At 48.5% G+C, this 130,235-nt stretch overlaps 2 protein-coding genes across 4 annotated transcripts in view; both read left to right on the top strand.

Moving 5' to 3' along the window:
• The window catches only part of TEKT5 (tektin 5), a 71,252-nt gene extending 45,645 nt beyond the window's left edge, over positions 1-25,607 (top strand). For both annotated transcript variants that reach the window (XM_019011607.4, XM_004057193.5), the window contains exons 6-7: positions 17,074-17,228; positions 25,309-25,607. In XM_019011607.4, the coding sequence (XP_018867152.4) occupies positions 17,074-17,228; positions 25,309-25,525 (372 nt within the window). In that variant the 3' untranslated portion in view covers positions 25,526-25,607. The remainder of the gene's footprint in view (positions 1-17,073; positions 17,229-25,308) is intronic.
• Positions 25,608-72,414: 46,807 nt separating this feature from the next.
• EMP2 (epithelial membrane protein 2) lies at positions 72,415-124,634 on the top strand. Of its 2 annotated transcripts, none has more exons than XM_019012739.4 (5): positions 72,415-72,700; positions 105,476-105,613; positions 109,497-109,587; positions 115,147-115,293; positions 120,136-124,634. In XM_019012739.4, exons 2-5 carry the CDS (start codon positions 105,536-105,538, stop codon positions 120,321-120,323), a joined length of 504 nt encoding a protein of 167 aa, XP_018868284.1. In that variant the 5' UTR covers positions 72,415-72,700; positions 105,476-105,535; the 3' UTR covers positions 120,324-124,634. The 2 variants fall into 2 exon arrangements, with proteins under 2 accessions (XP_018868284.1, XP_004057240.1); XM_004057192.4 differs by lacking the exon at positions 72,415-72,700 and adding an exon at positions 93,774-94,182.
• The last annotated feature ends 5,601 nt before the right edge of the window (positions 124,635-130,235 follow it).

The raw sequence follows: 130,235 nt of genomic DNA, 5'->3' as shown, positions 1-130,235 counted from the left end.
ACCTGGCCTGGAGGGTGTGTGTGTGTGTGTGTGTGTGTGTCTGCCTGTGTATATAAGGGATTGTTCTACCTGGCCTGGAGGGTGTGTGTGTGTGTGTTTTTGCCTGTGTATATAAGGGATCGCTCTACCTGGCCTGGAGGGTGTGTGTGTGTGTGTGTGTGTGTGTTTGTGTGTCTGCCTGTGTATATAAGGGATCGTTCTACCTGGCCTGGAGGGTGTGTGTGTGTGTGTGTGTGTTTGCCTGTGTATATAAGGGATCGCTCTACCTGGCCTGGAGGGTGTGTGTGTGTGTGTGTGTGTTTGTGTCTGCCTGTGTATATAAGGGATCGCTCTACCTGGCCTGGAGGGTGTGTGTGTGTGTGTGTGTGTGTGTGTGTGTGTGTGTGTGTCTGCCTTTGTATGTAAGGGATCATTCTACCTGGCTTGGAGGGTGTGTGTGTGTGTGTGTGTGTGTTTGTGTCTGCCTGTGTATATAAGGGATTGTTCTCCCTGGCCTGGAGGGTGTGTGTGTGTGTGTTTTTGCCTGAGTATATAAGGGATAGTTCTGCCTGGCCTGGAGAGAGTGGGAGGGCAGGTGGGGAGAGGAGCAGGTCTTTCCTTTGGCGTTTTTCAGAAATGTGTGGGAGAAAAGCATGAACTGTGGGAAGAGCTGGGCATGCCCCCTTTGCTCTGTGACCAGAACGGTGTCTGCGTCTGCCAGCTCTGTGTGCCGAGGCAGTGAAGGGGTTCCATCCTTGCTAAGGTTTTCAAGAGTTCCGTCTCCCAGACCCTGTGCTATCGCATTGCTGGATTGTCTCACTAAACCTCACCTCCAGCCCATGGACTAGGAATGATTATGATCCCTGCTGTAGTGGAACGGCTCAGAGAGGTTAGGACATTGGCCCAAGGCCCCCCAGCTTGGATGTGCTGGAGCTGGGATTTAGATAGTCTGGTGCCAATGCTTATCCTCTTGTCTTTTTTATTTTTTTGAGATGGAGTCTTGCTCTGTTGCCCAGGCTGGAGTGCAGTAGTGCCATCTTGGCTCACTGCAACCTCTGCCTCCCGGGTTCAAGTGATTCTTCTGCCTCAGCCTCTCAAGTAGCTTGGATTACAGGCACCTGCCACCACGCTTGGCTATTTTTTTTTGTATTTTTAGTAGAGACGGGGTTTCGCCATGTTTGTCAGGCTAGTCTCGAACCCCTGAACTCAGGTGATCCTCCCACCTCGGCCTCCCAAAGTGCTGGGATTACAGGTGAGAGCCACCACACCCGGCTGTGTACTCTTGTCTTTGACGCACACCCCATGGTGTGTATTTATCCATCCAGGGAGCCAGTGTTTGCTGAGCACCCACTAATTGACTAATATATGCAAAGCCCTTGGAAAAGTGCCTGGCACACAATAGCAGTATGCTAAGTGTTACATATTATTATTATTATCATCATTATTATTTACTATGCTCCAGACATTGATCCTGTGTAGGCACTGGGAATTCAGAAGGGAGCAAAACAGACCAAAACCCCTCCCAAAGGAAAAGCTTGCTTTTGGGTTAGGGGAATTAACAACAAAATTAATGAGTAAAACATACAGTATGCCAGGGATAAGGGTTAGAGAGAAAATGAAGCAGAGAAGTGGGCGATTGGGGGTGCTGGCTGGTTAGGGCTGCAGTTTAAACTGGGATGGTCAGGGAAGGCCTTCTTGGCTTTTTAGCCATAGCCTGAAGGAGGTGAGAGAATGAGGCATGTGGATACCTGGGGAGGTGCATCCCAGGTGGAGGGGCAGCTCCCTGATTTGATCTTGTTGCATTGGATTGTCCTGCAGAAAGACCGTGTCGCTAAACTGTCCCTCCTGCTCAGGATGACGGTCCCCTGGGCTTCCTCCTCAGCATGAAGCTTCAGGCTGCTCTGTCTCCAGCCCCTGCCCCTGGCCAGCCCATGCAGCCATCTGCCTCTCTGGCATTGGGAGTCCCATTCCTCAAACTTCTGGAAGCTGTCATGGTGCCCCAGTGTTTCTAGTGCACAAGCAGGGGCTGCCCCCCCCAGACACAGTGGGTGTGGCTTTTTTTTTTTTTTTAGATGGAGTCTTACTCTGTCACCCAAGCTGAAATGCAATGCCACAATCTCTGCTCACTGTAACCTCTGCCTCCCAGGTTCAAGTGATTCTTGTGCCTCAGCCTCCTGAGTAGCTGGGATTACAGGCACACACCACCACGCCTGGGTGATTTTTTGTATTTTTAGTAGAGACAGGGTGTCACCATGTTGGCCAGGCTGGTCTCGAACTCCTGACCTCAGGTGATCCGCCTGCCTTGGCATCCCAAAGTGCTGGGATTACAGGCGTGAGCCACCCCACCTGGCCAGATGTGGCTTTTTTCCTCCCTTCTAATGAAGATGACCCTGGCCTTGAGTGACAGAGTCTGGACAAGATGTTAAGGGGCGTGTTTTTTGGTAGAGTGCACACCCACATGGGCAGATTTGCCTTGGGTGTGAGTCATCGATAAGTTCTAGGGAAGCCAATTCTGGAAAAGCGGCAGACAGGCCGCGTAAAGATATGGGAGGGGGACCGGGCACAGTGGCTCACCCCTGTAATCCCAGCACTTTGGGAGGCCGAGGTGGGCAGATCACCTGAGGTCAGGAGTTCGAAACCTGCTTGGCCAACATGGTGAAACCCTGTCTCCACTAAAAATACAAAAATCAGCCGGGCCTTGTCGCACACACCTGTAATCCCAGCTACTGTAATCCCGGCTACTGTAATCCCAGCTACTTGTCGCACACACCTGTAATCCCAGAGGCAGGAGAATTGCTTGAACCCAGGAAGCGGAGGTTGCAGTGAGCCGAGATTGCGCCACTGCATTCCAGCGTGGGCAATAGAGCAAGACTTCGTCTCAAAATAATAATAATAACAATAAAAATAAAAAAATAAATGGCAGGGGGAATGGGAGGGGACAACAGGGGGAGGAAGAAAGTAGAACGGGGTTGGGGGTAGTGGAGAAACAGGCAGCTGTCAGTTCCAGTCTCCAACCTGGGAAGGATATGGGGTAGGAACAGGCTCCGCAGTGGTCCCTGCCCCTCAGTGTCCTCCTCCTAGCTCTGCTTCAATTCTCTCTCAACTGCGTTATCTATGTACCAAGCGCAGGAATGCCATGTTCTCAATTTTACCATATTCATGTGCCACCTGGACCGTTACTGATTTTGTATTTCTATTTAAATTGAGTCACCTAAAAATTTCAAAAAATAGGCCGAGTGCGGTGGCTCATACTTGTAATCCTGGCACTTTAGGAGGCCAGTGTGGGAGGACCACTTGAGCCCCAGAGTTCAAGACTAGCCTGGGTAACATGGGGAGACCCAGTCTCTACAAAAAAATACAAAAACTAGCTGAGCATGGTGGTGTACGTCTGTAGTCCTAGCTACTCAGGAGGCTGAGGTGGGAGGATCACTTGAGGCCTGGAAGGTCGAGGCTGCAGTGAGGAGAAATTGTGCCACTGCACTCCAGCCTGGGTGACAGAGAGAGAACCTGTGGTAAAAAGAAAAAGAAAATTAAAAAAATAATAATTTAAAAGAGACACAGCGGAGTGCATTGGCTCATGCCTATAATCCCAGAACTTTGGGAGGCTGAGGCAGGAGGATGGCTTGAGGCTAGGAGTTCAAGACCAGCCTGGGCAACATAGCAAGACCCCATCTCTACAAAAAATTAGCCAGGCATGGTGGCACACACTTGTAATGCCAGCTACATAGGAGACTGGGTTGGGAACATGACCTGAGCCCAGGAGTTCTAGGCTGCAGTGAGATATGATAGTGCCACTGCACTCCAGCCTAGGCAACATAGTGAGATCCAATTTCTACAAACAAAATAAAAATAAAAATAAATAGCCAGGTATGGCGGCATGCGCCTGTAGTACCAGTTACTCAGGTGGCTGAGGCAGAAGGATCACTTGAGCCCAGGAGTTTAAGGTTGCAGTGAGCCATGATCATGCCATTGCACTCCAGCCTGGGCAACAGAAAGAGAACTTGTCTCTAAAAATAAAATTAAAAATGAAAATAAAAGAGAAACTTCAGGTCTCTTCAATAAATGGAAAACCATCAGCACTTGCTGTAAGCAGAGGGTAGCTAGAAAATAAATATAAGGGAAGCAGAGCCAACCATTCAAATGCAGTCTGAGCCTGTGGCCTGCAGAAACTGCTCAATGCTGAAGCTGCTCTTTGTGAACCATGCAAGATGGCCAAGGGCTAGAGAGACAAAGATAGGCTGGCACCATGTGGGGCCTCATGCCTGGAAATGGTCAGCAGGTTTGAAAGAGAATTGACAAGGAGGTAACTGTCTCATTTCTCTCATCTAAAAACCAGGGGATGCAGGCAGGGCATGGTGGCTCATGCCTGTAATCCCAGCACTTTGGGAGGCCAAGATAGGCGGATCACTTGAGGCTGGGAGTTCGAGACCAGCCTGGCCAACATGGCAAAACCCTGTCTCTACTAACAAAAATAAATAAATAAACACAAAAATTAGCCAGATGTGGTAGCACATGCCTGTGTCCCAGCTACTCAGGAGGCTGAGGCAGGAGAATCACTTGACCCTGGGAGGCGGAGGTTGCAGTGAGCTGAGATCACTCCACTGCATTCCAGCCTGGGTAACACAGCAAGACTCTGTCTCAAAAAAATAAATGATAAATGAAAATAAAAGCCAGGGAATGTTGCTAGAACCTTCTGCATAGGATTGGTTTGGTTCTATAATGAGATGATTCATGTAAGAGTCTTGGCGCAGGACATGGCCTGGAGTAAACGCTTGATAAATGGTTGTGTGTGCCTGTGCCCTTGTTCCTCTGCTTACACAGGAATTCCAGGAGAACTGACATGGTGCCTTTTTTGTGGCCCTGTCCCCCACCCATGTGCTGTACATCAAAGGCATTTAATAAATATTTTTAACAGGAGGTGGAAGGGACTTGAGTCCTGTGATGCTGACAGTGACCATTTGTCTCACTTGTAGCCAGTACTCGAATGTGCTCAACAAGTGATTGTTGTGTAAAAAAGCAAACAACAGAGTGTAAAGTCCACCAGAATGTCCACTCCACAAGGACAGGGTTTTCCAGCTGTTCTGCTTACTGCCGGATCCACCGCCTAGAACAGTGCTTGGCACTAAGTAGTGCTCAGCGAACATTTGTTGCATCGTGGATGAATGAATGAATGAAGAAAGGATTGAGCTTATGAATGAATGTTAGCTCTTCCTTTCCCAGACCCAGGAGACAGGCCTTTTGTAAAGTTTCAGGTCCCCATCACAGGCTGACTGAGCCCTAAGCATGGTGACCAGGAAATGGAGAAAGTGAACAAAGAAAGAGACAAGGTGGGCTCAGGTCTCTGGCCTGAGGCATCTCTAGATTTCCCTAGCAACAGCGCCTACTGGTGGAGAGGAGCATCCTGGGAGCTGCCCTGGATGGGCTCAGGGTGGGGTGGGGAAAGCGTGTACCACAGGTGGCTGCTGCTTTTTTTTTTTTTTTTTTTTTTTTTTTTGGAGACAGGGTCCCACTCTGTCACCCAGGCTGGAGTGCAGTGGCGTCTTCATAGCTCACTGCAGCCTCGACATCCCAGGCTTAAGTGATCCTCCTGCCTCAGCCTCCTGAGTAGCTGGGACTACCGGTGCGCACCACCACGCCCGGCTTATTTTTTTTTTTAATTTTTTGTAGAGACAGGGTCTCACCATGCTACCCAAGCTGGTCGAATTCCTGGGCTCAAGCAATCTGCCTGCCTCAGCCTCCCAAAGTGCTGGAACCACAGTTGTCAGCCACCGCGCCCAGCCCACTGGCAGCTTCTTATCACCCGCTGAACCCTCAGTAATGTCCCCTCCACCCCAGCAATAGGCTCTTCAAGTAGGGATGCCTAGATGATAGGGGCTGTTTTCCATGACAGGGCAAACACTGGGCAAAGTGGCACCAAGAAGCATTTTTCATCTATATAAGGCTTTATTTTCTTCTGCGCTGGGCTGAAGTGGTGCATTCTAAGGGTTGTACATCCCACCCACTGCCCCCACAAAGGGGAGGTTTCTGAAGAAAATCCCCAGGGCTTCCAAGAGAGGTGTTCCCCCATTGAGTGTTTATATGCCACTCACACGCTGGGCACAGAACATTCTTATGGGATAATGTTTAACCAGCGTGTGGGCTGAGTTGCTGTGGCTCACGGAGGACCAGGTGAAGGGCTGGCCTCCTTCCTAGGTGGGCTCTGGAGGAGGCTGGGCCTCCTTGCCCTCCCATAACCCAGCTTCTCGTCTTGACTCCACCAGTAGGAAACAGGCATCCTTTTGTCCTCTTTAGGAAGCAAACTGCTGTCTATTTTTCCTGGATTTTTTCTTAAGCTAATACAGAAGCCAGGACTGATTCTTTGAAAAAATTCTGTTTTAAGCAATTTCTTGGTGCCCATAGGGTATGGGCCCAACCTCACTCAAATAGTCATTCCTTGCATATTAAGATGTGTGAATGTTTTACAGCTTATGAGAAAGGAAAAAAACAAAGTGAAATCCTTGAAGGCAGGGACTGGGTGTTGTACTTGCAATCCCACCTCATTCAGGAGCAATTTACTGTGTAATCAGTTTTCCCCTATCTTAAAATCCGAGATGGGCAGGATTCTATAATTTGTAGGGCAGGTTGTTCCCAAATTTGAGTGTGCACAAGAGTCACTGGGGGGAAGCTGGTTAAAAATCTAGACTTCCAGATCCCACTGTGATTCATTCATTCAATTGATGTTTATTGAACTACTACCATAAGTAGGGTTTCCAGATTTAGCAAAGACAAATACAGGATGTCCATTTAAACTTGAATGTCAGATCAACAAATTTTTTTTTTTTTTTTTTGAGACAGAGTCTTACTCCGTTGGCCAGGCTAGAATGCAGTACAGTGTTGTGATCATAGCTGAGTGCAACCTCGACCTTCTGGGCTCAAGCAATCCTTCCTCAGCTTCCCAAGTAGCTGGGATTACAGATGTGCACTATATGCCTGGCCAATTTTTCTGTTTTTTTTTTTGTAGAGATGGGGTCTCACTATATTGCCCAGGCTGGTCTCAAACTCCTGGGCTCAAGCGATCCTCCCACCTCAGTGCCCCGCAAAGTGCTGGAATTACAGGCAGGCACTAAGACACTATGGCCAGCCAACAAATTATTATATTTTTAAAATTTTATTTAGTTTTTGAGACAGAGTTTCACTCTTGTTGCCCAGTCTTGCAGCCCAGTGCAATGGTGTGATCTTGGCTCCCTGCAACCTCCGCCTCCCAGGTTGAAGCGATTTTCCTGTCTCAGCCTCCCAGTAGCTGGAATTACAGGTGCTTGCCACCATGTCTGGCCAATTTTTGTATTTTTAGTAGAGATGGGATTTTACCATGTTGGCCAGGCTGGTTTTGAACTCGTCTCCTCAGGTGATCTGCCTGCTTTGGCCTCCCAAAGTGCTGGGATTACAGGCGTGAGCCACTGTGCCTGGCCAAATTATTATTATATAGGATCTTGCTCTGCTGCCCAGGCTGGAGTGCAGTGGTGCATCACGGCTCACTGCAGCCTTCACCTCCTGGGGTCAGGCAATCCTCCCACCTCAGCCTCCTGAGTAGCTGGGACCACAGGTGCAAACCACCACACCTGACTGATATTTTTGTATTTTTTGTAGAGATGGGTTTTCACCATGTTGCCCAGGCTGGTCTCGAACTCCTGGGCTCAAGCAATCCTCCCACCTCAGCCTCCCAAAGTGTTTAGGATTATAGGTGTGAGCCACTGTGCCTGACCTACAAATCATGTTTTAACATCAGTATGTCTCATGCAATAACTGGGGGGGCTTGCCTCCATGCATTCATGCTACTATAACCAAGTACCACCATAGGCTAGGTGGCTTGTAAACAACAAAATTTATTTCTCACAGTTCTGGAGGCTGAAAGTCCAAGGTCAGGGTGCCAGCATGATCGGGTTCTGGTGAGGGCCCTCTTCCGGGTTGTAGGCAGCCTTTGTTTTTTCTTCACCTGGCAGAAAGAGAGTAAAGTAGCCTCTTATAAAGGCACTAATCCCATTCACGAGAGCTCCACCTCATCACCTAATCGCCTCTCAGAGGCCCCACCTCCAACACGCTGGGACAGATTAAGCTTTCAATATAGGAATTTTGGGGGAACACAGACATTCAGGCAGTCCATTACAGAACATACACGAGAAAGTGCTTTGTTGTTTATGTGAAATTCAAATTTAACTGGGAGTCCTGTAGTTTAACTGGTAACCCTAATGCTGCACCAAACACTGTTATAGGCGATGGGAGAACAGTGTGAACAAAACACAGCCCCTGATTTCTGATAGCTTATGTTCTAGTGAGGAAGCCATTTCCTGGCGCCCCCATAGGGTCTGGAGACAAATTGATTCATGCAGACAAATAGATCCAGGAAGGAAGGGGGAAGCCAGGTGAGGGGTGGAGTGATGGAGGTGGCTGTCCATTTTGAATAGAGTAGACAGGGAAGCTCTTTCTTTGGAGATGACATTTAAGCAAGGACCTGGAGAGGTGAGATTTGGATGCAGTAAGTGTGTAGGGCTCAAGGATCTGCATAGATAATAAGCCATTCTGGAAGAATCCAATGTGGGGATCTGCGAATGCCACTTTGAGAAAAATGACTTTAGGGTTTCAAGCCTCATGTCCACCTCTGATGATGCACTTAGCTGTTTACAGCTCCTCTCTGGGCCTCAGTTGACTTCATATGTGCAATGGGAATAGTAGTCACTGACTCACTTTCTCACAGGGCTGTTGTGGGTATCGAATGATGTAAAAGATGGGAAAGGACTTTGTAAACTGAAAAGTGCTCAGCAGGGTCTCGACTAGTGCCATGCATTAGAAATACAGTGCAAGCCCCTTGTGTAACTTTAAAGTGTCTAGTAGCTGCTTGAAAAAGCAAAAAATGTGAAATTGATTTTATGTTATTTTATTTATTTTTTGAGGCAGAGTTTTGCTCTTGTTGCCCAGTCTGGAGTGCAATGGTGCGACCTCGGTTCACTGCAACCTCCTCCTCCCGGGTTCAAGCAATTCTCCTGCCTCAGCCTCCCGAGTAGTTGGGATTACAGGCGCCTGCCACCGCATCTGGCTAATTTTTTTCTATTTTTGGTAGAGACGGGGTCTCACTATGTGGCCCAGGCTGGTCTGGAACTTCTGACCTCAGGTGATCCACCTGTCTTGGCCTCCCAAAGTGCTGGTAAAACAGGCGTGAGCCACCCCGCCCAACATGAAATTGATTTTAATAATATGTTTTATGTAATGCATAATACTTTGGTAATAATATACCAAAGTGTTATTTTTACATGTTGTCAATATAAAAATTATTACAGAGATATTTTATAACATTTTTCTTGTGCTAAGTCTTCAAAATCTGGTGCATGTTATGTGCTTACTTACGGCTCATCTCAATTTACACTAGCCACATTCAAGGGCTTAACAGCCATATGTGGCCCTCGGCCTCATGTTGGACGGCACAGGCTGTAGCATGAATATTATGTGAAGAGCTGGCCTCATTGTTTAAAACACAGTGCATTAGTGGAAATTTTGAGGTATAATCATACAGTAAATTTTTTTATATTTATATTTTACTTTTTTTTTTTTTTAAGTAACGGAGTCTCGCTCTGTCGCCCAGCCTGCAGTGCAATGGTGCCATCCCAGCTCACTAGAGCCTCAAACTCATAGGCTCAAGCCATCCTCTCACCTCAGCCTTCTGACTAGCTAGCACTATAGACGTGAGCTAGCAGGCCCAGATAATTTTTTTTTTTAGAGATGGGGTCTCACTATGTTGCCCAGGCTGGTCTCAAACTCCTGGCGTCAAGTGATTCTCCTGCCTCGGCATCCCCCAAGTGCTGGAATTACAGGCATGAGCCACCATGCCCAGCCTTTGTTTTATTTTTTAAATTGACACAGTAATTGTGCGTATGTTTTGACGCACACCATGTGTAGTGATCAGGGTAACTTGCATTTCCGTTACCTCAAACATCATTTCTTTGTGTTGGGAACATCCACTATCCTCCTTCTAGCTATTTGGAACTTATGTTTTAGTCATCCTACAGTGGCATAAAACACTGGAACTAATTCCTCCCACCTCGCTGTAACTTTGTATCCTTTAAGAACTCACTCTGTATCCCCCACCCTTTCCCTTCCCCTTCCCAGCCTGTAGTATCCTCTGTTCTACTGTTTACTTCTATGAGATCAACACTTTAGCTTCTGCATATGAGTGAGAGCATGTGGTGTTTAACTTTCTGTCCCTGGTTTACTTCTAAGGTGGAATATTGAACAGTAAAGTGAAACAGACCAGTGACACAACAATGTGAATGATTCTTACAATAGGCTAAGTAAAAGAAGCCAGACTAAGGGCAACAGATCAACAGATGATCACCATCAAAAAGATAGTTCCCAAGAAGAGGGGGCACTCCACACCACAGGGGTCCACAGGGGGAGCACTGGGGTGGCTCAGGAAGGAGGGAGGGAGGGGGAGAAATGTGGGCCGGAGCCTTTGTTATGGTTTCCATGGGAAGGGCAGGGTGGGGCAGGGTAAGAGGCTTAGGAATGGCTAATTAGGATCATTTCAGTGGGCTCTGGGGGATAGGGACTGTCCCTAGTTGAATAGTACCTGGCCTGGGGTGATTAGAGCAGGTGTATAGTGGCCTGGTGGACAGTGAATGCCCAGTAAAGGAGGTGGTTGGACTATGGGCTCTAGGTTGGTTGCTTTGCATTTGAAGAGTGTGCTCCAGGGAGACTTGTCTGCTTATCGCTAGGTTATCACTGGCTAACCCTGGGAGGGCCAGTGCCTCTAGGGTCAGCAAGGCCTCAGATATCAAAGCTCCAGAACACAAAAGATAAGACATGTGTCATGTACTCATACTGCAAGAGATTTGGCCAGGGGCACGGCACAGCAATCCAGATTGGTTTGGGTGAATATCAGTAGCTCTGTCATGTCTCAGCCCTGCCAGCCTGCGGCCAGCCCCTTAGCTTTTAACAGGAAGAGAGATTTCAAGGAATTGCCTGAACTGAGCTTCTTCAGAGCTTGTCGCTCTCTGCGACTGTTCGTTGGAGCTAGTCTTGTGCTAGGAGTTGTGAAGGCTTTGCCTAATTCCAGTTGAGATGTTCAAGGGACAGGATCCCTTTCTCCTCCTTTCATGTGATTATTTATTTATTAGACAGTGTCTCACTCTGTCACCCAGGCTGGGGTGCAGTGGCGTGATCTCAGTTCACTGCAGCCTCAACCTCTCATGTTCAGGTGATGCTCCTGCCTCAGCCTCCCTTGTAGCTGGGACTACAGGCGCGCATCACCATGCCTGGCTAATTTTGTCTATTTTTCGTGGAGACAAGGTCTCACTATGTTGCCCCAGTCTGGTCTCAAACTCCTGGACTCAAGTGATCCTCCCACCTCATCCTCCCAAAGTGCTGCAATTATAGGCATGAGCTACCACGCCAGGCCTCTATGTGATATTAATGCCCAACTCCAAACATGGTAGGGTCTGGGGAATTTAGGGGTTTCTAGTGCCTGCTTATAATCACCTAAGTGTATTGGGAGATGAGGAGTGATATTTTCCTCTCCCTTGGAAATACCAGGCCCCTCTTGGCTGTAACGTCTCAGTGGCTGGTGCTTGGGGACCATGGGAGGAGAGTGTGGGGATAGGAGCCTCTTTCGGTTAATATCATCTCTGATGCTCACCCCTCAGGCCCCACCGCAACCCACCTGCCCACCTGTACCACCTGGGCTAATCCACATGCTTCTCTGAAGACTTGCTCTTCAAAGAGACAAGCATAATGCAAATTAAAACCATAATATACCCCTACATGTTCACGAGAATGGCTGAAATTAAAAAGACTGACCACACTAAGTGTTGACGAAGGTGGGGAGCAACTGACAGTCATGAATACTGCTGGTGGGAATGAAAACTAGAAACCTGGGGGAAAACTTTGACAGTTTCTAAAAAAGTGAAACATTGACCCATTCTATGATCCAGCTATTCCACTCCTAGGCATTTACCCAAAAGAAATAAAGTATACATCTCCCCAAAGACTCAGATACAAATATTCATAGCAGCTCTTATTTATAATAGCCCCAAAGTGGAAACAACCCACATGTCCATGAACAGGTGGCTAGATGAAAATTGTGGTCTAGCTATATGGTGGAATATTGTGCAATGAAATGAAACAGATCATTGATACACACAACAACATGAATAATTCTCAAAATAATTATGCTGAGTGAAGAAGCCAGACCCCCCCCCCTCCAAAAACAAATATATATATATACTGTCAGATTCTGATGCTAGAAAAGCAAACTAATGCACCGTGACAGAATCGTTTATCTATGATCAGTGGTTGCCTAGGGTAGGCGGAGGCAGGAGAGACAGATTGTAAAGCGGTATACAGAAACCTTTGGGAGTGATGGATTCATTCACTATCTTGATTATGGTGATGATTTCATGGGTATATACATAAGTCAAACCTCAGCTAATTATAAACATTAAACACGTGTAATTTATTGTATATCAACTATGCCTCAACAAAGCTGTAAAGCTTAAAAAAATCTATTTTTTTAAAAGTCATGTACAGACCAGTCATGGTGGCTCACATGCCTGTATTCTCAGTGCTTCAAGAGGTTGAGGTGGCAGGATCACTTTAGGTCAGGAGTTTGAGACCAGCCTGGGCAACAGAAAGTTAGCTGAGTGTGGTGGCAGGCACCTGTAGTCCCAGCTACTGAGGAAGCTGAGGTGAGAGCATCACTGGAGCCCGGGAGGCAGAGGTTGCAGTGAGCCATGATCCCGCCACTGCTCTTCAATCTGAGCAACAGAGACCCTGTCCCACGGAGGAGGAGGGGGGGAAGAAGGGGGGAAGAGGAAGAGGGGAGGAGGGGGGAGGGAAGGAAGGAAGGAAGGAGAAGAAAGGAAGGAAGGAGAAAGGAAGGAAGGAGAAGAAGGAGAAAGAAAAAGGAGGTGGAGGAGGAAGAGAAAGACTGAGAAGGAGGAAGAGGAGGAAGAAAAAGAAGAAAGAAGAAGCATGCATAAGCTTTAGGGGTGGGCTGGTGGGAGATCAGACTGTGAGGCAGTGCCAGCCTTCAGTCCCAAGGCAGATCTGGGAGCAGGCGCTAGGATGCAGATGCAGAGGGGACACAGAAGGGGACAGGTGGGCCTGGACCCTCCCAAGGAGTGGCTCACACTCTGATTGGGGGACCCAACCTACCCGGCTGTGAACCAGTCTGTCTGAGGTGTGTTAGTGGAGACACAAACCTTTGCTTATGCCAGAGATGTGATTTGTTTCAATTAGGAGGATGGGATGAGGCTTCTTGGAAACAATGGTATTTCAATGTATTGGTCTCTTATTTGAAAAATAGAGTGTGATCACTGGAATAGCTGACCTCTGATAAGCACTTAGTATGTGCTAAGGACTCCTGGAAAGCTGCACGTGCAGTATTCCATTTTATTCTTGCCACACACTTGCTGGGCGGGCACTTTTATCACCTCCATTTAAGGACATGGATGCCCAAGGTCTTATAGGTATAGGTCTTATAGGTATAGTGGTGATACCAAGATTTGGCCCCTGGTGGTCTAATTTCCAATTCAGCACTCCTATAATTCCCAATCTGTCTCTGGTGTGTGGGTGTGTGGATGGAGAATATATTGGAATGTACAACTGTTTGGGTTTTTTGTTTTTTGTTTTTTGGAGATAGGGTCTTGCTCTGTCACCCGGGCTGGAGTGCAGTGGTGCGATCATAGCTCACTGAAACCTTGAACTCCTGGGCTCAAACAGTTCTCCAGCCTCAGCCTCCCAAGTAGCTGGGACTACATACGTGCACCACCATGCCTGGCTAACTTTTAGAATTATTTTATAGAGATAAGGTCTTGCTCTGTTGCCCAGGCTGGTCTCAAACTCCTGGGCTCAAGTGATTCCGCCACTTTGGCCTCCCAAAATGTTGGGATTACAGGTGTGAGCCACTGCACCCGAACTTGAGTATGATTTGAAGGTGCCTTTGGGACCCTTCTGTTGTAAATCATTGTCACTTATCACTAGTCTAAAATGGAAAAGGTAAACGGTATTGAACAAATGTTGAATTAATTAGCCCCATCACTTGCAGATAGTACTTTTTGTTTTACATCATAGTCTTATCTGTCTCTTTCCCCAGACCTCCATGGTTTTGATGATGAACCTTTCAAGTAAGGCTTCACTGGTTGTTTCTTTGAATTATCCTCTTCATTAATTATGGTGAACAGGGTAGAAATGGTCAAAGATGTTGACTCACTGTGGTCTTGTATCAAGGTAGCAGTCATATTCACAAAGCAGATGCCCTTGTATGGAAGAGCAGATGCATCTCTAGCAGGTGACCCCATGAAGATGTTCCTGGTGGAGCTGATGAATAGCTTCTTTAGGTGGTATGGAGTCTCTGGGCAAATGAAATCGAACTCTTCATGATCATGAGTTGCACTGGCACATCCTTCTGATCACTGACGGCCATCATGGCAGGACATCACTGCATCATTTCTAGGCTTCTCAGGGACTGAGTACATGCGACCTCACCATTGTGTCCTGCTGAGTCTGGGAAGGGGTGTCAAGACAGCCTGTCCTCAAAGGGCCTTGTCACAGGAGAGGGACACCATGACCAGCAGAACTGCTCACAGGTCAAGGGCCACTGGGTGACAATAGGGTAGAGAGTGGATGTTTCAGTCACAGTGAGGTGACATCGTTTAGTGCCAGTGTCTCAGTTCCGGGTGTGTTTGTGGTTGGCCAAGTGCAAGGACAGCTTCCTTCTGGAATAAATGCATAGGCTTTTGAGCCCATTCTTTGTTCATTCTCTCATTCTTTTATTTTTTGCTGTGGAAAGTTTCAAGCACACAGAAGTAGAGAGAATCATATAAAAGACTCCCACCAGGTGCTGTGGGTCACACCTGTAATCCCAGCACTTTGGGAGGTTGAGGCATGATGGTTGCTTGAGCCCAGGAGTTTGAGACCAGTCTGAGCAACATAACAAGCCCTAATCTCTTGAAAAAAATTAAACAATTAGCCAGGTGTGGTGGTGTGTGACTGTAATCCCTGCTACTTGCAAGGCTGAGGCGGGAAGATCATTTGAGCCCCGGAGGTCGAGGCTGTGGTGAGCTGCAATTGCGCAACTGCACTCCAGCCTGAGTGACAGAGCAAGACCCTGTCTCAAAAAAATGAAATAAATGAAAGACTTTCATGTACCCAGCACAAATGTTGACATTTCACCAATCGTGCCTTGTATTTGACTTTTTCTGATTTTCATTGTATTTTCTGTTGAGGCATCACAGTCAGTAAAGCTCACAGCTTGATGGATTTTGAAGATGAATTTTCGTCTGTGTTTATATCTGTGAAACCTTCAGATCAAGATGCAGAACATTCTCAGACCTTAGCAGGCTCTTGCCTGCCCCTCCCTGAGATCTGCACTTTTATAAATTGTACGGTACAATGGTGACATCATATTGGGAAAAATATCTCGACAGAAAGTTTTGTCTTCCTTCTTGCCTTCCTTTCTCCCTCCCTTCCTCTCCCGTCTCCCCTCCTTCTTCCTCCTCCCCTCCCTCCCTTCTTGCATTCTTATTTCCTTCCCTTCTTCCTTCTTTATTCACTGATCTAGTTACTAAGAGGGTAAACTCTGGATTTTTTTTTTTTTTTTTTAAGCGGGCTGCGTGTGGTGGCTCATGCCTGTAATCCCAGCACTTTCGGAGGCCGAGGCAGGTGGATCCCTTGAGGTCAGGAGTTTGAGACAAGCCTGGCCAACATGGCGAAACCCCATCTGTACTAAAAAAACAAAAATCAATCCTGGCTAACACGGGTAGCCAGGTGAAACCCCGTCTCTACTAAAAATATAAAAAAAATTAGCCAGGCATGGTGGCGGGCACCTGTAATCCCAGCTACTCTGGAGGCTGAGACAGGAGAATGGTGTGAACCCGGGAGGCGGAGTTTGCAGTGAGCCGAAATCGCACCACTGCACTCCAGCCCTGGTGACAGAGCGAGACTCCGTCAAAAAAAAAAAAAAAAAAAAAAAAATCAGCCAGGTGAGGCAGCAGGTGCCTGTAATCCCAGCTACTTGGGAGACTGAGGCAGGAGAATCACTTGAACTTGGGGGGCGGAGTTTGCAGTGAGCCCAGATCACGGCACTGCACTCCGGCCTGGGCGACAGAGCGAGACTCCATGTCAAAATAATAATAATAATAATAATAATGGAAAATACATACAGATCCAGAGTTTACTTTCTTAGTAATTAAGAAGGTAATTACTAAGAAGGTAAACTCTGAGTCTGTTTGAATACACACACACACACACACACACACACACACACACACACGTATGTATGTATGTATATATGAAAAAACCCAGATGAAGTGAAACTGGCTTAGAGATTGGCTTAGAGATTGTTTCAGATTAACAGTCTCTGTCAATCTCAAAGGCCTGCCTTCCTCCTTCCCTTCCTCTCCCTCTTCTTCTCCCTCACTCCCTTACTTTGCTTTCTTCCTGCTGAGCACTGATTGGCAACTCTAATGGCTATTGGAGGTTCAGAACAAAACCAACCATGGTACTGGCCCGTCTTCCATGTCCACAGTGCCCCGGTGACAAGAGGGTACCTGAAGCAGCTTCTCAGGGTTTCTAACCCTTTTTTTTTTTTTTTTTTTTTTTTGAGACAAAGTCTCGCTCTTGTCCCCCAGGCTGGAGTGCGGTGGCACGATCTCAGCTCACTGCAACCTCCGCCTCCCGGGTTCAAGCGATTCTCCTGCCTCGGTCCCCCGAGTAGCTGGGATTACAGGTGCCTGCCACCACGCCCGGCTAATTTTTGTTTTTTTAGTAGAGACGGGGTTTCACCATGTTGGCCAGGCTGATCTAGAGGCCAGGCTGATCTGACCTCAGGTGATCCACCCATCTCGGCCTCCCAAAGTGCTGGGATTACAGGCATGAGCCACCGCGCCTAGCCTCAAGGTTTCTTAGGAAGGGTGAGCTTCCTGCCCTAAAGGTGCTCAAGGCCGGGGAAGGGGTATCTTAAGTGCCTGGCTGCAGGCTGACCTAGTTGACTTGAGCTCCCCCCAGGCCCCCAGTCAGAGGAGGTCAGAAGGTCCTGGTGGGTGGTGACACCTGTGTGTTCCCTCGCAGACGCTGCAGGAGATCTTCCAGGCCGAGAACACCATCATGCTGCTGGAAAGGTCCATCATGGCCAAGGAGGGCCCGCTGAAGGTGGCCCAGACAAGGCTGGAGTGCCGGACCCGGCGCCCCAACATGGAGCTATGCAGGGACATCCCGCAGTTCAAGTAAGTGAGGGAGGCCAGAGGAGGCGGGAGAACCCCTGGGAATCCAGGAACGGGAAGGGGTGAGTCTCAGGAGCTTCTAGGTGCACTGGGTCTGAAAAATGGACCCTCCCTCAATCAGGACATCCAGTCCCACAACTCAGTAGAGTGCAGGGTGTGGGTGGGGTTCTGAGATGAAGCTTGGGCTGTACCACTGTGTGGCTTCCTCATCACTGGGAGCCCCACCCTGTACCACTGCATGGCTTCCTCATCACTGGGAGCCCCACCGTGTACCACTGCGTGGCTTCCTCATCACTGGGAGCCCCACCCTGTACCACTGCGTGGCTTCCTCATCACTGGGAGCCCCACCCTGTGCACTGCGGTCTTCTCACTTGCCTAAACTAGGGGTGGTTTTGCAACTCCGTTGTGCTCTAGAAACCCTCTTGTTTCCCTTGAAAGCCAAGGCAATGAATGGTCGCCTCCCAGGTGGTGGCTTTACCTTCTCTCTCCAGGCTTCCATGAAACAGGCACCCATTCCTCACTCATTTCCCACCTCCCTTTTTGTAAAGTTCTTACCATGAAGCCCTGGAAGAGCATCATGAGCTCCTGGCTGATGGATCCCACCCATCCTGCTGTGCTAAGGAGGCTGGTGTCTGTTGACGAAGGGCTTTCTCACAGGACAGGGGTCAAAAGCTCATGCCAGCCCAGAAAGGAGGTTTGTGGGGGGCAGGGGGTGGGGATTGTAATAGGACGATGGCCAGGCCAAGAAGGAACAGGTCATCAGATATGGGGATTATTTCCCATGAGCGTGCTGTATGACTTGGGGCAAACCACTTGGCCACTCTGTTCTCCCCATGTTAGGGGCATTATCTTAGTTGTCTATTGCTGTGTAATAAAGTACCCCAAAAGGTAGTGACTTGAAAGAACCACATTTGTTATCTCAGTTTCCGTGGGTTAGGAATTGGGCTAGGTTCCTTGTTATGTTGCACATGTCAGGGTCTTCCGCAGGTTGCAGTCAAGCTGTCAGCTGGGGCTGTGGTCTTATCTCAAGGCTGGACTGGGGAAGGTTCCACATCCAAGCTCACTCCCATGCTTGTTGGTAGAACTCAGTTCTTTGCTGGCTGTTGGCTGGCAGCCACCCTCATTCACCCATGGGTCTCTCCAGCATGGTGGCTTGCTTCAACAAAGCATGCAAACCAGAAGGACAATGACAGTACCAGCAGCAAGGATGTCACAGTCTTTTGTAACCTAACCATGGAAGTGACATTCCATCACTCTTTCTGCATGCTCTTCTTTAGAAGCATCTCTAGGTCCACACTCAAGGATGTGAAGTCAGTAGGTGGGGATCGTTGAAGGTCATCCTTGGAACATCCTCCTATGGGCACTAACAGGGTTTCTGGTGGAGTGGGAAGAGACTGAGTTTGGCCCCATTTCAGCTGCTCATTTGCTCCATAAACCTTATTCTGCATTCACTGTGCCCAGGGCTGTGCTCACCGGGTTTCATAGCAGTACTTCTTTTGACAAGATACTGAGTTGATATCCCCCAAGAGAAAAAGATGGAAAGGACCATCCTCAGGCTTCCTTGGGCATATTGTTTCAGCCCTAGCCTACAGCAAGGGAAGTTCACCCTGATGGCTAGCTGCAATCCCTTGAGCTTCTTTTGAGTTCTATCCCCTTTAGTCTTACTCCTAGGGGAGTTGGGAAGTCAGTTACTCCTACTGTTGTCAAATGGGAAGATAAATTGAGCTCCAGAGAGGTTGAAAAAGCTGTCCCAGTCACACAGCACTAAGCCAGGGCTTCACTGGGCAGGGAGTGCAGGTCTTGGTCCAGCGATGGACCCTGCTCCCTCCATCCTGGTGTGGAGACCCTACTGCTAGATGTGAAAAGATGTCAAGAAGAGAGCTATCAGTTAGGAGAAGGATAGATAATCAAGAAAAAGTGTTGGGTGGTGCCCAAGCGATGATTTTTGCACAGCCTCAGTTACTGCCTAAGTAACCATTTAGGAAATGGAAAAAGCAGGGTATGTGTTGGGGTGGGGTGGAGGGGCAGGCAAATTGATCCAAGGCTTTGAACTTGAGGGCCTGGGGTCCCTCCCACTTTGGAAGGCCGAGGCAGGAGGATCACTTGAGGCCAGGAGTTTGAGACCAGCCTGGACAACACAGCAAGACACTATCTCTAAAAAAAAAAATACAAAACTTAGCCAGGCATCGTGGCATGTACCTGTAGTCCCAGCTACTCAGGAGGCTGAGGCAGAAGGATTGCTTAAGCCCAGGAGTTGGAGGCTGCAGTGAGCTATGATTGCGCCATTGCACTCCACCCTGGGCAACAGAGCAACACCCAGCAGACCTGCTGCTGGCTTGCTAGGTCTTCAGCCCTGGAAGTGAGATGGATAGGGTCTAGGTCCTGGGTGCAGGAGAGTGGGGGCTGGGCTCTGCTGACCTCTCTTCCATCTGCCCCTGCTTCTTCGATGCTCAGGCTGAACCCCAGTACCTCCTGGAGTGGAGGGCTCAGGTGATCCCTTTGCCTCCCCAACGAGACTTTTTTTTTTAATTGAGTCTTGCTCTGTGGCCCAGGCTGGAGTGCAGTGGCATGATCTTGGCTCACTGCAACCTCCACCTCCCGGGTTCAAGAGATTCTCCTGCCTCAGCCTCCGGAGTAGCTGGGATTACACTCGCCTGCCACCATGCTCAGCTAATTTTTATATTGTTAGTAGAGTCAAGGTTTCACCATGTTGGTCAGGCTGGTCTCAAACTCCTAACCTCAAGTGATCCAGCCACCTCGGCCTCCCAAAGTGCTGGGATTACAGGCATGAGCCACAGTGACGGCGCCGCCAGGGGACTTCTACAGAACAGGGCTTCTGGGGGAGTTGCCTGGAGGACCTACTGCTTTGGGGCAAGCTCTCTGCCTTCCCGTTTCCCGTTCAACAGTCATACCACTGAGGAGGACAGACAGAGAGCAAGGAGGTGGAGCATGTTTGGTTCAGGAGCCAGGCCGTGTGTGTGTGTGTGTGTGTGTGTGTGTGTGTGTGTGTGTGTGTGTGTGTGTGTGTGTGTGTGTGTGTGTGTCTGCATCTGTGTATGTCGTGTTTTGGTTTGTATGCATGGCTGTCTTGGGAATTGAGCGGATGATAGGATTCAGGCTGTCTCCCTTCTCCAGTGGCTAAATTGTCCCATCTGTGCATGATCTTCCTCGTCCCCGTGCTCTCCATTCCTGCCTTTGGGCCATCTTTTTCCTTTTCCTCCTACAAGTGGTCTCTCTTCTCCTGACCTACTCCAATCACTATGGTCCCATCCATGCCTATCCCCCAGAAAGAAAGTCCATTTAAAATTGAACTTTAAAGGCTAGGTGTGGTGGTTCAGACCTGAAACCCCAGCACTTTGGGAGGCTGAGGTGGGAGGATCACATGAGGCCAGGAGTTCAAGACAAGCCTGGACAACATAGCAAGACCCCATCTCTACAAAAAATACAAAAATTAGCCAGGCATGGTGGCGTGCCTATAGTCCAAGCTACTTAGGAGGCTAAAGCAGGAGGATTGCTTAAGCACAGAAGTTGGAGGCTGCAGTGAGCTATAATCGTGCCACTGTACTCCATCCTGGGGAACAATGCAACACCCTGTCAAAAAAAAAACCAAAAACTAAATTTTAATGGAAATTAAATAAAGTTAAAAATTCAATTCCTTATTCACAATAACCACATTTCAAGGGCTCAGTATCCACATGTGGCTAGGGTCCACCATATCAGACAACATAGCACAGAATATCTGCCTTGCTCTAGGAAGTTCTATTGGACAGTGCTGGTGGAAGTTTCCAGGCTGCTTCTGTCACTTCTCTTTGCTTCTCTCTAGCCCAGGCTTACCATGGGGAAGTTCACCCAGCTTCAGGTCCTCTGGTCCTGAGCACAGTTTCACTGTCTCTTCTCCCCAGAGGTGGGACCCCCAGTCCCACAACCAAGCCACCGTCACAGCTCACCTTGCCGCATTCATTTCCCAGGGCTGCTATCACAAATTACTACAAACTGGGTGGCTACGGACAACAGAAGTTTATTCCCTCACAGCTTTGGGGGCCAGAAGTCCCAAATCAAGGTTGCTGTTCCTGGAGGCTCTGAGAGAGGCTCTGTTCCCTGCCACTCTCCCAGCTCCGGGGGCTGTCAGCAGTCCTTGGTGTCCCTCAGCTTGTAGCCGCATCGCTCCCATCTCTGCCTTCGTCTCCACATGGCCTTCTCTCCTGCATGTCTCCATGTCTCAAACCTCCCTCTCCTTTCTCTTATCAGGAGATCAGTCATTGGATTTAGGTGTCACCCTAAATCCAGGATGATCTCATCTTAAGATCCTAAACTTCATTACAGCTGCAAAGACCCTATTTCCTAATAACATTACATGCACCAGGGCTTAGGACTTGAACATATCTTTCTGAGGAACACCATCCAATCCGCTCCGTGTGGATTCACAATAACCTCCTAACCTTTCTCCTGCCTCTACTCTTGCCCCCTTCCAATCTCGTCTTACACAGCTGCCTGGAGGTTATCTCAAAACTCGAGTCAGCATGCCATTCCCCTGTTTCAAACCCCCTGCCCCCACCCCATGGCTTCCCACAGCACTGAGAACAAACCCAAGCCCTTTAATTCTGCATGTGCTTTTCTCTCTTTCTCTCTCTTTTTTTTTTTTTTTGAGATGGAGTCTTGCTCTATTGCCCAGGCTGGAGTATAATGGTGTGATCTCAGTCCACCGCGACCTCTGCCTCCCGAGTTCAAGCGATTCTCCTGCCTCAGCCTCCTGAGTAGCTGGGATTACAGGCACCTGCCACCACACTTGGCTAATTTTTGTGTATATATATAAAGATATATTTTTAGTAGGGACTGGGTTTCACCATGTTGGCCAGGCTGGTCTCAAACTCTTGACCTCAAGTGATCTGCTACTTCAGCCTCCCAAAGTGCTGGGATGACAGGCTGCAACCTCTGCCTCCTGGGTCAGCCTCCCAAGTAGCTGGGATTACAGGTGTGCACAACGACACCTGGCTAATTTTTTTGTATTTTTAGTGGAGATGGCATTTTGCCACCATGTTGACCAGGCTGGTCTCGAACCCCTTACCTCAAGTGATCTGCCCGCGTCAGCCTCCCAAAGTGCTGGGATTACAAGCGTGAGTCACCACGCCCAGCCAAAATTTAAATTTTAAATTAAAGTAATACAGCGAAAATTCAGGTTCTCAATTGCGTGGCCACATTCAAGTGTTCATTAGCCGCATGGGGCTGGTGGGTACCATATTTGATGGTGCAGATATAGATCTTTCCATTTTCGCAGAAAGTTCTACTCCACGGCGCTGCTGCAACATACTTTCCCTCTTGGCCTTCAACATGTCCAGCTAAGTCTTATCTTTCTTCTCTGCTCAAAGTCCTCTCCTGGGAGGCGGAGGGAGGAGGATCACTTAAGCCCAGGAGTTTGAGACCAACCTGGAGGCAAAAAAAGAAACCCCATCTCTATAAAAACTTTTTTTTTAATTAGCCAGGTGTGGTGGTGCCTGCCTGTAGCCTCAGCTATTTGGGAGGCTGAGACAGGAGGATCTCTTGAACCCAGAGGGTTGAGGCTGCAGTAAGCTATGGTGGCACCACTACACTCCAGCCTAGGTGACAGAGGGAGACCTAGTCTAAAAAAAAAAAAAATTAAAATCAGCTGGGTGCGGTGGCTCATGCCTGTAATCTCAGCATTTTGGGAGGCTGAGTTGGGCAGATTGCTTGAGCCCGGGAGTTTGAGACCAGCCTGGGCAACATGGTGAAACCCTGTCTCTACAAAACATTAAAATTAGCCTAGTGCAGTTTTGCACGCCTGTAGACCCAGCTACTTGGGAGGCTGAGGCTGGAGGAACGCTTAAGCCAAGGAAGTTGAGGCTGCAGTAAGCTATGACTGCACCACTGCACTCTGGCCTAGACAGAGTGAGACTCTGTCTCAAAAACAAAAAAGAAAAAAAATGTCCTCTCCTTGGAAAGTTCTAGATAAGCAAAGCCTCAGAAGGAGAGGGGTGAGGAAGTAGTACGGGGCAGCCCAGTCCCAGCTGATCCTGCAAGGGGCGCCAGACCTTGAAGTGCATCACAGAGATGTCTGCACCAGAGGCCCTTTGTACCTGAGTCAGCCAGCCATTGTCTGTGGCCGCTGGCAGGGACTCTCCTTCCAGGTGAGATAGCTCCGATTGGCTGAGCAACATAATTGTCTGGAGAAGTGTGGACCTGTGGGCCATTAGCAGCCAACACTCACTCGTAGCAGCTGGGGATGGTGCCCTGGCCAGTAAGGAAGACCTGAGTGAGGCTGTTATCTAGACAAGGCTGGCCCTGTTATCCTGTTTATTAAAAAATTATAGGGCCAGGCGCGGTGGCTCATGCCTGTAATCCCAGCACCATGGGAGGCTGAGACTGGCGGATTGCCTGAGCTTAGGAGTTCGAGACCAGCCTGGGCAACATGGTGAAACCCTGTCTCTACTAAAGCACGAAAAATTAGCTGGGTGTGGCAGCACGCGCCTGTAATCCCAGCTACTTGGGACGCTGAGGCAAGAGAATTGCTTGAACCTGGGAGGCGGAGGTTGCTGTGAGCCGAGACTGCACCACTGCACTCCAGCCTGGATGACAGGGTGAGACTCCATCTCAAAAAAAAAACCATTGTGATAAAGTACACGTAACACAAAATTTATCATCAGTGACATTTGGTACATTCACGATGTTGTGCAACCCTCACCACTCTCTAGTTCTATGATGTTTTCATCAACCCAAAAGGAAACCCCATACCCATTAAGCAATCTTCTACATTCTCCCCACCGTGTGACCTCTGGAAGCCACCAGTTAACTTTCTGTCCATATGGCTTTGCCTCTTCTGGACATTTCCTGTGCATGCAGTCATGCAATATTTGTCCTTTTGTGTCTGGCTTCCTTTATTTAGCATCATGTTTTTCAAGGTTCATTCATGTTGTCACAGGTATTAGTATTTCATTCCTTTTTTTTTTTTTTTTTTTTTTTTTGAGGCAGAGTTTCGCTCAGACTCCCAGGCTGGAGTGCAATGGTGCGATCTCAGCTCACTGCAACCTCCGACTCCCGGGTTCAAGAGCTTCTCCCACCTCAGCCTCTCGAGTAGCTGGGATTACAGGCACCCACCATCATGCCTGGCTAACTTTTTGTATTTTCAGTAGAGATGGGGTTTCACCATGTTGGCCAGGCTGGTCCTGAACTCCTGACCTCAGGTGATCCACCTGTCTCAGCCTCCCAAAGTGCTGGGATTACAGGCGTGAGCCACCATACCCAGCTGTATTTCATTCCTTTTTATTATAGCTGAATAATCTCCCATTTTGTGGCTCGATTACATTGTGCTTATCCACTCATCCATCCATCCATAGACATTTGAGCTGCTTCCACCTTTTGGTTATCGTGAATAGGGCTGCTGTGAACATTCATATACACATTTTGGTTTGAACACCTGTTTTCTGTTCTTTTGGGTATATACCCAGGAGCAGAACTGCTGGACTGTGTGGTAAGTCTATGTCTAACTTATCGAGGAATCTCCAGATTGGTCTCCTGTCCTGTTTTACCATCCTGTCTTATTTCTTCCTTTGTGTACATTACCCTTGACAGTTCTCTTGTGTATTTACTTGTCTACCTGTTCTGCCTCTGCCTTTCCCTGGAGGGCTGAGCCTTGCCTGTCTTGCTTGTTGCTGTCTCTCAGTGCTAGGCACAGTTCCCAGTGCATAGTGAGTGCATCTACCTTGAACCGAATAACCTGTCCTAGGTCGGGCACCATGGCTCATGCTTGTAATCCCAGCACTTTGAGAGGCCAAGGCAAGTGGATCAACTGAGGTCAGGAGTTCTTGACCAGCTTGACCAGCATGGTGAAACCCTGCCTCTAATAAAAAAAAAAATACAAAAATTAGCTAGGTGTTGTGGTGCGTGCCCGTAATCCCAGCTACTTGGGAGGCTGAGGCAGAATTACTTGAACCCGGGAGGCAGAGGTTGCAGTGAGCCGAGATTGTGCCACTGCACTCCAGCCTGGGTGACAGAGTGAGACTCTGTCTCAAAAAATAAACAAATAAAAATAAATGAATAACCTGTTCCTTCTCCTCTGCCCTCACCCCAGGCTGGTGAACGAGGTGTTCACCATCGACGACACCCTGCAGACCCTCAAGCTGCGGCTGCGGGAGACACAGGACACGCTGCAGCTGCTGGTCATGACCAAGTGCCGGCTGGAGCACGAGCTCGCCATCAAGGCCAACACCCTCTGCATTGACAAGGAGAAGTGCATGGGCATGCGTAAGACCTTCCCCTGCACCCCGCGCCTGGTGGGCCACACCTGAGCACCGCCCTGGCGCCTCATTCCGTGCTGGCGTAAAATTGGAAAAGGCTGAGAAACAAAGTAAAACAGTATTTTGTTTGAAAGGGCCAAATTTCTTTTTTTCTTGTCTGTTTCTTCTCTGCCTGCCTTTCTTTCTTTCTTTCTCTTTCTTTCTTTTTCTTTCTTTTTTTGCTTTCTTTTTCTTTTTCTTTCTTTCTTTCTCTTTCTTTTTCTTTCTCTTTCTTTTTCTTTCTTTCCTTTCTTTTCTCTCTCTCTCTCTCTCTCTCTGTCACCTGTTTGCCACCTTAGGGGCACAGTGTAAACCATGGTGTTTTAAGATTAGACTTGGTAGCTCAAAGTCTAGAGCCCAGCTCTGTCACTTAGGAGCTGTGTGGCCTTGAACAAGCTTCTAACCTGTGGTCCTCATCTACGGAATGAGGGTAGTCCGAGGTGCAGGGGACTGTCAGCAGTGTGGGGCAGAGAAAAAAACAAAAACAAAAATAACCAGGATTTGCAATCAGAAGTTCTAGATTTGAATGCCAGCCTTGGTAGATGGAGTATTTATTTATTTATTTGAGATGGAGTTTTGCTCTGTCACCCAGGCTGGAGTGCAATGATGCAATCTCGGCTCACTGCAACATCCACCACCTCCTGGGTTCAAGCGGTTTCCCTGCCTCACTACCTGGGATGACATGCACCTGCCACCACGCCTGGCTAATTTTTGTATTTTTAGTAGAGAGATAGGTTTTCACCATGTTGACCAGGCTGATCTCAAACTCCTGACCTCAGGTGATCCACCCATCTCGGCCTCCCAAAGTGCTGGGACTACAGGCATGAGCCGCCCTGTCTGGCTGTTGGAGTGTTTTAGAAATAGCTATGGGAGGCCAGGTGTGGTGGCTCACGCCTGTAATCCCAGCAGTTTGGGAGGCCAAGGTGGGCGGATCACGAGGTCAGGAGATCCAGACCATCCTGGCTAACACAGTGAAACCCCATCTGTACTAAAAATACAAAATATTAGCTGGGTATGGTGGCAGGTGTCTGTAGTCCCAGTTACTTGGGAGGCTGAGGCAGGAGAATGGAGTGAACCTGGGAGGCAAAGCTTGCAGTGAGCCGAGATTGTGCCATTGCACTCCAGCCTGGGTGACAGAGCGAGACTCTGTCTTAAAAAAAAAGAAAAAGAAAAAAGAGAAATAGCTATGGGAGGCCAGGTGTGGTGGCTCACGCCTGTAATCCCAGCACTTTGGGAGGCCGAGGTGGGTGGATCACTTGAGGCCAGGAGTTCTAGACCAGCCTGGCCAACGTGGGGAAACCACATCTCTACTAAAAATCCAAAAATTTGCCAGGTGTGTTGGTGCAAACCTGTAATCCCAGCTACCGGGGAGGCTAAGGTGGGAGAATCGCTTGCACCTGGGAGACGGAGGTTTCAGTGAGGCAAGATTATGCCACTGCACTCCTCAAAAAGTAGTTACACATAAAACTGCCCTATGACTCAGCAATTTCACTCCTAGATGTTTACCCAAGAGAAGTGAAAACGATCCTCAAATACTCATACACGAATGTTCAGAGCAGCACTGATCACATTAGTCAAAGGGTGGAATGACCCAAATGTCTATCCATGGATGGATGGGAAAAGAAATGTGCTGAATCCGTACAACGGAGTCTGATTCAGCCGTAAAACGGAATGAAGCACTGATCCAGGGTACAACGTGGATGAACCTTGAAAACAGGATGCTAAGTGAAAAAAGCCAGACACAAATCCCACATAGTGTATGATTCCATTTATATGAAATGTCCAGAATAGGCAAATCCAAAGAAATAGGTGCGATTGCTGGGAGAGGGTAATGGGTGTGACTGCTTAGTGTGTGCAGGGTTTTACTTTGGAGTGATGAAGATGTTTTGGAACTAGAGAGAGGTGGTTGCACAACATTGTGAATCCACTAAATGACATAGAATTGTTGCACTCCAGCCAGGCTGCAGTGCAATGGTGCGATCTTGACTCACTGCAACCTCCGCCTCCTAAGTTCAAGCGATTCTCCTGCCTCAGCCTCCCAAGTAGCTGGGACTACAGGTGCCCACCACCACGCCTGACTAATTTTTTGTAATTTTAGTAGAGACAGGGTTTCACTGTGTTAGCCAGGATGGTCTCGATCTCCTGACCTCAAGATCCGCTTGCCTCGGCCTCCCAAAATGCTAGATTACAGCCATGAGCCACTGCACCCAGCCAGGCCTCTGTTTCTTAATATACCTCGTCCGTAGGGGATTTCACTCCTTCCCCTCTTTTTTTTTTTTTCTTCTTTTTTGAGATGGAGTTTCATTCTTGTCACCCAGGCTGGAGTGCAATGGCATAATCTCGGCTCACTGCAACCTTTGCCTCCCTGGGTTCAAGTGATTCTCCTGCCTCAGCCTCCCGAGTAGCTGGAGCTACAGGCACACACCACTGTGCACAGCTAATTTGTTGTATTTTTAGCAGAGACAGGGTTTCACCATGTTGGCCATGCTGGTCTCGAACTCCTGATCTCAGGCGATCTGCCCACCTCGGCCTCCTAAAGTGCTGGAATTACAGGCATGAGCCCAGCGTGCCTTCCCCTCCTTTAAATCCCATTCATCCCCCAACTGACTCCCAAATTTCTGGCTTCTAAATCCAGGCTCCTGAACTCAGCTCCTGACGACATTTCTAGCTTTACTCGCCCAGCTCCAGGCCACCCTCTGTTCCTCCCCAAGTAAATGCCCCACCAGCCGATCCTCAACCTTGAAGTCATCCTTGATTCCTCTCTTTCTCCCACACCCCACATTTAATTCATCAGCAAGTCATGTGCATACTGCCTTCCTAATCTTTCCTGAAATTGGCCACTGCTCGCCTTCTCTTCTGTTACCATCTGAGATAAGCACCTATTATGTCTCCTGGGCAACGTGGGCAACAGGTACAGTGGGGAATGAAGATGAGTCAACTTGGACTGTGACCCCCCCAGGCGCTTACAGGTGCTACGAGGAGTCACAGGGCCTATACACCACCAGATGCAGCTACATTTGGGCAGACGGGGGCCAGTGATCTTTCAGGAAAAATCAAGTTTGAAGTCAGGCACTTGAGTTGGGAAGGTCCCTGCACTTCAGTGAGCCTCAGTCACCTTGTCTGTATAATGGTTCCCCCACCGTGAGGATGTCTAGGAAAACCTCAGCATTATTGGGACAGAATGCTTGAGCCCATCTGAGCACCAAAATATGGGTAGAAAGAAATAATAGATCTCCAACACTTTTTAAGCTATTATTGAAATGTTCGTGGATGCCATTGGGTTCAACCAATACATTATTGAATTGATACTGGCCTTCTGTTGTTATAGATTTTCTTTGACAGATCCTGAAAATATAAAGAAGGAGGCCACCTAATCTCATGTGGAGAGAGATTAGGTGGCCTCCTTCTGTCTTAATCTCTCCTCTTCTGTCGTTATTTAAAAGAGGTGGTGGGATGACACCATGGTCAAGAGCAGAACCCTCCCTCCCTCCCTTCCTTCTTTCCTTCCTTCCTTCCTTCCTTCCTACCATGGTCAAGAGCAGGACCCACCCTTCCTTCCTTCCTTTCTTTGTTCTTGAGACAGGGTTTTGCCATGTTGCCTAAGCTCGTCTTGAACTCCTGGCCTCAAGAGATCCTCCCGCCTCAGTCTCCCAAAGCACTGGGATGTCAGGTGCTAGCCACTGATCCTGGCACGAGCAGAACTTGACACTAGATCTAATTTGACTCCACTCCTCACTAGCTGTGTTGCCCTGGGAAAGTCACTGAGTCACTGAACTTAGTTTCCCTATCTGTCAAAGGGGGCCAATATTCATTTCCCCATTCATGGGTGACTGCGAGGACTAAGTTTGGATGATAGAACTAATACCTCCCATATCTAAGGGGTATTCAATAGTATATTAAGAATAACAGCTCATATTTATTGAGGATTTGCTCTGTGCCAGGCAATTTTAAAAGTACCATGTCATTTTAATCATCACTCAGCCCTGAAACATGGAAATGGAAATTAAGGCACAGAGAGGTTAAGAAACTTACCCATAGCCACACAGTCTCCTTATCTATATAATGGTCCCCCTAAGTGAGGATTTGCAAATAATAAATGACTGATACAGGATTGAAGTCCACTTATGAGAATCCAGGGTCTGAACTACTACTGACCACAGCTTCCCAAATAAAGAAAAAACTATTGTTTAGGGTGGACCCACAGACCAAAAAGGGTCAGGCAAAGGCCAAGCCCCACAGGGGCATCTAAAAGAGCAGAGGACCCCACAGTCTTGCTCTCAGAGGGGCTGATTTGATTAAACATGTCTCCATTCTCTGGAGAAGAGAGTAATGATAACAATAACAATTGTAGGTCAAGGTGGGAGGATTGCTTGAGGCCAGGACTTCGAGACCAGCCTGGACAACATAGCAAGACCCCATCTCTACAAAAAAAATTCGCTGGGCACAGTAGTGCGCACCTGTGGTCCCAGTTAGTTGGGAGGCTGAGGCAGGAGAATCACTTGAGTCCAGGAGTTCAAGGCTGCAATGAGCCAGGTTGGTGCCACTGCACTCCAGCCTGGGTGACTGAGCAAGACCCTATTTCTAAAAAAACAAACAAACAAAAAACAACAACAACTGATGCTAACAGCTTGAATGCTTGGGAGATAGATGCCAAGTGCACTATCTAATCCCCACGCTCAACCCCGCTTCACAGATAAGGAAACTGAGGCACAGTGAGTCTAGGTCCCTTGCCCACAGTTACACAGCTAGGATGGGTTAGCCCTGGCCTTCAGAGCTTATGCACCCACCACCCAGGTGGCCCCCCACTGGTGCTTCTGCCCCCGCTTCTCTACTCCCAGCCAGTGTCAGTGACAAGGCACTGCCTGGGAGGGAGGCGGCTGCATTTTTTGCCTGGTCCAGAAATGTCAGTGCGTCACTGTCACACAAAGTCCTGGCTGTTCGCTCCTGTGATTCCCAAGGCACTCTAAACAAGTGTCCCTGCTCCCAGGGTGAGGGGTGGAGGGCGGAGCAGGAATGGGAGACAGGTTTAAAGCACACAATTAAAATTCCTAAGGGGCGATATGGAGTCTTATTCTACATGCAGAACATTCTTGGTCTCCATATGGCACAGGGGGCTGGGCTATAAGCCTCTTGCCACACCTTCTCCCATCCCATGTGACCCCAGACTAGCTCCCCGGTGGAATTCTCTGTGTCTCTGAGACAGCTGGCCCCTCCCTCCCCACCCCCACCCAGCAAGGCTGCTTGGGATTCCTGGCGCTCCTCCGGGGGCAGGCACGGGTGTGGGCACCCATGGGCCGCAGAACCCCGGACAGCTTGAGTTGGGGATATCCGGGGGGCTGCTGGCCCAGGCCCCATGCCTGGTAGGTCAGCACGTGGCAGTGTGTGTTTGTGTGTGCTGGGAGTGGGTGTCTGCAGCCGCCCCTGCTGGGCCCTGGGCTGTTGGTGGTCCTGGAAGATAAGGGAGACCCATCAGCTGAGGGTGTGAATGAGAGAGACCTGCCTTCCCCAGGGGTGTGGGCCTCCTCTCCTGATAAGGGGCTGCCTTTATCTAGGAGCTGAGAGCAGATAAGAGGCTGTCCTTACCCACGAACTGAACGGCAGATCAGGGAGGACCAGGGCGAGGCAAGGCAGGCAGGACACTGGGAGTGCAAAATCTAAGAAGTCTTCACTTTGGGTCACTTCAAGTTTTTTCTTTTTTTCTTTTCTTACTTTATTTTTATTTTTTGAGACAGGGTTTTACTCTGTCCCCCAGGCTGGAGTGTAGTGGCGTGATCTCGGCTCACTGCAACCTCTGCCTCCCAGGTTCAAGCGATTCTCATGCCTCAGCCTCCCAAGTATCTGGGACTACAGGCCCATGCTACCACACCCGGCTAATTTTTGTATTCTTTGTAGAGACAGGGTTTCACCATGTTGCCTAGGCTGGTCTTTGAACTCCTGAGATCAAGTGATCCACCTGCCTCGGACTCCCAAAGTGCTGGGATTACAGGTGTGAGCCACTGAGCCTGGCCTTTTTTTTTTTTTTCCAGACAGGGTCTCACTGTGTCATCCAGGCTAGAGTGCAGTGGTGTGATCATGGCTCACTGCAGCCTCCAACTCCTGGACTCAAGCAATTCCCTGCTCTCAGCCTCCAGAGTAGCTGGGACTACAGGGCTACAGGCACACACCACCCTATCCAACTAATTTTGTTTATTTCTTGTAGAGACAGGGTCTCACTGTGTTGCCTAAGCTGGTCTGCAACTCCTGGCCTCAAGCGATCCTCCTAAAGAGCCTCCCGAAGTGCTGGGATTACAGGTGTGAGCCATGATGCCTGGCCTCACTTCACTCTTGATGATCTGGGGGAAGGCACTGGGGAGCAACTGCCCAAGGGTACATGGTCTCCGGTTGGCAATGAAAATGTTTTAGAACTAGATAGAGCTGATGAACATTGTGAATTCACTGTGAATACTCCTGAATGCTTTAAAATAGTTTCTATTTCATCTTGATTTTTTTTGTTTGTTTGTTTTTTGTTGAGACAGAGTCTCTCTCTGTTGCCCAGGCTGGAGTGCAGTGGTGCGATCTCAGCTCACTGCAACCTCCGCCTCCCAGGTTCAAGTGATTCCCCTGCCTCAGCCTCCTGATTACAGGCGCCCGCCACCATGTCCAGCTAATTTTTGTATTTTTAGTAGAGACGGGGTTTCACCATGTTAGTCAGACTGGTCTCGAACTTCTTGACCTCGTGATCTGCCTGCCTCGGCCTCCCAAAGTGCTGGGATTCCAGGCGTGAGCTTACCGTGCCCGGCCTTCACCTTGATTTTTTAAGAAAGAGAAAGGGTCAGTTATGGCTGGTGCAGCCCATTCTCTTCCTTCCTCCAACCTTATTCTTGGACCTTTCTAAGGAAATTTCTGCATGGAAATTTCCATTAGATACAAGAAAACTTAGTGATTAAAAATTTGGAAAATATCTTGAAAATTTATGTAATAAATCAATCTATATACACATAAGGAGGACCTGCTGTCATGGCCCTTCAACTATAGGGTCTGCACTGGCACAAACCCACGGACTTCATCACATTGTACGCCTCCCTTGGCTCACCTTAGTCCTGACTCAGGCCCCTCTTAAGGGTGCTCTGTGCTTTTGCATCCTGTCACCCTATGTCCGTCCCAGCACAGATGACAGCTTTTCACCCTTTTTATGGGTCAGCGCTTGAGTTTGAAGCACACACTCTTACGTCTGAAGCCCCTCTGCCTGGATTTAAATCCGAGTTCTTCAGCTCCCCCTCTGGGTGCCTCTGCCACTCACTTACACGCTCCAAGCCTTGGTTTTCTCATCTGTAAAATGGGGACAATGACAATAGTCTCTACTCATAAGGGCTTACTTAGCAAGGGTTATTTGAGTGAATGTATATGAGGTCGGGGCCACAGAGACTGGCACACAGCAGGCGCTCACTAGCTGGTCCTGCTGGCCTAGGAGCTGTTAGGGACACCCTGCTTCAAAACGGAGAGCTACCTGGCAGGTGGGAGACCCTGCAGGGGCCTTGCCCACCTAGGACTCGCTGACTTGCACTCAGATTTAGCAAGACAGTGGTGCCTGCTGGGTGAAGGGGGCTTCTCACTCACCGCTGCCTCTGGAATAAGAGAAGGAGGAGGGGAGACTTTGAGGACCCCAGGAAGCTGGGGAAGAGAGTAAATGACCCTTGGAATGGAAGGATGCAGAACACGCTGTTGGGATATGACACCCTCCCTGTCGCACCTCTCCATACTGGTTTCTCAGAAATCCCAGTGGACTTGATTTTTTTCCAGAAATGGAATAGGGAGCAGTATCATCAGTTTGCAGGGCAGGGTTCATTTTGTCCCTAACCCCCATCTGTCTTCCCTGGATTCCAGCAATTTGGTTTAGGAGCATTAAATCTAATAAAAGAGGAGATAACGAGGCTGGGTGGGGGAAAGTCTGGCTGCTGCGGAGGTGGGGAGATCGCAGATCAAGAATTATGGTAGGCGGCAGGGCCCCGCCCCTGACGGTTGCATACAAATGAAGCCACTCTGCAGCCCCGCCCTTTGACGCGCACCACACCCGCCACACCCCTGCGCAGACCTCGGGCATCTGGCCAGCTCTGTTCCAACCCAGCCCAGCCCACCGTGGGCACTGCCCACCTGCTCCCCCCACTGCCACTGCGTCCTACCCACCAGCTTCTGCGGGATTGAGAAGCCGCTGGGGATCCCCCTGCTCCCCGTTTGCTCCTCAAGACTTTGGAGCATATGAGGTGGTGGTAGGAGCGCGGGGCTGAGTCAGGTGCAGGGATGAGGACTCTGCCCGAGGGGCCGCATGCCTGCTCCTCTGAGCTCCCTGCAGCCCATCAGTTAGCGTCTTGGCAGGTGACCCCTTCTGGGCTGGAGGAGGTGGGTGGAATGTGTGTCGGGGGATGGGGGGTAGACCTGACATCACCTTCTGGAGAGCGAAGGGGATTTTGGCAGTAGGACCAACAGGTTCCCTAGGGGGTGCTCACCCACCGCTGGGTCTGGGGGGATGCTGAGGCAGACACAGCCGGTGGGAGATGCCAAAACCCAGTCTACAGCTTTCTGTCTGCCAAAAGAAGGAGAGGAGCGGAGCTGGGGCCTCCAGGCCACTTGGGCTTCCCCTCCTCCCTCTGCCAAGGCCTGCAGAAGCCGGGCTAGCCAGGGCCCGATAGGAAGAGGGAATTGGGAGAGAAGCCTGATTCTGCCAGAACCTGTCACGGGGCCTGTATGGCTCAGTACAGGCATCTGCTGAATGAGAAACCTTTTCAAAACAACGATCACAGCAGGCCTCTTGCACAAAAACCCTCCCAGGGCTCCCCAGGGCTCCTAGGACACCCCATCTCCGACTTCAACTCACTGCCACTTCTCCAGCTCCCCATTACCCCCGAGCTGCACTTTCCCACATCAGGGTCTTCGAGCGTGCTGTTCCCTCCTCCCTGAACATTGGTCCGTGTCCCTCCCTTCTTCCCCCAGTTCACAGCCTTGTGCTTGAGGTCACAGCTGTCAGTCAGTTTCCCAGGAAAGCCTTACTGGATCTCGCTGATGGGTCCTGTCAGCTTCTTTTTTTCCCCAGTCCAGTAGATTTCCTTTCCTTAGAATGCAGTTTCCCAAACTGCCTTGAAAACAGAGTCATGTGAAATATATATGTTTTAAAAATACAGATTGCTTGACCCTTTCCTATCCCTAGAGTCAGAAGCTCGGAGAGAGGGAGATGGGTGATGTTGAACCACCACCACGGGCTGGCAGCAGAGGGACGCCCCTACCCTAGGTTCTAAGCGCCAGGAAGTGGGCACCGCCATTTCTTTATCGTTGCAACCCCACCTCCAGCACAGTGTCTGGCATGGGATCTGGCTCAAGACATTTTTATTAAGTGGATGGATGGCTATAGAATGAATGAAATTAGTCACAGTAACTAACTGTGATTCAATTCTGAGCATACTGTACTTCTTACCTGGCCTACACAAGACTAGCCCACAAGAAGAATGCCAAGGTGGATGATGTGGGCGCTGGGAATCAGAGCTGAGAGAGAGTGAACAGGATGTTAATAAAACCCAAATGGGGTCCAGGATTGAGGCGAGTATGGGAAGAGGACACAAGTACCCACCCTGATGTAGCTGGACCCACCTCCTGCTGGGAGGGCATCTCTCCCCAAAGTCAGGTGGAGGCAGAGAATCGGTTACACCTGTTGGGGAACTGATGACCCAGACAGGACAGGGTAACAATGACAGCAATGAAGATGTGCCTTTTGGGCATCCGGATAATGCTAGGCAACTGCTTTGAGCATTTTGCACTTCAGGTCATGCATTCTAGTAGCTGCACCTGCTCCCTTGCTCCCTCTCCCTCTCCAGATCCTGCCATGCACTGCTTTCCTCTCTTTTCCCTCCCCTTCCAGTTCCTCCAAGTGTTAAACTTGGAATTGAAGTATTCCTTTCACCACGGTGTGTCCTGGATTTCAAACAGCTCCTCTCTCCCTGCCAATCTCTCCATCGGAGCCCCTCTCCCTCTGTATTTGTTAATTTCAGGTTCTGTGAACATCGCCTCTGTTCTGGAGGTCAGGTGTGGTGGTGGGGCTCCTCCATCTGCTGTGAGAGTGTAGGGGTGAAGGGAGGAGGGACTGGGGGTAGCAGAAGGAGCCAGCCTCTTTCCCCAGCTCTCCTGCCTCTTGGCTTCCTACCCTGCAGCCAGGCCGGCACCCACAAGAGGCTGCAGCCTGCGTTTCAGGATTTCTAGCTTGGCAGGGCGCCTGAGGGGGCAGGAAATGGAAAGAGAGGGTGGGAGGAGCCAGAGGCTTTCCCAGTGCCCTGCCCAGGCTGGGATGAACAGTATCTTTGAGATCAAAAACCAACTGGCCCACACCCTGCAGAGCTGGCCTTGTCCCTGCCCCTTGATGGGAGGGGAGGGCTGAATCTGCAAAGTAGGAGGAGTGGGAGGTAGGGGCGCTAGGGAGTGGGTGGCCCCTGCTGTCACTGGGCCCCAGGGGTTACTGTCAGGCCCCACCCCCGGGAGACAGAAAGGACGCATTTCAGAGCTGGGTGGGCTGTGCTGACACTGAACGCTTGTTTGTCTGCCGCCCACACTCTCTGGGAATCGCCTGTGTGGCCAGGCACCCCAGGCGGAGGTTGCCGCTAACAGGAGGCCTGTGCCCATCGGCTCCCCCTCCCCAGAGGGGCAGCTCTGAGAGTGCCCCAAAGGACAAGGGACTGGGATTCTCGGTGGTGACCTTTGGGGCAGGACAGGGAGAGACCAGGGTAAGCCAGAGCCCTGGACTTTGCCAGGCCTCGTGAACAAAGCACCCAAAAGGTTTTAATAAAAGGCTCTGAAGACTCTGCCAACCTCCACCTCCGCCCCACCAGGAGAGTGTGGCCAACTGGGTGACTTGAGGGTGAAGGGTGAGAGCGTTGGACAGGCCAGGACTCGCTCCTGCTGCTGCGGGCTCCCTGGAGCAGGCGTCCTGGGAAATCAAAAATTCTCAGCCCACTCCTGAGTGCATTTCACAGAAGCAGTGTGAGCTCTGCCCTTCCTTTCTTGAAGACTGGCCTCCAGCTCACATGGGGCCCAGAAAGGAGCCCCCAGCTCCCCGGAAATCCTGGATCCAGGATTTCACAAGACAGCCAGCATTAGGGCTCCACAGAGCATTTGCTGAAGTTCTTTTTTTTTTTTTTTGTCAAAATGTGCGCCTTGGCTGGGATTCCCTGGGGGCAGAGAGGTGAGATGTGTTCACAGCCAGGAGGTCACAGCCCTCCTGACTCAGGTAGGGTGGAACAGACTGGGTAGTTGGCATCTTGGATTCTGACTTTGCTCTCTTAATCTATGGTCTTATTTATGGCTGGCTTCATGGACATTCTACCTGTACAATCACACAGAAGTGCCGTCTTAAAAGTCCTTGTAATATTGAACAAGGAACTCTGTGTTTTCATTTTGCACTGAGCCCTGAAAATTATGTAGCCGATCCTGGTCTTAAAACACAAGGGGCTGGGTGCAGTGGCTCACACCTGTAATCCCAGCACTTTGGGAGGTCAAGGCAGGTGGATCACCTGAGGTCAGGAGTTCGAAACCAGACTGACCGATATGGTAAAACCCTGTCTCTACTAAAAATACAAAAATTAGCTGGGCGTGGTGGCATGCACCTGTTGTCCCAGCTACTTGGGAGACTGAGACAGGAGAATCACTTGAACCCGGGAGGTGGAGGTTGCAGTGAGTCGAGATCGCGTCACTGCACTCCCACCTGGGTGACAGAGTGAGACTCCGTCTTGAAAAACAAAACAAAACAAAACCTCAAGGAAAAATTAGTGGCTCTAAAATTTCTATTTAGGAGAAGCTTTGAAGTAAAAGGCTCATTAGGAGTGAGATCTAGGCAATTTATTCTGAAGCTGCACTTGGATAATAATGATAACAATAACAAAAACAGCATATCCTTATAGCACTTATTAGGTACCAGTCACTCTTCTAAATGCTTTATGTGGGGCCAGCCGCGGTGGCTCAAACCTGTAATCCCAGCACTTTGGGAGGCTGAGGGGGGCAGACACTTGAGGTCAAGAGTTAGAGACCAGCCTGGCCAACATGGTGAAAAACCCCGTCTCTACTAAAAATACAAAAATTAGCCAGATGTGGTGGTGGGTGCCCATAATCCCAGCTACTCTGAGGCTGAGGCAGGAGAATCGCTTGAATCCAGGAGGTGGAGGTTGCAGTGAGCCGAGATTGTGCCACTGCACTCCAGCCTGGGCAACAGAGTGAGATTCCTTCTCAAATAAATAAATGCTTTATATGAGTTAGCCCATTTAATCTCCTTCCTTAGCATATCAATTATACTATTTTTCATCAGAACTACTACTATTCCGATTTTATAGAAAAGGAAGCTGAGGCTTATTAAAACTAAAGAAGTGGCCAGGTGTGGTGTTTCATGCCTGTAATCTCAGCACTTTGGGAGACTGAGATGGGAGGATTACTCGAGTCCAGGAGTTTGAGACCAGCCTGGACAGCAGAGTGAGACCCTGTCTCTACAAAAAATCAAAAAATTATCCAGGCATGGTGGCGTGCACCTGTGCACCTGTAGTCTCAGCTACTTAGGAGGCTGAGGCAGGACGATTGCTTGAGCCCAGGAGGTCAAGGTTGCAGTGAGCTGTGATTGCACTGCTGCACTCCAGCCTGGGAGACAAAGCAAGACACTGCCTCAAAAAAAGAAAGAAAGAGAGGAAGGGAGGGAGGAAGGAAGGAAGGGAGGGAAGGAGAGAGGGAGGGATGGAAGGAGGAAGGAAGGAAGGGAAGGAAGGAAGGAAAGAAGGAAAGAATAAATCCTGGGCAGTTTGGCTCCACCACCCTTCACCCTCTGCTAGCACTCCTGTTTGTATTTAAAGTGGGTTTCTTGTGGACAACACATAGTTAGGTCTTGATTTTTCTAATCCATTCTGAGGTCTCTGTCTTTAATTGGCGTATTTAGACCATTCACATTTAAAGTGATTGTTGATGTAGTTGGATTAATACCTACCACATTTGCAACTACTTTGCATTCAGTGCACTTCTTTTTACTTTTAAAAAATCTTCTCTTTTTCTGCCTTCTCTGGTTTTGAGTGTTTAATGTGATTCCATATTCTCTCCTTTCTTAGCATATCAATTATACTTCTTTTAAGCAACTTTTTGGTGGTTGTCCTAGAGGTTTTGTAATATACATTTATAAGTAATCTGAGTCCACTTTCTTGTTTGTTTTGTTTTGTGGATTGGTTTTTTTTCCAGGCTGGAGTGCAGTGGCACAATCTCAGCTCACTGAAACCTCCGCCTCTGGGGTTCAAGCGATCCTCCCACCTCAGACTCCCGCAGGAGGAGTAGCAGGATTACAGGTGCTCGCCACCACACCCAGCTAATTTTTGTAATTTTAATAGAAACTGGGTTTTACCCTGTTAGCCAGGCTGGTCTTGAACTCCTCACCTCAAGTGATCCTCCTGCCTCAGCCTCCCAAAGTGCTGGGATTACAGGTATGAGCCACTGCACCTAGCCCTGAGTTCACTTTCAAATAAAGCTCTAGGGCTTCACTGAGTATCTGCAATTCCTCCCTCCCCTCGTTTATAATGTTGCTGCCATTCATTTCACTTCTGCAAATGCTGTCATCACCCATAACCACCTAACACATTGTTCCTGTTATTGTTGGTTTACTGCAGTTACTCATGTCTTGAATCCTCACAACAATCTTATAAGGTGGAGACAGTCCTCAGCCTCATGTCACGGGGTCTATGGAGCCACAGGAAGTTTCTGCAAGTCACTGGGTCACAGTCAGCGAGTGGCAGGGCTAAGCTTTGAACTCAAGCATCCCTCACACTGCAGGCAAGCAGCCTGCTTTTGTTTAGTTGAAGTGCTACCTGTCTTCCAACAGAGCAAACTTTACTAAAGAGAGTTTTTATTCCTCTGCCGCTTTTATTTTGAGGCAGAGTCTCACTCTGTCACCCAGGCTGGAGCGCAGTGGCGCAATCTCGGCTCACTGCAACCTCCACCTCCCAGGTTCAAGCAATTCTCCTGCCTCAGCCTCCTGAGTAGCTTGGATTACAGGCACCTGCCACCATACCCAGCTAATTATTATTATTATTATTATTATTATTATTATTGTAGGTATAGTGTTTCACCATGTTGGCCAGGCTGATCTCAAACTCCTCACCTCACGTGATCTGCCCACCTTGGCATCCCAAAGTGCTGGGATTACAGGCATGAGCCACTGCACCTGGCCTAAAGAGAGTTTTAATTTACATTTTCTATGGCGTTTTCACTTAGTATTGTTCTGCTTAGCATATTATTATTATGGGGCTTTTGTAGGGGCTGATGGAGATGGAGGGGGCAACCAAAAAAATTGGGGTTCTGACCTCATCCACTGACTCCTCCCAAATCACATCCTGATGTCCTGAGGGCTCGAGAGTGAGAGGGAGGGGCTCACCGTGCCCACCTTGTGGCATGGGGCATCAAGGGCTGGGGCATCCCCGTGTAGAAACACAGCCATCTGTTCTCTCAGGTCAACACTCTGGGTCTGCAGTCTGGCCTGCAAACCTTTCTCTAGAAAGCCTGATCTCTGGATTCTCAGGCTGTCCCCTGGTGACCCAGGGATTGGCTGTGGGTCTTTGGCAAGAGGCCAGAAGGGGCATTCCAGGGACCCTCCCTGCAGTAGCTGAGCAAGGCAGCACCGCTCCTGGAGATGGGCAGAAAGGAGCCACTTTCTGTTTGTAAACAGCATCCACATCCTGCTGGCATCCTTCCTTCCTCCTGGCCTTCCTGAACTCTGCTCTTTTTGGCAGAGAGAAGCAATGTGGACAAGGTCCTGGGGCAGGAGGGGGCATGAGTGTCCTACCCAACCTCGCTGGGCTGATTTTCTAGGCTAGTGGGATCCCCCTGAAAAGGCATCTGGAATCGGACCTGAATTTCTTTTTTCTTTTGTTTTTTTTCTTTTTCTTTTTCTTTTCTTTTGAAACAGAGTCTCACTCTGTCGCCCAGGCTGGAGTGCAACTCCACTGCAACCTGCACCCCTGGGTTCAAACAATTCTCCTGCCTCAGCCTCCTGAGTAGCTGGGATTAAAGGCACGCGTCACCATACCTGGCTAATTTTTGTGTTTTTAGTGGAGATGGGGTTTCACCATGTTGGCCAAGCTGATCTCGAACTCCTGACCTCCAGTGATCTGCCCACCTTGGCCTCTCAAAGTGCTGGGATTACAGGTATAAGCCACCATGCCCAGCCTCAGATCTGCATTTTTGGGGCAGACACAACTCTAGCTGATCTTTGAGAGGGAAGCCTAGATAGGGCAGAGGCGATCTGGACTCCCCAGATGCCTACAGAGCTGGGGCTGTGGGGCACCCAGTGTCAGGCTAAGAGGGCAGCTGCATTGTGGTAGGCAGCATTTTGATTGAACAGCATCTGTTCCTTCTGTTGACAGCATCCTCATTTCCCCTTGAGTATCTACGCTTCCGCCTTTCTCAAGTGATTCTTCCCCTCTGCTCCTGAGGGAGACGGGGGATCAGACGTGGCCAATCAGCAGATTCTATTCTCCCATTGGTTCTTTGTTGGTCTGGGCTGTCCAGTGGGAGTCAGTCCTAGGACTCTTTTGCTGAGACCATTAGAGAAGAGGAAATCTCCTTTTGCTGAGTTTGTTGAGCTGATCAGATGCAACCCTGGAGCTGCTAGAGTCTTGCTTCTCTGCTGACAAAGAGAACGTAGACCCTAAAGATGATTTTTTATTTTTATTTATTTATTTTTTAATTAATTAATTGTTGTGTGTTTGTTTGTTTGTTTGAGATGGAGTCTGGCTCTCTCACCCAGGCTGGAGTGCAATGGCACAATTTTGGCTCACTGCAATCTCTGCCTCCTGGGGCTCAAGTGATTCTCCTGCCTCAGCCTCCCAAGTAGCTGGGACTACAGGTGCACGCTGCCATGCCTGACTAATTATTGTATTTTTAGTAGAGACGGGGTTTCACCATGTTGGCCAGGTTGGTCTCGAACTCCTGACCTCAGGTGATCTGCCCACCTCGGCCTCCCAAAGTACTGGGATTACAGGAGTGAGCCACCATGCCCAGCCCTAAAACTGATATTTTAAATGGCATTTTAAATGAGTGGGGAAAGAATGGATTATTCACAAAATAGAACAACTGGTTACACATTTCGAGGGGGTGGAAATTAAGTTGGACCCCTTCCTTGTATCACAAAACAATTCCAGTTAGATGAAGGAAGTATTAAAAAGTGGACACAGTGAAAGAAAATGCAGGATAATGCTTTTTCATCCACATGAGAGTGGGCAAGACTTTCCTTAGCATGCCACAAAGTCCAGAAGCTACAAATGGAAAATATTTGCAGATTGACTTCCTGAAAACAGAAACCTGTATAGCCAAAGATAGCATAGAAAAAGTTGAAAGGCCAACAATGACTGGGAGAAAAGGTTTACAACATTGCAACAAAGGTAAATACTCCTAATTACAGAAATAACTGAATTGAACATCAATAGGACAAAAGGAAATACCGCTTATGCTCAAACTGGGCAAAGGACATGAGCTCCAAAGTTACAGAAAAATAGTCAGATCGTTGTTCACTCCTAGGAACACTGATCAAAAGAAGCATCCGGGGGAAGGGATTAGAAGTGATGTCACGCACAGAACTGTTGAAGGAATGGAGAATATTTAGCATGGAAGGAAACGGGTTAGCGCAACACAGTCCAATAAAAAGATAATGTCAGGGGCTGGGCGTGGTGGCTCACGCCTGTAATCCTAGCACTTTGAGAGGCCAAGGCAGACAGATTGCTTGAGCCCAGGATTTCGAGACCAGCCTGGGAAACATGGCAAAACCCTATCTCTAAACAAAACAAAACAAAACAAAATAAAACAAAAATTAGCTGGGTGTGGTGGTGCATACCTGTTGTCCCAGCTACTCTAGAGGCTGAGGCGGAAGGATCGCTTGAGCCCTGGGGGTTGAAGCTGTAGTGGGCTGTGACCACACCACTGCAATCCAGCCTGGGCGACAGAGCAAGACTGTCTCAAAAAAACCAAAACAAACAAACAAACAACAACCAAATAGCTAGTATATAGAAAAGGAGTTAAGCCTGCTAAGCACAGTGGACAAAAAGACAGATCAACAGGTAAAAATAGCAGGGAGTTAGATTTTAATTCAACACAAGAAAAAACTATAATTTACGTTTGTACTATCCAAAACAGTAGCCATCAGCCCCAAGTGACCACTGAGCACTGATCTAGCTAGTCTGATTGAGAAGTGGTGACATGTAAAATACACACCAGATTTCTAAGATTTAGTACAATACATATGAATGTAAAACAATGTAAAACATCCCATTAAATTTCTAACTTTTTTTTTTGAGACTGAGTCTCGCTCTGTCACCCAGGCTGGAGTGCAGTGGCAAGATCTCAGCTCACTGAAACCTCCAACCCCCATGTTCAAGCAGTCCTCCTGCCTCAGCATCCTGAGTAGCTGGGAATACAGGCGTATGCTACCACGCCCAGCTAATTTTTGTATTTTTAGTAAAGGTAGGGTTTCACAACGTTGGTCAGGCTGGTCTCGAACTCCTGACCTCAGGTGGTCCACTCATCTTGGCCTCCCAAAGTGCTCAGATGACGGGTGTAAGCCACCATGCCCGGCCTAAATTTCTGAATATTGAATACATGTTGAAATGATCGTATTTTAGATCTATTGGGAAAAAGAAAATATTAAAATTAATTTGACTTGTTTCTTTTTACTTTTTAAATATACTTTAAAAAGTAATGTTAACATGTTTACATTATATTTCTGTTGGGTAGCACTGATTAAAACCTCTGTTACCATGGGATAGAATGGTTTGTGGAGTAGTGAGTTCCCTGTCCTGAGAGCGTTTCAAGCCGAGGTTGGATGATTGGGAAGTAGGGACAGCACGTGATGACATCAGAGTTGAGAACCCGTAGATTTCTTCAGCTCCTGGGTCTCCTCGATGTGTAGGGGCTTCTGGGACCACAGCTAAGTGCATAGCTAGAGAGCAGCTCATCGTCTTCCTGGAAGTGGCCTAGAAAGCAGCTCTCATTCCACACAGCAGGAGTCATCTCTTCTTAACAGGAATCCAGCATGAACTACTGTTGGTTCAGGGGGCAAGGACTGTCAGAATGAGAACCGGACCCTGCCTGCCTTCTGTGCCCTTGTGGCTTAGCCCAGCTCCAGGGTCAGCTCCATGAGGCCCCCATTTTCTCCTGCTCCCAGATAGTGTGCAGAGGGAGGACCCCTCATGGCTCTCTGCTCAGCTGCACGTCCTGGGCAGAGCTCCCACACGAGGGAAGCTCTTGGCTGCCTGGGTGTGGAGAGGCCCTTTAGAGTAAGTAGCTTAGCAGATGCAAAGCTGGAAACGCTACTTCCCACTCCCTACTGGCCAGACTGTTTCCTCCTTGCAATCTGTGTCTCATCAAGCAAGGATCAAGCCAGCACCCCAAGAGTGGGCTGACCAGGCCCTGATGCAAGCTGTGCAACCGAGAACCAGCATGCATTTTGGTTAATAATAGAAACCCACGAGCGGCGTGATGGAGTGGCCAAGGCTCAGAGCCTGGAAGCTCTATTCTGGCTCTGGTGTTCCCCCTTTACAATGAGACTTTGAGAAAGTCCCTTCTCTTCTGCTCATTCATCAGACAAGGGAGGGGGACACCAAGTGGGCTTCTCGGCTCTGAAATCCTAGGATTGTTTGATGCATCAACATCAGCTCCTCGTAACTCTCGTCTGTGGCATTCTCTTATTTCTCGTTGCTAAGTTTATCTGTCCCAACCGGATGAATGAAGATGACGACAGCTATAACAATATCTGCAGCTAGTATTTGTCGATTGCAGCTCTGTTTTATGTGCATTTGACTTATTCAGTCTTCCCGACCTCTTTATGAGGTAGAGACCATTAGTATCTCTGTTTTATGAAGGCAGAAACGAAGAACTATCAATTCCTTATGTAAGTTTGCTACGGCTGCCATAACACAGCACCTCAGACTGGGTGGCTTAAACCAGTGGTCCTCAACCTTTTTGGTACCAGGAACTGGTTTCATGGAGGCAGTTTTTCCACAGATGGGGGTTGGGGGACGGTTTGGGGATGATTTGAGTGCATTCCATTTATCATGCACTTTATTTCTATTATCATTACATTGTAATATATAGTGAAGTGATTATACAACTCACCATAAGGTAGAATTAATGCGAGCCCTGAGCTTGTTTTCCTGCAACTAGATGGTCCCATCTGGGGGCGATGGGGGACAGTGACAGATCATCAGGCATTGGATTCTCATAAGGAGCACACAACCTAGATCCCTCGAATGTGTGGTTTACAGTAGGGTTCACGCTCTGATAATAATTATTTTTTATTTATTTTTTTATTTTTTGAGACAGAGTCTTGCTCTGTCACCCAGACTGGAGTGCAGTGGGTGATCTCGGCTCACTATAATCTCCACCTCCCAGGTTCAAGTGATTCTCCCACCTCAGCCTCCCAAGTAGCTGGAATTACAGGCGCCCACCACCACTCCCAGCTAATTTTTGTATTTTTAGTAGAGGCGGGGTTTTGCCATGTTCGTCAGGCTGGCCTTAAACTCCTGACCTCAGGTGATCTGCCTGCCTTGACCTCCCAAAGTGCTGGGATTGCAGGTGTGAGCCACCAGGCCCAGCCAGCTCCTATAGGAATTTAATGCTGCTGCTGATCTGACAGGAGGTGGAGCTCAGGTGGTAATGGAAGTGATGAGGAGTGGCTGTAAATACAGATGAAGCTTTGCTTGCCTGCCCATCACTCACCTCCTGCTGTGTGGCCCAGTTCCTAACTGGTTCCCTGGGGAGTTGGAGACCCCGGCTTAAACCACAGAAATGTATTTTCTCACAGTTCTGGAGGCCAGAAGTCCAAGATCAAGGTGTCAGCAGGGATGGTTCCTTCTCTCCTTAGCTAGTTGATGGCCTTCTTCTCCCTGTGTCTATACATTGTCTTCCCCCTGTACATGTCTGTGTCCAGATTTCCTCTTCTCATAAGGACACTGGTCATATTGGGTTACAGCCCACTTGAGTGGCCTTACTTTAACTTACCCCTTTAAAGACACTGTCTCCAAATACAGTCACATTCTGAGCTACTGGGGTCAGGACTTCAGCATATGCATCTTGGGAGTGATATAATTCACCCCATAATACCTCCCTAAGGTCGGGAGAGCCTCCTCCTTCCCCCGCACCCCTTGCAGAACTGGGTGGGCATACAGTAGAGATCCTTAGATGATCTTTGGTAAAAATAAAGTTTGAGTGGGGGGGCAGGGGAGGACCTAAGGTTAAGGGGTCCTCCTCAGGGTTCCCAGGTCCACCTCATAGTATGCAGCTGAGGGCTCAGACCCCTCCCTGCCCTTTTGTGGTGCTGCCAGCCTCGATGAGGGAAATGGTTAAGTGAACAGAAATGTCCTCCTCATCCTGGAAGAGCATGACCCCACTGAGGAGTCAGGAGGCTTCCTGGAGGCAGTTTCATAGGAGGACAAGAATCCAGCAAGGCGAGAGAGCTTTCTGAGCAGAAGGAATAGCGGATGGGCATGAGAGAGTGTGTTCTGCGAAAGGGGCTCCAGGCAGCATCGAGTTCAAAGCTGGGAAGAAGGTGGCAGCCAGCAGGGGAAACCAGGAAGGTCTTGAATGCTAAGGAATGTGCTTAGGAGCTAGGGATGCTGTCAGGCGTGGGAGTGCAGCCTGGGGGTTTATCGTGAGCAGGAGCTTTGTGATGCAGTGTGGGGGTTGCCCCAGGTGGGTGGGTCAGCTGCCAGAGCCCAAGCTATTACCCGCTTGCTCTCTGTTCCCTGCCATGCTGCAAACTCACTCACATCCCTTTCTTCGCCTTCCTCTGGGAAGCCAGGGGCCGGCCCCCTCTCATCTATTGTTCAGCCAAGATCCTGAGCCATTCAGCTTCCCAACCATTGGTCTTGAACAATCACTTTGCAAACATGATTTGGAGGCACGGTGCTCAGGAGGCTACATCCCAAACACACCAAAACCAGTATGTAATCTCTGTCTTTACAAAGACTGTGTGTGCCTTCTTGGGACCCCCACTCTCTGGTGGGGGTGGGTCAGGAGGAAGGGTCTCCTCTGGCTGAGTCTCCATAGGCAGGGAGAGAACCCAAGAATGCAGTAGGAAGTCTGCAGGAGGCTCAGAGTGGGCTAAGTTGAGAACATCCTGTAACACAGAACTTCCCCCCTTTGAGCTGCTTTGGCTAATAATAATAATAATAACAGCCAATATGTACTGAGCACTTATTTTGTGTAAGTGAATTACAAAATTAATTCATTTAATCTTCATAGCAACCCTGTGCAGTAGGAACTATTATCTCTCTTTTACAAATGAAGAAACTGAGGCATGAAGCCGCTAAGCCACTTTCTGAAAGTCACTGGTTGAACTACTCAAATAAAGGATAATGGGAGTCTTTTGCTGAGATAGAAGATGAAATCTATCTACAGCTTGGAGATAGTTACACCATCAGTTTTTGGCCAATTGTTTCATAAAAATTAGTGCAAACTGGCATCTTCAGTTTTTCCACACAAAGCTTAAAAATTAGATGCTACTGTTTAAATTGAGATATTTGGGTAGGGAATAGTTTCTCACATCTGTAATCCCAGTCCACTGGGAGGCTGCAGAGGGAGGATTCGCTTGAGGTCAGGAGTTTGAGGCCAGCCTGGGCAACATAGCAAGACTCCATCTCTACAAAAAATTAGCTAGTCATGGTGGCGTGCACCTGTAGTTGCAGTTACTTGAGAGGCTGAGGTGGGAGTATCACTTGAGCCCAGGGGTTTGAGGCTGCAGTGAGCTGTGATTGCACCACTGCACTCCAGCCTGGGTTACAGAGCAGGGAGCAGGACCCTGTTTCTGGAAAAATTAATACATTAAAATAAAATAAATTGAGGTTTTTTTTTTTTTTGAGACGTTAGAGTTTTGCTCTGTCACCCAGGCTGGAGTGCAATGGCACAATCTCAGCTCACCGCAACCTTAGCCTCCCAGGTTCAAGCGATTCTCCTGCCTCAGCTACCGAGTAGCTGGGACTACAGGCGCATGCTACCACGCCCAGCTAATTTTCTTATTTTTAGTGGAGACGGGGTTTCACCGTGTTAGCCAGGATGGTCTCGATCTCCTGACCTCGTGATCCGCCCATCTCGGCCTCCCAAAGTGCTGGGATTACAGGCGTGAGCCACCGCACCCAGCCTTATTTTTAGTAGAGATGGGGTTTCACCATGTTGGCCAGGCTGGTCTCGAACTCCTGACCTCAGGTGATCCGCCCGCCTCAGCCTCCCAAAGTGCTGGGATTACAGGCGTGAGCCACCGGCCTCTTACTGTATTTCTATTGAGCTCACTTCTACATTAATGAGTACAGACTCACACTATGGGCAAATGGAGAAATCTCCAGTTAAAGAAAGGTGGTTCAGAGATGATGGGCAGGCAGAAAGAGGAGAAAGGCCCCCAGCACAGCACTCTACAGGTGAGAAAACATAGGCACAGAGAGGCTGAGTAACTTGCCCAAGCAACACAGCTAGCAATGGTGGAGGTAAGATTTGAATCCAAGCTGCCTGGATACAGAGTTGACATCTATTGGTTGGGAAGGGTTTGGACAATCCCTGACCCATAGATTGGGGACAGTGTCTTAATTGCTTCCTTTGCCAAAGGCCCATGAGCTCCTTGCGCAAAATTTCCTAACCGAAATCCTCATCACCTTGTTTTTCTTTTTCTTTTTCTTTTTTTTTTTTTTTTTGAGATGGTGTCTTGCTGTCGCCAAGGCTGGAGTGCAGTGGCGCAATCTTAGCTCACTGCAACCTCTGCCTCCCGGATTCAAGCAATTCTCCCACCTCAGCCTCCAGAGTAGCTGGGATTACAGGCACATGCCACCATGCCTGGCTAATTTTTGTATTTTTAGTGGAGACGGGGTTTCATCATGTTGGCCAGGGTGTTCTCAAACTCCTGACCTCAAGTGATCCACCCGCCTCAGCTTCCCAAAATGCTGGAATTTCAGGCATGAGCCACCACGACCGGTTGTCGCCACCTTTAAATTACACATCACAGTTACAATTATGTTTAAATTACAATTAAACATCACAGCGAGGAAAAGATGGGCAATTCATCTTTATTTGCCTACAGAACTCAAGTCTGAAGAGTATCACTGGCACTCACTCCTTCCCACAATCCTGTCTTTGCTGTTCATAGCAAGATTAATTAAAAGGAAACTGCATTCATCTCCCAGGGCTGCTGTAACCAGTTACCACAACCTAGGAGGCTTAAAACAACCAATATGCGTCCTCTCAGTGTTCGGAGGCCAGTAGTCCAACATCAAGGTGTTGGCAGGGCTGGTTCCTGCAGGAAGGGCTGGGGGAGAATCTGATCCCAGCTCCTGGCGTTTGCCAGCAATCCTTGGCTTATAGCTGCATCCCTCCAACCTCTGCCTCCATCGTCACGTGGTCTTCTCTCCTGTGTGTTTGTGTCCAAATTTCCCTTGTCTTATAAGGACACTAATCATTGGATTGGGGCCCACCTTAATCCAGTATGACTTCTTCTTAATTACTAATCGTATCTGCAAAGACCCCTATTTCCAAATAAGGTAATTTCCTGAAGTTCCAAGTATACGTGAGTTTTGGGGGGACACCATTCAACCAAGTACAGAGACCTACTTGAGTGGGACACCGAAGGTCTTCTCCAAGGCGACCTGTTGTGGTGAATAAGAGGCAAATGGAAAGAGGCCATGTCTTGGGCACCACCAGTGGACAAGGGTTGGCACTGATTCTCTCAGTGACTGATGGGTCACTCTCAGGATGCCTGGGAGGCCAGACATGCCCCAGAGTGGCTGTGTGGGGGCATGTCTCTGTATACAGAAAGTTGGGATACTAAGGGAAGATGTCAGTTCTGGGGTTGCAAGGCAGTGGATTCTAAGATCCGCCCGGTCAAGCTCACCATGGCTGCCCCAGGGAAGTGGCCAAGAATATAGGAGCCACATGCAAGGTCTGGCTGTGTCACTAACTAGCAGGGACCTAGAAATCCCAGGTCTACTCCAGTTAGGTATTTCTGGGACTGGGATGTGTCCCTGTGTCAGGAGCCTCAATGCTTCTCGGTCTCCACTGAACTTCCCAAGGGGAAAGGGGCTGCTCCCAGCTGCAGAGCCCCGGCTGCGATAACATCTCCTGTAGCAAACAGGTCTTGTTTCAGATCCTGCACTCAGAGAATGGAGCTCTTTGGCATATGGGTCAGATGTCCTGGTTTTATTTCGGGGAGGTGAGTGACTGACCCTGGGACCTCGTGCAACCCTGGGGTTCTCGTGCTTCTTAAAGGAGAGGGAAGGCTCAGAAAAGCAACTTGCCTGCAAGTGAGGCTGTGTTCTGGGACACAGGCAGAGGACACTGTCCCCAAACCATAAAGCGGGGCACCCCAGATACAAGGAAGATATTCAAAGAGCTGGGCTGGCTTCCTCTTGACTTCCCACCAAGCCTGTAGGAGGGTTTGATCTTCACAACACCACCACGAGGCAGATATTATTATTGTCCCTATGACTTTGTTAAGGCTCTTGGTTGCAAATAACAGAATTTTAGCTAATTTAAGCAGCAAAGGCTTCTTAAGAGTAGGCAGCTTTCTGCATTCAGGGTGAGGAGACAGAAAACTGGGTCTGGGTGGTAGGTAGCGAGAGAGAACACCCAACCACTCTACGGGGGATGCTTTAGCAAATGTGCAACTGCTTCTTCAGACACAAGAGTTCAGCCATTGATGGCCTCAAAGATCCAGTTGTTCCTGCCACCATGTTCACCAAAGAAAAGATAGTGCTTGAGCTAATGATGTCTCTCTCTATGGAAGTCCTATATGATTGTACCAGATTGATGATCAAACAGGGGTTGGAGAATTGAATTCTGACTTCTACATTAATGAGTACAGACTCACACTATGGGCAAGTGGAGAAATCTCCAGTTACAGAAAGGGGATTCCAAGATGATAGGCAGCCAGAAATAGAAGAAATGCCCCCAACATGCCACTCTGTGGTGAGAAAACAGGCACAGAAAGGTTGAGTAACTTGCCCAGGCAACATAGCTAGAAATGGTGGAGGGGAGATTTGAATCCAAGCCATCTAGATACAGAGCTGAGATCTATGAGTCGGAGAGGGTTTGGACAGGTGGAGGTGGGAGGTGGAGGGACTCTGATCAAAGGCATAGGAGGAGGGGCAGCTCCTTGCAGAAGGAGCCATTGCTCCCCATATCCTGCCAAATAAAAGGGCAAGGAGGGAGGGGCTGGAAGGCGTGGGTAGAGGTATGAGGCCCTGTGGAACTCCTGCTGGCTGCCACCCATCTGCTTATGCAATTCCAGGACCCAGAGTGACAATGTGCCTGGATTGGGGTTTGTAACATAGGGGATCCTGAAGGGAGCTGGGGGGCCCAGGTGTGGCCTGCTCCCATCTCTCAGCCTTGTGTCCCCCGCCAGCCCCCAGAAGGCCTGTGGGAACTGGATGTTCTCCCAGTCATATTGACATTGACGGTAAACAGAGACATTCCAAACCTGCAGGAATTGGAACAATGCAGCCAGGGCCTGCAGGCTACTGAGGTGACCCTGGGGAAGGCCACTGGGCTGGGGCTCCCTCCAGGCCAGCTGAGGAGGACCCTGCATGTGCTTAGCAAATACTCTAAGTGCCTACTGTGTGCAAGACGGGGGTGAGGCATTCCTGGGACCCCACCTAGATATCGAGGGGGCTGGGTCAGCCCACTCTTGATGGAGTGGAGTTTCGATCTCACTCTCCTCTCGGCTCCTTGAGGGCCGGGGAAGGGCAGGGTGGGGCAATCTGAGATGCCAGCTCCCTGAATGCTGGGCTGGGATGGTATCACCACCCCACCCCTGTCAACAGCCTGACGTCTGGCAGATGGAAGCCAGCTGTCCCCAGGCTGAGTGCAGAGAGTTGCAAGGTCTTCTGACACTGCCTTCATGTCATGAGCACGCATTCCTCCTGGACTGGAATCTGCACTAGAAGGTACGAGGCAAACATCTCGAGAGGAGTTTAATGATTCCGGGCCAAAGTGGCATGGTGATGACAAGTACGGAGTGGGGCAAAACTGCTCCCTCCCCCAAAGAAGTTTCCCCTGAACTGTGAGAAGGACCAGGAGGCATGGACGGAGCTGGAGGAGTTCCCCACTCCTACCTGCCTGTCTCCTGTGGTTTCAGGACAGAGGAGATTCCTTTTCCTACTTCCCAGCCCTGACTCTTTACTGCTGGGGGACACAGGCTTGTGCATCAGGTCCCCGCCTCACCGGCCGCCCTTCATCCCTCCAACGCCCAGCCTCTGGGCAGGTGTCAGGGCCCTTGTAGCTGCCAACACCCACCCACCCATCCTGGGCCTTGGCGTATCCAGATCTGTACAGCTCAAAGTGTGGCCTGCAAGCCGTTCACAAACAGTTATCTGTTCCTGAAGAGCTGAGTGCAGTTCCCAGAGTAAGGGTTTGGAAACCTACATAGCAATTAGCCATTGCTGCGACATGTAGGCACAGGGGGATTTTTATAGTAAATTGTGAAAGTATTGGTGCGTGATGAATCAGCAACTGAAAACAGATGCACAGACTGGTCCTTCACCACAAATCATTTGAAAAACACCGAGCTAAGGGACCTGCAGGAAGAGAGCAGGGAGTTTCCCCTGGCCGCTGTCGGGATCACCCTGCCTCACCTCCTTCCCTCCATGTCTCTGAGCTCGGACCCTCCAGGAACTTCCAGGGGACCTGCCAGGGCTTCTCTGAAAGGCACGGAGTGCGCACAGCCTGGCTGAAGTCTGGAGGACCCGGGAATCCTTCAGCAGATCCCAGGATCCTGGGGTAGGATGCATAAGGCAGCTGGCTCAGGGTCAACTCTTTGCCCCGGGCCCCTCCCCTCTCTCTCAACCCAACCCTCTCCCTGCTGCCCCCTCACTAGTCCCACACATCTGGCTGGTGCACTGCGTTAGGCTCCAGATGGACAAGGTCCCTGTCTTTCTGGGTTTGGGTTCTTGTGGCTATGGGTTGGGGGTGAGTGCAGACAATGAACACATGAGTAAATGAAGCAGATGATTTCAGGTGGCGCTGTGGGGAAATACAACAGGATGATGCAAAAAGGGATCAAGGAAGGTGGGCTTGGTGGGGTGCAGTATATCACATGTGGACTGGGGTCAGGGAAAGTCTCTGGGACTTTTGAATAAAGGAAGGGAGTGAGTGGGCAAAGCTGTCTTTTTAAGAGCCTCAGAAGATGGGTCACGCCTTTGTTGGGGAGACTGGGTGCAGTAACCTTGCTGCATTTGCCTATACTTACCTGGCCACAGGAGGGGACCATGGGCCACCCACCAGAAAGGGTGGCGGGGTTTTTTTTGTTTGTTTGTTTGTTTTGAGATGGAGTCTCACTCTGTCGCCCAGGCTGGAGTGCAGTGGTGCAATCTCAGCTCACTGCAGTTCAACCCCCTGGGCTCAAGCAATCCTCCCATCCTCAGCCTCCTGAAAGGCTAGAGCTATAAGTGTGTGCCAACATGCCCAACTAATTTTTGTACTTTTTTGTAGAGATGGGGTTTTGCCATGTTGCCCAGGCTGCTCTCGAATTCCAGGACTCAAGCGATCTGCCCAACTTGGGATTCCAGGCATGAACCACTGCACCTGGCCATACTCTGCTTCTATAAGGCTTATGTGCTTAGATTAGGCCCACCTAGATAAGTCCCTTTTGAGGAACTCAAACTCAACCGATAAATCCCTTTTGTTAAGTAAGGTAATAAAGGTAATATAGTCACAGGAGCGACAGCTCGGTATATTCTCAGGTCTACCCATCCTCAAAGGGAGAATTACAGAAGGGTGAGGGTCACGAGGGCTGATGGTTACAATCACAGCAGGCAGTAGGCCCCTAGACCTCCTGCATTAGGGCTGTGCTAGCCTGGGGGGTCTAGAGTGTTGGGTTTGAACTCCACTAGCTGCTGTGTGACCCTGGACAAGTTGCCACATTCCTCTGGGCCTCAGTTTCCCTATCTGTACACCTACGAGACTGGACTCACAGAGCTTCCCCACCTTGCCTGCCCTTGGGAATCACCTGTGAGAGCTCTTCAAAAATATAGTGCCCAGACCCCATCCTCAGGGATCCTAGCTTAATTGGCCCGGGGTGCAGCTCAGACGTGAGTTCATAATAACATCTACCCAGGTGATTTGCGACAATCCGTCAAGGCGGGGAACTGCAGGATTGGAATTGGAAAGGCTTTAAATTGGTGGCTGTCAACCTTGGCTGCATGTTAGGATTCCCCGGGGAAATCTTTTTTTTTCTTTTTTAAAGACGAGTGCCAGGGCCCCACCCCAGTACCTGACTGAATTGGTCAGAGGTGGGGTGTTGGCAGCAGCATCTTTTAAAAGTTCCCCAGGTGTTCCCAGTGTGCGGCCAGGTGATTATAATTCCCAACTTCCAACCCTCTTCCTCATCATGGGGTGAGATGGGGACAAGAAAATGCCAGAATGAAGGAGGAAGTAGAGACAGGGAGAGTAAAGTGTCATGGGTCAGCCCCAAAGACCCCTCTGTGGAACTGTCATCTTCCTCCAGATCCCCCCAAGGCATTGAGAGGAGCTCGCTCTGGGACAGGACTTTAAACCCATCAACACCTCTGTGCTCTGCTCTTTGAAATGAGGGCTTACTATGCCCCCACTTCCCGGGACTGAGGATTAAAAGTGATCATGCCCCTTCACTTGAGGTGAGGAGTTCGAGACCAGCCTGGCCAACATGGTGAAACCCCATCTCTATTAAAAATACAAAAATTAGTCAGGTGTAGTGGCAAGTGCCTGTAATCCCAGCTACTCAGGAGGCCGAGACAGGAGAATTGCTTGAACCTGGGAGGCGGAGGTTGCAGTGATCCGAGATGGCACCACTGCACTCCAGCCTGGGTGACAAGAGCAAAACTCCATCTCAAAAAAAAAAAAAAAAGTGATTATGCCCCTGGATGCTTAGCGCATTGCCCCAAGAATGGCATTACAAGAAAACTCTTGGAAGCTCCTTGGGGCAAGGCAGAGGGTGCTGAACGGAATCTGATCTCCACAGCCCCGGGAAAGGCCACCGAACGTCTCAGCCACTGAAATCTCAGCTCCAGCGCTCCCAGCTCAGCCCTGGAAACCAGGCTCCAGCCCTATTTTAAGCGTGGCCGCTGCTCATTCTGCACCATTTCCTTCCAAACAAATGGCTTCCCTTTGGGGAGGTTATCGGTGTGCAGCCCAGGGTGGGCAGGGCCGGATTTCTGCCCTGGGCACTCCCCGGAGGTTGGAAAGAGGCCAGAGCCAGGGCCCTAGCAGGGCTGCTGGAACAAGACTGATTCCTGGCCGGGTGCAGTGGTTCACGCCTGTAATCCCAGCACTTTGAGAGGCTTAGGCAGGTGGATCACTTGAGGTCAGGAGTTCAAGACCTGCCTGGCCAATGTGGTGAAACCCTGTCTCTACTAAAAACATAAAAATTAGCCTAGTGTGGTGACGGGTGCCCGTAATCCCAGGTACTCAGGAGGCTGAGGCAGGAGAATCGCTTGAGCCCAGGAGGCGAAGGTTGCAGTGAGCTGAGATTGCACCACTGCACTCCAGCCTGGGCGACAGAGCAAGACTCCGTCTCATAGAAAAAAAAAAAAGATGGATCCTGGAGCAGGTTCCAGGCAGGGACACATCTCCAGTTCTCTGCCCAGGGCACCCCAGGTTGTATGGAGTTATCCTCTTTCATTCGTGGAGTGATGAAGCCTCACAAGCAGGGACCACCTGCAGGCTGTGAGCAGTGCTCTTTGATGAGGTGCCCCAGGTGCCTGGCTAAGTGCTCTGTAGGGACCCAAGGATATGTCTCACCATTTCTCAACAGCCTCATGACTGGTCTTCCCTTTTCTAATCTTGTCCCCTCCAATCCATTTCTCCCACAGTAGCCAGAAAACATGAATTGGCTCATTCACTCCACTGCTTCAGCTGTTCACAGGCTTCCACCATCCTTAGGATCAAATTCAAATTCCTACCATGGTCAAGGAGAGCTGCTTAATGTGGCCCCTGCCTGCCTCTCTGGTTTCTCCTTATCTCTCATTCCCCCAACTCATTCCAGCCATAGCAACTTCCTCCTTTCCATCACACGCACGTGACTCTTCCCTACCCCAGGGACTTTGCACCTGCTGTTTATATCCTCTACAAGAAGTTTTTGTTCCATGGCTGGTTACTCTTCTAGTCTAACTGTCACCCTTCAGAGAGATCTTCCCAGATCACTGCCTCAACAGCGCCCTCACCACTCTCTCTCTCTGTCACCCTGTTTCATTTCTTCCTAGCACTTGTCACTATTGAAAGTGTCTTGTTTTATTGTTTATTGACTGATTGATTTTCCCCCCCCATGGTCTATCTCTACCCCTAGAGAGGGTGGGGACCTTGTCTGGCCTGTTCACTGTGAGTGCCTGGGCCTGGCAAATGCCCAAAAAGTGTTAGTTGAATGAAGGAACAAAAGTAATTCACAAAGAGTTTCAAAGCATGAAGTGTGTGCAAGTCATTGTAGGGGCTTACAAATTACACATCACCACTCTGAAGATAATATACCCGAAGGGTTATTCTAAGTGCTTTGCGTATACGAACTCAACCTTTCCGCAATCCTAGGAGGTAGGGAGTAGTAGTAGTAGTCCCATTTTACAGATGAGAAAATGAAGGCACGGAGAGGTTAAATGACCGTGTAATGTCACACAGTCAGTCAAACCCAGGCATAGCCAGCTCCCTAAGCTGTAGTATGTCTATGGGAAAACATGAGGTGTGATGCAAACTTCTTAGCTGGGTTGCACAAGGAAAAGAAAAACCATCTCCTTACATTGTGGCCACACCCACATGGGTGAAATGAAGCTGCTGAAGGTGGGAGCGGGGGACAAGGAATTCCTTCAGGAATCCTAAAAGAAGCAGCAGAATTCCATGGTGGGTAAATCAGAAGCACAAAGTTCTAGGACCCATGGCTTCTCACCACGCCAGACTGTTTCCCCATCTCCAAAGTGCAACAGTGACACGATGGTCCTGGGCATTTCTCTCAGTTTTATGATTCTATTAAGTGACAAATGGGTGCCACCCAGTATCCCAGAAACTCCTGGGGTGGGTAGGAAATGGTGGTGAGTGGGGCTCAGACAGCAGAGAAAGGCATCAGAATCTAGGTTGGAAGTGGGAATCAGGTGGAAAGGAGCGCACAGCTGTGGCTTCTGTTTGCCCAGTGCCCAGTCCTCCTTTCTCTGCTAGCTGCATGCATTCCCTTTTGGGAACTACCCTTTGGCCATGCTGTGCAGATCTGGGGGATGGGGGTGTCTAATAAGGGGTTCTGGCTTCCCCATGGCCATGGGGGTGGACATATAACCCAAGCTAAGCCGATCAGATCCTCTCTCCAAATAGGAGTCCCAGCCCCAGGGAACCAGGGGTGAGGGAGGAAGGTGGTACCCACTTCTAGGCTCCTCCCAAGTCATGCAAGATCTTGTATCTCCTGTGGCTGGGGAGGCTCTTGCTGCACGCAGAATCCTCAGAGGGCTCCCCACAGGCTCCCGCCCCAGCCTTTCCCTCTGACCTCATTACTGCCACTGTCCCCATCGTGCGCCATGTTTCAGCAACACTGTCACTGATTATGCCTCAGACAGGGCAAGCTCCTAGTCACCCCAGGGCACTTGTACTTGCTGCTTCCTCACTGAGAACATTCAGCGGCAGAGCTTCCTTCTCACGGTGGTTCTTTCTGGTTGTTTCAGCCTCTATCCGCGGTGTCCTCAGGCCCTGCCCTGCCCCTGTGGTCAGTGTCTACCACGTCCTCCAGCTATATTTTCCTCAGGGCACATATCGTGAGCTGAGGTTGCTTGGCTGCCTTATATGTTGATTTGCTTTTGTCGGCCTCCCCTTTTTGGTGTAAGCCCCTTCTCTGAGTGTTGTGCCTCCTCCTACCTTCCTGGGCCAGGCAGAGCCCCTGGAACTTGGCCAGCGTTTCAAAAAAATGATATTTGAGGCTGAGCACTGTGGCTTATGCCTGTAATCTCAGCACTTTGGGAGGCCGAGGCAGGTGGATCACTTGAGACCAGGAGTTTGAGACCAGCGTGGCCAACATGGTGAAACCCCATCTCTACTAAAAATACAAAAATTAGCCGGGCATGGTGGTGGCAGGCTCCTGTAGTCTCAGCTACTCAGGAGGCTGAGGCAGGAGAATCACTTGAACCTGGGAGGCAAAGGTTGTAGTGAGCTGAGATGGCACCACTGCACTCCAGCCTGGGCAACAGAGTGAGACTCTGTCTCAAAAAAATAAAAATACAAAATTTTAAAATACAAAATTTAAAAATATTTGAATAAAAGAATAAATTAAGGGGACAATGGAGTGTGTGTAATGCCAAGTAATCCTCTACGGAATACTTCAGAGAGTTACAATGAGGGAATTCTTTGTCCTGTTTTCAAATGGGAAAACTGAGGCCAGGCAAGACACAAGGAAGTCATATCAGAACGCCAACCTGGCCTTCCATCCCCTTGGGGAAGAACTTCTCCAACCTGCCTCCATACAGGAATACTTGGGCTTCAGAATCACTTCCCACAAAGGGGAGCCCGGCACCCAGGGGCAGGGAATCCCCAGCAGTGATCTTCCCTGAGCTTCCAGGAAACGATCTGTTTCTCTTCTTTGTGAGACACACAAAGCGTTCTCATGGAGGAGGGGCATGTGCACGGAGGAGCCCTTGAACACCTGGACCTGGGGCACCTGGGAGGTGGGAGGATGGGAGGAACCCAGCAGCCGAGGACAGGTGGCAGACAAGCTGGGTCATGCTGTGCGCCCGTCCAAACGGATCCGCCTGGCATGTGGGTGGTGTGGCCCAACTGGTTGGGTGAGTGTAGGGTGTGGGCTGGTGAGGGTGCCAGCCAGTGAACTGTGACACTCCTACCCTGCAGATGGGGAGGCACCTGGTCTCCCTTCCTCAGAACAGCCCCAGTCTGCACTGACTCTGGGTTTGAGACCATCAACTGAAAGGACTCAGAGGTTCCCTGGCATCCTTCCAGGAACGAGGATGTGCTGGGCACAAGGTCACTTGAGTCAGGCTTCCTGAGAGCATCTCACCTCCTGGTGGAGGGAAAGGAAGTATTCCGGGGCTGGAAATGAAATGGAGACTGGGTCAAGATAAATGCATGAAGAGGCCACTAAGGAGAGAAAGCTTGAGGGGGACACAAGACAGTTGAGTGTGGTCATTAAGAATTTGGAGATCCTTGGATATTCCAATTATCCTGATTTGATTATATGAATGTATCAAATTATTACATGTACTCTAAAAATATGTATATCTAATATATCACTAAAAATAAATACATGAACTTAAATGAAAAAAATAATTTTGGCCATGCATAGTGGCTCAAGCCTGTATTCCCAGCACTTTGGGAGGCCAAGGTGGGAGGATCACTTGAGCCCAGGAGTTCAAGACCAGTCTGGGCAACATAGTGAGACCCTGTCTCTAAAAATAGTAGCAATAATAATATTTTTTTTTAAAAGAATTTGGAGGCCGGGCACGGTGGCTCATGCCTGTAATCCCAGAACTTTGGGAGGCCAAGGCAGGCAGATCACCTGAAGTCAGGAGTTCGAGAACAGCCTCACCAACATGGCAAAACCCCGTCTCTACTAAAAATACAAAAAAAAAAAAAAATTTTAGCTGGGTGTGGTGGCACATGCCTGTAATCTCAGCTACTCAGGAGGCTGAGACAGGGAAATCACTTGAACCCAGGAGGTGGAGGTTGCAGTGAGTTGAGATCACGCCATTGCATTCCAGCCTGGACAACAAGAGCGAAACTACGTTTCAAAAAAAAAATTTGGAGTTCCGCAGAGCTTTGAGTCTTGGCTCTTGCCACCTACTTAATTAACCTGTCTGAGCCTCTGCTCCCTCATCTGTAAAACAGGGGTCACAGCACCTACTTTCTAGTGTGGTGAGGATTAGATGAAGCCAGGGCACGTAAAAAGTGTTCGGCACTTAGGTGTTCAATAAGGTGGGAGTAAGGAAGAGAAGCTTAGATGGGCGATACTGAGGACAGTCTGGTGTCTGTCATCACTTGCTATGTCTCCTTTCTCTATCACCTTTTACTTTCCCTTCCTAGAAAATGCCGGGATGGGCCCCACCTCTCTGGACTCTTTCCACTCTATATTCTGTTCTGTCACTTCGCAAAGCTGGGTGCTCGTGCTCTAGCTAAGGTGCTAACAGTTGACGTGTAGCTAATGGGATAATGACTGACAATGGCTTCACGGGGTTTCCCATCTAAGAATTTTACCCAATGACATCTCGAGAAGCCAAAGGAACATTCTCTGCAGAGCCTGGCACACAGAAGGGGATATGAGAGGGTGATTTGGGTTGAAAGGCGCTTCCTCGACCCTCCTATGTCTGCTGAGTGTCCTTAGACCCAGCCCCAGTTTATTAAATGGATGGGCACTGGATACAACTGCAAAGAGGAAAGACAGGAATTAAAGCCCTTAGAACAGGAACATCACACACCGGGGACTGTTGTGGGGTGGGGGGAGGGGGGAGGGATAGCATTAGGAGATGTACCTAATGCTAAATGACGAGTTAATGGGTGCAGCACACCAACATGGCACATGTATACATATGTAACAAACCTGCACGTTGTGCACATGTACCCTAAAACTTAAAGTATAATAATAATAAAATTTTTTAAAAAAGCCCTTAGAACGTTTCTGGGGGGATCCTTTAACATCCCCTTTGGGGGATGCAAAAGGGCAGGATCGATAGATGTGCCATGAAAGGTCTGGGGGCTGCACGTGGGGAAGAGGCCCCAAGATTCACTCTCTACTTCTCTGTGTTATTGTCCTTGATTTCCTAGATTTATGCTGGAATAGAGTTCTGAATTTGGTCATCCCAATACCACCTTCACAGTTACTGCCTTTTCAGTACCTCCTACCTATATTATTATTTCAGAGTTTGTTCAATTGCAGCCTGTGGGCCAAATATGATCCCAAGTCTGCCTTTGTAAATAAAGTTTTATTGGAACACAGCCAGGCCCACCCATTTATAGTTGAGATGAATGGCCTGCAAAGTTAAAAATATTTGCTATCTGGCCCTTTACAGAAAAAGTTTCGTGACCTTTGATTTTACTTCATTTAAAAAAAATCAACTTATGTTTTTGACTTAAATTTATTTTAAAATGAATTTTTTTTTACCACTACCATAAACAGAAAATCACAATCTCAAGCCTGAATGGAAGGAAATTAGAAAAACAGAGCCAAAGCAAAACAATGATTTTCAATTCTACCTGGAGGCTGTTGCCTAACCAAACTTCTGAGTTGAGGCCTGTGTGCTCTTTCTTTAGGAGAGAGATTATTCTTTCATTCATTCGACAGGTATTTGTTGAGCACCTACTATGTGCCATGGCCCCCTTACCCCCCACTCCTTTAGGTCTGATTTATACATTCTGTTCCCCACAATATTTTATTTGAACAAAAAGATAAAAGATTCTGATTCTTAAAAGGTTGAGACCAGGCATGGTGGCTCACATCTGTAATCCCAGCACTTTGGGAGGCCAAGATGGGAGGATCACTTGAGCCCAGGAATTTGAGACCAGTCTGGGCAACAAAGTGAGACCTCATCTCTTTAAAAAAAAAAAATGGTTGAAACCAACCAAATTAGGGGAAAATCCACTGGACCAGGAGCTTGGTTTTCTTGTTGTTTTCTTGACCAACATCTTGTGTTGTCTCCTGACCTGCCATGTGCCCTTGAGCAAGTCAAGTCCTCTGTGAGCTTGTTCCTTCCACATCAGATTTTCCAACTCGCCTGGACATACAGTCGCCTAGTGCTCCACCCCTTACTTCTAAAAATGATAATTCTCAGTCCCTTCCCCTGGAGATTCTGATTCTGATTTAGTGGGTTTGGATGATGGACCCAGTGATGTAAATTTTTAACAAACACTCCCCTCCCGCCCAATCCACCCCCACCCAGGGGATCACCTCCATTGTATTAGGTTGGGAAAAAGTCTTTGTGGTTCCCTCCGTCATTTCTCCAGCTTCCCAGTATTTTTTCAGCTCTGAGCACCCCGTCCCATCTGATGCCTCCTCTCTCTGGTTAGGGGAGTCTGGAGTGCTGCCACGGGAGGGGGTGACCATGTGGAGACTTATGCTGTAGGCTCCTGTCATGCCATAGGAACTGGCTGGTTGGAGAGGTGATTAGTACCTTTGGGAGGGGGAACATTTAGAAACCATTTCAGGAAAAACAGAACAAAACATCTCCTTCCCTAATCTTTAGCCAAAGGCTGATTTGCCAGTTTTCTGGCCACAAAACCTTGGATCCACCCTAGAAGAAGGAGGCCCTAGAATAACAGTTTCCAAGCACTAGGACTGGTGTCTAACAGGCTTTTACAATCCTGGAGCAAGGAATGAGCCCGGGCAGCCTCAGCCTCCATGCTTCAGCACCAGGCTGAATAGGGCTGGGTTGAAGAGGATCCCATGGGCGCAGATGGACGGGATGAACTTATAACCGTGTGTGGTCAGCGCTAGCTGCTTCTCCAGGAATCTTACAATCTGAGCTCTGACATTTGAGGTTCTAATTCACTTGCATGATCCAGGACAAGACCTGGACATCCATTCTAGAATCTTGCAACTCCTTCAAGGACCACCCACTTTCCATGCTTAAAAGACACGTCTTCAGAGAGGCCTTCCCTGGCCCTGGCTGTCCATGGTCTTTCCCCTCCTTTTAACTCTGTGTCTATTCTGTCTGCCACAAATCCCTCTCCAAGTCTGCTGTTTGTCTTACGACCTTTTTTTTTTTTTTTTTTTTTTTTTTTTTTTGAGATGGAGTTTCGCTCTTGTTGCCCAGGCTAGAGTGCAGTGGCATGATCTTGTCTCACTGCAACCTCCGCCTCCCGGGTTCAAGCGATTCTCCTGCCTCAGCCTCCCGAGTAGTTGGGATTGCAGGCATGCGCCACCACGCCTGGCTAATTTTGTATTTTTAGTAGAGATGGGGTTTCTCCATGTTGGTCAGGCTGGTCTTGAACTCCCGACCTCATGTGAGCTGCCCGCCTCGGCCTCCCAAAGTGCTGGGATTACAGGCATGAGCCACCGCATCCAGCCACAACTTTTTTTATACTTTATCACTTGGATCTTTTTTTCCTTCTTGAATTTTAGCTGCTACAACTTGTAATGGAATGTTTGTTTGCTTGGGTATTTATTAATATCTCATAGCCCCCTCACTAGTCTGTTCCCTTCACTGAGTCAGGGACGATGTCATTTTCATTTGTCACTGTGCCCCAGCACTGGGACAGAGTCTGGCCCTTGGGAAGCCTTCAAAAAATAGTTGTGGGATGAAGGAATAAGTACAGCTGCACTTCTTGAACTTTAACACGCAGGTGACTCACCTAGAGATTTTGTGAAAATATAGATTCTGAGCCACCAAGGCTGGGTGGGACCTCAGAGTCTGCATTTTTCACAAGTTCCCAGGGACGCTGATGCTGCTGGTCCATGGACCACACTTTAAGTAGCAATGTCCTAGATAAAGTCTGTCCTCATCAGTCAGCCACCCCACCATCTATGTCTCCCTCCCATTGCTCAATGCCTGGGGAGAGGTTTCAAGCTTTTCAGAAGCAAGGAAAGGGCTACTGAAACCTAAGAAAGAATTAATAAAGAAGTAGGAGAAATTGCAAGGAGCACAGAATCAAAGATGCTCTGGAAGCTTAGCTGAGGACAGCACACACACTAGATTTTCAAAAGCATCACATCCCTACACTATCCAGTTTTTCTGGTCCTGGAGGCTGAGCAAATATGGTCCCACCTTGTCTTCCCAGAATCTCTCCCAGGAGGGAGCGTGGCTGTTCCAGGGCTGGAAATGTTAACCCTTCTCTTACCAGCTCATCGTCATTCTCAATGCCAAGTTGACCATGCATATTCCAGCAGTTTACACACTTAGGCTGGTTATTCTGGTGCTGTTTGTGCCATGGTGCCTTGGTGGCAAAATCCGACTCCTACCCTAGCCAAGGATTCACACAAAGCCCTCTCTAGTAACAGAGAGATGCAACTGAAGGTCAAGGTAGTTCAACTGAGCCAGTGATGCTCTCCTATGGGCCACCTCTGTGGGAATATAAGGCGGCTCTCCATCAGCCAAGAAAACCTTTCTCAATAGGATGTCAGCTCACCATCGTGCCTAGGGTGTCAGGGGCTCCATCGTTAAATTTGATACTCATTTACTATGGCTGCATTTGCTGAAAGGATTAAAGCGGTGTTTCTTGAAATGTGGTCCATTCATCACCTATGTCAGAATCACTTTGCAGGGGAGGGAGGCTTGTTAAATATGCAGATCCCTGGGCTTTCACCCCAGATCTACTGTACCAGCACCTTAAGAAGTGGGGTCTAGAAATTTACATAGTTACTATGTTCCTCAGTGACTCATAGGTGCATTCATCTTTCAAATCTCTGGGCTCATGTATTTGCTTCCTCCTCCATCTGTGTAGTTTGTATTCCTTTTGTGTCAGCTCTATTGTGTCTGTGTCTTTGATGGTAAGCTGCCCTAAGCTTCCCTTTGGAAGCCAGATGGGTAAATACGTGAAGCTTCATTTGTGACCAGGCATCCTCGGGAACCGCCCCTGCCCCCTGCTCTCTGGCCAAGTACTCCATCATCAAAGTGCAGCTTACATAGAAGCTGCCCGGTGAATTATTCCTTATTACCTGAGTTAGACCATCCTATCCCCAGAGTTCAGTGTGTCCCCAGCACTTTAAGAAACATCTGCACCATCAGACACTCCAAGGCACCGAGCCAAACCCTTCACATATGGCCCCCAGAGAATTGCCCATTTCATCCAACCCCCAGACTCTTCAGTCCTATAAATAACATGATTTTCTCTAGACATCTCCCCAAAAGAACCTCAGAATCCCCTTTGGATTATTCTTCTCCTAGACCCAGCATCATTCTGCAGTATGAATGAAATCTTGAATTTCAAGTTACTATCATTTCTCATCTTGTTATTTCTCCACCTGAGTCCACACTTTCCCTCCCCAAAGTTCTCCACAGAGCAGTCAATCAGATCATGTTGCTACTGACTTAAAACCTTCAGCTGGGCACAGTGGCTCACCCCTGTAATCCCAGCACTTTGGGAAGCTGAGGCGGGCAGATAATTTGAGGTCAGGAGTTCGAAACCAGCCTGGCCAACATGGAGAAACCCCGTCTCTACTAAAAATACAAAAATTAGCCAGGTGTGGCAGCAGGCACCTGTAATCCCAGCTACTCGGGAGGCTGAGGCAGGAGAATCACTTGAACCCAAAAGGTGGAGGTTGCAGTGAGCTGAGATCACGTCACTGCACTCCTGCCTGGGTGACAGAGTGAGACTCCATCTCAAAAAAAGGGGGGGGAAAAAAAAGAAAAATCCTTCAATGGTGTTCCATTGCTCCTAGAACGAATTCCCCAGCCTTACCATAGCCCGACCATCTTTCAAGCCTCATCCTCACTCTGGCCTTTGTAGCTGCAATGGCTTCTTTCAGGCCCTCCTGCCTTTCATGTTCCCATCCACGAAGCCTTTGCACGAGCTGCCACCTCCACTTGGTGCTGTCTCCCATTGCTTTCTGTGAAGCAACTCCTACTTACCATTTGGATCTCGGGCCTAAGCTCCAGCACCCTTCCTCAGGGAAGCCCTCTTGATATCTCTGCTTGGGTCAATCCCCTTACGCTAGATTTGCAGAGCACTGGGTTTCTCTTCCTTCATAGCACATTGTCATGCTGATACATTCACATTTAGTTGAGGGATTACTTAGTTGATTATAGTTAGGGCAATTGCACACCCTTGTCGCCCTGGGATAGTTCTAGGTATGCTTACTGTCCCACTGCAATTACTAATAGCACCCTTTTCACTCTCAGAAGTGTCCTACTTTGGATGATACATGTTGTGGCCATCCTAATAGTAGTGCATCCCACCAGACTGTAAACTTCATGAGGCATTGAACTGTATTTGTTTCTGCTCATCATTGTAGTCCCAGTGCCTGGCTCAATGCCAATAAGTAGGTGCTCAGTAAGTAGGTCCTCCAGAGAACCAGGCTGAGCATGCATGGTCTTTTATGACCTGGCCTTGGAAGCCACATGCTTGCTTGCACCATATACTATTGATTGACTGGACACCAATCAATGGGTCCAAAGCTCTCAATGGGCTGTCACAGAATTTGCAGACATTTTTAAAAACCACCACACATCCCCCAAGGATGTGCCTTTCATTCGTTAACTCATTCATCAAATATTTATTGGTTCTCATGCCCCTTCCTCTTGTATAATTTGTGCCCTGCACAAGGATTCCCAGCCAGGAGATTAGAGGGTGAAATGCAGCCTACACACTCTTCACCAAACCATATGCCTGGCTTGGGGTTGTGTCTGCCTAGAGGAAGGGGCATTTTTTTCCCTTTGCACCAAGGTGCTATCTATTTGTCAAGCTATCTACCCTGAGAGGTTACTATTTTCTAAATCATTGGCTCAGAAGAGGCACCTTTTTTAAATTTTCATATAGGCATTGTAAAGATTAGTGGGGCTGGGTGCAGTGGCTCACACCTGTAATCCCAGCACTTTGGGAGGCCGAGGCAGGAGGATCATTTGAGCCCAGGAGTTCGAGACCAGCCTGGGCAAAATAGTGAGACTTCATCTCTGCATAAAATAAGAAAATTAGCCGAACATGGTGGCACACACCTGTAGTCCCAGCTACTCAGGTGGCTGAGGCAGGAGGATCACTGGAGCCCAGGAATTTGAGGCTGTGGCGAGCTATGATCTCACCACTGCATTCCAGCCTGAGCCACAGAGCGAGACCTCCATTTCTAAATAAAATAAAATAAAAATTAAATTAAAATTTAAAAGACTAATAGGAACACTGGTTGTTCACCCACTGTGTGAAGACATTGGTGGAAAAGCCACGGGTAAGATAGACGAAACCTCTGCTCTCGGTAAGCTTGTGTTCTATTGGGGAATGAAGACAATAAGCAAGAAAGCACACACTTGAAAAAATACAAATCTAATTACAGATTGGAAACAGCATTATGGAAGAAAAGCCCCTCACGTGAGCATCTCCACTGTGCTGGTTGCTGAAGGCAGAGGCTGGAGTCTGGAGGCTGAGGCTGCCTTATCTTGGACCTGCACCTCTCAGAGGACATCAAACAACGGAGGAACGAACAAGAGCAAACAGACATAGCCTGTGTCCAAGAGGATTTTAATCCCACATTACGAGGGAATTCCAGAATGTCAACATATAAGGCCTTTAAAATCAAGAATCTCATTCATCCAGAATAGTTTACATACCTTCCTGCCAGGAGGAGAGAATGGGGAGGAATTCCTAGGCCTCCTCCCGCCACATCATTCTTTGAATTTTGAACTGTTGGACCATGCATGGGGCAGTAGGGTAGAAATGGAAGGCATCCTCACTTCCCCAGATCCAAAGATTTGTAAGGATGCGAGAGTCTGGCCAGAGTCCTAAGGTTGAAGTTGCCTGCGGCGGGGTAGGCAACTGAGGTCACTTGGATTAGGAAGATATTTCCATGGTTTTATAGCCTAAGAGACACCTCACAAAAAGATACCCAGCAATCTTGGAAAGAAAAATAAAACACATATCGGTATGAAGAAGGATAATGAGCAGAACTGACCAGGTTGGTTAGTGAGTTCCATGAGATCAAGGGGTTTTGGGGACAAGTTGGTTCACTCACTGCTATGTTCCCAAAGTCTCCAATAATGTCTGGCACATGGGAGATTCAAAATATGTATACATTGAGTGAATAATTGGAAAAAATCACCTTTCTGGCAGAAGGGAAATAATTTTTTTGTAAAATTAAAAAATATATATTTAGAAAAGTACAAGGATGGCGCAGTGGCTCATGCATGTAATCCTAGCACTTTGAGAGGCTGAGATGTGGGGACTGCCTGAGCTCAGGAGTTCGAGACCAGCCTGAACAACATAGTGAAATCCTGTCTCTAACAAAAATGTAAAAATTAGCCGGGTGTGGTGGCAGGTGCCTGTAATCCTAGCTACTCGGGAGGCTGAGGCACAAGAATTGCTTGAACCTGGGAGGTGGAAGTTGCAGTGACCTGGGATCATGCCACTGTCTCCAGCCTGGGCAAATGAGTGGGATTCTGTGTAAGAAAGAAAAGAAAAGAAAAGTACAAGAATGCTCTCATAGACTGAGGGATCGCTTTTATGACTGTACTTGGGATCCTGGGAAAATGACAGCCCACTCCTGGGACATTATTAACAACAAAAACATCTTTTTTTCTTCTTCTTTGCAAAACTTTTCAGTGCCAAACTGTTCTTTTCAGAAGACAGGCCAAGAGAGCTGGCCTCCATCCTCCTTGCCACTCTGGGGACACCTGGGGACTTTCTTCTGTGACTTGCCAAGAACATCCCATGAGCCACGCTGGGTTCCAGACGTTTGGGTAGTAATGACTCTGGTGGTGGAGCACAACCCCCACCCCTTGCTTCCTGTTATCCTTTCTGACCATATTTCAGGCAAATTCAAATCTGGGAGAGCTCTGAAGCTCCATTCCTGTGGTGCCAAACCTCCTGATGAAAACAGAACCAGAGTCAAGCAGCCAGAGGTTTCTATAATGGGAAAAACCCGGGCACAGCCACTTACCTTTGTTCTACTCACAGACATTTGCATTCATTTCATGTGATGGCTTTAGGAGACACGAAACAGCCTAAAACAGCATGGTTTGGGGCTGTTTCTCCAGAAGTTTGGAAATTCTGTGGTTGTTGCCTTTGGTGCTTAGTCAAACCTTTGTCGTAAGTCAAACGGACACTATTTGTACTGTTCATTCTTATTGCATTTGCAGGATGTTTTATGACAGCAGTTTGTAGGTATTTCTGTGACAGAAATCAGAGACAAAAGGAAGCAGGAAAGGTCAGACTCAAAAGGTATGGCTTTACCCCCTGACTCACGGTGAGAAGCTATGAGACCCAGAGCTCTGAGCTTTAAGTCGGACGATACTAGGGCTTGAAATCATTATCCCCATCCTTCCCCCAACCCAGTCTGTGGAGGTGGGTGGCAGGGAGGAAATGGCCTCAAGAAAGCATGTTTCTCAGGTCCCACTCTAAGGAATTCAGATTTCCTGACTCTTCATACAGTAAGGACTTGGGGGCTACCCAACCATCTGTCTCACACCAAGATGGCAACCAGCTGAGCCACACTTAGAAGTGCCTTTGTGGCTGGGCACGCTGGCTCACACCTATAACCCCAGTACTTTGGGAGGCCGAGGTGGGTGGATCACCTGAGGTCAGGAGTTCGAGACCAGCCCGGCCAACATGGTGAAACCCCGTCTCTACTAAAAATACAAAAATTAGCCAGGCATGGTGGTAGGTGCCTGTAATCCCAGCTACTCGGGAGGCTGAGGCAGGAGAATTGCTTGAATCTAGGAGGCTGAGGTTGCAGTGAGCCGAGACTGTGCCACTGCACTCCAGCCTGGGCGAGAGAGCAAGACTCTGTCTCAAAAAAAAAAAAAAAAAAAAAAAAAAAAGGAAAAAAAAAAGAAGCAAGTCATTAGGTGCAGCCCACTCTCAAGGGGAGAGAATTACACAAAGGCATGAATACCAGGAGGCAGGGGCATGGGGGTCATCTTAGCAGCCTATGAACAGTTTGTTTTCAGTGGAAGCAGCCACTGAATGGAAGTTAGTAAAACCCCTGGCATCTGTTAAGATTCAGCTAATCCACCAACTAAAAGTGGGTTATGATGGTTGAATCACATTCATATTCAATCTATTCCCATCAGGAGTTTGTGGCTATTTGAAAAAATCTCCATCCTTCTTAACAAGAGTCCACGTTGTCTTCTCCATGACCTATGCTGCTACAACGTTGAGTTCTGTTTGGCTTTCTTAAGGTTGGGGATCAGATTTGCACCCAGGCATGGGCACCCCTAGTCATTCCTTCTGAGAACAAGAAAGAGTGAACAGGATCCAGGTACAAGAGACTGCAGAACCCTAAAATGTTCAAGCCAGGAAAGACACATGAGAGATCACTGCATAATCAATTATCTTCTATCCCACCCTGAACCAAGCCCCCATCCTCGATGACTTTCCATACCTTCAAATGCCTTCCTTACAGTTCTTTCGCTCTCTCCATATAGACCAGCTACTGCTGTGAAACAAACAACCATGAGCTGCAGTGGCATGCAACAATTAGCATGCATTTCTCATTTACATGTCTGTGGCTTGACTGGAGTAGCTCTGTGTCTCTGACAGAAGTTCTGTAGGTCCTCTAGGGTAGCTCTACTTCACATGTCTTTCATTTTCTGGGACCACTAAGCTGCCAGAGGTATACTATGCTCACGGAAATGGCAAAAGAGAGAGAGGGCAAATTGTACCACCCAGGCACCCTTCCGTTCTTTGTGTGTGTCATCTTTGCTAATATCTCATTGGCCAAAGCAAGTCACATGGCCAAGCTCAAGATCAAATTGAGGAATATATTCCTCTCATCACGAGGCTATGGCCAGGGTGGGGATGTATACTATTAGTATACGGGGCTGAAGGACTGGGACCAGAACTCCATCAAACACACTCTTACTTTCCCCCACACCAAGTTCATTATCGAAACACCAGAAGCAGGAATACAAGCAGGTATGAGGCAGGTTTCTGTCTCCCATCTTCCTAGAGGGACAGGAGTATATTTAAAGACAGAAAACAAAGAATAGCAAGTAGCAGGTGAATGGGACAGACAGGTTGGGCTCTGGAGTGGGTTTAGAAACAAGGGAGAAGAGCAATTGTCCTGTTTTTTTCTCTGGGTCTTGGAGAGGGATCTTGGGGGTCTGGACGGGTTCTTTCCAGTTGGGACACACCCCACCAGCTGGTGGCTTGGGAGACAGTACAGGGAGGAGGCATCTCCTGGCTCTGAATCAGAGTGAGAACATGACCGTCTTTTCCAATGATCTTGCAATAGTTCTGATAACAGAAGAAAGACTTCTCTGTGTTAGCATGCTTTTAACATCTTACTGATCACCCCCACTGTTTTTTTAAGAGACAGGGTCTTGCTATGCTGCCTAGGCTGCCTCGGAACTCTCAGGCTTAAGCGATCCTCCAACCTCAGCCTCCCGAGCAGCTGGGATTTCAGGTAAGCACCACCGCACCTGGCTCCCTTTTTAATAGACCCTAAACCTCAGACTCATGGACTCTTTCAGGCAACAGTATCTGGCTACAATTTACTAACACTGTTTTATTTCAATAGTGTTTATATTCATAAGTTTGTCTTCTATTTTTGGCAGATGGCACTGGTTTCCTGTTTACCATGGCAATATAGGGCTTTCTTTTCAAATAAACATATTAAAATCAACGGAGTTAATTTAAAGAAAACAATTAAGTGAATACCAGTTCAGGTGGAAGGTGGATATGGCAAAAATTAGAGCTTGAGTGTGGTTAGCATTTGGTAAAGAGTGATAGGGTGGAAAGAGGAGAATGGGGTTTGCTGCAGTGAGTCTGGGTTCAAATCCAAACTTTATCAACTGCGTAGAGACTTTGGGTAAGTTACTGGTGTAGCTTCTCTGAGCCTTAGTTTCTTCATGGATAAAATGAGGGTAACTTGTTTTGCAGGGCTGCCGTGTTCTATTGAAGGTTATGTTTGTAAAGTAACCGGCACACACTAAGCCCTCAGCAAATGCAGAAACCTGCCTGCTCCATCCCCTGCCTGGCCTTTCCATTCTGGGAGACTTTGGAGTTTTCTCTGTCCTCCACATGGCCATAAGCAGGTAGGTGGGCCCTTCCTGGTCCTCCTCTATAGCAAGCAGACCTCACCCTCCTCCCCTTTTATGGAGGAAGAGGACTCAGTTCATATTAGTGCCTTCCTGTCCCCTCTCCAGCTCCAAACACACACACACACACACACACACACACACATACACACACACAATTATCTTGGGGGATGGGAGTCTTGGTTAACTGTAGAATTAAAGGAGATTTGGCAGGTCAGACCCTAGGCCAACTTGGGAAGCTCAAGGCCTGGGGGAGGGGTGGCCCTTTAGAGGGGATCTCAAATCCCCCAAGGATCTCTAATTTAGACCCAACAAGGCCCTCTCACGACAGAGCTCCTCAGCAGGATTAAAAAAAGATGCTCAACAGAAAATACAAACATGGAGTCCAACCAGAGCACAGGATTGCACAATAAATTAACATTTCTTAAAAGGGTTTCTCATTCTCTTGTCAGTAGCACAAGTCAATTGCCTTGTATTCTGGGGTATGTGCAAGTAACATGAACTTGTTAAATTAAAAGTTTAAAATATACTGTTATATGTTGTGACCCTGTTTTGGAATTTCTTCAATTTGTAAAAATACACTGACTCCCACTCCCTCCTTCCACACACACACGATGGGGCTCAGGTGCCTCTGGTCTCCTCCCCCATCCTCCCAAGAGCCCCTAGAGCAGATCAGCCCTCCCAGTTTCCAGATGGGGAAACTGAGGCTGGAAAGAAAGGCAGTTCCTTTGATGTTATTTCCAGGGACACTAAATACCAGGACTGTGGGTTGAAAGGCTGTGGGGAGTGCTTTGTGTGACAGTGTGTGTGTGTGTGTGTGTGTGTGTGTACTGGTGGGGTGGGGGAAGTGAACAGGCGGTCCTGGAAGAGTCTGAAGACTGGTTGCTGGGCATCTCGCACCAAGGCCAGGACTCCAGGTGAGATGATAAAAATAACAATGGCTGACGTCCATGGAGCAGGTACCATGAGCCAAACATTGTGGACGTATTATACCTTCCGACCTATAATCACTCCCATTCCCAGAAGAGGAAACTGAGACAGGGGAGATTATGGACGAGCTCAGGAAGTTCATAAAAGGCCAGAGAAGGGGTTCTAGAGCAGGGAGCCCGGATTCCAAAACTCCTTAGGGAAGAGGAAGAAAAGGGGAGAAGAGGAGAGGAAAGAGAACGAGAGGGATGTGGAAACCTGCAGAGAAGGGAAGCCCCTTGCTCCCGGGAGCCTCCCTTTCTCCCTTTTCCCCCGGGCCCGTGCCACCGGCTCCGCCCCAAACTTGGCCACAGAGCCGCAGGGAGGCGGGCGGAGACGGTGGTAGGGGGGCGCCAGGGCGCTCCCAGCCTCGGCCTTTCCCTCCAGGGCCCCCTCCCTTCGCCGGCGGCCCCTCCCACTCGGCTCTCCCGGCTCCTGGCGTCACGGCCCGGGAGGCGGGATCGGGGAAGGAGGGGCCCCGCCGCCTAGAGGGTGGAGGGAGGGCGCGCAGTCCCAGCCCAGAGCTTCAAAACAGCCCGGCGGCCTCGCCTCGCACCCCCAGCCAGTCCGTCGATCCAGCCGCCAGCGCAGCCGCCAGCGCCGGGTGAGTTGTGGGCGCACCCAGGGCGCGGGGCGACATCGGGGGGGGGCCCTGGGATCGTGTACTCCCGGGCAGCAGGGACGCGACCCCTCCACTTACTGGACCGGGAGCAACCCCCGGAATTGGTGACAGTAACGGGAGGGCCGAGGTGCCACCCATGCCGCCGACCTCCGGTCTGCGCCACGCTCGCTCCGGCCCCAGAATTCCACTTCGCCATCCCGGGACAGCTTCCCACGCCTTTTGAGCCGAAGCAGGCGGGAAAAGTTTGGGGAGGAGTCAGGGCGCCTCCCCTCGCCCCGCCGGACTCACACCCGGGGCTCTTGGAGTCCAGGGAGATCCCCAGGTCGCGTGAGGGATTCCCGGGCAGCGTCCCCAGACTCGCCTCGCGGGCGGGACTGGTGCGCCAGGCCGGGCCAGCGGGTCCTCCTGGGCTGCGTACCCCTCTAGGCCCCCGCCGCTGCTCCGTCGCGCCCCCGAGCGGCGAGGAGCGACTTCTTGGGGGTCAGGAACGGTGGAGGAGCCGGGAGGCCCTGCTGGGATGACACCTCTCTCCCTGCCAACTCTAGTACGGCTTGGGGGGCTTTAAAGAGGCGAGACCACACCCATGGGTTCCAGAGGGAGGAGAGGCTGCAGCTCGTAGTGTGTATTCTACGCCCTCCCCAAATCCAGAGATCTGAGCACGCTCCAGGGAGGTCTTTTAGGTGAAGATGTGGGGCTGGACGTGGGGACTCCGAAGACACCACAGGGCAAAGCTCTCCCTCCAGGCCAGCTTCAGTTTTGGGGAAGGGAGCACTGCCCCTCCCAAGCTTTGAGGGTGTGTGTGTGTGTGTGTATGTGTGTGTGTGCACCTTGATCTTATAATTCAGCTGTGTCTAAGTAAGGGGCTTGGAGAGGGACTTAAGAAGCCTCCAGTTCAAATACAGTGTGATTCCACTTTTATGAGACACCTAGAATAGGCAAATTTTATAGACAGAAAGTAGAATGATGGTTGCCAGGGGCTGGGGGTACCTGGGAACCGGGAGTTACTGTTTAATGGGACAGAGTTTTTGTTGGGGAGGATGAAGAAGTTTTGGGTATACATAGTGGCAATGGTTACACAGTATTGTGAAGGTATTTAATGCCACTGAGTTGTGTGCTTATCATCGGTTAAAATGATGATTATGATGTTATGCATATTTTATCATAAACATTTTTTAAAGCTGCCTTTAGCCACCTCTGCACTCCAGTCTGAATCAGAGAGAAATCTAAGAACCGACACATTATTGCTGGGCACCTCTTCCTGGAATTCAGCCTTCAGTTAAGAAAGCTTAAAGAGGACGAGGAAGGGACGGGGTCCTGGTTTCCCAGGAGTCACACAAGGGGAAGGATGGCGACCTGAGCTGCTGGAGGTTTGCAGTTGGCTGGTGCTCGCCCTCCATCTCCATTTCTCCCTGGGAGCCTCATCCCTGAGCTGTTTCCAGCACACTCTCCTGTTGCAAGTGGGGAAACAGGCTAGAGATCTAAGTCGGTTTGCTCAAGGCCACTGAGCTGGTAAATGCAAAGAACTAGACCTTGAACCTCTATCTGCCTCCCAAGCCCTCCCCTTCTTTCCACCTGGAGATGCCCTGCTGGTTTGCAGGGAATGAGGGGAGACCCTTCTGGGGAAAACAGGGCGCGGATGCCCACGGGGGCCTTGGCAAATGCCAAGACCACAGCCCAGGGAGAGGCGTGGAGGTGGCAGGAAGGTGCAGAACCTGTTTTCCCACTGAGGGTTTTTGGATCTCACCACCTCCATCCCATGGGGAACCAGGGAGTCGAGTAGGAGGCAGAGGGCTGGCCACATAGCCTGGAGCCTCCTCTGCCCCTCAAGTGGAGAGATTGAGGTGCGCCTGAAATCCAGAGAATGTGTTTGTGTTGGAAACCACGGAGTCGACCAGCTGAGTGGGTGAGGGCAGGGCCAGGCGGAAGCGTCCCTGTGAGGAGGGTGAGGCTTGGGGCTGACACTGCCCCACCTCGGGCCGGAGGAGGGGGTGCACCCACTCTGGCTGACACCACCCCAGATTAGGGTCTAGCTAATGAGCGGCTAAAGGGCTTGGTGGCATTTTATTGTGGCTATGGAGCACATCCATTTAGCAAACCGTCCCTGCTTCTCCACCCCCACCACAGTAATGGCACTTAAATCCTTTCTTCCTGGAATGGAAGTGAATGTTTCACCTCAGTATCTTTTCTCTGCCTCTCACATAATATCTTCGTAGTAGGAGCTAAAACCACATGCATATGTGCACAGACTCCCCATTTTCCAGCAACGGGTAATTAACAGGGAGGATCAACCAGCCCATTTTTCACCCTAGGCATAGAGTGACACTCTCCTGCCCTCGCCTCTGCTATACAGCCTTCCAGGTCAGTGAGGGCACAGCAAAGGCCACTTCTTTGTCATAGTAAACTCCGCCAGATGGTACCAGGAAGGGAAGTCTGTCGAGATGAAAATATATAAATGTCCTTCCAGGCCAGATGGGCTGGCGCTGGACTGCTGGCTGCTTGGCGAGGTTTGTTTGGGAAGCAGAAGTCCAGCCTCCCTCCTTTTGCGGGGGGTGGGGGTCAGATAATTGTGGGGGGGGGGGTGGGGGGGGGTAACATGTGGCTGCTTCCCAGCTCTGTGGCCAAGTGGGGACTCTGACACGGGCTACAGGGGCTAAGGTGGGGACAGGGCAGGGCTCTCCAGCCACGGGAGTTCCAGAGGGGAGGCGGTGACGTTACTTACCCAAAGGTGGGGTGGGGCCCAGGCACTGGGATTAAGGGAGCAGATCTGTCCCAGAGGAGAGAGTTAAAGGCCAGCCTCGGGATGCCTGTGCAGGAGGGGTGTGTGTGTCGGGGTGTCTCAGGAGGGCAGGTGATTGGCGGCAGCAGCTGGAATGAAGGAAGAGGGCAGTTGGCATCATAGAAGGGATGGAGGCCTGACTCTTGGACGATGGCCTCAGCATGTGCAGGGAAGGAATGGGGATTGGTGTGGTGGTGACAGGCAGAGCAGTCTCTCCTTCTCACCCCAGGAGTGGTGAAGCCTGGCTCCCTGCAGAAGTTAGCCAAAGAATGCAATTTCAGCAGCACTGTGGCAGGAATCAGATGCATCTGGCTCTTGTTAGGGACAGGCCAGGGGGGAGTCTAAAAATATCAGAGGCAGAGCTGCCACCCAGCGAGAGAGTGCCGGGCTGGTAACCTGACACCTGAGCGGAGGCTGGTGGTGGTGATGAGGGCACCTGTCCTGCACGGCTCCAGAGGTACTCATGCTCCTTCAGGTGCCTGAAAGGGTGAGAGCTCACTGCATTCGGGACAGCCCTGGGCTAAGACTGGAGAATTTCAGGGCATAAGGACCTTAGAAGTCCCAGTATGACACTGACAGCTGGGGACACTCAGAGAGGTGGAGTGACTTGCCCAGGTCACACAGCAATTTGGCAGCCGACCCAGGACTAGATCTAGGCCACAGCTGAGGGGAGTTCAGTGGGATTCCAGGCCCAGGTCCCCAGGGCCTGGGACCCTTATAGCACGTCATCTGTGCAGGATGCTGGATTTCCGTGCTCCCGTGCTGATGGGACAATGGTGAGCAAGAGCTCCGCTCAGGCAGTAGGTCACTTCCCACTGAGCACTGGGTCGCTCCCGGGCAAAGCTGTTGAATCCTGGGAATGCTGGCCCATCTTGGGGCAGGATATAGGGAGGAAGGAGGCTGGAGGAGAACTGGCCAAATGAGTCCCTCCCTCCTTCCCGTGCAGAGACACTGTTGGTTTTGTTCATGCAGTATCTCCGGGGCTTAATGAGTAGTTGCTAAAGTGAATAATTGAATTCCTGGGGCCCTCATCTTCCTTGGCAAGCTGGGCTTCTGTTGATCTAAAAGGGACTGAGGATGAAGAAGAGACTTCTCCAGTTCCTGCTCTTTAGGGACAGGCTAGATGACATCAGCTTCTAGAAGCTTCCTGGAACTCTGGGTCCAGAGCTGAGGGAGGGGTCACCAGGGTGATATTTGACACCATGATTGTCCTGAGAAATCTAGGATGCAAAATCGCCATCACCATGCAGGATATACAGACAGACAAGCCAAGCGTCTCAGTGCAGACCGCTCATAGTCTAAGATCAAGCAAGTTTTTCCCAATAGCAAAGTCGTGCACTTTGAAGATTTCTCTTTTGATGACCTGATCACAAACTTCTCTGAACTGTCTTTCCTCAAAATGCAATGAATTTAAGAAATTTGCAGTGAATAAATAAGAACCAAAGTTTTTTGGTTGATCTTATGAATGTTTTCCAAAATGTGTTACCACTGGCGGCACACAAGATAATTCTCAAAGGCCCATGGCATAAAAACAGAAAAGAATAATTATGTCTTCTTCTTGATAGGTATTGGGGGAAAAAATGTAAGTAGCACACAAACCCATGGTTTCACAGATACTTCTGCTTGGGTTGAAACAATAGTTGATCCTGTAAACTTTAAAACATTTTAAGATACTCAAAGAATTTAGTTAATAAGCACAGTGGTCCTTGCTTTTGGCAAAAATCTGAGTACTAGAGTGCCTGCTTTTGGGGAGATGGTTTTATAAGAGGGGCTGGGATGGACGCGTCACACTTTTTGGAAACACGACTCATCCTGAAATATCTGAGAGCTCCCAGACCAAGCCCCTCTTTTGCAAAGAGGCCCCTATGTTCAGCTTCAGACCGAGACCTGCCACTTAGCTTCCAAGGGAGTCCCTTCATATTTAATGAGGGTCATGATTCCACTCTGATGACCTTTGCCAGTTGTCTGTGGATCAGAAGAGATGATATATTGATGCACATGGAAGTGGCTTGATTTGTTTGTGGTTTGCTTGAACCAAAGGAGGGCTGAGGGAGAGGCTGGCTTCCTCACTTTAATCTTGATGGGTTATTATTAAGCAACTCTGTGCAGTGAGCTGCTGCAGGCTTTGGCAATACAATGGGGAATTTTCCTGTCTTCAGAGGAGGTTATCATCTAGCGATGGGGGTGACAAGTCCAAGAATGCAAGCTCCTCACGCCTGTAATCCCAGCACTTTGGGAGGCCGAGGCAGGTGGATCACGAGGTCAGGAGATTGAGACCATCCTGGCTAACACGATGAAGCCCTGTCTCTACTAAAAATACAAAAAAATTAGCCCGGTGTGGTGGCAGGTGCCTGTAGTCCCAGCTACTTGGGAGGCTGAGGCAGGAAAATGGCGTGAACCCGGGAGGCGGAGCTTGCAGTGAGCCAAGATCACGCCACTGCACTCCAGCCTGGGTGACAGAGCGAGACTCTGTCTCAAAAAAAAAAAAAAAAAAAAAGAATGCAAGCTCCAGGACCAAGGCGACCAGATGTGGTTTCAGGGAAGCCCACCATAAGTGGTGTGCAAAGGTTTCCTTAAGCCTGTAGTGTTGGAGATGGGCTTGGGAGGATATTTCAAATTCCCCAAGCAGTGATGGTTCCAGAAAGGTCAGGCAACAAGGAACAGTGAGAGAGTAGGCAGAGGTTAGCTGGATGTGGTGGCACACACCTGTATTCCCAGCTACTCAGGAGGCTGAGGCGGGAGGATTGCTTGAGCCCAGGGCTTCGAGGCTGCCACTTCAAGTCTGCTGCCACTTTGAGGATGCAGTGAGCTATGATTGTTCCACGTACTCCAGCCTGGGAGACAGAGTGAAACCCATCTCTTAAATTAAAAAAAAATACATATATGGGCCAGGCACGGTGGCTCACGCCTATAATCCCAGCACTTTGGGAGGCTGAGGTGGGCGGATGGTGAGGTCAGGAGATCGAGACCATCCTGGCTAACATGGTGAAACCCTGTCTCTACTAAAAATACAAAAAATTAGCCGGCATGGTGGCACGCACCTGTAGTCCCAGCTACTTGGGAGGCTGAGGCAGGAGAATGGTGTGAACCCAGAGCTTGCAGTGAGCCGAGATTGTGCCACTGCACTCCAGCCTGGGTGGCAGAGCGAGACTCCATCTCAAAAAAAAAAAATGTATAATTTTTAAAAAGAAAAGGCAGAGATTGCGAGCAGGGACCCTGCTGGAGGAGCAGTGGGTTCCTGGTTTGTCTTCAGTGCTGAGTGTATGAAGGGAGGGAGATGGAGCAGGGAGGGATGAGGGGGGCCACAGTGTGAAGTGGGCTGCCCTTCCACATCCCCAAGAACCTGGCTAAGGAGGCAGGCGTGAGGATGCTCACGGAGCATTATTGGAATAGAATATCCAATGATAGGTAAGAAATAGAGAAAAGGAAAAGTGGAAGCAACCTAAATATCCATCAGCCATTTTGCAGAATATTTTACAGCAGTTAAAAAGAACAAGGGGCTGGGCGCGGTAGCTCAAGCCTCTAATCCCAGCATTTTGGGAGGCCAAGGCAGGCAGATCACTTGAGTTCAGGAGTTCAAGATCAGCCTGGCCAATATAGTGAAACCCCATCTCTACCAAAAATACAAAAATTAGTTGGGCGTGGTGGTGTGCACCTGTAATCCCAGCTACTTGGGAGGCTGAGGCACAAGAATCGCTTGAACCCAGGAGATGGGGGTGGCAGTGAGCCGAGATCATGCCACTGCACTCCAGCCTGGGCGACAGAGCCAGACTCTGTCTCAAAAAAAAAAAAAAAAAAAAAAGGTTTATCCATTGTACCCATATGGAAAGAGCTTTATGGCATTACTGAGTTTTAAAAAAGAACAACCAGGAGAAGTATATGTGGAAAAATGTATTATTCATATAAACATAAACAGAAATTCTTGTTGTATTTTCTGTGGCCTCACATGTTTATACGAGGAACAATGTCTGGAAGGAGACATCGGAGTAGGTCCATGTGGTTGTCTCTGATGGGATGGTAGGGAAGGAACTGGATTGAAAGGATACAATCTTATCTCAAGCCTTATCTATAACCAAGAGAGTATCTTCAGGAATTACTGACTTCAATAATAATGCCCTCATTTTCCCTGAGCTTGGTAAGCAATGGCGGTTGTGCAGGTGTGAGGATGGGGAGAGATGATGCCTTTGGCTGTGGGGGGTCAGAGACTCCATGGATGGACCAGTTAGGGACTGTTTTGAAAATCCAGAGACAAGGAAATGGTGACCAGTGTGAGCAGGTGTCATCCAGTCCACATGGAGCATCCCCCTTGGAACATCACACTGCAGATGCCAATGAACATAATGTGTTTCCAGTCTGGATGCTGTTCGTGGGGGTTAACCGTGGCCAGGTGTGGTGGCTCAGGCCTGTAATTTTAGAATTTTGGGAGGGTTAGGCAGGAGAATTGCTTGAGCACAGGAGTTTTGAGACCAGCCTGGGCAACATAATGAGACCCTGTCTCTACAAAAAAATAGCAAAATTAGCCAGGCATGGTGACACGCACCTGTAGCCCCAGCTGCTTTGAAGGCTGAGGTGGGAGGATCGCTTGAGTCCAGGAGTTTGAGGCTGCAGTGAGCTGAGATTGTGCCACTGCACCCTAGCCTGGGCGACAGAGCAAGACTCCATCTCTTAAAACAAAAACAAAAACAAAACAAAAAAAACCATGCTGACCACTCCGTTTCACTGTGAAGTGAAGGGTTCTGTTTCTCTCATAGAACTGATGGAGGAGAGGCTTTGGGGTCCCAGTTGTCTTATAGTGGACATTTGTCTTTGGAGTGGGGATGGGAGCTTCTCTAACTCATCACGGTTTTCCAGCCTTGAGGTCCTCATCCGTGCCAGAATGAGTGCTTAGTAACTGTGACATGAATAACATGGTGTCTGCTGAGGGGTGACAGGTGCATTCTGAAGACAGTAGGCGGATGCCAGTGGGATCAGAGAATTGGATTGCGGGGTGCTACAGGGGGGCTGTGTACAGACATGTGGAGGGTCGAGGGGGTGCTATTTGGAAACTAACTCCCAGGCTGTGACATTTATTCTGGAGATAATCCTTAATTCCTGAACTTGGGAGTTCTGTGACAGGTCATCTATCCTGATTTATTCCTCATGTGTTCATTCTAATATTTATTGGCTGCTTACTATGTGCCGGGTAGTGAACAAAAATGGACTCGGCCCCTGTAATGGAATTTATCTAGCAGTGGATGGAAGATCATCTACGGGAGGGTCAAGAGAAACCTAAATCTTTTTTTTTTTTTTTTGAGACAGGATCTCGCTGGGTCACCCAGGCTGGAGTGTAGTGGTGCAGTCACAGCTCACGGCAGCGCGAACACCTGGGCTCAAGTGATCCTCTGTCCTCAGCCTCCTGAGTAGCTGGGACCACAGGTGCACCCAGCTAATTTTTAAATTTTTTGTAGAGACTGGGGTCTCGCTTTGTCACCCAGGCAGCTCTCAAATTCCTGGCCTCAAGTGATCCTCCCTCGTCAGCCTCCCAAAGTGCTGGGATTACAGGCGTGAACCACTGTGCCCAGCTGCAACCTAAATCTTTTAAGGGTCTTTGCCCTTGTCTGTCTAGGGTACAGAAGAAAAATGAAAAATCCCCTCTTTCTCCTGCTCCCTCATTGACTTTTTTGAATATATTTAGATCATCAGGTGATATGATGTTTTGAGTAAAATGTGGCCAGGGAGCCTTGAGTCCTCTCTCTTATTAATGTGGAAAGTGTCTTGAAATTCAGATGGATGGTCATGAGCCCTAAAGCCCAGGGCCTAGAGCCCAGGAGAGGCTGACAGCAGTGGACCAGGCTGGTGTTTGAGCCAACAGTGGTGGCCTCTCGGTATACACCACCACCACCCATCACGGGCTTACAGTGGAAGCCTGGAGCGGTCCTCTGTCTCTTCATGCAAACCTTCAGTCCTTCTGGAATCCATCCCCTCTCTTCATCTCAGTGGCTTCCATCTTGGCCCAGACCGCTGCCATCTTTTGCCTTGACAATTGCACAAGCTCCATGACCTGTGTCCCCGCAGCCACTATGGCCTTGCAGTCCGTTTCCCATATGTATCCAGAAGGATCTGATAGAGACACAAAGCTGACCAAGTCACTCTTCCCCTGCCCCACTTAAAATTCTTCAGTAGTTTCAACTGCTCCTAAGCAAAAACCAGGCCTTACATGATCTGACTCAGAGGTCCCTGGCTGACTGCCCTTCAGAATCTCCTGGGGAATCTGGATAGAATGCTGATTTCCTGTCCCCACCTGAAAGTAATGATATCAGAATCTCTGGAGGCAGGGTCCAGGGCACAGGGGTTTAAGGTGCCCCCAGTGTGGTTGGTGGTGAGACGTACTGGTCTAACCCCTTCTCTGGACTCATCACTCTCCCCTGTTGCTTTCTACTCTAGCCCACTCTTTTTTCTTAGTTCCTGCAACTCTTTTTTTTTTTTTTTGAGATGGAATCTTGCTCTGTCACCAGGCTGGAGTGCAGTGGCGCGATCTCAGCTCACTGCAGCCGCCGACTCCCTGGTTCAAGCGATTCTCCTGCCTCAGCCTCCAAAGTAGCTGGGACTACAGGCACACACCACCATGCCCAGCTAATTTTTGTATTTTTAGTAGAGGCAGGGTTTCACCGTGTTGGCCAGGCTGGTTTCTATCTCTTGACCTCATGATCCACCTGCCTCAGCCTCCCAAAGTGCTGGGATTACAGGCATGAGCCACCGCACCCTGCCAGTTCCTGCAACTCTTAATCCTCTCTCACCACTGCTTCTACCTGCTCTTTCCCTCGCCCTTCTTCTTCTTCCACATTGCCTTCCTCTTTCTGTCCAGCTAATTCTTTATCCTTTAAGACCTTTAAGACTCATACCAGGCCAGGCATGGTGGCTCATGCCTATAATCTCAGCACTTTGGAAGGCCGAGGCAGGAGGATCGCTTCAGGCCAGGAGTTTGAGACCAGCCTGGGCAACATAGTGAGACCCCATCTCTACAAAAATAAAAAATAAAAATTAGCCAGCCAGATGTGGTAGCTCATGCCTGTAATCCCAGCACTTTGGGAGGCCGAGGTGGGTGGATCACTTGAGGTTAGGAGTTCGAGACCAGCCTGGCCAACGTAAAGAAACCCTGTTTCTACTAAAAATACAAAAATTAGCCAGGTGTGGTGGCACATGCCTGTAGTCCCAGCTACTCGGGAGGCTGAGGCAGGAGAATTGCTTGAATTCAAGAGGCAGAGGTGACAGTGAGTTGAGATCACGCCACTGCACTCAAGCTCTGGGTGACAGGGCAAGACTCTGTCTCAAAAATAAAATGAAATAAACATTAGCTGGGTGTGGTGGTGTGCACCTGTCGTCCTAGGTACTCCAGAGGCTAAGGTGGGAGGATTGCTTGAGGCTAGGAATTCAAGGCTACAGTGAGCTGTGATTGCACCACTGCACTCCAGCCTGGGTGACAGAGTGAGACTCTGTCTTTAAAAAAAAAAAAAAAAAAGCCACCATTTTTTCAGGGACACTTTCTAGCCCTAAGTTAAGTCAGGTTTTCTCCTCTGCCATTAGTTCTGATGGTATTTGTTTAAGCCCAGCAAGAGCTGGCAGGCACAGGGACCATCGCTTCCTATCTGATAGTTCAGCACGGCACCCCAGTAACCATCGCGATGTATCCCCAGCGTCTCAGCAGACCCAGGGGAGGAGTGGGAGAAGGGAGGCTTGGGTGAGCATTGAGGGGGAGGCTGCAAGGGCAGGGTTGGAAGCCCTGAGAAGTCACTAGGGTCAGGGCAGCTGCTCCCTCTCCCTCCTGCAGTTGGCTCTGTCTGGAGCCACATCAGGCCCGATGGCATGATCAGCATCCGTTTATACCAGTGTGACACGGGGTCACATTCTTCCCAGACCAGAGCCTGAGAGAGGCTTAATCATCGACACACCCAGAGTGGGGTCTGCATGCCCGCAGGCATTTGGAAATGACTCCTGTAGCATACAGGCGATGTTAAAGACTGTATTATGCTCGTGTTCATTTCGGTGTATTACTTAAATGTCCCTTGGCAAGTGATGCCGATTTTCCATTTACAGCGTAATGCATGTTTAAAAATGAATCGGGCTGGGTGTGGTGGCTCATGCCTGTAAACTCAGCACTTTGGGAGGTTGAGGTGAGAGGATCACTTGAGCCCAGGAGTTCAAGACCAGTTCAGGGAACATAGGGAGACCCCCATCTCTACAAAAAATAAAAAAATTACCCAGGTGTGGTGGCATGCACCTGTAGGAGGCTGAGGCAAAAGGATCACCTGAGCCCAGGAGGTCAAGGCTGCAGCAAGCTGTGATCATGCCACTGCATTCCAGCCTGGGCAGCAGGCGAGACCCTGTTTTAAAAACAAAAAACAAAACAGAATAAATATTTTAAAAATGAATCAATTTAAGCTTAATGTGTTTTAAGGAAAACTGTTGAATAGTGAGTAGAACAGGTGGTGCACCCACAGAAATGATCACAGTGGTGTGATTGACACTGAGGGCCCACCCAGGTCCCATTTGCTGGATCATGTACTCCTCACCTGCAGCTGTCATGAGTGCAGGCTTCAAATGAATTTCTTCTTGGTTTCACCCAAGAGTATACCTTAGAAAATTCCTAGCACAGCTGGGCACGGTGGCTCACACCTGTAATCCCAACCCTTTGGGAGGCCAAGGTGGGTGGATCACCTGAGGTCAGGAGTTCTAGACCAGCCTGGCCAACATGGCGAAACCCCATCTCTACTAAAAATACAAAAAATTAGCCGGGCGTGCTGGCAGGCGCATGTAATCCCAGCTACTCAGGAGGCTGAGGCAGAAGAATTGCTTGAACCCGGGAGGCAGAGGTTGCAGTGAGCCGACATTGCGCCACTGTACTCCAGCTTGGGTGACAAGAGTGAAATTCCATCTCAAAAAAAAAAAGAAAATCCTAGCACAAGAATCCACACCCCTCCCTTTGCTTCTAGGTAACTGGACCTAAGGCAGTGATGCTCAGGGAATGCAGCTTTAATCCGACTGTCCTCTTGGTCTCTGTCGGAGGAACTGTGGGCCCAGTGAGCAGGTGCCACTTGCCCCAGGTTACCCTGTGACACCCTGGCAGGGCCAGTTGGAGGAAACAAAAGATAAAGATGCACCAACGACTTTTCTTCACTCACTGGTGTGTTAGTGGGACCGGATTTGCCACTCTAGCAGCAGGGTCTTGGTGTTGGGAAAATAAGTCTGTTCTTTTTCCCAGGAGGCATCGTGAAAAAAGCATTTAGTTCTCTCTCTGGAACCAAGCAATCTGAGAGGCACCTGTGAATACACATGTAAATATATAATAATACATAAATATATACATATATAAAATACATATATTGGTGTATATGCTATACTTGACCTCAATTCACCAGGAACGTGAGGCAGCTGGTGCTTTGAATGTTTTCATTTAAGGACCAAGGGAGGTGGTTTGCAAACCTTGCTGTTGATTGGAATCACTGGGCATCTTTTAGCACCTATTGGTGGGGGCTGTCCCCAGAGGTTCTGATTTAATTGGTTTAGAGTAAAGCCCCAATGCTGTGCCCTTCTACTTCCTGCAGCCTGATTTTTCTGCAGCCCTGGTATTGCTGTAAATTGATCATGCCTAAGCCTTTGCTGTGTTTTCTGTGTCTATCTTCCTTTATTCTATAGCTCTGAGCTTCCTGAGGCAAGACGGTGGTGAAGGGTATGAGTGTTCCACTCCCAGCTCTGCCACTTACTGGGGGTGTGACCTTTGACAAGCTACCTAACCTCGCTACCCCTCCGTTTTCTCATCTATAAAATGGGGATTGCAATGAACCCAAGCAGACAATATTCTGGTGGAGACTATCTCCAATGCCTCAATTCTTCCATTTCCCCCTTGCTTTTGTGGTATTTCATGCTGCGCACAGCGGGAGTCCATGTACAACCCTGGGAGGATGTGAATCAAGGAGAGCTTTGGTTTGCTGTATGAGGGTGTTACGGCCCTGGCAGTCCTCTTTGGGGAAACCCAAGTCTCTCCACTTTGCCTTTTCCTCAGGGGGTCTTAGGGCTCCTAGAGAACCAGTGTCCCATCCTGCTAAAGCCCCACCTTGGACTTGACCCTCCACACCTGGCCTTACCTTGAGCTTCCTGGCCCTCCCTGGGCTGTGGAGCGAATGCCTGGCTCACCCACCCTGGTGTGTTCCAGAGCCTGGTCTGAGCCCCTGCTCCCCCTGCCCCAAGCATCCTCATTGTGTTTTTACCACAGTTTGCAAGCAGATCATGAGCCATGGAATTATTCATGCTCCCTGCCCTCAGAGGAGTCAGAGAGCTGGAGGCCGTGGGGCTGCCAAGGGGAAGAGAATGCTATATTGTCATCTCAAGGCTTGAGGCTTCTTGGCGAGACCTGGAGTGGGGAGGAGAACACTCTTGAAAACAGCATCCCTCACTCCACTGATAATGACTTAATATCTGCTGTGGGCCAGGCACTGTGCTGGGCACGGGGACAGAGCAGTGGTGAGACAGACATAAATCCCTGCCCGCTGGGAGCTTCCATTCCAGACAGCAAGACAGAAAAAAGAAGTGCACAGCGATACATAAGAAAATGGCAGATAATGTTTAGTGCTTCAAGAGCTGAAGGCAGGCAGATCACGTAGACCAGAAAAGTGGGGGAGGCTTCTCTGCTGACTTAGGAGTTGGGGCTGAATGAAGAGTAGAAGTCAGTTACACCAAGATCTAAGAACATTCCAGAAAGAGGGATACGCACATGCAAAGGTCCACTACTCTGAGGGGTGGGAGGTGAGCGTGGTTTGTTGGGGAGAAAGAAGGGGCACTGGTTTGAGGCATGAAACCAACCTGACAGTTTTTTTTTAGCTCTCTGTGAGGGCCGCCACCTTGTGGTCCATGTCTTTCTGTCCTCCCACAGTGCCTGCAAAGAGCCTCGCATGCTCTGTGTACTCAGCGAACACACTGATGGACAGGTAGTCACCTGTGAAAATGGTGACACACACGCCCCACCTGTGGGGGCATTCAGAGAAAAGGAGAACTGGCTTCCTGGTTGGAGACCACTGAAGACAGAACTGGAATCAATGGAAGAGAGATCCCTGTTTAATGCTGTTTTCTGCACAGTGGGATTCATGATGCTGGGGTGATTTTAGATGGCTCTGCCATCACATGACATTAAATCACTGGTGGGAAAGCGATTCCCTTTTCAGTTCTCTTTCAGTTCTTCTGATTCCATCAAGGGGGGAATCTTCGCTGAGGCTAAGGTGTTTAGTGCCTCTTTAACTCTAGTTTCCCCTCTTTAACTTAGAGCAGGTCTGCAGCTTAGTTCCTATGGCAGGCAATAGCCTTGAACCAGAATTTGTGAACTTTGGGGGCAGGGGGTATTTATTTTCACAATTAATTTCTATTTATGGCAAATGATGCTGATTTTCCATTCCCAGGGAGCCAAAAGATTTCTTTTTAAAATACATTTATTTATGTTAGAAAGTGGGTTGAGTTAAGGACAATTATGAAGGAAAATCTTTCAGCTGTACTCGAGAAGGTGGTAGACAAATGACTGAAGTTTGGGAACCCTTGTTCTGAAGCTTAGGGTCTGGTAATCAGATGTGGTCTTGGCAGTGGTGAGGTCCCCAGTCCCGGGGCATGTTCAGATGGAAACTGGATGCTAGAAAAATAATCCAGGCAGAGGCTGGGGGTGGGGTGTTCTCATGGTCACACCAGCGCCTTTCAGCTGAGACTGCATGAGTGCGTGATTCCCATTGTGTTGAGTCAGTTTCCCAGTTGCACAGCCGCACAATGTCATTGAGCAGATGTAATATCATCAGAAGCACTCCAATGGGACAGGCAAGGGGTTGGGAGGTTGTCTTTCTTTCCAGCATGGCCACCTCATAGCCCCCTAGGCATGCTAGTAGGGAAATGTTACTGTGGGATTCCAAGTGCATCGGAATGGGTTCCCATGGTGCTGGCTCAGCATCTGCCCCAGTGCTAAATTTTTCACGGTGATATCACTTCCTGTTGGATCCCTCCCCACCTTAAGTCCCTGGTTAAGGGGCTCAACCTTCCAGCTCTCAGATTGTTGAGTCCATATGGGCTGGGTACCCTGAGAGAGTGATGCTATATTAGGGTTCTGCAGAGAAACCAAAGGGGTGCATACATATTTAGAGAGAGAGTTTGTTTTAGGGAATTTGCTCATGGGATTATGGAGGCTGGCAAGTTCAAAATCTGCAGGGCGGGCCAGCAGGCTTGGAGATCCATGTATGAGCTGATGATGTAGTTCAAGTCTGAAGGTCATTTGCTGGCAGAATTCCTTCTTGTTCGGAGGAAGTCAGCCTTTTGTTCTACCAGGCCTTCAACTGATTGGATGAGGCATAGCTCGTTAGGGAGGGCAATCTGCTTGACTCAGAGTCCACTGATTCAAATGTGAATCTCATCCCAAAGCACCTTCACAGAAACACTGTGACCCAGACAAGTTGACGCATTAAGTGAACTATCTGAGATGCTTTCGTTGGACCAGACACATAGCATTAAGTAACACAGAATCCTTTTCAAATCACCCCCTTTTAAATTCTCTTTCACCTCTTCAAAGAGGAAATCTCAGTTTTGTGCGAATATGACTTTAAAACTTCCCAAACATGAGTGACATCCTGTTTTAGCAAAGAAATAGAAACCCAGCCTTGGACTTGAAGCTTTTGAGCAGCAAGAGCTTGGAGCTGGAATTTAATAACAATGTTTTGTTTTCATTGTGTTTATTTTTTCCAACACCTTCTATTTATGGCAGATGATGCTGACTTTCCATCTCAGTTGTGATATAAGGTTGCCTTTTATAAAAATATAAGTTTAAAAAGTGAGTAAGCTAAACAGGAATGGCAGATTTGGGGAAATGTCGACATAAGCGTTGCTGGGACAGTGCCTGAAATGTCTCCTACTTGTCCACATGCCCCGAGCTGCCTGTTTGCATTTCCTTCCCTCCTGGAGGCTGCCCTGGTGGTTTATTTCCATTTGGTGGCTTCCTTTCTGAGAATGGTGGTGGTGGATGGGAGGAGAGAACACTGGCTTTCTGGGGAAGAAAAAGGCCTGGGGGTATCTATTCTATGACAGATTCCTTGACTACGATGCTGGTGATGATTGATAATGAGGTAGGAGGTGGGACTGGGAGGTAGGGCCCACACATCAGACCACCAAACTAGCTAAAATAGGGACAGGGCAGAATTACCTTTTTTTTTTTGAGACAGAGTCTCACTCTGTCGCTGAGGCTGGAGTGCAGTGGCGCAATCTCAGCTCACTGCAACCTCCATCTCCCAGGTTCAAGCAATTCTCCTGCCTCAGCCTCCCAAGTAGCTGGGATTACAGGTGCCTGCCACCACACCCAGCTAATTTTTATATTTTTAGGAGAGACAGGGTTTCACCATGTTGGCCAGGCTGGTCTTGAACTCCTGACTTCAGGTGATCCACCCACCTCGACCTACCAAAATGTTGGGATTACAGGTGTGAGCCACTGTGCCTGGCCAGAAGTACCTTTCCATAAGACATGTCCACACAGAAGTGACTGCACCTTTCCATGGCAACTGCCTGATGCCTCACTTTTCCTAGAAATTTATGCATAACCCACTCCCTAATTTGCATATACTTAAAAGTGGTGAACTACCTCCAGGCATACTGCCTATGGGGTAGCCCTGCTCCCCAAGGAGCAGTCCCTCTGCTGCTGTTGTACACTGCCACTTCAAGAAAAGTTGCTAACACCACTGGTTCACCCTTGAATTCTTTCCTGGGTGAAGCCAAGAACCCTCCTGGGTGAAGCCCCAATTTGGGGGCTCACCTGCCCTGTGTCAGTAACACTTCATAGCATTTGCTACATGCCAGATGCTGTTCTAACTACTTTCACTTCATTATCTCCCAACAGTCCAGGGGGTAGGGATACCAATGTCATCCCCACTTTAGAGTGGACAAATAGGGACACTGAGTGGTTGTTAGTCTACAGTCCAGTCAGTCTGGCTCAAGTCTGTGCTCTTACCTCATTTCACTCAAATTACTTCCTGCTCATCTTCTACCCTGTGACCCCTTCCTATGTTAACTTCCAGGTTAACCAGGTGGGGCCCTGGTTTCCTAGTCTTGAGACTCCTTGGGCCTGGCTGAGTTGTCGACAGTGATGTACAGTTTTTAACTCGCCAGCAAAGATCCATCTATAAAAATGATAGGTCTTGTCACTTATGAAAGAGGAAAAAGTAGCTGGGTGCAGTGGCTCATGCCTATAGTCCCAGCACTTTGGGAGACCAAGGCGGGTGGATCATTTGAGGTCAGGAGTTTGAGTACAGCCTGGCCAACATGGTGAAACCCCATCTCTACTGAAAATACAAAAATTAGCTGGATGTGGTGGTGCGTGCCTGTAGTTCCAGCTACTTGGGAGACTGAGGCAGGAGAATCACTTGAATGCAGGAGACAGAGGTTGCAGTGAGCTGAGATCGTGCCACTGCACTCCAGCCTAGGTGACAGAGTGAGACTCCATTTCAAAATAATAATAATAATAGTAATAATAATAATAATAATAATAATAATAATAATAAAGAGGAAAAGCTGTTAAACCAAGAGTGACTGATGGGCCTGGGGATTACTTGAAAGTCACCAAGACAAGGTGCTCTGTGAAGGAAAGAATATTCCTAAACCAATGGGTGTGAGGCTGGGGAACACCCTGCATTTGACACCTGCCTCACCCCGAGCAACGTAATCCACATCAACCTCACTCTCATGCTGACATGCTGTGTGCCTGTAGGTATATCATTAACCCTCTCTGGGCTGCAGTGTGGTTTTACTGGGTAGCATAATTATAGGAGCTCCTTGGATGACAGCAGCCAGCAGTGAGCTCTTTAATTGACAGGGTCAGGCAGCAGTCATTAGCAGGATGGCAGTTATTAGCTGCTCTGTGAAAGCTGCACAAACTAGCCAACATTTAACAAGTACTTGCTGAGCAACCTTGGGCACTGGGGAAGGTCAGTGAGTCATGGTTTCTGTACTTGAGGAACTCTAAATCTAATACAGCAGTATCTCCACTGTATCAGTTAGCTCTTGCTGGGTAACAAACCACCCCAGAATGTAATGGCTTAAAATAGAAAACACTGATTTTGTTCATGATTCTGTAGGTGGGGAATTTGGGCTGAGCTCAGGTGGGTGGTTTTTCTGATTTCAGCTGGGCTCATTCATGTGTCTGTGGTCAGCTAGTGGGTCAGCTGGGGGCTGGCTGGTCTAGGGTATCCTTCACTGGTAAACCTTGTCTGTCTTCCAAGTGGTATCTTATCTTCCAGCAGGCCAGCCTGGGCTTGTTCACACAGTTACTGGGCAGAGAGAGAGAGAGAGTGGACATGCATGAGGCTTCTTGAGGCTTTGGCCCAGAATTGGCACAATGTCACACTTCTGCCACCTTTTATTGATTAAAAAATCACAAGGCCAGCTGGGCATCAGCAGGTGGAGAAATAGATTGAATTGTACCTCTTGATGGGAGGATTTGATCTGCTAAAATTTTGTTTAATTTTTTTTTCACTCATGCACATGTGGGATATTGGTCTGTCTTTCCTTTCTTGTGTAATGTCTTTGTCTGGTTTTGGAATCAAGGCAATGCTGGCCTCACAGAATGAGTTGGGGTGTCCCCTTCTCTTCAATTTCCTGGAACAGTTTGTTTAGAATTGGTATTATTCTTCCTTAAGTGTTTGGCAGAATTCACCCATGAAGCCATCTGGGCCTGGAGTTTCCTCTATGAGAAGAGACTCCAGGCCCTGGATAAACCCTTTTTTTCTCCTTTTATTGCCAGATTTTAAAGAAAAGTCTAGCTTCAGTTTTTACTTGTTATTAGCCCTTTAGCTCCTTGAAATCTGGCTTCTTTAGTCATTCATTCAACACATATTCACTGAGCACCATCTATAAGGAAGACGTGTTCTAAGTGCTGTGAATACTGTCCTGCAAAAACATGCCAGGCACCTGACACTGTAGCAGGCAGATATGTAATATCCAAGTAAACAACTACAAGGCAACATCAGGCCCTGAGAGATGCTACAGGAAGAAAAATGAAGGGCTTTAGTTCACTTCCCTAAAACTGTGGTTGCCAATTCTGCCAATGGACTAATTCTCCCTCCTTGTCCCATTTTTCTAGTCTTTTCCCTCTTGGCTTCTGGGTCCCACCATGTGCTCTTGGTTGCCCTCCCACCTCTGTGCCCACTCCTCCGTCTCCTTCCCTGGCCTTCTCTCTTCCATCCTTTCTTCTCCCTTAATGCTTTCTCCCTGAGCAGGATTTCTCATCTACCAGTGGCTTTGTCTGCCACCTGTGTACCCATGACACCAGGATTCCTGGTTCTAGCCCGTTTTCTCCTGAGTGACAGTCCTGACTGTATTTCCAACTACCTGAACGCATTTCTACCATGTCACCAATTTCTAAAACCAAATGAACTGTTTCCCTCATCCTTCAAACATGCTACTTCTGCTTCCCGTCCCAGTGCAGATCATGGCACTAGAATCACGTGCCCCGTTCCCCAGCCCATCATCAAGTCCTGTTGCTTCTGCTTCTGGAAGCTCTCTTGGCTCCCTCCCTTCTGTCCACCCCTCTGTTCCCAACTCATTTGAGACCCTCATCATTTCTCAACAGGGCTGCTCCAACAGCTTCCCCACATTTGCCTCCTGCTACTCCATCCTTCTGACTGTGGAATGGTTTTCTTCTAGAAGCAGATCATGCCTTTTCTGCTTACAAAGCTTCCCCAGCCCCCTTGGCCTCCAGGATAACATTTGCTCTCCTTTGTGTGGTCTCCAAGGCCCTTAAGCTTCTTGGTCAGTGGAGAGTCCTGGTCCATCTTGGGGCCCAGCCCGGCACGTGCTCTCCTAAGTGTGCCACTCTGCACTGTGGGGCGTCCCGAACTCCTTGCCTGTGACACCCTCTCCCCACCACTCCGCCCATCCTTAGAGACCCAGCTCAGGTGTCGCATCTTCCATGAAGCTTCTGATGCTGCTCCCACCCCAACACAGGGCCAATCACACCACAAGTGTCTCCCATCACGTGCCATCACGTCATGTCCGTCCGTTTACACACCCTTGCCCTTTAGGGACCCGGCAGCCCCAGGGCACACAGAGCATGCCTTACTCATGCCCAGTACATAGCAGGTGCTCAATAAATGCTGGGTGAATAACTGCTTCATTTTTAAAGAACGGGCAATTGGACAGTGATCGGAAGCCTGGGATTAGAGCCCTGGCTCTGCCACCTGCAAATTGGATGATGTGAACAAACTCCTTAACTTTGATTTCTCACCCACAAAGTGGATCACAGTCCTTGCCTGTCCTTCTGACAGGACTGTCCCCTCACTGACAGGTACTACCCTGTGTGCAGCAGTGGGAAGAGCCGTCAGCCTGGAGGACTCGGGGATGACCTGTGTTCTCTGCTTCCCTTGTCCCCAGTGTGCTTTGCACAGCATGTTCCCAGGATGTGGGACCTGGAGGAATAACTTAGCAGTGGCCAGCATCTGAAGCTACGTGTGTGAGCCTAGGACTTTCGCTAGATCCCTGATCAGCTCTTAAAGTAACAGGACCCCAAAAGGGAAGGGAAATCCAGATTTAAGTGGGCTAGATAATGGTTTCTCTGGTGCCACGCTGCTTGGGTTCAGATGCCAGCTCCAGCTTTTACTAGCTGTGTGACATTGGGGAAGTTGTCTAACCTCTCTGGGCCTTATTTTCTTTACCTGTAAAACAAGGCTGCTGGGCACGGTGGCTCACGCCTGTAATCCCAGCACTTTGGGAGGCTGAGGCAGGCAGATCACATGAGGTCAGGAGTTCAAGACCAGCCTGGCCAACATGGTGACACTCCGTCTTTACTAAAAATACAAAAACTAGCCAGGCTTGGTGGCAGGTGCCTGTAATCCCAGCTACTTGGGAGGCTGAGGCAGGAGAATTGCTTGAACCTGGAAGATGGAGGTTACAGTGAGCTGAGATCGCACCATGGCACTCTAGCCTGGGCAACACAGCGAGACTCTGTCTCAAAAAAATAAAAATAAAGCAAGGCTAATTTAAAAACCTTCATCAGAGTTGGTGAGTAATGAATAAATTAATCCAGGCAAAAGGGCTTCGAACAGTGCCTGGGACACACTAGACAACTAATGTTGGCTATCATTATTGTTGAAATTGTGGTTGTTATTATTCCAAGAGGTTGGAAGACCCAGGGCTGCACAGACAGAATGATCCTCAGTGGCTTCTGCCCTGGGGCACTGCCAAATTCCAGTGTCCCGCCTGTTGCCATTTCCGGAGAGAGCCAAATGCTGACTTTGTGCCCAGAGCTCCAGCCACAGTGAGCATGGAGCTGGGCGGCCCAGGGTAAATGGGCTTCCTCCTTCCCCATGGCATCTCAGACGCCTGAATACTCCTGGCTGGCTGGTGTCCAGATACTAGGGCAGGAGGCTGGGCTGACCTCTGCCTTCCTGAAAACAGAGGCCAAAGCCACCGTCCCCTCGGAGTGCTCTGGGCAGTGGGAGGGGCCTGGGTTCTGGCCAGCCTGAGGTTGAACCACCAGCCCCGGAGCAGGCCTGGGAGTCCTTGCAGGGTGGCCTGGGTGACTGCTCACCAGCCCGGCCCTCCCCAGGGTTCTGGGCCAGAGCCTCCCTGGCCTTTGGAGCAGGAGCTGTGGGTGGAACACGTCTGAATTGGGAGATTGCCTCGGACCTCCAGACGCCAAACATCTCAGGTCTGTATTGAAAGCTTCCACACCTCGGGATTGTCCTCTTGCCTACAGTTCCGGGAAAAGGCTCCAACTCAGACTGGGAATCGGCTGTGGTTTAAATAGTAGGAGGAACTCCCGAGGGTGGGAATGGAGTTGGGCGGACGCAGCGGTCATCTTAACAGCACGTTCTCCCTCCGCGGGAAGCCAGCTGGGCTCTCTGACTCTTGTTCCCTGGCACGTAAGGGAGCATGTGCCAAAGTGACTTCCTTTGGCAACAGCAAGCAGGGGATGGGGCTCACGGGTGGAGATTCGTGGTTATTATGAAGAAGAGGACAGCAGTGGACCCTTACCCTGTCCGTGGGCAGATCCCACAGACTTTTATTTATTCACGAGAACCTCATGGTGACTTTCCACGAGCAACAGCAAACCAAATGTTGCTTCTGGAAGAGGGAGGGCCAGTGAGCCTCCAGAAGGTTGTTTGTGTTTCTCCACACCCAGAGCTAGACGTGCGACACACACATACACACGCGTGCGTACGCACAGACACACACACACACACACACACACTTTAAGCAAACATTGGACTAAGGCATAGCTGGACGGCACCTCTACTTAGGAAACAGCGAGGAGATGTCAATTCTCTTTGTTATCTGGGGTCAGGATGGACATTTCTGGGAGCACTATCCTTCTTCCTGTCAAACTGTAGAACTTGAAACTCCAGCTGGGCACCCTGGCTCATGCCTGTGATCCCAGCACTTTGGGAGGCCAAGGTGGGAGGATGGCTTGAGGCCAGGAGTTTGAGACCAGCCTGGGCAACACAGCAAGACTCCATTTCTACAAAAAATAAAATTAGGCGGGCATGGTGGTGCACAGCTGTAGTCCCAGCTACTGGGGAGGCTGAGGCAGGAGGATCGCTTGAGCCCAAGAGTTCAAGGTTGCCGTGAGCAATGTTTGAGCCACTGCACTCCAGCCTGGGCAACAGAGAGAGATCCTGTTTAAAAAAAAACAAAAAAACAAAACTTGAAACTCACTGAGCCACAAATGTTCCACTTTGTGTGCAGAATTTCCGTAACGCCACCCACAGTTCCCAGTGTCTCACCCCTTTCTCCTCCCTCTTGTTCCTCCTCCACAGCCCCACTCTCTCCAGTTCTGATGCCCGGAGGTTTCTTGTTGCTGCTTGAAAAACCCATTTGCTGTTCTTCTACCCTGGTTATGGGTTCTTTTTCCTTTAAAAAGAAACTTATGTCTGAAGTTGTAATTTCCTGTGTTCTATATTATTTTATGTGATTATTTTTATGGGTATTTCACAGAATGGGGAGTATTCAGGCCTTGAATCTGAAGACAGCTCACCATGGTACCTACAATGCATCGAATCAAGGTTGGGGCATCCAGGCCATTTAGTGTACACAGTGAGATCCACCTCACTGAGTTTCTGGATACTCAGAAAAAGTGATTCATTTAGAAGTTAATTTTGAAAAGAAAATTGAACCCATTCTACCACATATGCTTAGTTCCTTTTAGATATCAAGGAAAAACTTTATCCATAATCCAAACCAGTCTCAAAGTTAGATCAAAAAAGACAGCAAGCGCTTCAGCTTGGCCGGTGAGCTAACAGGATGAAAAATGCAGCCAACCGTATGCAGCCTAAAGCATGGGGTTTTTTTGTTTGTTTTCTGGGTTTTTTTTTGAGATGGAGTCTCACTCTGTCACCCAGGCTGGAGTGCAGTGGTGGGATCTCGGCTCAATGCAACCTCCACCTCCCGGGTTCAGGTGATTCTCATGCCTCAGCCTCCCAAGTAACTGGGACGATAGGCATCTGCCACCGTGCCTGGACAATATTTGTATTTTTAGTAGAGACAGCGTTTTGCCATGTTGGCCAGGCTGGTCTCGAACTCCTGGCCTCAAGCGATCCGCCCGCCTCAGCCTCCCAAAGTGCTGGGATTATAGCCATGAGCCACTGCACCCAGCCTAAAGCACGATTCTTTTTCAGGCCCTCTCTTAATTAGCCCAGTCATCCCTCAACCTTAGCGAATGGGCCAGTGCAGAGAGAGGTTACCTTCACAGATTCCCCCTGCCTGGTACAAAGCTCAGTGGACACAAAGATGATTTGATACTGCCTTGTGCCCTCTCCGCTGATCTTAATTAGGCTGCTGCATGGTTTTCACCAGGCCCTAAGCATGTGAGAGGAAAGAGAGTCGTAGAAAAATGCCCTGTATTTGGAACTGGAAAACTAGTGAGTTCCAGTCCTGTGAATTTTGGCAAATCACCCAGAGCCATTAGGACCCTCGGTTTCTCATCTGTAAAATGGGGATAATGATACCTTGCTCTGCCAGCATGAAAACAGGACATGAAAATCCTGTGCAGGATGTGCTGTGTAAGCTGAAGCTTGACCTTTAGTCATGAGGAGTCTCGTTTTCATGTGGCATGACCCCTGTGGGCACCCCTTCCCCAGGGATCTGCCTTATTGCCTACTTATCTTGGGGTTATGTTGAACCCCTGTGTCCTGCCCACAGTTAGAAGTGAATTTGCTATCTTCCCTGAAAAGTGCCACACATGGATTGCTTGTCCTACTTGTCCTGTGACAGCAGCAGTTGCTGAGGCTGCACCTGGCAGGCAGCAGGGAAAGGCAGAGTCAGGAGAGAGACTGGCTGGAGAATGTGCACTGCAAAGAATCAGGCCAACCACAGGCTTGTAACCAAAACCATACATTTGTTGCGTTTGGGGTTCTGCAACAGAAGACTTGAAATGATTTAAAAAAAAATTGGAAGGAACTGAAGCAATATGGAAAATAGATGGAACCACAGACAAGAAGGAAGGAAAGATGGAAGGAAGAAAAGGAAGGAAACTGGAAATGCTAGGGGAAAAGGAGTTTTTCAAGGAAAAGTGCAATCATAGTATACTATTTGGCTCTATAGAGTACAATATTTATATAGCAATCATGTAAATGACAATTATTGATCTAAATGTAGACTGTATTGAGATGATGGAAGGAAGGAGATGGGGTGCAAATGATGGTGAAAAAGAGACACTTTTCCCTAAGCAGGAAGTTAATAATTAAGTTAACCAAGAAATAGAAGTGCATGAGTATTGTTTGGAAATATGGAGACGGGAAGAAGAGTAGAAACAGCTGAAAAGATTAAAAGTGATTGCTTTGGCGAGGTGTCGTGGCTCATGCCTATAATCCCAGCACTTTGGGAGGCCGAGGCAGGCGGATCACCTGAGATTGGGAGTTCAAGACCAGCCTGACTAACATGGAGAAACCCCATCTCTACTAAAAATATAGAATTAGCCAGGCGTGGTGGTGCATGCCTGTAATCCCAGCTACTTGGGAGGCTGAGGCATGAGAATTGCTTGGACTCAGGAGGCAGAGGTTGTGGTGAGCCGAGATCGCTCCATTGTACTCCAGCCTGGGAAAAAAAACAAAACTCCATCTCAAAAAAAAAAAAAAAAAAAAAAAGTGACTGCTTCCACGTTGTAGGACAGGGGTACGACAGAAGACTGTTTTTCACCGTATGCCTTTTGGTTCTGTTATCTTCTTTTAAAAATCATCATTTTATGTAGATGAAAACATTTTTAAAAGAGAAGTTCTGCAAATCATAGGACTTTGATTTCTACACAGAAACTTGAACACTTCATCTAGTGCAGTCTCCTCCCTTCAGGTGGGTAAGCGCCCAAACTCAGGTGGCCTTTTAGAATGTTCTGCTTGGCCCCTAAAGAAATTGAAGAAGGAAAAAAGTAGTTTGCATTCCACAGCGAAAGTTATGCTTCAAAGTGGCAGAGGCTTTTGGGGAACATCACTGACTCTTGAAAGACTGTCTTGGGCATTCTGAGGAGTCTCCCACTGAGATAGGGTGATTGGAGTAGTAGCCAGGAGACCCTGGTCTAGTCCTGACCTTGTTCCTGCTTTGCTGTGAGATGGAGCAAGTCTTGGCCCTCCTTCGTTTCTGTTAATACCTCTGGACAATAGGGCTTTGAGTTTTCCAAGGGCCTTTACAGCTCTACATTTCTAGAACTGGACAATGATAGCAAATAGCTGTCAGAGGGGGAGAGACAATAAACAACTGAACGAATAAGATGCTTTCAGACCATGCAATCCTCCAAAGAAAATAAACTAGGGGGATGGGCTAGATTATGCTGGAGGGGCCGTGGTTACTTTACACGGTATGCTCAGGGGTGCTTTTCTGGGGAGACGATGTTTGAATTAAGACCTAGACAATGCCAGAGAGCCAGCTGAGGGTGAAACGGAGAGACCGCTCCAGGGAACCGTGTTCAGGGGAACCGAGACAAGACTAGTTCCCCTAAAGCAGCAGAGCACTGAAGCATGCAGGCACAAGGGCAGGCATAGGGGTTGGGGTGTGGTGGGGGAAGGAGATGGATCTGTGTTTACTGTTACATTTTTCGAAGGGAAAATAACTTTTTGTGAATGGCAAGGATTAATTCTGATGCCACCTTGGGCTTGGTGGACCAGCCGTCATCCAACACACAGCCCCGGGAACTGTTTGTTTGTTCTTTCGTATCATCAGAGAGGGCAGGATGCAACATGGGTGTATGTAGTGGCAAGGAGACAGCACCACTTGGAAAAGCCCTGGGGAAGCTGGTCTCTAGGGACCAGAATTATATTTCTTGGGGGCAACTTATGTCAGGAGCCAAAGACATAACATCAAGGCTTCTCCACCCACTCACATAAATGCTTAAGAGTTGATCCAGTGCTTGGTCGGCCACGGTGGCTCACACCTGTAATCCTAGCGCTCTGGGAGGCCAAGGCTGGTGGATCACCTGAGGTTAGGAGGTAGAGACCAGCCTGGCCAACATAGTGAAACCCTGTCTTTACTAAAAATACAAAAATTAGCTGGGCATGGTGGCGCATGCCTGTAATCCCAGCTACTTAGGAGGCTGAGGCAGGAGAATCGCTTGAACTCGGGAGGTGGAGGTTGCAGTGAGCCGATATCACGTCACTGCACTCCAGCCTGGGTGACAGAGCGAGACTCCGTCTCAAAAAAAAAAAAAAAAGAAAAAAAAAAGGTTTTGATACTGTCTGAAGACCCTCTGAAGTTCAGGGCTGACACAGTATGAACAGTGTCCAGTATACATGGCAGTAAATTAAATTGTTTAAATCACACGTAAAATAAATGCACATACTCTTTGATTCAACGCCTTCACTATTAGGAATCTATCTTTAAATATATCAATGCAATGTGTGCAAAGAAATAAGTGGAAGGTTGCTCGTTGGCAGTGCCGTATGGAGCCGCAGAAAGTCCGGAAGCGACCTAAATGGCTACCAATAGGGAACCAGTTAAGTAAATTGTGGTGTAGCCGCACAACAAAACACCAGGCAGCCATTCAAGGAATGAGGTGGATTCGTAGGCACAGGGAAAGAATGTTCTCTGAGGGATATTATTAGAAAAGCTAGGTTGGAGGATGGGGCTTAGACTTGTGGCCAAAGGAGCTTGCTGGAGCTCCCAGCTCCACACTCTTGCCCCCTACTAGCCTTCGGCCCCTCCAGCCAAAGAAAGTTGACTGGGGCTCGGTGGGAGCAGCCATGCCCAGGAGAAGGTGCCAGGAAGGGCAAAGCACTGCACCGGGGCCTGAATAAATGCACTCCACCAATCCAGAAAGCGGACAGTGGCGTTTCCTCCAATCAGGTGTGAAGAGATGAGTGAGGGGCGGGACAAGAGGCAGAGAGTGTTACTCTGGTACGGCTCCCGCCACACGGAAACGTGGAGTGAAGAATAAGTGTTCTCGCAATAAATATCTCTGGAAGGAGGCACAGGAAACTAACTGAGAAGCGTGGTTGCCTCTAAGAGGGCAGTGGCTGACTGGCGTCGGGAATAGTGGCGCAGAAGGGAGACTTATTTTGGTATAGAGATGCAGGAGTAAAGGGTTATTTTTATTCCCTCTTAAACATTCGGGGGATTTCCGCTACTTGTGAATAACGTCCTCCAAAGCCTCGGGTGAATTCACCAGCAATGTCCTGGGTTCACAAGTCCTAAAATTGAGCTACCCCATTTTGGTTTTTACTGGAGATCTGAATTCCAGATGTCATAGGAGACCTTTACTTCTCTGTTATTTTTCGGAGTGCCTAATGGTTGAAACCAACCTCTAACTGCCATTTCCCGTACACTGTACTAGAAACCTTACTTCTCGTGAAAACGTATCCCTTTCTCTGTAGAAGCTTGTTCCTGATGTCTGAAATGTCCAACTGAAACCATTCCCAGAGCTTAAAGCAGTACTTCCCAGACATCAGCATTTGACGGCCACCCTGAGGATTTCTACTGACACTGAGACCACCTGTCCTTTTACTTACATAACATTTTCCCTAAATTGCTCACTTTTAAAGCTTCAATAACTTGGCTTTAAAATACTTTATATCACTACTATACGTGATGTTTCTTCCTTATAAAAAGAAAGAACGTTAAAAATAAATACAATAAACTCAGAATGATGTTATTAAATTCTAGCTACAAATACATTTTAACCAAAGATCTGCTTTCTCTTTTTGTCAAAAAGAAATTAGCAAGTATTGGAGACTGATTAGCACCAAACTGAGTCTTTTCCTTGGTGAACTCAGTAGGATTGGAATGGGAACTTTTTCACCATGTGGTTCAATGTTGCTTAATGCCCTATCAATGCACTGTCCAAAATCATGCCTTATAACATTTTAATTCCATCCTTTGGGAAAGAATGGGTTAAAACCTTTTTTCTTTTTAATTATTATTTTCTAGAAAGTTTTAGTTACATGTCCATATGCATTTGTGTCATCCTAGCTGGACAACATATGAAGCTATTATCACCCTGGAGTTAATGGCCCTGGTGAAGTTGGCATTTGGGCATTCCTGCTGATGTTAAAGTAACAGGGCGTTCAGCGTGGTACATGAGCCCTTTTTCCCCCCAGGGTCAAAATGCATCATTTTGGAGGCAGCAGCATATGATGGCAGCTAAGAATGACGCAGGCCTAAACAAAGGGGAATTTGTCTTTTTTGAAAGAATTAGAAGAATCTCCAAGCTGGTTCATTGGGTCCTTCTAATTGGTGATGCACAGAATCACAGCCAGGACCTCTCAGACTGAGTTCTGCAGCCATACAGCTCCTGGCTCATTGTTAGTGCATCCTGGGTCTCAAGGAGTGGACCCTGTATGAGCCCATGAGCCTTGATCCATTCCGTGGGGGGATAATGGGGATGAGAATGAGCATGGTTGGAGAGGAGAGCTGGCAGTGAAAAGGTGGAGGGTTTGTGCAGTCAGTGCATGTCCACTAGAGGAGGGGGAATAGTTGGTACCAGAAAAAGGCCTTTTAAAATGATCCTATTTTGTGCTGGGGATGGTGGCTCACATCTGTAATCCCAGCACTTTGGGAGACCAAGGCAGGCAGATCACATGAGGTCAAGGGTTTGAGACCAGCCTGGCCAACACAGTGAAACTCTGTCTCTACTAAAAATGCAAAAATTAGCCAGGCGTAGTAGCACGTGCCTGTAGTCCCAGCTACTGGGGAGGCTGAGGCAGGAGAATCGCTTGAACCCGGGAGGCAGAGGTTGCAGTGAGCCGAGATTGTGCCACTGCACTCCAGCCTGGGCAACAGAGCAAGACTCTGTCTCAAAAACAAACAAACAAAAATCCTATTTCAGAAATATCAGTGAATGCTTAAACTCTGAGTGAAAGTTTCTTGAGAGAGGATCTTTACATTATCTCAAAATACCTTCCCACACATGCCACATCATGGATGGACCTTTGAAACACTATGCTAAATGAAAGAAGACAGACACAAAAGGCCACACTATTGTATGATTTCAACGATATGAAATATCTAAAATAGACAAATCCATAGAAACAGAAAGTATATTATTTGTTGCTGGGGGTTAGGGGGAAGGGAGAATAGGGAATAACTGCTTAGTGAGTACACAATTTACTTTGGGGGTGATGAAACGTTCTAGAACTGGATAGTGGTGATGGATATACAATATTGGGAATGTAATGTGTCTCATTTACACTAATAGTAAATTTTATGTGTATTTTATCAAATATCACTTCTACAATTTTTTTTTTTTTAAGATGGAATCTCTCTCTGTCACCCAGGCTGGAGTGCAGTGGCGCGTTCTTGGCTCAATGCAACCTCTGCCTTCTGGGTTCAAGTGATTCTCCTGCCTCAGCCTCCCGAGTACCTGGAATTACAGGTGCCCACCACCACGCCTGGCTAATTTTTGTGTTTTTAGTAGAGACAGGGTTTCACTATGTTGGCCAGGCTGGTCTCGAACTCCTGACCTCAGGTGATCCACCCACCTCAGCCTCCCAAAGTGCCGGGATTACAAGCATAAGGCACCATGCCCAGCCTTACAAAGTATTTTTTAATGACAAAGGGGAAATGTACAGTGAAAGAATCTGGCAGAACACAACCCAGTGATCAAAGTTAGCATCACCAATGATGGGACAAACTGGCATACTGCACCTCCTGGTGGGATCCATTGAGGACACATGGCTCATATGCCATTCCTGCTTAAAAAATATAATCTGGATCAAATCATCAGGAAACATCGAACACCAATTTGAGGGACATTCTACAAAATAAGTGGTCAATATTCTTAAATAATATCAATGTTATGAAAAACAAAGACAGACCTGAGGAAGTATTCCAGATTAAAGGGGACTAAAGAGACCTGAAACTAAAATGCAGTGTATCAGCTTGGATTGGATCCTGGGGCAGGAAAAAGAAAGCCATGTAGAACATTATTGGGATAATTGGGGAAATTTGACTATGGACTGTAGATATGATAGTTATATTGTATCACGTTAAATTTCTCCATTGTGATCATCATAGTGTGGTTATGTAAGAAAACGTGCAACCAGGTGCGGTGGCGCATGCCTGTAATCCCAGCACTTTGGGAGGCCGAGGCAGGCGGATCACCTGAGGTCAGGAGTTCGAGACCAGCCTGGCCAACATAGTGAAACCCCGTCTGTACTAAAAATACAAAAATTAGCTGGGCGTGGTGGCACGTGCCTGTAGTCCCAGCTACTCAGGAGGCTGAGGCAGGAGAATCACTTGAACCTGGGAGGCAGAGGATGCAGTGAGCTGAGATCGCACCACTGTACTCCAGCCTGGGGGACAGAGTGAGACTCTGTCTCAAAAAAAAAAGAAAAAAGAAAAGAAAGAAAATGTCCTTGGTTTTTCAGAAATACACACTAAAGCACTTAGTTGTATGGTTTAGGCAACTTACTCTCAAGTGGTTCAGAAAAAGAGAAAGAGTGTGTGTGTGTGTGTGTGTGTGTGTGTGTGTGTGTGTGTGTGTGCGCGCGTGCATTAATCCATTTAAAACTGGGGCTACAGTTTCATCCCAGTGAACAGAAGGTCTGATTTGCACTGTACTTCAAAACACGAAACTACAAATTAATTTTTTTCCAAAAAAATGTAACTATCTGGTCACAAATTATTGGAATAAAAGAAGAATGAACCAAGTGTTGATATTAGGAGGCTGCATCTTCCAACCAGATCATTTGATGTGACATCTTCCCTTGACATTTGAGTTTTGTTGACCAAGATGATGGTTATAAAATACTCAAAGATTTTATCATTTTTTCCCAGTGTGACTTTTAATTGTTTGATAGTTAAAGCATTCTTTTGAATGCTTTTTCCTCATGTATTGGGAACTTCTCCAGCTCAGACTGGAGAAGTCCTCATGTATTCATGCCCTCAGTGGCTTTTCATCTGATCTCCCGTGACATTTTTATCAACTTTGGACAACTGTAGTTCTGTTGTAAGACTTCCAATTTCACTTTGCAATTGCTTCCTCTTGTATGTCACTCAAACTGTCCTGCCAAAGTAAAGCATTACCCTGAAATCTCAGTGGTTTAACATCCAGAGGCTTATTAATTCCCCAATCATAATATCTGTCCAAGGTGTGAGGCTTCAACCTACTATGGCTGCACCATCCCCAGCTACCTCCTTAGGGAGAGGGAGCATGGAGAACTCATACCTGCTCTCTTCTGCATCAGCCTGGAAATGGCCATGTCATACAGTTCTGGCCCATTGGTTTGAATTAGTCACAAGTACCTGCTGCCCTCTTCATCAGCCTGGAAATGGCCATGTCACGAAGTTCTGGCCTATTAGTAATGAGTTCCCCACCTAGCTGCAAGGGAGTCCAGGAAATATAGTCTTCCTGTGTGATCAGAGAGGGGAAAATGAAATGGCAGCTGTCTGCCACTTGTTGTATTTTTTTGGGGTCCAGTGTTGTTCAAATGGGAATATATATTAAGAAGAGTGGTGTCTGAGTGGGTATTTATTTTATTTTATTTTTATTTTTATTTTTATTTCTTTGAGATGTGGTCTTGCTGTGTCACCCAGGCTAGTGTGCAGTGATGAGATCATGGTTTATTGCAGCCTCCACCTCCTGGGCTCAAGCAATCCTTCTGTCTTAGTTTACCAAGTAGGTGGGACCACAGGCACATGCCACAACACTAGGCTAGTTTTCCAAATGTTTTGTAGAGATGGAGTTTTGCTCTGTTGCCCAAGCTGGTCTCAAACTCCTGGGCTTAATTAACATCCTCTTGCCTTGGCCTCCCAAAGTGGTGAGATTACAGGCGTGAGACACCATGCCCAGCTGGGGATTAATTTTATAAATGGTCAGATCATTAGGAAATATTTCTCTATTGTGATCACTTTTGCTTTGTTATGAAGTAGGGGCTCTGATCAGGAATCCTCAGAAAATGAGCTTCTGAGCATGGGGAATCAGGAACAGCATCTTAGCACACACAGAGCCACTCCTTCCTGCCCAAGAGGTGTGATGCTTTTCTGAATTAGGGATTCTAATGGGTCCTCACCCTCCTCCTCCATAAGGAATATTTGGCGTCTGGATGCAACAGCAGACAGCCCCTCTCATGCCAGACTTTTGTCCAGTAAAGTCTCCAGGCGAGTAAAGATGGGGAGCACTGTTTTTGCTTTTCTAAGACCCCATGAAATGTTGCCTTTTCTTTTTAACAGACAGAGCCTTGCTTTGTTGCCCAGGCTGGAGTGCAGTGGCACAATTATGGCTCACTGCGTCCTCAACCTCCCAGTCTCAAGCAATCTTCCTGCCTCAGCCTCTTAAGTAGCTGGGACTGCAGGTATGACTACCACGCCCAGCTAATTTTCTTTCATTGTTTTTATAGACAGTGTCTTACTATGTTGCCTGGGCTGGTCTCAGTCTCCTGGGCTCAAGTGATCTTCCCGCCTTCTCCCAAAGTTCCAGGATTATAGGCATGAGCCACCACGCCCAGCTAAAAGGTGTTTATTTTTTATTGTAATTTTGTTTTGTCATTGACAGATTTTGAATTTCTCTTTCTTACCCTCTTCAGCACATCCCGCTCTGGGCTTTAAACGTGACCGCTCGCCTCGACTCGCCCTGCCCTGTGAAAATGTTGGTGCTTCTTGCTTTCATCATCGCCTTCCATATCACCTCTGCAGCCTTGCTGTTCGTTGCCACCATCGACAATGTAAGTTTCCTTTCTTGCCACTCACGCAGAAACCTGGGTCCTGGAGTCAATAGAAGTGGGTTGTATTGGTCTGTTCTCATGCTGCTGATAAAGGCATAGCAGAGACTAGGTAATTTATAAGGAAAATGAGGTCTAATGGACTCACAATTCCACATGTCTGGGAGGCCTCTGCAGAAGGCAAAGGAGGAGCAAAGCCACATCTTACATGGTGGCAGGCGAGAGAGTGTGTGCAGGGGAACTGCCCTTTATAAAACCGTCAGATCTCGTGAGACTTATTCACTACCACAAGAACAGTACGGGATAAACTTGCCCCCATGATTCAGTTACCTCCCACCGGGTCCCTCCCATGACATGTGGGAATTATGGGAATACAATTCGAGATTTGGGTGGGGACACAGCCAAACCATATCACAGGTTGAGAACCCTGCCAAAGTTCTCAACGTTGAACCTGCCAAGGTTCAACCACGATTCGGGGTTGTCCTCCCTGCGAAGGCACACCCATCTTCTGACCCAAGGGCTGAGGACTCTTGGCCTAAATGTGAAGGTTCAGGCCGTCCCATGTTCAGGTTTTGGTGGAGGTCCTGGCAGGCAGGGACGTTTGTCCTCCCATCCGTGATTCTTTCATAGAGCCTGGCTGTAGGAAGCCCTTTGAGGATGTTGTGTGACTTCAGCTTTCCTCTAGATCAGAGTTCTCAACCTTGCCACTATTGTCATTTTGGGCTGGATAATCCTTTGTTGTGGGGGCCTCCCTGTGCATTGTAGGAAGTTCAGCAACGTGTCTGGCCTTATCCGCTAGATGCAGTAGCAACTCCACCCCTGGTTATGACAATCCAAAATATCTTCAGACATTGTCAAATGTCCCATGGAGAACAAAATCACCCTCTGTTGAGGACTGCTGCTCTAGATCTTCCAGGTGACCCATCCCAGGTGACCTCTGCCCCCAACCCCTGACACCTCCTTATCAACCAGGGTCCCTTGTTGCTAGCCCACCTGGCCATGTCCTCCCCAGCAGAGCTCATGCATGGAACTTTCCAGACTCTACCTATGCCCCTATGAAAAATTTAATGTTTCCCTTTAGTATCCAGCTTGCAGCCATATGGCAGGAATGTATTGGATAAATAACCTCTTGGCATAGATTAATATCCCTCCAAACAGGGAGTGACATCAGGGAAGCTTCTTAACAGCCTATACACTGTTCCAAAGACCTGGCTTCCATCCTGCTCATTTCAGACTGCAGAGATAATTGAAGGGCAGAAACATTGCTCAGAAAGCCAAAAAGTACACCAAACGAGTGGCCAGCAACTCTGCCTACATATACGGCTCCCGCTGATGTATCATCATGACAATAATAACATAAACTATAATGCCTGTCACTTAGCGATCACTGTGGCCCTTTTATGCGTGTCATCTCATGTGATCCCCACCCCAGCTGTACCAGGTAGGGCACCGACATCTCCTTGCACCGGGTTACAGGTGAAGGAACTGAGCCTCAGGGCCATTCGGGCACTTGGCAGAGTTTACAGTGCAGTAAGCAGCAGAGCCAGGATTTGAGCCATTCCAGAGGCTCCTGGTTCTAGAGCCTGTCAGGGGAGATGAGCACAGTAATCGCATTTGGGTTCTGGAGCTTCTTGCTGAGCTGCTGTGAGTGGCCTGGGCAGGGACCACATTGCTGCTATGAATTATAGCAGTGGTCCCCAACCTTTTTGGCACCAGGGACCGGTTTCATGGAAGACAATTTTTCTACATACTGGGGAGGGGGCATTGCAGGGGGATGGTTTCAGAATGATTCAAGTGCATTACATTTATTGTGCACTTTATTATTATTACATTGTAATATATAATGAAATAATTATACAACTCATCATAATGTGGAATCAGTGGGAGCCCTGAGCTTGTTGTTCTGGACTAGACGGTCCCTTCTGGGGGTGATGGGAGACAGTGACAGATCATCAGGCATTAGAGTCTCATAAGGAGCGTGCAGCCTAGATCCCTGGCATGCACAGTTCACAATAAGGTTGACACTCCTATAAGAATCTAATGCCCCTGGTGACCTGACAGGAGGCAGACCTCAGGCAGTAATGTGAGTGATGGGGAGCAGCTGTAAATACAGATGAAGCTGCCTTCACTGGCTGCTCACCTCCTGCTGCGTAGCCTGGTTCCTAACAGGCTACAGACAGGTACCAGTCCATGGCCCATGGGTTGGGGAACCCTGGATTATAGTATTTGGACTCACCATTCCAGGAGCTCACCGTGAAATAAATGGGACCGAATGTTCTTTTAGAATCTCCTTTTTCTATTTCTTCCCATCTAGTCCTTTGGGATCCTGAAAAGGTCCCAGACTTAGTGAAAAGGATAGACAGACATTAGGGGCAGGAAAACCATCAGCCTTAGTGAATCGTATCCAGCACCCCCAGGGTATATTATCATGGCACATACTAAGAAGACGCAGATGGACTTTTTGTCCATCGGTGAGTCTGAGGGTATTCATTATGCGTTTGGAATTGTGCTTGGCAACTGGAAAGTAGAAGGAAGGCCATCTTGGGCAGTGGGGGAAGGGCAGCAGCCACCAAAGCACAGAGGGAAATGAATGCTTTTGGCTGAAGACAGGAGAATCTTGTCTGGTCATCCCATCCATTGCAATGTTTGTTTGTTTGTTTGTGACAGGGTCTCTCTCTGTCACCCAGGCTGGAGTGTAATGTTGCGATCGCGGCTCACTGCAGCCTCTACTGCCCAGGCTTAAGCAATCCTCCCACCTCAGACTCCTGAGTAGCTGGGACTACAGTCACACACCACCATGCCTGACTAATTTTTTGTATTTTTTTGTAGAGATGGGTTGCCCCGGCTGGTCTCAAACTCCTGGGCTCAAGCAATCCTCCCACCTCGGCCTCCCAAAGTGCTGAAATTATAGGCATGAGCCACTGTGCCCACCCCTGACTGCTATTATTTCCACCAACTCAGCCTCATCTTTTCTCCCATACTCTCTGAGGGCCTGGACCACCTCTTATGCTTTGGGAGAAAGTAGCAGGGCATCACCTGGAGCCAGTTAGAAATGTAGAATCCTGGCCAGGCGTGGTAGCTCACGCCTGTGATCCCAGCACTTTGGGAGGCCAAGGCAGGTGGATCACCTGAGGTCAGAAGTTCGAGACTAGCCTGACCAACCTGGCAAAACCCTGTCTCTACTAAAAATACAAAAATGAGCCAGGTGTGGTGGTGCATGCCTCTAAATCGCAGCTACTCATGAGACTGAGGCAGGAGAATTGCTTGAACCCAGTATGGGAGGGTTGCAGTGAGCCAAGATCATGCATCGCACTCCAGCCTGGGCAACAAGAGTGAAACTCCGTCTCAAAAAAAACAAACAAAAAAAGAAAACAAAAAGAAATGTAGGATCCCGGCTGGGCGCAGTGGATCATGCTTGTAATCCGAGCACTGTGGGAGGCTGAGGTGGACGGATCACCTGAGGTCAGGAGTTCAAGACTAGCCTGACAACATAGTAAACCCTGACTCTACAAAAAATACAAAAATTAAGCGTGGTGATGTGCACCTGTAGTCCCAGATACTCAGGAGGCTGAGGTGGGAGGATTGCTTGAGCCCGAGAGATGGAGGCAACAGTGAGCCAAGACTGTGCCGCTGCCCTCCAGCCTGGACGACAGAGCAAGACCCTGTCTCAAAAAAATAAATGAATAGAAAAGAAAGAAATGCAGAATCCCAGTCCCCACCCCAGATCTCCTGAGTCAGTCTGCATTAGAATAAGCTCCCCAGGCAATTCTCACATGCGCTGCAGTTTGAGAATCCCGGAAGCCCACCATGCCTCGTGCCTAATTAGCAGTCAGTGTTTGCATCATGAATGGGCAGCCTTTCTCTCTATTTCCATTTTGTGTTACAGGCCTGGTGGGTAGGAGATGAGTTTTTTGCAGATGTCTGGAGAATATGTACCAACAACACGAATTGTACAGTCATCAATGACAGCTTTCAAGGTAAGTGTGAATGAAGGAAGCTGACTGAGAAGCACTGAGGGAGGAAGGAACGGTCAGGAGTGAGGCTTCGGGTTCCCCGACTCTGTACCCTCTCCTCCACTCACTGCATACTCCGGTGGGCCTGGCCGCGTTTGCTCAGTGTGTGCTGGAGCGGAGGACAGCACAAGCTGGAGATGCCAGGGGTGTGGAGAAGCCGGAGGCTGGAGGGAGACCAACTCCAGCTAAGTTGGACCTCATGCCTTCTCTTCTCTCTTAGCACAGCGGAGTTTCCCTTTCTCATCCTTTCTCCAGCTTCAGCTCTATCTAGAATTTTCTCTTCCCTTCTTTTTTTATCCAAGCCTCGCCTCTAAATGGGCTCAGAGACCATAATTTACCCTCCAGTCACTTTTCCCCGTCCAGCAGTAAGAAATCCAAGACCTGGCAGGGGGCAGTGGCTCATGTCTGTAATCCCAGCACTTTGGGAGGCAGAGGCGGATGGATCACTTGAGGTCAGGAGTTTGAGACCAGCCTGGTCAATATGGCGAAACCCCATCTCTACTAAAAATACAAAAATTAGCTGGGCGTGGTGGTGCACGCCTGTAATCCCAGCCACTGAGGAGGCTGAAGCAAGAGAATTGCTTGAACCCAGGAGGCGGAGGTTGCGGTGAGCCGAGATCACGCCACTGCGCTCCACCCTGGGTTGACAGAGTGAGACCCTGTCTCAAAAACAAACAAAAATCCAAGATCTGGCTTCCGTTCCTAGACAAGCTGTGTAGCCTTGCATTGGGCGTGTCAATTTCAACATCCTCAGCTGTAGAACGAAGTAATAATGATGCCTTTGCTGTGCCCACCTCTTCAATGAGCTAAAATACATGAAAAGGCTTTAAAATACAGAAAATCCCATTCAAAAACATGCTAACCACTGTTTTTCATTATGAAGTGAATGGTTCTGTTTTTCCTCATAGAACTGACGAAATAGATACTTTGGGATCCCAGATGCCTGATAAAATACAGTATACCCAGTTAAATTAGAGATTTCAGATAAACAATAAGTACTTTTTTTTAGTATGACTATGGCCCAAATATTAATATAACATGGGACATACTTATGCTAAAAAATATTTGGTTTTGTTGGTGGGGGGGGAGGGTTTAGTTTTTTGGTGTTTGTTTGTTTGTTTGTTTGTTTGTTTTTGAGACAGGGTCTCACTCTGTCACCCAGGCTGGAGTGCAGTGGTGCAATCACGACTCACTGCAGCCTTGACCTCCCGGGCTCAAGTGATCCTCCCATCTCAGCCTCTGAAGTAGCTGGGACTACAGGCACTCACCACCATGCCCAGCTAATTTTTGTAATTTTTGTAGAGATGGAGTTTCACCATGTTGCCCAGGCTGGTCTCGAACTCCTGGGCTCCAGAGATCTGCCCACCTCAGCCTAAAGGAGGAGGAGGTGCCACCATGCCTCTCCTAAAATTTATTTGTTGTCCATTGGATATTCATGTACTGGGTATCCTATCATTGTGTTTGTTTTGGTTTGTTTGCCAAATCTGACAATCCTATTAGGGAGCAAAGGAGCCTACTCCCTGGGTCCCAGATTCTCACCACACTCAGTAACAATATCCATATTCATCATGAAAGCAGCAAAAATACCAGTAGAAGGCACCATTTACTTAAAGTTTACTGTGAGGCATGGGTCTAAGTCCTTTACATAGGTGATCTCATAGCCCCATCAGGCAGGGACCATAGGCCCCATTTTAAGATGGGGAAACTGAGGCAGAGAGCAGTTAAGTTACCCAAGGCCACATAGCCAGGAGCGAATGATGGCGGCAGGATTCCAGTCTAGGTGTGACCAGCTCTAAAGCCAGTGCCCTTAACCACGGAACACCATCGGTGCTCCCTTCCGTCTCGTCTGTTATTCTGTCATGCTAACCTCTGGCCCTGGGAACAGCCCTCCTTCCCTGTGCTCTGCAAGCCCCAGCTGTCGCCAGTGTGCAAGGCCAGCTGGGAGGGCTTGCTGTGCTCTGTGGCCGTTTTTCTGAATCCTCCACATGAGATTATTCACTTATTTTTCTTTAAAACAGGGGTTGGCGAACCGCTAGCCAAATTCAGTCCAAGGCCTGTTTTTGTTTGGCCCGGGAGCTAAGAACAGTTTTTACATTTTTAAAAGTTGTTTACACACACACACACACACACACACACCCCTAAAAACAAAACAAAAAGAACATTCGACAAGAGACCATATGGTTCACAAAACCTAAAATATTCACTGTCTGTCCCTCTACTGAAAAAGTTTGCCAACTTTTTTTACTTTAAAAAGTTTACTTTTAAAATAGCCCACTTTTCTGTACATAAATCTACTGTATTTATTTAGTGGAGACAGGGTCTTGCTATGTTGCCCAGGCTGGTTTTTCATGCCTGGCTTCAAGTGATCCTCCCACCTTGGCCTCCCAAAGTGCTGGGGTTTATAGGCATGAGCCTCTGCACTCACCCATAAATCTATTTTCTTTTTTCCGTTTGAATCAGGGTCTCGCTTTGTCACTCTGGCTGGAGTGCAGTGGTGCAATCACAGCTCACTGTAAACTCTGCCCCCGACGTTCAAGTGATCCTCCCACCTCAGCCTCCCCAGTAGCTGGGATTATGGGTGTGTGCCACCACACCTGGCTAATTTTTGTATTTTCTGTAGAGGCATGGTTTTACCATGTTGCCCATGCTGGTCTTGAACTCCTGAGCTCAAGCGATTCTCCCACTTCACCCGCTGTGGCCTCCCAAACCATAAGTCTATGTTAAAGAGAATGTCACATCCCTCCCATGAGTGTTATCACTCATATAAACTAGTATCACTTGCCATAAAAGAAGGGAAGCTTTCTGAAAATACTAGGTGGAAAGCCCAATGATGTTATCAAAGTCTGGGCAGACACACTTCCCTCCTGAAGCCTCTAAGCCTGTTTCTGGTCCTTTTCATGTTAAAAAACAAACAACCCCAAATACCCAGATATTAGTGGGTGTTTTTAAAGCACAAAAGCAGCTGGTGGAGAACTCCTCCTTGAGGTCCTTAGAGAAATCTATTTATTTATTTATTTATTTAATTTATTTATTTATTTATTTATTTTTGAGACAGAGTCTCGCTCTGTCACCCAGGCTGGAGTGCAGTGGCACAATCTCTGCTCGCTGCAGTCCCCGCCTTCTGGGTTCAAGCCATCCTCCTGCCTCAAACTCCCGAGTAGCTGGGATTACAGGTGTGTGCCACCACACCCAGCTAATTTTTGTATTTTTAGTAGAGACAGGGTTTTGCCATATTGGCCAGGCTGGTCTCAAACTCCTGACCTCAGGTGATCCACCTGCCTCTGCCTCCCATAGTGCTGGGATTACAGGCGTGAGTCACCGCGCCCAGCCCTTAGAGGAATTTAAACTGAGCAAAGTGAGCATCCCTCTCATTCCGTGAATTTGTGTAGTTTCCCGTCCTCACTGGGTTCCACATACACCCATCTCAGGGGCTGCCTGGCAGGCACATCCTGCACCCCCTCCCAGCTTTGAGAAACCCTGTTCTAGGAACATGTGTTCATCCTTTCCCCCAAAGGCATGTTTTCCCCATTTGCCCCATCATGGGTCACTTGTTGCTGAAAATACAGATTCCTGGTGCCCACCATGGGTCACTTGTTGCTGAAAATACAGATTCCTGGTGCCCACTCCAGGACAATGGTAGCAGAATCTCCAGGGGGAGAGGCCTAAGAATCTGTATTTTTAATAAGCAATCCCAGGTGATCCCTGGGATTGGGCAGATTTGGGAAGTACTGCTGTAAGCCAGAGGGTCACCACTTGGGCTCCATATTAGAATTCCCTCGGTGGCTTTACGAAGCCCTCGTGCCCGCTGTCAGTGCCCGACATTCTGATTTATTTCATCTCAGTAGAGCCTGCTGGGTTTTCTTTTTCTTTTTCTTTTTTTTAATGGAGTTATAATTTACAAACAGGGAAACGCAGGCTTCTTAAGGGCTCAATTTGGTGGGTTTTGACAATTGTATAAACACCCATGTAACCACCATCCAAAAGAAGACAGAGAACATTGCCAACTCTCCAGAAAGTTCCTCTGGCCCCCTTCCACACAGTTGCTACCGCTTTCTGCCCCGAGGGCAACCACTTCTGACTTCTGTCACTATAACTCACTTCCACCTGTTCCTGGGCCTCATGGGAATGGGGTCATGTGGTGTGTGTCATAGTGGGGGAGCCGGTCTGACTCCTTTCGCTCCACATAAGGAATTGGGGGAAAGGCTAGATGCTCTCCAAGTAACCATGATCTGTAGCCAGAATGGATTAAATCCACAGCTCTAGACGTTTCATTAAGTACTTACCAATTATGTTCACTCCAGTGAGTTTTCAGGCAAAACTGCAAAATTGAAGGAAAAAAAAGACAGAAAGAAAAAGAAAAGGAAGGTATGTCCTTAGATTTTCTGTGCAGCATGGATGCTGTCCCCTCACCTTATCTTTTGGCCTCATCCTGGTGGTAACATTCAGCATTCAGCTCTTACACAGGACTCCCACCTTGCCTGCACCCTCCAAACCCCCTTATGTAGATGAGTTTACTCTACCTTCCCAGCCCGATGAGGAAGGAGCTATTAGTATCCCCATTTTAGAGTTCAAGACCACCGTGAGCAACATAGCGAGACTCCATCCCTACAAAAATTTTTTAAAAATTAGCCAGACATGCCTGTAGTCCCAGCTACACAGGAGGCTGAGGCAGGAGGATCACTTGGGCCCAAGAGTTCAAGGCTGCAGTGAGCTACGGTTGTGCCACTACACTCCAGCCTGGATGTCAGAGTGAGACCCTGTCTCAAAAAATATATCTATATCCCCATTTTACAGGTGAGGAAACTGAGGCCCACGAAGGCAACCCATGTGCAGGATGCCTTCCCTATGGCCACATAGCTTTCTACACATAGCCTCACTGTGACCTGCCCCCATGTGACACCCTCCACCCTAGGCCTCCCTTCTCCACTGAAACTTCTCTGTACTGAGCCCCAAACCTTCATACCCCCGTCTCTGTTAAGGCTGACCTGAAAAGAAAGGAGCTTTCCTCCTCTTTGTAAGTAGTGACCGAGAAGATCAGCCTCCGATACCTACAGGCTACTATGAAGTCCACAGAGCACTTCACAAGGTCACAGTCCCATGAGCCCTGAGTCCATGGGAATCCCTCTCTAAAACGTAGACCCCCAAGACCCCATCCTGATTTCTTGAGTCAGAATCTACCACGTTGGAACCTGAGGTTTGTACTTCAAAAGATTCCCCTGTCCATGAGCCAAGCATTTGGGATCTGTGACCCAGACCAGGAAGAATGCAGAGCAGGTGGTTCTTGCCTCGTCTTCCAGATAAGGGGGTTGAGGATTGTCTGGTGAAATGGACACTGGAGGTGAAGGGCAGGGGGTCTGGAAGACTCCTTGGCTGCCCTTGTGCTCAGACCATGTAGACGACTGCCTGAACCCCTTCCTGTTTGCCTCCTGTCACCCCTACTCTGGAGCTACTGTGGTCACTGTGTACCCCGCAATGCCAGCTGGCCAACGTCCTCAGTCCTGCGCCCCTGCCCTTTTCCCGCAGAGTACTCCACACTGCAGGCAGTCCAGGCCACCATGATCCTCTCCACCATTCTCTGCTGCATCGCCTTCTTCATCTTCGTGCTCCAGCTCTTCCGCCTGAAGCAGGGAGAGAGGTTTGTCCTAACCTCCATCATCCAGCTAATGTCATGTAAGTACATCAACGGGCTTCCCTAACAAGGGGCTTTCTGGAATAAGCACTCCCTTCCCAGCCGCCAGGAGGGAAGCCAGGAGGAGGGAGAATTTGGAAAGGAGAAATTGGCAGCCGCGCAGTGCTGTGTGCCGGTGTGTGTTTGCGTGTGTGTGTGTGTGTGTGTGGGCGCATGCATGCTGTACCACAGTGGGACGTTTTATATTCGGGAGTTTGGATTGAGTTGGGAGTCCAGGGAAGGCATCCTGGAGACATGATGCCAGAGGATCTGGAGGGTGAGTAGGAGTCGCTGTCGACAGTGTTGTGTCTCAATACAGAGAGGAGGGAACAGTGTCCTGGGTAGAGGGAACAGCATGACGGAAGCTGTGTGATAGGAGGGACGGAGAGCTGCCCAGTGGGGCTGGAGTGCAGTGGGAAGTGAACCAGCAGGGCGGGCAGGGCCACGCCCCATGGAGTCTTGCAGGCCATAGAAAGGATTTGGGGTCTTTGTTCTAAGCTGATGGGAAGCCATCAACAGGTTTCAAGCTGGTGGGTGACAGAGGTGCCCACGTTGCACCAGGCCTGTGCTGGCTGCAGGGGCTCAAGAGATGAACAAGGCACAGCCTCAGTCCTGGAGGAACTTGGAGGAAGCAGAGGTCTCAGAGCATTTTTTTCTACTTAGGAATTTTAGCAAGGCTTAAATCAGATCAGAAGTCAGAAGCCACACCGTGATCATTTGTTGTTTCTCAGTGACGATTTAAAGCTTTCTGATGACAAAATACAGAAGTCCCTTCTAGGGTGCTTTCCAATCAGGAGTTAGCGAGTGGCTTGATGAAGGCAAGAAATCTGGGTGTGGGAGCCAACTGAGGCTGCTTGGCCCTAACCACTCTAACTACCACCTCCTTCCAGCCCTCCACCTCCCGGGCCAGGGTCAAGTCCAAACCTGCCATGCCCTCAGGATGACCCTGAGACGTGTCATCAGTGCAGTGCAGTGACAACTTGTTCTAGTTTGCCTGGGACCATCCTCTGTTTTAAAACTGAAAGTCCCGGTCAGGTGCAGGAGCACTTTGGGAGGCCCATGCAGGAGGACTGCTTGAGCCCAGGAGTTTAAGACCAGCCTGGGCAACACAGTGAGACCTCCTCTATACAAAAAGAAAAAAAATTAGCCAAGCATGGCAGAGCACACCTGTAGTCCCAGCTACTTGGGAGGCTGGAGTGGAAGATCATTTGAGCCTGAGAGGTAAAGGCTGCAGTGAGCTGTGGGGTGCTGTACCACTTGTATTAGTCCATTCTCATGCTGCTAATAAAGATACCCGAGACTGGGTAATTTGTAAAGGAAAGAGGCTTAATGGACTCACAGTTCCACATGGCTGGGGAGGCCTCACAGTCATGGCGGAAGATGAAGGAAGAACAAAAGGGCTTACATGGCAGCGGGAAAGAGAGCGTGTGCAGGGGAACTCCCATTTATAAAACCATCATATCTTGTGAGTCTTACTCACTACCGCAAGAACAGTATGGGGGAACCGCCCCCATGATTCAATGATCTCCACCTAGCCCCGTCCTTGACATGTGGGGATTATTACAATTCAAGGTGAGATTTGGGTGGGGACACAGCCAAACCATAGCACCACTGTACTCCAGCCCGAGGGATAGAGTGAGACTCTTCCTTGAAAAAATAATAAAATAAATAGAGTAGAATACAATACAATACAATATAAAATAAAAACACTGAAAGTCCCGCATCCTAGGAAACCCCAGTCCAGGGCAAAGTGGGGTGGTTGGTCACACTCAGCGTCCCCTCCCCTTGGGGCACTTTTACTGGACAGCCAGGTACCACCCCTTCTAGGTACAGGCGGAGAATGAGAGTGTTTTCAAGTGCAAAAGACTCCGGAGGGTCACTTGATCTTGAGAACCCCCCAAGTCCACACAGTCCTTCCGGGTACCTTTCTAAAGTGCAGACTCCCAAGGCCCCAGCCTGCCCTCTTGAATCAGCATCTGCTGGGTTAGAGCCTGGGGATTTGTACTCCTGTCCCTGAGCCAAGCGTTGGAGAGCAACAAGCCAGAACAAATGAGGCCTAAAGGGAGAACGTGTTCTTCCCAAGGACCCTGGGCGAGGTAGTCAGGAGGTGTCTGATCCCCCTCCTTTACTGTCTCTGTATCTGCCAGTTAGAAGCAGGGACCCCCCACCCTCACCGACCCCATTAAAGGCAATTGAATCCTGTCATTTAACTTGGGGTGGGGGGACTTGGGTGGTTACTCTGTTGCCCGGGCTGAAGTACAGTGGCGTGATCATGGCTCACTGCAGCCTCGGCCTCCAGGGCTCAAGCAATGCTCCCACCTCAGCCTCCCAAGGAACTGGGACTACAGACATGTGCCATTATGCCTGGCTAATGTTTGTAGAGATGGGGTTTCTCTATGTTGTGCAGGCTGGTCTCGCAATCTGCCAGCGTCAGCCTCTCAAAGTGTTGGGATTCCGAGCATGAGCCACCGCACCCAGCTTCTGAAGTTTATTTTCTGTTATTGTCTATGTTTGTCTGTTGATCTGTAAGGCTACTTAGTCAAAATTGATTACCCTAATATATGTATTTAGGAATTTTATATATATAAATTTTCACATATATGAAAATTCCCCCGTATTTTAATATGAAAGTCACATCTTCCCATTTTCCTTGCATAGCATCCCGTTCTCCCCAACTCCTGTGGCCATTTTCTGGTCCAAAGACCTGGCCCTCCCTGTTCTGCTTCAAACTGCAGAGTGTTTAATGCTGTATCAGGCAGGGATCTTTAGACGCAAGCAGCAGATACTCTAACTCATGTGAGAGATGGGATTCTGGGGGTAGCCTGCAAGAATCAAAGGAAAAGCTGAAAAACCAGGTGTTGGAAAGAAGATCCAGGCACCAGCAACTGCCAGGCAGCGGCTCCAGGGAGGTGCTGTCAGAATCAAGGAACCCTGACAGGGTCACTGTTTAGACTCAGGTTTCCAGGAGTGAGAGTCTGATTGGCGGAGATTGTCTATGCGCTTGGCCCCTGGCCAGAGAATGTCTGAGCATCTTGAAGGATAGTCCCACCAAAACTGCCTGGCCAGGAGAGAGATAGGTCCCCCAAGGAAAACCACAGAACCTAACCTCATCTTAGCTCTAATGTCTGTAAATATTGGGACAGCAAGTATTTCTTTTTTTATTTTTTGAGATAGGGTTTCGCTCTGTCGCCCAAGCTGGAGTGCAGTGGTGCGACCTTGGCTCGCTGCAACCTCTGCCTTCCGGGTTCAGGCGATTCTCGTGCCGCAGCCTCCCAAGTAGCTGGGACTACAGGTGTGCACCATCACACCCAGCTAATTTTTGTGTTTTTAGTGGAGGTGAGGTTTTGCTATGTTGGCCGGGCTGGTCTCGAACTCCTGGGCTCAAGTGATCTGCCCGCTTCAACCTCCCAAAGTGGTGGGATTACAGGCATGATCCAACGCACCCAGCCAAGGACCACAAGTACTAAAATTAGGGTGCTTTTGGCCTTATGTGAGAGAAAATCGAATTAACTGTGATTTCAGCCACAAAGATAGTTACTATTTTTACATAACAAGTACTCTGGAGGTAGAAAAGTTTCTAGAGCTGATTTAGCAGCATCTGCATCAAGCACTTGCGCTCATTCCATCCTTCTATTCTGTCATCTTTAGTGTTGGTGTTGACCTCTTCGTGGCTCCAAAAAGTCTGCTGCAACTCCAAATATTTCATCCTGCCCCGACAATATTTAAAGCAGTCAGCAAGAGAAAGGAGAGCAATTTAAAAAAGCTTTCTCCTCCCTCATCGCTCTCTTTTCAGGCAGTCCTATTTTTCTTTTTTTTTTTTTGAGAGGAAGTTTTTGCTGTTGTGCAGGCTGGAGTGCAGTGGTGCGATCTCGGCTCACTGCAACCTCTGCCTCGTGAGTTAATGCGATTCTCCTGCCTCAGCCTCCCTAGTAGCTGGGATTACAGGCACCTACCACCACACCTGGCTAATTTTTTGTATTTTTAGTAGAGACGGGGTTTCACCATGTTGTTGGCCAGGCTGGTCTGGAACTACTGACATCAGGTAACCCACCTACCTTGGCCTCACAAAGTGCTGGGATTACAGGCATGAGTCACTGTGTCCGGCCCAGGGAGTCATATTTTTCACTGAAGGTTTTCTGTGGTCAGAACTGGGATACATACTGACCCATCAGCTATAACAAGTAAACAGGAACCATATGCCAAGAAGAAGGTTGGCAAACTATGGCCCATAGGTCAAATCTGGCCTGCCACATGTTTTTGTAAATAAAATCTTATTGTAACACTGCCCCTATTATTCATTTTTGTATTGTCTATGGGTGATGTCATGCTACTGTGGCAGACTTGTGTGACCATGGCCCACAGAAAACCTAAACTGCTTACTGTCTGGCCTTTCATAGGGTATGTCTGTGGACCTCTGGCTTGGACCAGTTATGTTCACCCTCTGGGTTGGTGATGTGGCTACCCAAACAAAACTGGGTTTAGTTATCAAGAATGGGAAGCAAAATAGCTACAGGGTAGGTGACAATATCCTTCCACAAAATATCAGTTGTAATTTTTCCAATAGACTAAAATAAATACCTATTAATAATAAGAGCTTAAGGCTGCATGCGGTGGCTCACGTCTGTAATCCCAGCACTTTGGGAGGCCGAGGCAGGAGGAGTGCTTGAGCTCAGGAGTTCAAGACCAGCCTGGGTGACATGGCAAAATCCTGTCTCTACAACAAAATAATAATAAATAAAGAATAAAAGCTGAAGTTTGTCTTCAACTCTGGCCGTATGCCCCTGGGCTACCCAGGGTGCACTGTGGTCCATGATTTATTGAAAATTCACCTTTCTTCCTGACAGGTCTGTGTGTCATGATTGCGGCCTCCATTTATACAGACAGGCGTGAAGACATTCACGACAAAAACGCGAAATTCTATCCCGTGACCAGAGAAGGCAGCTACGGCTACTCATACATCCTGGCGTGGGTGGCCTTCGCCTGCACCTTCATCAGCGGCATGATGTACCTGATACTGAGGAAGCGCAAATAGAGTTCCGGAGCTGGGTTGCTTTTGCTGCAGTACAGAATCCACATTCAGATAACCATTTTGTATATAATCATTATTTTTTGAGGTTTTTCTAGCAAACGTATTGTTTCCTTTAAAAGCCAAAAAAAGAAAAAGAAAAAAGAAAAAAAAAATCCAAAAGAGAGAAGAGTTTTTGCATTCTTGAGATCAGAGAATAGACTATGAAGGCTGGTATTCAGAACTGCTGCCCACTCAAAAGTCTCAACAAGACACAAGCAAAAATCCAGCAATGCTCAAATCCAAAAGCACTCGGCAGGACATTTCTTAACCATGGGGCTGTGATGGGAGGAGGCGAGAGGCTGGGAAAGCCAGGTCTCTGGGGACGTGCTTCCTATGGGTTTCAGCTGGTCCAAGCGCCTCCCGAATCTCTCTGCTAGTGGTGGGTGGAAGAGGGTGAGGTGGGGTATAGGAGAAGAATGACAGCTTCCTGAGAGGTTTCGCCCAAGTTCCAAGTGAGAAGCAGGTGTAGTCCCTGGCATTCTGTCTGTATCCAAACCAGAGCCCAACCAACCCTGCGGTATTGGGGTGGGTCAGAAAAAGTCTCACCTCAATTTGCCGACAGTGTCACCTGCTTGCCTTAGGAATGGTGATCCTTTACCTGCGTGCCAGATTTAGACTCGTCTTTAGGCAAAACCTACAGCGCCCGCCCCTCACCCCAGACCTACAGAATCAGAGTCTTCAAGGGATGGGGCCAGGGAATCTGCATTTCTAATGCGCTCCCTGGGCAACGCTTCAGATGCGTTGAAGTTGGGGACCACGGTGCCTGGGCCAGGTCAGCAGAGCTGCCTCATAAATGCTAGGATGTCATCATGTGGAGATGGGGAGGTGAATGTAACCCCCACAGCAGGCCAAAACCTTGGCCTCCATCGCCACAGCTGTCTACATCTAGGGCCCCCAAACTCCATTCCTGAGCCATGTGAACTCATAGACACCTTCAGGGTGTGGGGTACAGCCTCCTTCCCATCTTATCCCAGAAGGCCTCTCACTTCTTGTCCAGCCCTTTATGCTACACCTGGCTGGCCTCTCACCCCTATTTCTAGAGCCGCAGAGGACCCATCCACCATTCATTCATTCTTCATTCATTCATTCATTCATCAACATAAACCATAACTTGCATGCATGTGCCAGGCACAGGGGATACCCTCTCGAGACAATCTCCTCCTAGGGCTCATGGCCTAGTGGAGGAGACAGATTAAAACTTAATTAGAAAAACTGGCTGGGTACAGTGGCTCATGCTTGTAATCCCAGCACTTTGGGAGGCTGAGGCGGGTGGATCACCTGAGGTCAGGAGTTCAAGACCAGCCTGGCCAAAATGGTGAAACCTGTCTCTACTAAAAATACAAAAATGAGCTGGGCATGGTGGTGCATGCCTGTAATCCCAGCTATCAGGTGGCTGAGGCAGGAGAATCACTTGAACCGGGAGGCGGAGGTTGCAGTGAGCTGAGACCGTGCCACTGCACTCCAGCCTGGGTGACAGAGTGAGACTCCATCTCAAAAAAAGAAAAAAAAGAAAAGAAACTAATTACACACTGTGATGGACGCCGCAAAGAACACCACTAAGAATTCAAAATCAGCTGGGTGCGGTGGCTCACACCTGTAATCCCAGCACTTTGGGAGGCTGAGGCAGGTGGATCACAAGGTCAGGAGTTCAAGACCAGCCTGGCCAACATGGTGAAACCCTGTCTCTACCGAAAATAAAACAAAATTAGCCAGGCGTGGTGGCAGGTGCCTGTAATCCCAGCTACTTGGGAGGCTGAGGCAAGGAGAATCGCTTGAACCTGGGAGGCGGAGGTTGCAGTGAGCCGAGATTCACCACTGCACTCCAGCCCAGGCGACAGTCTGAGACTCCCTCTCAAAAATAAAATGATTCAAAATCGAGGCCTGTGGCGTGGGAGGGAGGCTGCTTTACACGTGCCTATTATTAAATGCTCCTGGAGGCATTTAGGCATTTAGATCAGTCTAAATATAGCTCCATTCAGTTCGTGCAGATGACAGTTATTGGGCAGTACCTGTCTGTGTAACACCCAGAAAACATGTCTGTGGAGGGGCCCATGGTCCCGACAGTAAATGCGGTGAGAGGGTCCCATAGAGCCGGAGTTTTCAAGCTTTAGGGGTTCCCGTGCCGCTTGGGACAGGCTGATTCAGAGGGTCTGGGTGAATGATTTCCAGGTGATTTTAAGACTGTGCTGAGAAATAGGGCTTTTGGGGCCTTGTCCTTCAGGATCAAAGCATGATGTGCTGTGTGGCAATGCAGACCACCCGGGAACCATCCCAGGAGATAAGCTCTTTGCACCTCATTGTCTTTTTCTGCTTATGTTGGAGCAGGATGCTGGGGGCTGTCCTGGGATGGGGTGTGGGACCTCGTGCTATTTAAATACTTTTGCACTTGACCTTCTGCTGAGTGGAGTGGTGGTTTGCCATCAGCTCAGTTCCAGTGGAGCTGAAGAGACATCTGGTTTGAGTAGTTTTAGGGCCACCATGGGTATCTCTTCAATGCAGGATTGGCTCTTTCCATCTACTCTTTCATTCATTTGTTTTTGACAGATAGTATTAAATGTTTACCACGTTCCAGGCACTGTGTGAGGCTCTGAAAATACAGGGGTGAGCAAATCCAGATATCCTCCCTGCCATCATGAAGTTTGGAGTCTATGAGATAGGACCCCCTCCCTATGGAGAAGCCACCAATGCAGTACAGGGTGACCTGGGGCCAGAGACAGGACAAATGTCACCTCCTGCCTCCATGAGATACTGTCACTAGTCATATTGTGGGCAAGAATGTGGCTTACACCCCTAGGGTTAACAGAATGCTACCCAAGCTCATAGAGGAAGTTGAATCTTAAGTTCCCTTGAAATTTTCTACCTTGGTGGCTTTTCTATAATTTTCTTTTTTCTTTTTTTCTTTTTTTTTTTTTTTTTGGAGGCTGAGTTTTGCTCTTGTTGCCCAGGCTGGAGTGCAGTGGCACCATCTTGGCTCACCGCAACCTCTGCCTCCTGGGTTCAAGTGATTCTCCTGCCTCAGCCTCCCGAGTAGCTGGGATTACAGGCATGTCCCACCATGCCCAGCTAATTTTTGTATTTTTAGTAGAGATGGGGTTTCTCCATGTTGGTCAGGCTGGTTTCGAACTCCCAACCTCAGGTGATCCACCAACCTCAGCCTTCCAAAGTGCTGGGATTACAGGCATGAGCCACTGCGTCTGGCCTTCTATAATTTTCTGGTAGTCACGATGGAAACAAACAAAACACCTTAGAACCAGAGATCGACCCCCTCAAGCAATACATCAATTCCCTTCACAAGAAACGTCAGGGCTATGCGAGTATCTGTGTTGAATGCGGTCTGAAATGATCCTATGGATTTTCCTGGCTGGTTGCCACTACTGTACAACATTCAGTGCCCACATCCACCTGTGCCATTAAGCTTTTTTGAGACATGAGAGATGCCTCTTCCCTGCTGTATGACATGCATTTGGGAAGTTGGAAAGAAATGACAAAATCAGGGAGAAAACATCCAAGCTTCTTACCTGTAGATAGAATCAGCGCTCACTTGGTGCTTATTACCAGTTATTCGAGAACAGTAACAACAACGAAATTAGTCGACATCCAAGAAGCACATATTAGGACCAAAGACAGCATCAACTGTATTTGAAGGAACTGTAGTTTGCGCATTTTATGACATTTTTATAAAGTACTGTAATTCTTTCATTGAGGGGCTATGTGATGGAGACAGACTAACTCATTTTGTTATTTGCATTAAAATTATTTTGGGTCTCTGTTCAAATGAGTTTGGAGAATGCTTGACTTGTTGGTCTGTGTGAATGTGTATATATATATATACCTGAATACAGGAACATCGGAGACCTACTCACTCCCACACACTCTGCTATAGTTTGCGTGCTTTTGTGCACACCCCTCATGAACAGGCTGGCGCTCTAGGACGCTCTGTGTTCACTGATGATGAAGAAACCTAGAACTCCAAGCCTGTTTGTAAACACACTAAACACAGTGGCCTAGATAGAAACTGTATCATAGTTTAAAATCTGCCTTGCGGGATGTTACTAAACTCGCTAATAGTTTAAAGGTTACTTACAATAGAGCAAGTTGGACAATTTTGTGGTGTTGGGGAAATGTTAGGGCAAGGCCTAGAGGTTCATTTTGAATCTTGGTTTGTGATTTTAGGGTAGTTAGAAACTTTCTACTTAATGTACCTTTAAAATAGTCCATTTTCTATGTTTTGTATAATCTGAAACTGTACATGGAAAATAAAGTTTAAAACTAGATTGCCCAGAGCAAGACTCTAATGTTCCCAACGGTGATGACATCTAGGGCAGAATGCTGCTATTTTGAGGGGCAGGGGGTCAGGTGATTTCTCATCAAGATAATAATGTATGGCTTTTACAGTAAGCAATTGATAAATGGACAATTTATCACTGGACAATCTCCTTCTGCTTCTTTAATGGGGCCAGCTTTGCAGCCCTGCAGCCTGGGTAGTCGCACACAATTCCATGCATCCAAGGCCCCCATGCTTGGGAGAATGATCTGCTAGTGCCATTTTAAATTATTTTATATGTATTTCTTGTAGAGACAGAGTCTCGCTGTGTTGCCTACACTGGTCTAGAACTCCTGGCCTCAAGCGATCCTCCTGCCTCGGCCTCCCAAACTGCTGGGATTGCAGGTGTGAGCCACTCACTGTGTCCGGCATAAAGTAGAACATTCTTACAAGAAATAAATATTTCGTAGTCATGGAGAAGAACGCTCCTAAAATGTATGTATTCGTTCATTCATCCATCCATTCATTCATTCTTTTATGGGGCGGGGGGTCTGTTGCCTATGCTGGTTTTGAACTCCTGGGCTCATGTGATCCTCCCACCTTGGCTCCCAAAAGCATTGAGATTGCAGGTGGGAGCCACTGCGCCCGGCTTTAAAGTTCTTTGTATTTGAACAAGCAGCCCCATATTTTCACGTCTCAGGGATCCCCACAAATGACTGATCCTGTTTGTTTTTTTAACCTTCCTGTTCATTGTTACTAGATCATGTTCTTTCATTTCATTTGTATTTAATAAAGACCTCTGCTTTAAAGGATGAGGTCATGATGGAATGAGACTATCTTCTACCACATATTCTGCTGAAAACTGAAAAATTCAGACAGAGAAGGAGAGAGAGAGAGAGAGACAGATCCCTTTAGCTTCTATCTAAGGAATGCCAAAGGTAGCAAAAGCTATCTTTGTATCTTGAGAACACTCACTTCCATACTGTCACGCAGGGTTTACAAACTAAAATCTTCAGAGGCTACTGTCTGCCTTCTTTGTGTTTCTAGATTGGATTTTTTTTTTTTTGTCCATATGGCTGGGGGATGGTGATCACCCCAGAACACTCAATTTCATATTTCTTCCACTCAGGAAATCAGCCTCTCATTCATTCATTCACCAAATATTTGCGTAGCTGTAATGGTACAAGCATTGTGCTAGGTGTTATGGTGACATCCTGTGCCTTTGTCTCCGTTACATACTAGGGACTTTTGGAAGGACATGATTGAACCTTTACCACCCATTACCAGGCCATAAGGAGCCCCAGCTGGACACAACTGAGATCACAACACATCACCCATCGCCCCGGAGTGGGAGCCGCCTTGATGAACTCAGTCCCTGCCTTGATCTAGATAATATTAGTCTCAGTTTCAAGTTTCCAGGGCTAGATTCTGATGGGTCTGTCTTGGGTAACACACTCACTCATCATTGCCCCAGTACTTGGCTGGAGTCAGGAGTGAGATCAAATTATGCAAACATGAGGGTCGCGGTGCAGTGGCTTATGCCTGTAATCCCAGCTCTTTGGGAAGTGAAGGCAGAAGGATCACTTGATGCCAGGAGTCTGAGATCAGCCTGGGCAGCACAGCGAGACCCCATCTCTATAAAAACTAAAAAATTAGCTAGGCATGGTGGTGTGCTCCTGTAGTCCCAGCTTCTCAGGAGGCTGAGGTGGAGAATCGCTTGAGCTTGGGAGGTCCAGGCTGCAGTGAGCTGTGATGACGCCACTGCACTCTAGCCTGGGTAACAGAAACTCTGTTTCAAAAAATGAAAATTCTTATACATTCGTGAAATGAACTAACCCCTTCCCAAGAGGGATCTAACCTGAAGTCTCAACCGGTTTCCACTTCCAGCTCCTACTCCAGGGCGATGGGTGATGTGCTGTATCTCAGTCGGGTCCAGTTGGGGCTCCTTATGGCCTGGTAATGGGTGGCTAAAGGTTCAATCATGTCCTCTCAAAAGCCCCTAGTATGTAATGGAGACAAAGGCACAGGATGTCACCATGAATTGTCCCCTTGGAAAAGGGACAGGCAGAGAACCAATGTCCAGTGGCCACAGGTTCATTATTGGTCACAAATACCAGGAAGCCCCTTCCCTGGCGGGAGGGAGATTTGTGGCTGCTCAATCCGTTGCTCTTGGTTCTGCTTAGCAGAACCATCTCCCTCATCCACTGTCCCCTGTGGTCAGATTTAAGATGGGTAGTGTGGAGCAGGCCCTTTCTTTCTTTCTTTTTTTTTTTTTTGAGACGGAGTCTCACTGTCTCCCAGGCTGGAGTGCAGTGGCGCGATCTCGGCTCACTGCAAGCTCTGCCCCCGGGTTCACGCCATTCTCCTGCCTCATCCTCCCGAGTAGCTGGGACTACAGGCGGCCGCCACCACGCCCGGCTAATTTTTTTTTTTGTATTTTTAGTAGAGATGGTGTTTCACCGTGTTCGCCAGGATGGTCTCGATCTCCTGACCTCGTGATCCGCCCGCCTCTGCCTCCCAAAGTGCTAGGATTACAGGCGTGAGCCACCGCACCCAGCCAAACGAAGCGTGCAATGGCCGGGAACTTTCTTTCTTCCTCTGGGTGTGAGGCTTAATGTCTCAGAGGTAATTTTCAGGGTTGTATAGTTACAGGCTCTTCTCAGTCACAGATGGGGTTCCTTTGGCCATGCAAGATCTTGTCTCCACCCAATTTCTTTAAGTTTTTTTTTTTCAAAGCACAAAACATTTATTATCACAGAGATTTTGACAGTCAGGAATCCAGTAGTGGCTTATGTAGGTAGTTCTGCCTATGGCTTTTATGTGATGGGCCTAATAATTTGAGCCTCAGAATTCCTGGCCCCATACCTCTGAGCTTTACTGCAGCCTTGAGGCAATAACTGCAAAGCCCATCTAATCTGAGCTATCTCTCTATGCCTGTCCCTCTGTCTGATGAAAAATGCTAAAGGATCTAACATATCTTTTGCTGGAATCCCATACATCTTATCTTCTGCTTAGCTTTTTGCTGCCACACTATTGATCCTTAGTTTATAGCAGGACTTAGCAGATTACTTGCTTTTATATGGTTTACAAGCTGAGAATTTGTGTTCTTAAAAAGTTGTGAAAATGGTTGGGCACGGTGACTCACACCAGTAATCCCAGCACTTTGGGAGAGTGAGATGGGAGGATCGCTTGAGCCCAGGAGTTTGAGACCAGCCTGGGCCACATAGCAAGACACTGTTTCTACCAAAAAAAAAAAAAAATGCTGTGAATGGTGGCGCAGGCCTGTGGTCCCAGCTACTTGAAAGGCTCAGACAGGAAGACTGCTTGAGCTTGGGAGGTGAAGGCTGCAGTGAGCCGTGATCTTGCCGCTGTACTCCAGCCTGGGCAACAGAATGAGACTGTTTCATCAAAAAGGAAAAAAATGTTTTAGGCCGGGGCAAGTGGCCCACGCCTGTAATCCCAGCATTTTGGGAGGCCGAGGTGGGTGGATCACTTGAGGTCAGGAGTTTGATACCAGCCTGGCCAACATGATGAAACCTCATCTCTACTAAAAATACAAAAATTAGCCAGGTGTGGTGGTAGGTGCCTGTAATCCCAGCTACTTGGGAGGCTGAGGCAGGAGAATCGTTTGAACCAGGGAGGTGGAGGTTGCAGTGAGCTGAGATCACACCACTGCACTCCAGCCTGGGCAACAGAGCAACACTCCGCCTTTAAAAAAAAAAAAAAATTGTAAAATAATGCAAAGAAGAATATACAACAGACTTTATTTGGGCTGGGCATGGTGGCTCATGCCTGTAATCTCTGCACTCTGGGAGGCCCAGTTGGGTGAATCACCTGAGGTCAGGAGTTTGAGACTAGCCTGGCCAACATGATGAAATCCCATCTCTACTAAAAATACAAAAAACTAGCCAGGTGTGGTGGCGGGCGCCTGTAATCCCAGCTAGTAGGGAGGCTGAGGCAGGAGAATTGCTTGAACCTGGGAGGCAGAGGTTGCAGTGAGCCGAGATCGCGCCACTGCACTCCAGCCTGGGTGACAAGAGCGAAACTCTGTCTCAAAAAAAAAACCAAAAACCTCACGTGGCCTGCAACTCCTGAAATATGTACTATCGGCACTTCATAGAGAAAGTTTGTCAACTCCTGGTCTTGCACTTGACTTGTCTATTTCTATAACTCTCTAAATCTTTGGATTCTCCGTCACTGTAGATTGCAGGCTTCAAGCAGAAGGAATCTTAGCAAAGCTGCATTTCCTTCCATTTTGCCATTGGACCGTGTTTGACCCAAGATTTACTTTTTCTTGTTGGATCTTACTGAAGGCTCTAAGAAGTTGAACTTGCCAACATCCTGATATATTTCTACAGTTTCTCCTGATACTACAACATCCACAGATTCATGGTTGGTGTAAAATAGGTGACAGTTTGAACCAGGCTTCAACTATGGCCCGTGGGCCACATCCAGCCCACCACCTGATTTTGTAAATTAAATTTTATTGGGACACAGCCACTCCCACTCATTTACATAGTGTTCATGGATGCTCTCCAAAGCAGAGATGGGTAGTTCCAATAGAGACCATATAGACCACAAAGTCAAATATTTACAATCTGGCTCTTTCCAGAAAAAGTTTGTAAAACCAAATGTTTTGCCATAGCGTGACAAGAGTAACAGCTTCCCAGCCTGAATAACAGTATCTCCACTGCCCTCTGACCTGACACTGCCATTCAGTCAATTCCACGTGAGAGTGTCTGTTGCTTGCAGCACTAACACAAGCTACCAAACTTAGTATTAGTCAAGGTTCTTAGTTGCAAGCAATAGTGACTCTGGCTGATTTAAACAGAAAAGAAATTTACTAAAGGGAAAGCTAGTAGTGCCCAGGCTTGAAAGCATGTGCCAAATCCCCCCCAGTTGCCTCAGATCGTTCCACAGAACAATTTGGTAAGAAAACCACTGCTGTCAGGGCCGGGCACAGTGGCTCACGCCTGTAATCCCAGCACTTTGGGAGATCAAGGCGGGCAGATCACCAGGTCAAGAGATCGAGACCATCCTGGCCAACATGGTGAAACCCCGTCTCTACTAAAAATACAAAAATTAGCTGGACATGGGTGTGCACGCCTGTACTCCCAGCTACTTTTGAAGCTGAGGCAACAGAATCGCTTGAACCTGGGAGGTGGAGGTTGCAGTGAGCTGAGATGGCACCACTGCACTCCAGCCTGATGGCAGAGTGAGACTCTGTCTCAAAAAACAAAAAACAAACAAAAAAAGAAAACCACTGCCATCACCACAAGATGGTACGGTTTGCAGCCAATATTTGCACCTGTGCTATCCCTCCTTCTGTGGATTGGGAGCCTGGCATGGTGCCTCTGACTGGTGAAGCCTGGATCACATGACCATGTCCTGGCTGCAGGGAAGGCTGGGAAATGATGAGCAGCCATCTTCAGTTTACATCATGGTGGTTAGTTCTGCAACCCACCAAGACTCAGAAGGAAAGGAATTCCCCAACGTAGGAAGGAAGTTCAGATTTTGGGCCAACAAAATATCAAATGTCTACTAAATCCTATCAGAAGCCCAGTTCCCTGTCTACCCACAGCTAATTTCAAACTATATTCATCCATATCACA

This window comes from Gorilla gorilla, chromosome 18, assembly GCF_029281585.2.
Source record: "Gorilla gorilla gorilla isolate KB3781 chromosome 18, NHGRI_mGorGor1-v2.1_pri, whole genome shotgun sequence".
Classification (NCBI taxonomy): domain Eukaryota; kingdom Metazoa; phylum Chordata; class Mammalia; order Primates; family Hominidae; genus Gorilla; species Gorilla gorilla.
The sequence above is the reverse complement of the archived record's forward strand: the minus strand, read 5'-3'. Positions and strand labels throughout refer to the sequence as shown.

What these genes read in the sequence shown, in the direction of transcription:
- EMP2 (XM_019012739.4), top strand. Translation starts at nt 105,536, where the DNA reads ATGTTGGTGCTTCTTGCTTTCATCATCGCCTTCCATATCACCTCTGCA. An exon ending in TCGTTGCCACCATCGACAAT is followed by an intron (nt 105,614 to 109,496) that starts GTAAGTTTCCTT and finishes TTTGTGTTACAG; the next exon opens with GCCTGGTGGGTAGGAGATGA. An exon ending in CATCAATGACAGCTTTCAAG is followed by an intron (nt 109,588 to 115,146) that starts GTAAGTGTGAAT and finishes CTTTTCCCGCAG; the next exon opens with AGTACTCCACACTGCAGGCA.